This window comes from Salvia miltiorrhiza, chromosome 3 (assembly GCF_028751815.1).
Source record: "Salvia miltiorrhiza cultivar Shanhuang (shh) chromosome 3, IMPLAD_Smil_shh, whole genome shotgun sequence".
NCBI classification, from domain to species: Eukaryota; Viridiplantae; Streptophyta; class Magnoliopsida; order Lamiales; family Lamiaceae; genus Salvia; species Salvia miltiorrhiza.
In genome coordinates, this window is record NC_080389.1 from 45,388,558 (window position 1) to 45,496,123 (window position 107,566).

A 107,566-nucleotide genomic window follows, 5' to 3' on the forward strand; every position below is an offset into this window, starting at 1 on the left:
TAAAATCCGTTATCTATGAGCGTTTTTCTAGTAGTGAGATTATACAAATCTAATGGCTAGGATTAATTCTTCATTCTCAAATTATTTAGTATTCAAGAAAGAACCATAAATAAAAGAAGACCGGAGAACCATTTTCATCCATTCGATCATCAAGATCTACGGTGGATGCATCATCTTGTTGGATGAATGCAGAACCTGGGTTCGAATCCTGAAGGGAGCATTTTTTTTTTATTTTTTTAGTGCATTAATTTTAACAGCGAATATATATATATATATATATATATATATATAGGGTCAAGCTAGGGTGAAAACACCTTTAAGTGTTTATAATAGGAATACATATTAACCATAGATCTTTTAATCTGTACGGTCAAGATTTAAGTTTTACTTATGGATTGGTGCAAATGAATTTAATGGGTGAATCATACTGTAAACATTCGCCAAGGGTATGTTTGTAAAAAAAACAAACGCCTGCTCATCTTCACAACTGCATTCCTCCGAAAATAGAGCCCAATTTATTTGGAAATTGAATTTGGCTGCAAAGTGAAATGATTGTTTTCGTTGAAACGTATCTCTGGTAATTAATGATAGATATGTTCTAATTTGAGTAGATATTCCAAACAAATACTAAATTAATAAGCACAATTTCAGTAGCTATTCAAAATGACTGCATTCTTACGCGTATGAATTAGGATTCTTAGGGTTTTTTCTCCACACTTCATCACTTCCGGCGCTGAATCCAGGCGACGATTCATAAGCACTAGGATACTAAATTAAGTCGGGCTAGAGTATAATTTATCTGTAATGGCGATTACGAAAGCAAAGCGAACTGGTATGTAGACGACGATGCTTTGCCTTTTTTATTGTTTTTAAAAAATTGTGTTTTTTTTTCGCTTGAATCAAAATCGAAATCGGCTTGAATGTTTGATTCGTCGATGGTTTGAATGTTCAATTAATGGGTTGTTTTGTTTGATTCGTCGATGGCGACTTCGAGGGTTCATTAGTGAAAAAATTTTGCCAAAAAGGTTGTGGTATTTATTGAGTTAAATACAAAAAATGATATGTTATCTATCATTGTCAGTACATGCAATTGGATGTTATGTATTCCAAAAATGGTGGTCCCCAACCATTGTTGTTGGTGAACCCTAGCACTACTATTTATGAATGAATCTTTTTTTTTTTGTTTTCTTTTTGGTTGATTTTAAAAACAGTAATATGTCAATGGTTTATAACTCTTTGTTGAATCGCAATATGTATAGGACAAGATAGCTCGAAGGACAAAGGGAAAAGGATTGCTAGAGACGAAGATGAAGATGATGTTTTCCAAGGTTATGTGATTGTTGTGTGGCAATATTTTGAATATAGTAATGTGCTTGTTGTGCTGTATGTAGTAAATGGCTGACATGTGTATTGGAATTTAGTAATGTGCGTGAAAAATTAAGGTGTTGTGCATGAATCGATGTTATGGAACAGGGTAATAGTAGTCATACTAATTAAGCAATAAGTATAGATTAATATAGCATGAATCACATATTATGTTTGGATTAATCAGTTATGTAGTCAGATGAATTATATGATTAAATGAATGAATCGTGTATGATAGTATTTGATTCAGATATTAGTGCTATGTGATTCATTCAATATATTGCAATTTGTTAATCTGAATTACGAATGCAGTTGATTCATTCATCGTTGTTTAGTTGGTATGACATGACGCATGAATTGTTATACGAATCTGCATGTCTCATATATGTGTGTGGAATGATTTACGTGCATAAAAATGAACCACCTTATCTGGAATTTGAATGTGGTGTATGCAGCATATGAATGCATCAATATGAAATAAATTACAACTAGCGAGAATATTTCCTATGATGTAAGAACAAACAGTTATTACAAAGAAAAAAAATTCTCTAACCTTATATAGTTCTCTAACTTTATGAAATGTCATTTTTATGGCAGCGTACATTGCACAAAAGAAAGGGAAAGGAGTAGTAATTGGCGATAAAAATGATGATGCAGATGAAAATAGAAGGAAAGAAGGTTTGAATCATGCTTTAGTATGCGGTGTTTAATTTTAACTTATTTAAGATTAGCACGAAAAATAATTGTCCGTCTTGTTGCAGCACGAACAAAGCATAGGAATGATGAATTCATGAAGGATATGAAGCGTGCTATGATGGAGAGCTTGTTAGACGGTATGTAGACAGATATTTTTTTTTTGGAAAGTTTACTTTATAATAGCATTGGTGGATTTTCTAATTGGCGTAACTTATGAATTAGGGGTATTGAGTAAGAGGAAGAAAGTGGATGTTGCGGATGATTCTGAGAAAGAGACATCGGATGATTCGAACGGGGAGGATGACTCTCCTGTTGTAGTCGTAAAAAAGACTAGGCATGAGAAACGGAAGGAAGGGATGGTGAACTACAAAGAATGGTCTGTTAGAGCGTATGAGGATTATCCGACATTGTTCACGAGAACAACTCCTGCTGTGTTTGTGAAAGCTGTGCAACAGATGAACGAGCAACAAAAGCAGGCAGTGGCTGATTTGGGTTTTGATTATTTACTGGATCTTCGTATTACTGAACTACCTGGGAAGTTAAATTACTGGTGATGGATAGCTACAATGCTCATACGTCAGAGATTGTTCTTCCATCTGGTAAGACGATTCCTGTTACCGAGGAGGATGTGTATCGAGTATTGGGGTTTCCAAGAGGATATAGGAATATTGTTCTAGTCGATAATGATGATAGAACACCTTTGTTTGATGACTGGAAAGCGCGGTTTCCTGGAAGAAATCCAAGAAAGATCAAGATCAACCAGGTCAGGGATGATATGTTGGCTTGCCAGGATGGAGGTAGATGGTTCAAAATTCAATTCATGATTATGGTTGGTCATTGCTTGATTCAGAGCTTTACGAACGGGTCCGTAGTGCCTAGGGTTATTAGATGTTTGGAGGATCTGGATAGTGTGCAAGATTGGAACTGGTGCGAGTATGTGATAAGATCTTTGATTATGAGCAAGGGGCCATGGCAGAAGAACACAAAGCAATTTTACACTGGTCCGACAATGTTCATGACGGTATGTAAACAAATTAATTGATGCCTTTAATTCCTTTATGATTCTGGATTACCTGAATCAGATGGCTATGGCTATCATTTTATTGTTATGAGTCTTATGACATCTATGTTTTTACTGGCTGTAGGTATTTTACGTTGACAGGGTGAATTGGGTTAATTCAGATGTGAGAAGAGATTTTCCTTTATTTAAAGCATGGAATGCCAAAAAGTTGAAGGATAGGGAGCTTGATGAAGTAAATGGTGGTGGGTTTGGTGATGGGCTAATTCTTGATCCCATTACAATATATGGGCCAGCCCCGCCTGATCGTTTCCAAGTTAACCAGGTTGCTGTTAACGAACAAGTGGCAGATGACATGACTGGGGTAGTTACAGAGGAATCTATTTTGGATAGGCTGACAAGAGAAATGGTTCAGTTCGAGAAGTCTAGAGATAAGATTATGGCCATTCTGAACGTAGCTGATGATGCAGACCTTGCATCATATGTGTTCAAGCAGAAGTTTGAAGAAGCGAAGAAACTTATGGTTAAGGCTCCATATATGTTAACGAAGATGCCTGTTGATAAGCTTGATAATGCCATTTGTGGTGAAGGTCCGTCGAAGGATGCAGTATTTGATGATGGGCTACGTTATGACGACGCTCTGTTCAATTCATGTGATGCAGCGATGTCTAAGTCATGCACCAGTATAGGTCGTCTTGACGGTATTTCGGATTTCAACCTTGGGGCAGAAGCACCGACGGGCATTGAGAACTCAAATGGGCTGGCACCACGTTTGGTGGACACAGATCGAGAGATATCAAAGGTTTATATTTTATTTGATAATTGATGATTTTATTTCTAAAAGTGTTAAACAATTTAGGATTAATAAAAGATCGATTTAGTTGTGTTTTATTTGTTTCTGAATCTATTTTTTTTTTGTTCATATTGTACAGGACATTGGAGGGAAAGGTGAGCGTGAGACGCCGTTGGTTAGAAATGAATTTCCAGTTCAGGCTCCGTCAGCCAACAGAAGTTTGATTAACCCAGTTGTCAATGTAGGTTGCTTAACAAATCGATTTTTACAATATATTATTATGAATAAGTTGTTAACGTGTAATGTTGGAATGAACAGGTTGCAACCGACGATGCAGCACGTGCCGCTGTCGCACCTGTGAATGTGCCTGAAAAAATGGTTCGTACACATATTTGTATAAGAGTGCTTAATTTATACTATACTGGCTATTTTAATTTGGTTTAAGTGGTTTGTTTATACTACTTATATATTTGGACAGGTGATGAACTGGCTTTTATAATTTCCTTGAATTGGTTAGTTTATATATCAAAGTCCGTCAATACGACGAAAAGGTTGACTAAGAGGGAGAAGGCAATTGGACTATATGCGCTGTACCACCGAGCTCATAATCCGTAAATTATTATTTCATAGTCCACATTAAATACTGTATTTTTTTGTGAAAAAAAAAATTAGTTCCTGTAAAGTTGATTATAATGAGTTGTCCTTATTTTGCAGGAATGATGTTATTTTTGAGAAAGATAACAAGGTTCTTCGCAGGGTCAACTTTGTTTCCTTATGCAGGGATAGTCTAGTTGATCTCGAGATAATTGATACATGGACTTCGTTTTTGAATTGGAATGAACAGTTCCGTTCCGACACATCCCCCAGTCGGTTCTTTGCATCTACTTAAATCTGTGTAAGTAATTAGATGAAACGTTGTATTAATTTTATGCATAAATAGTTTGAATTTGATTGGATTTGTATTATTTATTTGTAGTTGGAGTCGATTGTTCAACCACCAAGCAATTGGCCTTATAAAAGGCGGCGAGATATTTTTTTCAGGCTGTTAACAGCTGAATTAGTCAATCTTCAACATACGCATATGAATGATATTGACATGGTTCGTACTTAACTGTCTTAAATACAATGTTTAATTTATTTGGGACTAATATGTCATATCTTAAGTAAATTGTCTCCAATTTGGTGTGCAGTTTGTTTTTCCAGTATGTAGAGTGATGAAGTATTACGCTTTATGCGTGGACCTGAAGAAGGAAAGGGTGCATGTCTTAGATAGTCAAAACGAGACTGAAGCTCAGATTAAAGAAGAAAAATACACCCGCACAGTTGATGATTTAGTATGTTTTGTTGTATAGATTTTTCTTTTTATGTTTTTATTCTGTTATAACTTGTTCTAATAAGTAATTGTTTTATTGTCGTAGAAGCAAATGTTGATGGACTACATGAACAACATCAATGAAGTTCATAAGAGCAATATTGTGAAGCGGTCAAAGATGTCTATTGTTCACATAAAATGGGGTGATGTGAAGAACATTAATGACACAGGAGTATACCTAATGAGGCATATGGAGACTTTCATGGGTGAAGGTGCATATACTTGGAGCTGTGGTCTAACTGCGAAACTGAAGAAGCAATTGAATCTGTTGAGGGTGAGGTATTGCACAACTATTATTGGGTGGGAGAAAAATAGTGTTAAAGATGCAGTTACTGTTAGCGCGACTGACTACTATGAGGAGGTTGTTGGTGACCCGAGCATTAACATCGACATGACACTGCTTGGATAAAAACAGCATTATTGGCATGACTATTACTATTCTTCTGTTTTTTTGGTTTAAAATAGTGGATAATGTTTACACCTATTTAAGCATTTTTGTGGATGCAAGTATTTGTTTGGATTATGCTCGTTTTAAGATAAAGAATATTTATAAAATGCGTGATCTGTTCCACTACTTAGTTTATTATGTATTTTTTTAAATCAATTTCGCTGGTGAAATTCTTATGCATTAAATACAGCCAGATGCGATGCAGACACTTTTAATGAAATGCAGTTTTTTATACAGACAATTTTAATCAATAGATTTTGGACAATTAATACAGCCAGATGTGATGATTGTTTCGGTCAACGCGTAAGTATGAATAATTGGGTATGACTGCGTGAATCATATGACAATGCATACTATTATATAATTTAATTCATGCGTTTCTGTTACATACTACTAAATCTCTACATAAAAAACTGCCATTGGAATGCATATACTGTAGCAGTAAATGGGTTGGAGAAGAATGGAGAAGGCTTATAATGTATGAATCAGCATAAATTATTTGTTAAAGGAAGTTTTTAAAACTATGCAAGATTTTAGAAAAAACATGTAATATCTGGAACAAGTAGTCTAAGAATTCGTGATGCCTGTATGGATCATATTGCATTCATTACGTGCATTAAATTGCATTAAATAAAACAAGATGGGGGTCTGTAGGCAATGGAAAATGAACTTTAGAATCTAGACATAAGGTTTGTAAGTCCAAAACTGTAAAGTTTAAAAAAGGATAAAAAATCAAAAGCAATAGTAAAAAATCACTCCTCATCGCTCTCTTCTTCGACAACCTTACCACAATTGCGGGAATCATGTCTAACTAGACGGCGACATTTCCTGCATCTTCTCTTTGGTTTTTTCGCCTTTTCAGCTGGTACCTCATAAGTTGACTTCAATCTCTTGCCACTTCCCTTAGTCTTCACGGCATCTGGTGGATGAACAATTACAACTGAAGGGATCTTCGAACCATAAAATAATTCAAACATTTTTTGCTTCCCGCTCGCCGGAGACAAGCATTGTGCACCGTCTGAATTAATTTCTGCCCAACGTTTCAGTTCTGTTAAGAGTGAATCAGCTAGCTCGTCATTCCCTTCTGCAATGCCAATACAACGAAGAGCCTCTGCCATCAATGACTTGTTGCGTGACTTCATGTTGCTAGTTGATATAACTTCTGCACTAGCAGCCTTTAGCCATCAATGTACTATATATTTGGAAGGAATTAACTTCATTCCCACGTTTCGCATAACAACAAACATATGTCGACATATAAGACCAACCATCACAAACTTTTTGCAGGAGCATGTAATGGTTTCTTCAGACGCTATATGCACAACCTTAAACACACCATTAGATCTGTCATCTACGGAGTACCATTGCTCGTCGTCGTCTGTCTCCATTGACTTTATGCGGCATCTATCAACAGCCTCAATGATCTCCGTTTGAATATCCATAAACACATTCCTGGTGTATATAAGTGAGGCATGGTGTTCCAGTGGGGTGTGAGTCTTCAATTGGGGCACCGTTGTCTGATCTACAATGCACGCCTGTTTGTAATTATGCCGTTGTGCCTCCATAGCACTCTCAAAGTGAATGTAGAATGCAGCGAGATTGGAATTCCGATTCAAGTATCTTCGAAAAAAACTATTCTCGCTTTCGGATAATGATGTCGTTCTAAACAAGCTGCTCATGCTCAAATCTCGAAAGTAGGCAGGTATCCAATACGAACGGAGTGAAAACATATCGGCAAGCCATGTGTTGTCAGTCAACTCATACTGATCTAATACTTCTGTCCATTTCCTTTCAAAATCAACTGGCTCATCCAATTCTGACCATACGACAGAATGTATCTCGCTTTTCAGTTCGGCATCTTCTCGTAAAGAATTCGGCAATTTTTGAGCAAGCTTCATCATGATATGCCACATACAGAACCTGTGTCTAGTGTTGGGCATTACATTTTCAACAGCAATTTTCAACGCTGGGTCTTGATCTGTTATAATCATTGCAGGAGCGGTTCCTATGCATTCAATAAACTGTTTTAAAATCCATGAGTATGAATTCACGTCCTCTCTGGTTAGTAACCCTGCTCCAAATGTAACACACCCACCATGATTATCCTTGCCGGTAAATGGAGCAAAAATCATGTCGTACCTATAAGCATTGTAAACGTTATAATACACATGTAAGTTGAATTGCACAATTTTTAAAAAAATTTATACGTGTACAGAATATTTGATTACCTGTTCGTTGTATACGTGGCATCAAAGGACACCGCATCACCAAACAACGAGTAATTTTGAACAGCAACAGCATCACTCCAGAACAAACTCTTCACCTTGTGAGTTTCATCAACTAAATATTCACACTTGAAACCTTCATCAGTTTCACGTTTACTTAGAAACCTGTCAAGTAGTAGTTGTGCATCAACACCATCCGCGTATGAATTCATGCTGTACGATAGGTTTTTAAAGTCCTTGCTGGTGCACCCCACTTCCTCAAAACTTCCAACCAGTTCTTTAAAAATACGAAATGCCCTCACTGGTCCAATATTGGACTTGGCACACTTCAGCATAATCATCTGATGTGACTCATCCATTTTGCGATTGAATTTCATAAGGTGACGAACATCTTCAGTTACGAGGGAATGATTGTGTAATTCAGAGAAGCTGGTGAAAACATAATTGCCATCATCATTAAGTGTTGCAGTGATACGAGCCTTACAGCCATTTCTGGTAGATGGTTTCCGGCGTCGTATTTTCTTTTGAACACTTGATTCTGATATATCTTTCTTCGAGTCCGGCTTCACACCTTCTCTTCTGCAGATGAAGTATTGATACAATACTTGTCGATGTTTGCCTCTTTTAATACCCCCCCTACGAGTATCGAAGCCCGCTGCATGTCCATACATAGAATAAAACTCATACGCTTCATCCAATGTCTTGAACACTTTACCCACGTATGGTTTCTTACTATCCTCACAAATTGGTAGGTACGAATGAGGAGGTCGGAAAGCAACATGATTATTTACATCATCTGAAAATTGTATAGAATAAAGCTTAGTAAAATAGGTTTCTGGTGGAGTATTAATGAAATGAATTATCAATAGACAAGTAATAATATGATATTGTTTCGCGTGAATCAATAGTATGAATTATAAAAGCAAATGCATGAATCATATAGACAAGTAATAAGATGACATTGTTTTGCATGCATTAATAGTATGAATTGTAACAGTAAATGCATGAATCAGGCAGCGAACCACAGAGGTAACGGTGACATAAAATTAGGCAGCGAACCAGATATGCAATCAATAACTCTACTAAAAGAAAAAATGAAAGAAAATCAGCCACCGAATCGGACATAGATTGATGAATCGGACATAGAATGAATTGTAACATGAATCAGACATAGATTGATGATATACATACCACACGACCCCATAATGTTATTGAATCGTCCACTGCGTTTTCTGGAAATTGAGGTTTTGTGTTAATTCAATGTACAGAGGCTTCGTTTCTGGAAATTGAAGATTTCTCGAAAGAATAATTGAGAAAGTGATAGCAGATTAGGTTAAGTGATAGAGTAATTCAGATTTGGTATGATATGGAAAGATCATGCAAATCAAAACCAAATCAAATATACCGGTTTTACTAAATATGAAAATTACATGAATATCCTCATTGAATAAAAACGTGTATAATGGGCTGATAAAATGGACGAAATCCAGCCATCAAATCTCTTAAAATCAATGGATGATATGTGATCCTATTTTAAACAAAAAAAAACTGTTTTTATTTTAGCCCAACTCTATATATATATATATATATATATATATATATATATATATATATATATATATATATAGGGAGAGGTTCATGAAAGAACCATAAATAAAAAAAGAACGGAGAACCATTTTCAGCCATTCGATCATCAAGATCTACGGTGGATACATCATCTTATTGGATGAATGCAGATCCTGGGTTCAAATCCTGAAGGGAGCAATTTTTTTTATTTTTTTTAGTGCATTAATTTTAACAGCAAATCCATTAATTTTTACAGTGAATGCATTAGATTTGATGGTTCTCTCGTTCTCACAAATAATGTAGTTCTCTTTAGAACCACACCCTATATATATATTCGTCCGCCCCCAATAGTTAAATACCCTAATAATTCAATGCTTTGGTCGTTCATTAATTGAATCTAACCAAACCTATTTGCAATTAATTGCAATAAAGTATATATGACCCTAGATGGGGCTGTAATAAAATTAAGTTGTTCGCAAATTAATTAACTACAGTTGTTCCAACATTAAGATTGCCTGAATAAATAAATTAACTCTTGTCCCTAAGCAAAACTAAGACACGGATTTAAAAAGTAAATAATAAAATAGTAAAAATTAATTAATGAAATATTCATGTAGGTATGTTATTAATATACGCACCATTTTTAAAAATAATTTTACCACTCACTCTCGTGTCAAACCTATATAAAAATACTCGCAAATTACACAAATCCATTTAAATTTATCAAATATAATAATTTAGTAAATTGTTACAATAATTGGTTATTTTTCTCAATAAAATCAAAATATTACAGAGTTAATATTAATAATACATAGTACAAATACTAGTTCATTGTTAATTCTGAGCTCAAATATACATGGTAATATCCACTGACTTCCCAAATACTACCAAAAAATGCGGCATTGACGATTAAATTTAGCGATCAAAAGTTTTGATCGTTAATTTGTACCGTTTGTGACCGAATAACGACTGATTAACGATTGATTTTTTTGGTCGCTAATGTTATAATTATTTATTTATTATTTAATTAACGATCGAAAATCCAATCGTTAATATAATTTTTTAATATATATATATATATATATATATATATATATATATATATTTCACTACAAAAAAACACATAATTCCCGGCGGCGGCACAACGATGGAAAACAAGGCGACCCGCTTTTTTAATTTTACTGGCGACATTACCGGCGGCGAGTAGGTCGTCGGTATTTTAAAAATAAATTAATTTATGTTTAATATTAATTACTAAATTATTTACCAGCGGCGGGGCCGCTGCTAATTACCGGCGGGGTTCAACGCCGCCCGTAATTCCATTGGGTCGTCGATTAGCGGTGGCATTTTGCCGCCGCTATTTCTGAATTAAAATGACCTCTTCCTTCCAGATCTGCTGTTCACGCATAGCACCCCGCTCCCCCTTTAGCTCCCCGCCGCCACCCCTCCCCACCCCCACAACCGATCCACCCCTTTGACCCCCAACCTCCGTCGCCGTCGAGCCACCGCCACCGTCAGACCTCGCCGCCGGCCAGCCTCCCCACTGCAGGTCAACTTTATCTCTCTTTCTCTCTCTCTTTCACATCTCACTCATTTTCTCTTTTTATCGTCTCAGTTCGACGCCACCGCCACCGACCACTACCGTACGCTCTCGTTCTCGCTATTTTATTTATTTATTAATTATTTGTTAGATTAAAATTAATGTTAATTAGATTAATTTTAATTAATATATAGTATGATTAATTATGAGTTTGATTAATTTTAATTAGTTAGATTAATTTTAAATTTGTTTACTATTATTTTGTTAGATGAAAATTAATGTTAATTAGATTAATTTTAATTAATTTATAGTTTGATTAATTATGAAGCATGATTAATTTTAGTTAATTAGATTAATTTGTTAGTTTATAAAATATGATTAAGTACGAATTTGTTAGATAATTTTGTTAAATTAATTATGATTAAGTGAATTTTAAGTATGCTAGTATGTGTTTATGATGAAATGATATGTTATTATATATTGTGGGATAGATTTATTCATTTTCTTAAGGATCTTCTTCCTTTGGGATAGAAATTGATTATTTCTTAAGGATCTTCTCCTAACAAATGATTATTTTTAATTTAATTATTTTATTTTTTATTGCTTAATATGTATTCTATTGTTTCGACAAGGGGGGCTGTGTAGACCTAGTATAGGCTTAGTAAATTAGGACCACTATGGTCACTATAGTTGCTGGTAGAGTCGAGCACTTGGTAGTTAGGATAGTGGGGTTATGATGTCGAAATTTTGTTTGATTCAAGTAATTTATGATATTTTATTTGTTTATTTCAATTAGAATTCACAAGAATGGGGGATAAACGTATGTGGATGTACGTGAGATACAATGATCGTTTTGCATTTGAAACGGGACTTGAGAGTTTTCTTGAGTATGCGATAAATGAAATGGCGTACACAGATGGAGTAGGCAACATTAGGTGCCCCTGAAGGAAGTGTAAGAATGAAGCCTTTTTATCTGTACCTACAGTCAAAGAACATGTTACTAGGCGTGGATTTGTTCACAATTACACAACATAGGTTTATCAAGGGAAAGCTGATAACACTCATGTTTCCATGGTTTTAGTGTTCATATGATGTCAATTTTATAGGAAATTGAGTGTTGGATGATTGTTTTGTGCTTAATTTGCTTTATCTTTTGAAACATGATTCTTACTCCAACTTTGAAGGAAATTTCAGGTTTATTGAGTTCGAATTTGGAACTCTTATCTGAAATATAAGTTGTAGATCGTCTCGATACGAGTTTGTGAGCACAAACGGATCATAAATCGGAGTTCGGACGAGAAAGTTATGACCAAAACAAGAAAGTCATGCGCAGCAGCGAAACAACGGCGACCCCGCGGCGACCGCCGCCTGAAGAAGGAAATTTGTGAAGGAGCCGGCGACCGGGCGGCGACCGCCGGGCAGCCCACCAAGTTTTCGGCGCCAGCGGTGAGCGCCGTCCGATCGCCGCCAGACCGACGCGCCTCCGTGTTTTTGCGTTTTTTATGCGTTTTTCAAGTCCTTTTCAAGCTCAAACTCTGTATTTTACCCTGGTACTATAAATAGGTCTTCTTTTGACCTATTTTGGGGTTCCTTTTTGAGTTCCCAACTTTATTTTTTCAGTTTTCTAGCTTTAGAATTTTATTGCTTTCCAGTTTTCAAGGCTTGGATCAAGATTGAAGATTCAAGCTGCTACATTCGTTCTTATTTAGTTTTTATATAATCAGTTCTTCCAATTGTGTTCATTTTAATTATGTTTATGCTTTCTTTTATTATGTCTGGCTAGTTTCCTTTAGCTGATTCTAGGGTTTGTAAATAGTTGATTGAATTTATGTGATTTATTTGTTAATACTTTTGTGCCTTCTAGTTTATGATTTATAATTCCTGGTGCTTAATTTCTTGTGGATTATCTGGCCAATAGTTTGCATGTTTAGCTATTCGGTTTGAGACCTAGCGGAGATAACTGTTTAGCGGATTCAGGAATGTATGATATGATTTTAACCTTGAGACCTAGCGGAGATAGGTGGATCATAGGGAGCTATTCTTAGGAGCTATTGGGAGTTAGTAGATTTTCTTGAGACCTAGCGGAGATAGATAATTTACTAATCTACGATCGTTGCTTCTCTAGCGAGAGTGATTGATTAATTAAGTGATCTCTCATCATAACTGGATTAAACTGGTACATATGATTAATAGATTAATTGCGTAGATTTAGTTAATGAATTTACTACCCTAGGATCAGTTATCTTTTATATTTGATTTTTTTTCTACGTGTTTTTATTTATTGCTATTTGTGTTTTAGTTTAAGTAAATCAATCTCTACTTTCTGTTGCCTGTCTACTGTTAAAATTTGTTTAGGAGATAGCTAGAGTTATTTCGGTTTTCAGTCCCTGTGGATACGATACTCAATTGCTGATTATTTGCTACAATTGCACCGTGTTAGTTTCGGTATTTGTTGCTAAGAAATTAGTGATCAAAAGCACCAGTTTATATGTCTACAGAACATAATAGAATGGACGAGGATGATAGGTCATGCAGCAACTACGAAAGGATGATGTATGATCATGCTGGACCTAGTAATTACCAATATCCTCCAAATCTCGAGGAGCAGCTCAATCCTGAAGCTCAACAGATTTATGACATGTTGAACGCAACCGATAATCCATTGTACCCTTCTTGTGAGACTTACTCACAATTATCCTTTATGATACAAGCATAAAGGTTGAAACTACATGTCTGAGAGATGCTACAATCAATTGTCGTTGATGTTTCAAAAGGTTTTACCGAAGGATAACAACTGCCCTGACAACTTCTACAGTACGAAGAGAAATATGTGCGATTTGGGTTTGCCAATAGAGAAGATCGATTGCTGTGTTAATAATTGCATGTTGTATTGGGGGGATGATAGTGAGTTGCACAGCTGTAATTTCTGTGGTGAATCACGATATAAGGAGAACTTACGTGCATCTGGAAGCCGCCGAAAGAAACGTGTGTCCGCCAAATAGATGCACTACTTTTCTCTGATGCCCTGACTGCAGAGGTTGTTTGCATCTCCAGCAATAGCCGAAAATATGCGTTGGCATGCGAGTTCAACAGACGATGGGATCATGCGCCACCTGGTAGACTCTCCGGCATGGAAACACTTGAATTCAGTCTATCCTGGATTCGCTGAGGAGACTAGAAATGTGAGATTGGGTCTCTCTACAGATGGTTTTGCCCCATTTGCACAATCAGGACGTCAGTATTCTTCTTGGCCAGTTATTGTCACACCGTATAACTTGCCTCCGTGGTTGTGCATTGGTGGACGTCGTATTCCACCAAATAATTTCTGCAATCTTACCAAGAATTAAATGAGTATAGTAACAAGCAGGGTCGAACCACAGAGAACGGGTAATTGCAATCAAATTCCTAAAGATCTAATTTTTGGTGTAGCCACCACGCCTTAAATTGAGAGAAATATTAATTAACTAAGAAAGCAAATTAAATCAAATAAAATAACACTATAAAATAATCAAAGAAAAGTAACTCGGCTCGAATAAATTCATATTAATTTAATGACTCTGATCATCGACGCAATGATTAATTAATCCCTATCAACCAACCAGTTATAGGATACCGTGAAACGCAACGGACGTACCCCAATTCCTACTTACTGTATCGATAAACAGTTGGAGACGCCAAACCTGCTTATTTCCCTTATTAAAATATAACCTAGCTGGAGACGCCAGACCTAGATTTAATATTCTAATAGCATTAAGAGGAAGGAACCCTTAGACCAATTATCCTAGATACGCTAGTAATAATTAATCCATCAATTTATTCCTACTACGAACATGGTAGTTTTTTCACTAATCAGCCATATTCCAACAATTATGGATTGGGGGAACCAATTGACTGTAATCCAATTTAACCTAAGTTGGTCAGGCTTAAATTAAATCAGAACTATCTTTAAACACAAGGAACAAATCAAAATCAACATGAATCAATTATATGAACAATTAGATCTCACAGATTATTAAATCAATACTTCATTATTCTCGCTGAATTAGAAATTTAGCTACTCATAATTAAAACTAGAACAATCAAATAAATTAAAGTAAACATAAAAATAAACAAATTCGAAAATACAAATTAAACCAAGAATTAAAATAACCAAACCAATCACCACTTGTTTGAATATGGAAGAATTCGAATACGCCAACTCCAAATCAAAAGGAAGACATAAACAAAGTAATTCCTAAGCTGATCAAACGTGTACTGCAAGATTAAAATAAAACTAATTAAACTCTATCACTAATATGCGGCTCCCCTTAAAAACTAAATTAATAACCTATATATCTATCTAAAGTTTGCAGCTAATTGGAATCCCCAAAACTAAGGGAATTAATTCCCATAAAACATTAAACAGCCGCCTCACTCTAAAGTGGGCTGCCTAATTCAAACAAAAGGCCCACTTAAATAATTAATCAAAAGTTTAGGACTTAATTAAATTTAGAACAAATACTCCAAGTCCAATTATTTAATCTTCTCTAAAATCAACGCCAACATCATCAAATCTACACCATTCTCGATCTCACAGCATCCACGAGCTTCCACTCTCCATCCATGCAATTCCTGCAGCGAAACACCACAAACTTGGGTAATATCAAATAAAATCACACGATAAATAACATAAATCTAGACAATTAATTCACACACATCATGCATGAAAGAACAATTCATGTTCCTCACAATCCTCATGCCTGGACCATCTAACCCAAAGATGAAGTTGGACGTATTCTTGCAGCCATTGATACAAGAGTTGCAATATTTGTGGGAGGTCGGTGTGAACACTTATGACATATCTTTGAAGCAAAATTTTCAGATGCGGGCAGCTCTTATATGGACTATCAGTGATTTTCAGTTGCCTGTTAATACATGTTTTACTACATGCGCATGTAGTAAACATCACATACATTTCTGTCTAACAATTCTCCCACCATACAAGCACCAGCTTCTTAATATCGCACAATTTTATACAATTTTATACAAACTACATCACCAGAGACTAGAATAGCAGCATATTTTCCATGGACTTATCATGTAACCTTTTGTTCCAAACTCTTCTAGACTCTTCAGCGCTGGCCGATTCAAGAACCTACAGTTACACCAAAACACTTTTGTCACAAATGGCTCACTGCCGCACTTAGTAGAAGTAGCACTACTCCCTGCATTAATTATTTCTTTCCTTTGTTTTTTCACAAGAGTATAAGATCTTCCAGCAAAGAAATGAGAGGAAAAACAGATGACAGAGAAGCAGCCAGCAAATAAATCTGAGATGATAGTTGCAATGATGGGGATGAAAGTGTTTACAATCTAACAAATAAATAAACATCACACATCTGGATTCTACACTTTAGATAGATGCATCAATCCACTAACTAGCAGGCATCAGAAAACCAGTCCTTGTACATCACAAGCACTCAGCAAGGGAAAGAAAGTTATACCAGAATTCAGATGTGTAACATGAAGGCAATACCACGAATTGAAACCAAGCAGGTTTTTTCTTTATTTTCTAATGAAGATTAGGAATTCCCGTGATGTTATTCTTGCACATTGCTATTTCAGAGATTGCAGACAGTGTGCCCCAGAAGAAGGCTACTGCTAAGCCTTCCTGTTAATTATCAGCCCTCTCATGCTTTTTACGCATATTCTTATGACTTTAAGGGGCAAAAATCAATAGATGAAACTGAGCTAGTGTTCAATATATACATCAGAAACTTTTAACTAATTATACTAAACAAAAAATGAACTCCAGATACGGTATGTGGAAAATTGTTGTGAATAGCTTCAGTTATTTTGATTAAAGTCAGTATTTTTTTCAGGTAATACTAATCTAAAATGCCCAAATATGAGACTATGCTGCTACATACATTTATGCCGAATGTCTGATTTTGAGAAAATCAGTAATAATAATTGAACTTGTAAATATTGCTCCAGATAGTTCCATACCTTCAAAAGACTTGCTGATACATGGTCTCCATTCACCAACTTTATAAGAATGTTTCCATATAGTTGATATCTGTACCATTAACAACATTCAGCATGAGGGAAATAAAAGATCGAAAACTTTCATTTAACCGTACAGCTTCGGAGTTTCTCTCACCAACTTAGTTTGTGTGTGTCCATATAAAGACAAGCATACATATGAAAGCCCTATAAAATGAAATGAAGAACATGAGATCTACTTGATAATACTATTGCCCTTTTGCTGATCAGAATGGTGAAAGCCCTTTCAGAGTATGAACTTCTATCTAGTGCATCGGAATGTATACAAACCAAGTGGTTGCTTCAAATCCTTAATCCGGGGTCTTATAAACATACTGGCTGCCCTACATCACTACTCCTCAAAACCTGTGTGTGACCCATAACCCACACATATCATTCTTCCAAATTAGCCTAAAGCTTTTATGAATTTTAGATCAGCAAAAAAGTTATTATGCTCTGGAGTGCAAACAGCAAAATACTAAGGCAATTTGCAAAGCTACACTAACGTGAGATGTTGGCACATGAAATAGAGTTGACTGCACAATCTAACAAATAAATAAACAAGAGTTTGTTTCAGAACCATCACCTGCCAAACCACAATCATTTTATACTAATATTCTAACCTAACTAGCAGTTGCTTATCAAACAAACAAATGCAAGAGAATATGTGTAGAAACTCAATTCCCAATTTCTAGTAAACAAGTTTGAAATAAAACCTCAAACCAGATCTAAAATTACACTGAACAGAACAACAACTCAAAGCACCGAAATACCAAAAAAATTATACCACAATGCAGAACCAAATAATGAACTATAGAAGAAAAAACATATTCACGTATGGAGCCAATAACTGTAGTAAACCATCTGCTTAGAAATGGAATAAGCAAATCTTACAGCGGAGAGAGGAATTGTGTGAAAGATAAGAATCACAACTATGATAATGGAAATAATAAGCTAAGTCGCTCAAAAATATTCATGAAAAGATGCACTAGATTCACCTCGATGGGCTTGGGGTCGAATGATACAACAACTCCAGCAATCTCAGTGATCCTCTGCCAAGATTGAAAAACATGTATTAGCACAAGCAGTGAAAATCATTGGTGCTTGTATTTATATAATGTCAAGAACGAATCAATACCTCCAATATGCAACGAGCTATCCACAGCTCGTCTCCAGCTGAAATGCCAACAGATGGTCCGACTTGGAATTCCCACTGCAGATGTTCAAATACATCACGTCATCATCTTTACATTTTTTAGTCGGGCTAAGATGAGATTTTGGAGAAAGCAAATTTTACCTGGCCAGGCATCACTTCTCCATTGATTGCCGTAACTGGAATCACAAGACAGGAAATTTAGATACCTTTTCCAAAAGCGAGCCAACAAGGGGGAGGTGATGCACCGAACGGTGTTCCAGAGCTCAAGGCCACCACTCCAAATGGAGGCGGAGGCGACGCCCGGAGCCAGGGCTTGCGGGTAACTGAGCTTTGAATCGAGCTTCGTTTCGAGCTGGACGTGGTGGGAGTGGACGGCATCCAGCTTTGCCGAAATCACTTTTGGGAAAGAATTAAAATTGGAATTGGAGTCTTCGCCGCCGCGTTTCAAATTGGCGATAATCATTCTGAAGAGGGCTCCCTGCAAATCCCCAATCACTTTAAGCAAAGCCTCCTCGCCCTCGCATTATTTTCACCGCCTACCGCCGGTGGCTGCATTTGTTGCTTCTCCATGGTCGATTCAATTGGGGATACGTTAAACCCTATCCCCCAGTAAAATGGTTTTTTTATGGAAGACATACATTCAATAACTAGGGTTGCGCAGATTTTGGTTGGAGGAGATAGGGGCTGCTGATTTTGATTTAGGGCTTGGGTTAAAAATGGTTTGAATAGAATATAAAGGGTATTGTCTGCTGCTTAGCATGTGAGGCTGTGTAACCACGGGAGATCGGAGGAGGCGGTAGTGACGGCAGAGAGGCCGGCAACGAGGGTAAGAGAGGTAGAGAGATAAGACTGAGAGTTGCTGGCCGTTAGCACGACGAGAGGTAGAGGAGGCGGGTCTCGGGAATCGGCTGGGCAGCGAGTGCCAGGCGGCGGTGGTCGTGGCGGCGTGTCGCGACGGCAGTGGCAGGGCACGACGATGGTGAATACTGCAGAGAGAAAGAGTCTAGGTTCGATTTGGGGAAATTTGGTGGGGTGGGTTAGGGTTTTGATTTTCTATAATAATATTAAATTTAAAAATAAATACAAAAATAATACATAACAGTATTCGGGCCTCATATATAACGGTTCCATAATACCGTTATGTATGAAACTAATAGATAACGCTCATACATAACGGATTACATCATATCGTTATCTATGCCTATGGATATCACTACATAGATAACGGAAATATGCAAAACCGTTATCTATTCTAGAAAATGCGCTCATACATAACGGTTTTTTAAAAAAACCGTTATGTATGGAGTGTTATGTATGTGAAATTTTGTAGTAGTGTGTCCACATTGTATGGAGGATACAAAAGCATTCTCTTCAAACGGCGATTTGAACCCATATATTAAGTCGCTTGCAGCTGGGCCCATAAATGAGATTAAAACGTACTACGGGTATTTTGTGAATAGCTATAGATTTCACACGACTGATCATGATAGACAAAGTGCGACTGTCAACAGTGGCGTTCAGGCCATTCAAGTGTTTTACTGCCCCTATCCCAGTACTAACCAATCAAAGAAAAATCGGTGGTCAACATGCAAAGTCAACACAAGATCAAATGTTGAAGTCTCTATTGTCGCATCTAACTCAACACTAGATCAACTGTTTCAAGAAGAGACTGCTACTATTACGTATACCCACACAACTGTAGACGTCGACCCGTCACTTCTTGTTCATCCCCTCGATGGAATCATTGACATTGAAGATGACGATGAACCAGTGACTGATCAAGATATAGACACGTCATCTGATGACGACGGTAGTGATGGTTAAGAAACAGATTGGTGATAGGATTAAACGTAAATGTACAATTTGGAATATTTGGCAATGTATTTGTTTGTTTATTTGTTATTTTATGTGTTATGTTTGTTATTTTATTTGTTAATGTATTTGTAAATTCACATAAGTGGCTGAGTCGAACACTTGGTAGTTATGACAGTGGGTTATGCTGCCGAAATTTCATTTGATTAAAGTAATTTATGATAAACAGATTTGAGTCTATGCTTATTTGAATCAATTTGAAACAGGTAACATGTCTACCCGTAGAAGTTTCTTTTCATTTGGTCGGTCTGATCGGGATGAGCAGCCAACTGATGACACATCTGATGGATCTGAGCCGTACATTTCTGTGACTCCCCAGACCTCTTCTAGTTCACAGGCTAGAAGGCCAGAGGCCCATCAGCTGCCGATATCAGGGTCCGCTCGACTAGGGATGCAGGGAGGATTGTCTTTGAGAGGATGCCTACTGGGTAAGTATTTTAATTTAAATCATTATTTCTCGTATAACAAATAATTCCTTAAATTACTTTTACACAGTGAGTTGAAAGAGCTAGTGGGCCTCTCGAAAGCCTGCACGAAAGCATTTAAGAGGATTGATAACTCAGGCGGGTACACTTGAAGGTTGACTCAGCCGACGGTGAAGGATGCGTACTTTGAGGAATTAAAGGTATAATTGAATTTCTAGTACATATAAATTTATCATTATATATTGTTAAAATGTTATATATTAAATTAATTATTTCTTTCAACAGAAAGAGTTTGTTAGGTCGCCTGAGGTGAGGCGATGTAGGAGCAAAAAGCCAGCAAAAGGTACAGTGACATGATGAGCGACTACACGAGGAAGCTCAGGACGAGTATCGAGGATGGAAAGTCGATGGATACACCCCAGGGCATGTCTAACGAGTTTTGGACGGGACTCCAAGAATACTGGGCGCGGGAGGATGTTCAGGCGATTTCCTGGCAAGTGCGTGCAAACCGGATGTCTGAGCCCGATGGACTCGGTACAGGGATCATCAGACACGTTGGAGGGTCTCAGTCCACTCGTATCCTGCAGCAGAGTCTGGTTAGTAATTATCAAATAAGTTCATAAGTAATATATATATATATATATATATATATATATATATATATATATATATATATATATATATGCACAGAACCTATGTTGCACAGGTGCGAGGGGGCGGGTGCGGGAGCGATACGATTCGGATGCGAGGATACGGATTTTCAAAAATTATAGGGTACGATTCGTGAAGGATACGTCTGTTATATTTATATATATTTTATTATATGTGACCAATCAAATTGAAAAAAAAAGAACATCACAAATTAAATATTGGGTTAAGTACCAAATACCCCCCAACGTTGGGGCCCCTATCGCATATAGGACCCTATAGTCAGGGTAAGCATTGTTTACTACCTCAACGTGGCTAAACCTAAGCAAATCTCCCCCCCTCCCCCGCGTTTTAACGGTGTTAAAATGCCGTTAGAAAAATAATTTTTTTAATTTTGAATTCAGGTGGGTGCAGTCCAGCTCTCTCTCCCCTTCGTCCACTGTTTCTGCCGCCACCTTCTTCTCCGTCCGTCCGAACGGCCAAAGCCACGACTCGATCTCCACCTCTCGGCCTCTTGCTCGGAACAGGGCGGCCGAGGTTGTCCCCATCGTCGCGTGCTTCTTCTCCGGCCCATGGCCGTCGTCTCTCTCTTCCTTGAGTTCCGACAAAGCAGCTGCCGATCTCACCAAATTCCTCCATCACCATCTTCGTTATTCTTCAAGTCATACAAATTCCTCCCCCAAAACCTCCAATTTCAGAAAAACTCCATCACCATTGCTGGTTTTTTTAATGCAACACATTGACGCTGCTCGACTCCGGCGAACGCGTCCTCGCGCCGCTTGACCTCCCTCGGCCCCTGTCCTCTCAGATCTGGGAAGACGGCACCGCCACCGCTCTGCCTCACCTCCAAATACCACACTCAGTCAGAAAACTCACGGACGCCAGGGCCGCCGCCTCTCCTTCCCCAACGATGAACTGTTTTCGCTGGGATGTGGAGAAAGGCTGGCTGGAATTGGGGCAAGGTAGCAAAGGCGGCGTGTTCACCGGAGTAGTGTCTGGAGGTTGGGGACTAGGGTGCTTAAGAGGGAGGCTGCAGCGCCTTTGCCGTCGCCAAGGGAGGAGGCGGCGATGCGGTTGCCGGAGTTTCAGAGGCGGCGATGCGGTTGGGGCTACCACCATCATTAAAATAATAAAAAAAATTATCTTTCTAACGGCGTTTTAACACCGTTAAAACGCGGGGGGGAGGGGGGGATTTGCTTAGGTTTAGCCACGTTGAGGTAGTAACAGCGCTTACCCTGACTATAGGGTCCTATACGCGATAGGGGCCCCAACTTTGGGGGGGGGGGGGATTTGGTACTTAACCCTTAAATATTACATTGCAAATATAAGTCAAAGTAAGAGTTTCAATAATGAAGTTCTTCAAAAATTGCAGAAGAGCCCAAAAATAATGAAAAAAAACCGCATTGCAAATATAAGTAAAGTAAAAATTTCAATAAATTGCATGTAAATATAACTCAAAAATTGCAAAAAAGCCCAAAAAATAATTAAAAAATTTGCAAAATAGCCCAAAACGCACCCTAAACGCACCTTATTTGTGGGTGCGCGAATCGGATTCACGAATCCCTTTTTTTTTTTTCTTTGAGGGGCGAATCCCGTGCGAATCACACGCGAATCGCACCCGCACCCTGCGCGTATCCGATACTACACTGTGCTATTTTTTGAAGAATTCGTGCATCATAGCACAAAACTTATATACATGTATGAATAGAGCTTGGAGACTGGACTCCCCCCGGCTGCACAGAACTATAGCACCTTCCTCCGCCTCCACATGCGCGAGGATGGAACTTTTTTGTCACCGAGGGATGAGAGACTAGATGTAAGTGTTTAAGTTTAATCAAATATTAGTAATACATAGTGAAATGTATTTATTTTCTAACAATTATGCATTGTTATGTATGAATTAGGCGTAGATTCATCGCATTACTGTTGAGATTGGGCGAGAGAACCAGCTGGCTGAGATTTACTTGGAGGTCGTACAACCCGATAGGTCACGGCTCTACGACACTGGAAGTGCCGGTCAGAGCCAGGTTAGTAGGGGGTCTACTCGCAGCACATGCACTTCTGCGATGTATCAGCAACTGTATGAGACACGGATCTCCACGCTGGAGGAGCAGCTGGCTGAAGAACTAGCAGCACGTCGAGCCCTCGAGGAGCGGATAACTATGTTCGAGCAGTATATGAGGCAGTCAGGTCCTCGATCCCCTACCCATTAGGTCTTCGATCCCCGATCCATCGTCCTGACTTCTATATATGTATTTATATTTGGTTGAACTATTTATTTCATGTTTTGGAACAAAATTACACTTGCACTTTATTTTTACATTTATGTTTTCTTGAACTATTTATTTCACGTTTTCAAACAACATTGCACTTACCTTACCTCGTTCTCCATCCCTTATTTATTGTGATTGAATTCAACGTATGCAAATAAATTCAAAATACATTACAATTACCAAATTAAAATACTAATGGTGTATAAACTAGATTGATATATAAAAAATATTAATAATAAATTAATAAATAAATGTTTTTTCAACATAAAAATAAGAACGTATGCAAATAAATTCGAAATACATTACGATTACCAAATTAAAATACTTATGGTGTATAAACTAAATTGATAAAAATAAAATAAAATAATAATAATAATTAAAAATTAATGAATAATATTTTGTTGACATAAAAATAAGGACGGAAACGAGACCGATCAATAATTAACAACATCTCTTGGATATCATCTCGACATATCCTAAGGTTATGAATGTATGATATTGTATATTGAAATAGAAATGAATTAATAGGTACTGGATATATCAATAATACGAGTGTTCTGTATTGGTGACCACTCGAAAGGAACTTCAAAGTTAAGCGTGCTTGACTTAGAGCACAACTAAGATGGGTGACCAACTGAGAAGTTTGTCTAACGTATGCACTACTGTATAAATACGGAAATACTTGTGGGGTATAAATAAATAAATTAATTTATTAATTAATTGATTTTAAAAAATAAATTAGAAAAAATTCCCGGCGGCATCGTGCCACCGCTAATTACCGGCGGCCCCTATTGCCAGTATTTTTCTGGTCCTTCCGTTGATCGGCGCCACCGCCATTCGGTCAACATTACCGGCAGCGGTAGCGCCGCCACTAATTACCGGCGGCAGGTGCCGCCGATATTTCTTCGGCCATCCGTTGATCAGCGCCACCGCCGTTCGGTCAATATTACCTGCGGCGGTAGCGCCGCCGCTAATCATCTGCGGTACCTGCCGCCGGTATTTCTCCTACGAAACTCCGCCGAGCAACGACGCTAATCACCGGTGGCGGCCGCCGCCGTTATTTACTGACGGGGTCATTTTTCGCCGATAAACGTATCACCGACGAGGAAATTACCGCTGGTGATCATTTTTCCGGCGGCCGCCCCACGATTACCGACGACAAACCGCCGCTGGTAATTACCCTTTTTTTGTAGTGTTTTAAGGACTAAAATTTGGTCATTAATATTATTTTTTAACGATTGAAAATTCGGTCGTTAATATTTTTATTTTATTTTTTATTTTTAAACGATTGAAAATTAATTTGTTTATATTGTTTTTATATTGTTTAAAATCGGTCGCTGATTCGTGTCTATATTTTTTTTTCTTATTTTAAAATTGATTAGATTTTTTTTTAACTTTTTTAACGATAAACACTAACTTTATGAAAATAAATAACAATAATATTAATTTTTATTATTTTAAAATCGATCGTTATTTATGTCGTCACTCTTTCGCCGGCACCACAAGTCTTAGATGTACTTCTCAACATATTCTAAAGGTATGCAGATATGAGATTACATATTAAAGGAGAGTTTAAATGAATTGATATGTGCTATATCAATAATATGCATCATCTATACTGGTGACTACTCGAAACAAAGATCAATATTAATTGTGCTTAACTTAGGTCACTTCCATGAGACCCATTGGGATGTTTATCAAAGTGTATGTGAATGAATATAAAATACATTAGAAATACTTGTGTGTGTGTTGGGGTTGGGGGGGTGGGGGGGCAAAGCTAGGTTGCGCAACAATTGAAAATAAGTATTTTTTTCTTCTTTTTTTTTTAATTTTAACGATCGAATTTTGGGTTGTTAAAAATAAAAAAAAAATGATAAAAATTTACGAGCAAAATCGATATTTGACGATCGAAATTTCGATCATTAAAGCTAATGATCGAATTTTCGATCGGTTAAAAGACAAAACGACCATTAAAATAATGACCATTAACAATGGTCGTTACTTCGATCATTAAAGTTGCTTTTTCTAGTAGCGAAACTTGTTTGGATCAACTTCCCATATAAATATTAAACTATGTCTTATATTTAGATTCAATTTTGGAATAAAGTCTAATAGCTATTAGACTTTATTCCGAAATTGAATCTAAATATAAGACATAGTTTAATTTTTATATGGGAAGTTAATCATATAAATCCCATATCTTATCGTAGGACCGTAGATCTTTTTTATAAATTGTATATATATGCATATACAATTAGTAAATATATATTTAGCATTATGCCTAATTACCGTGATCTACAATATAACGATAAGATTAGAATCTACAGGATCCCAACCTTTTTAGATGTGCTAATGCATTTAAAAGATAACATATATTCGAATCTACTGTTGGGAAAAGTGGTGAATAAATATTCACGAGTGTCCAAATAAATGACACTTGCACAGCGGAACCAGGATAATTCTTTTCCCTCTTGCTGGATTACAAAATGGGATCCAAACCAAGAAAAATATTTGGTGCAAAATATAAGAAAATATGAGACAAGAATTTTTACGTGGAAAACCCAAATTGGGAAAAACCACGAGACCGTAGTCTAGAAATCTTCCACTATGTATATAGTAGGCTTACAAAATTCTCCCTACACAAAATAGGGGAAACACAAATCTCAAGTTTAATAACTTGGAAAACACAAGAGGACTGAGCTACTATTTTAAGAGAGATGAAAAATCCTATGATTTTTCCTCACAATTTTCTTCTCTCAAAAAAGCACTCACCAAACTCTCTCTTGTTGCCTCACTTTTCTCTTCACTCTGCACATTTTTCCTTCTGCAGAATGAGCTCAATTTATAGGAGATTTGAGCTGCAAATTGTTGAACTTTATGGCCGCAATTGTTGACTTCCAATTGCTGAAAAAATCTGTCAAACTTTTGCTGCTTCAAACTTTCAAATTATTCATCCGCAACTTTTGTCAAAAGTTGTGGGCTTTCACATGAGGTGGAAAAACTTAACAATTCTCCCCCTCCACGTCATGTGGAGATTCAACTAGACCTGCTTCACGTTTGCAGATCTCAAACTTATCTCGGGGTAAGGACTTGGTAAACATATCTGCACCATTCTCATCGGTGTGGATCTTCTCGAGCTGCATTAGTTTCCTTTCAAGTGCATCTCGAATCCAGTGATATCTCACATCAATATGTTTCGATCTCGAGTGAAAACTCGAATTCTTACTCAAGTGAATTGCGCTTTGACTGTCGCAGTAAATCACATACTTCTCTTGCTTCAAGCCCAGCTCTTGTAGAAACTTCTTCAACCACAACACCTCTTTGCAAGCTTCCGTCACAGCAATGTACTCAGCTTCCGTTGTGGATAATGCCACGCATTTTTGAAGTTTCGATTGCCACGAGATAGCTCCCCCTGCAAGTCTCATCAGGTATCCCGATGTGGATTTCCTGGAATCTATGTCACCAGCCATGTCTGCATCCACATATCCTTCAAGTAGAATATGGTTATCACCAAACTTCAGACAAAGTTTAGAAGTACCTCTCAGGTACCGAAATATCCATTTCACTGCTGTCCAATGCTCTTTTCCTGGGTTTGAGAGAAATCGACTTACCACACCAACTGCATGAGCGACGTCAGGTCTAGTGCATATCATAGCATACATTAGACTCCCCACCGCAAAAGCATATGGAATCTTTTGCAGTTCTTCCTTTTCTGTCTCACTTGTCGGGCATTGTGCTGAGCTTAGCTTCATGTGACCCGCAAGTGGAGTGGCGACTGGCTTCGACTTGCTCATTCTAAATCTTTCAAGAACTTTCTCAATATATTGTTCTTGAGATAACCAGAGCTCCTTGCTCTTCCTGTCCCTGAAGATCTTCATTCCAAGGATCTGCTTAGCCGCGCCTAAGTCTTTCATCGCAAAAGACTTGCTCAGCTCTTTCTTCAGCTTATCAATCTTGCTGGCATCATGGCCTACAATTAACATATCGTCAACGTAGACTGACAATATGATAAAATCACCTCCTGTGAACTTCTTGAAGAAAACACAGTGATCTGAGGTGATCTTGTTGTAGCCATGGGTTGACATGAAGGACTCAAACTTCATGTACCAAAGTCTGGGAGCTTGTTTTAGGCCGTACAAGCTCTTCTTCAACCTGCATACAAGGTACTCTTTTCCTTTGACTTTGAAACCTTCAGGCTGGTCCATGTAGATTTCTTTGTCTAAATCTCCATGTAGAAATGCAGTCTTCACATCAAGTTGCTCGATCTCCAGGTCCAAACTGGCAGCAATCGCGAGCACCACTCTGATTGAAGACATCTTCACCACTGGTGAGAAAATCTCTTCAAAATCAACACCCTTTTTCTGACTGAAACCCTTCACAACCAGTCTCGCCTTGTACCTTGGTTGTGAGCTATTCTCCTCAGCCTTTAATCTGTAGACCCACTTATTTTTCAGCGATCTCTTGCCGGCTGGCAACTTTACTAAGTCATAGGTGTGATTTTCAACTAAGGAGTTCATCTCCTCCTTCATGGCTTCTAACCACTTCTCCTTTTGGTCATGCGCCATGGCTTCTACAAAACTCTGTGGCTCTCATCTATCAGTGAGCATTACATACTCATGTGGGCTATATCTGGTAGAAGGTTGTCTTTCTCTGGTAGACCTTCTAACTGGAGGGACATCATCTTGTACAGGTGGAGTCTGATCGTCACCTGCTTCATCATCAACCGGATCACCATGCTCCGATTGGGTATCTCCCCCGTAATTCTGGAGTGTCGGTGAAGGAACTGGATCTAAGTTGACAGGAACTTCTGAATTAGATTCAGGCTTTTCCTTCGCATCATCAGGAACTTGATCTTCAAGGAATACAACATCCCTGCTTCTGATGACTTTCCTGTTAACTGGGTCCCATAATCTATAACCAAACTCTTCATGAGCATATCCCAAGAAGATACATGGTTTGGTTTTATCATCAAGCTTGGATCTCTCATCTTTTGGAATGTGAACAAAAGCCCTGCAGCCAAACACTCTCAAGTGTTTGTAAGACACGTCTTTCCCGGACCAAACTCTATCTGGAATGTCACCACCCAGAGGAGTTGATGGAGAAAGGTTGATCAAGTCAACTGCGGTCCTCATAGCTTCACCCCAAAAGGATTTTGGCAGTTTGGAGTGCGACAGCATGCATTTGATTCTTTCACAAATTGTTCTGTTCATCCTTTCTGCCACGCCATTGTGTTGAGGGGTCTTTGGGACGCTTTTCTCAAGCTTGATACCATGGTTCCTGCAGTGTTGCTCAAACGGGCCTTGGTACTCACCGCCGTTGTCTGCACGAACACACTTCAGTTTCCTTCCCGTTTGTCTCTCGACTTTTGCTTGAAAATTCTTAAAGACCTCCAACGTTTGGTCTTTGGTTTTCAAAGCAAAACACCAGACTTTCCTCGAAAAATTGTCAATGAAAGTGACGAAATATAGTGCGCCACCAAGAGTTCTATCTTTCATGTAGCACAAATCTGTGTGCACCAAATCAAGAGGTTGAGCTCTTCTTGAGGGAGAGAAGCTCTTGAATGCAACTCTGTATTGTTTTCCGGCCAAACAATCAACACAGGTTTCCAAGTGCATTCCTTTAACCTCAGGGATGAGGCTTCTTCTAGCCAAGATCTCCAGACCTTTCTGGCTCAGATGCCCAAGCCTCTTATGCCATATCTCAATGGAGGAATTTTTGACGACTGCATTCACCTCTCCATTGGACAACGTTGCATGCATCATGTAGAGAGAATTTTGCTTTCTACCCTTTGCTGCAATTAGAGAGCCTTTGATTAGCTTCCATTTTCCTTCGCCGAAATGGTTGATGTAGCCATCATCGTCGAGCTTGCCAGTGGAAATAATATTGAGTCTGATATCAAGAACATGTCGGACATCTTTTAAGATAAGCTTACATCCAGTGTCAGTAAGCAGGACAATGTCTTCTATACCAGCAACTTCTGTCACACCATGATTGGCCATTCTGACTTTGCCAAAGCTGCCACCGGTGTAGGATGCAAACATATCACGATGTGGTGAAATGTGATATGATGCACCCGAATCAACGATCCAGTCTGTTTGTTGGCATGACGAACTCACAAGAGCATCATCGCAAACTACGACAACATCGCCATCAGTTGCAACTGCTGTTGTGTCTTTCTCAGCATTTTCATTATTTCCACGCACTTGATCTCTTTTCTTCTTTCTGCAGTCTCTCTCATAGTGGTTTGGACCACCGCAATAATGGCATTTGAAGTCTTTTCTGGGTTTAGACTTCCCCCTGGATTTATCTCTCGAGTATTGAGAGCCTTTACTTTTACTTCTCCCTCGATCTCCGTTTTCAGCAATCATCGCCTTTGTCTCAGAAGAACGTTCTTGATCTTTTCTTCTGGATTCTTCATTAAGAAGACAATCTTTGACCATCTGCAAGGTCAGTGCTCCACCTGGAGCCGAGTTGCTGATTGACACTACAAGAGTGTCCCAACTGTCCGGCAACGAACTGAGTAGCAATAAAGCTACGACTTCATCATCAAGAGAAATCTTCATGTTGGTGGATTGGTTGATAAGACCCTGGTATGCATTGAGGTGCTCCGTCATGTTGGCACCCTCCGCATATCGCAAGCGAACGATTTTTCTGATGATGGAAGCTTTGTTTAAAGCATTTTTCCTTTCAAACATAGCTTCCATTTTCTTCCAAAGAACATCAGCTTTTTCCTCATTAGCAAAATGATGAAAAATACTGTGTTCAATGAAGCGCCGGACGTAACCAACTGTTTTCCTGTGCATGATGAGCCATTCATCATCACTCATATCCTTTGGTTTGGCATCATCTCCATGTAAGGGTAAATAGAGATCCTTACAATAGAGAAGATCCAACATGCTTGGCTTCCAAATTGAGTAATTTGATCCGTTCAATTTGAACATACCACCAAGCGACGACGATTCCTCCATTTTTAATCCGCCTCAGAACCAAAGTGGCTCTGATACCACTTGTTGGGAAAAGTGGTGAATAAATATTCACGAGTGTCCAAATAAATGACACTTGCACAGCGGAACCAGGATAATTCTTTTCCCTCTTGCTGGATTACAAAATGGGATCCAAACCAAGAAAAATATTTGGTGCAAAATATAAGAAAATATGAGACAAGAATTTTTACGTGGAAAACCCAAATTGGGAAAAACCACGAGACCGTAGTCTAGAAATCTTCCACTATGTATATAGTAGGCTTACAAAATTCTCCCTACACAAAATAGGGGAAACACAAATCTCAAGTTTAATAACTTGGAAAACACAAGAGGACTGAGCTACTATTTTAAGAGAGATGAAAAATCCTATGATTTTTCCTCACAATTTTCTTCTCTCAAAAAAGCACTCACCAAACTCTCTCTTGTTGCCTCACTTTTCTCTTCACTCTGCACATTTTTCCTTCTGCAGAATGAGCTCAATTTATAGGAGATTTGAGCTGCAAATTGTTGAACTTTATGGCCGCAATTGTTGACTTCCAATTGCTGAAAAAATCTGTCAAACTTTTGCTGCTTCAAACTTTCAAATTATTCATCCGCAACTTTTGTCAAAAGTTGTGGGCTTTCACATGAGGTGGAAAAACTTAACATCTACATTATGCATTAATATTAGTCTATCCGTATTGTGTAGTTTGCAGGCTAGCACGCTATATGCAAGTCACTATTATATCTATTTATGATATTATATATCTTTGCCGCCTCTAATTAGATACCCTAATAATTCAATGCTTTGGTTGTTCATTAATTGATGAAAATTAACATATTTGAAATTTCAGTAAACCATGACCCTATCTTATCTCTAGAAGAAAAATAGGGAAGAAAAAATAAAAGAAAAGGAAAATAGTACTTAATTGCCTCAATAAATAGACTCTTTTCCCTAAGCAAAAAATTAAGAGACGGATTAAAAAGAAAATTAAAAGAAAAATGGTGTCGCTACAGTTAACTACAATTGTTCCTGCAACATCAAGATTGCCATCTCCTCCCAATTATGCCTTGTATTCAACCACTGCACGAAAACGGACTGCGAAGGGACCGAATGCAATTACTGGGTGTTTTTCTTGTCCAACTAAGGCGTGTTTGGCGTCTTCCTCAGCTTTAGGAGAACATGAAACTGATTGGAAGAAAAGTGAAGCAATACCCAAACACGTCGCTATTATCATGGACGGAAATGGAAGGTGGGCTAAAAATAGAATGTTGCCGGTCCAAGATGGCCACCAAGCTGGTTTGCAGAACCTCACAGGCCTCATTTTCAACTGTTGTGAGCTCGGAATCAAGACTCTAACAACCTTCATTTTCTCCGAGGATAATTGGAGACGATCCAAAGTCAGTATTCATCGTCTCTCTTATATTGATGATGTCGTTTTATAATATACTTTTAATGTTCATGTTGATGTTATTTTCAAAATCAAAATAGTTTGTTTTTTCTAGCATGCATGCAAAAATTATCATGCCATTTAATTTTTCAAGGGGTCGAAAATTATTAGACATGTATTTAGTATGTTATGAAACAAAATGTGATGTCAGTGTCAAAACATTTCCAGATCGTACCTAAAACTAAAATTAGGTCAACTTTGGCGAATCTTTTATCAATCAATTAATCATTTATATACTCTCTCCGTCTATGAAACAATTTACTCCCGTCTATGAAACAATTTTCTCCGTTAAGTGGACAGGGAATTTTAAAAAAGTTAATTGTGCATTTGGTTAGTGGACAAGGGGGGTCCAACAAATTTAGAAAATTAATGATGATAATTAGTGAATTTATTTGGATCGATCAATGAAGATATGTGTAAATAGTGGTAATTTTAAGAGTGATAATTAGTGAGATCATGTCAAAAGAAAGAAGAAGATATTTTAGAGATGAAAGAAAATGAAAAATTAAAATGATGTTTCATGATGAAGGAAATACTTTTTATGTGTATATTCGTTTAGATGGTGTTTCGATTGTTAATTACGGATAGAATTAGAATTTAACGAGTCGAGAGACAAAATTATATTTATATGTTTTGTTTTGTTTATTTATTTATTTATTTTTTTGATATGTTTAGGAGAAAGTTTAAATGAAAGAATTTACATAATTAATATGTATTTACAATGTGGAGTGGAGGGGGGAAAAAGAAATAATAAATGCAGCCTAAAATAAATATTATGTAGTTTTAAAACAAATTCATCGGAACTGGCAGGAGCTTAATTGGCTCGGCTTCTGACTATAATATTTGTTGTTTATTAATTGGATGAAAACAACATATTCAATATTACATTTCCAACTTGTAGATTCATATATATAGTGTATCATATATATGCTAACACATTTTCAACCTATTACAGATAGAAGTTGACTACCTGATGAGAGCTATTGAAAATAACATACGATCACATGTCAAGGAACTCATAACAAGGTAATTGCATCGTATGTATGTAAGTATATATATGGTCAAATTTCGGTAGATATTCCTCCTTCATTAATATATAGATCTAAATTTAAATCATATATTTTGTGCATGCAGACACATATTATTAAATTCGCATTGATTTTAATTATATTTGTTTGCGTTTAACTATATGCATATATATATTTGTTTAATTATATATTTTGTGTTCAAACAACAATTTTAGTTCTTCTTTGGAACCTATTTCTCTTACTTTGAGATTACACTGCTTTAGCAAGCGATGAAGTCGCATAGATCGGCAGCGACGTCGTGATCTTCGTCTGAATATTTTCTCCCGCTAGCATTGCGGCCTATTTTTCTTTGAACATATGATTGAATTTTTCAAATGTTGTACAAATTTGAATGTGTTTCATTTGAAAAAAAAAAAAAGAAATTTGAAGGTGACTTCACGAGCTATTTTTTAAAATAGGACCGTAACTTTCAGTGTTTTCAAAAAAATGACTATATATTATGGAATTTGAAAATGATTATTATAACTTTCTTTTTTTGCATTGGCACTCATATTTCGGGTCCAAAATCAATTATTTGGGCTTTTGGTGACACCTAGAGCCCGTTGCTGACGTGGTTGTGCCATGTCAAGTTCTTGAATTTTTTTCCTTTTTTGGTATTATCGATTTTATTTTTGTAGCACTTTTGGCCATTTTTTTTATCATGCTTCTGTCATGAAGCCTTTCTCAAATTATGTGAACATATTTTGGCACAATGAAGCTATGTGATGTCTTTTTATTAGTATATGATTTCCTCTTTAGTTTATGATGAGATTGGAAAGCAATGGGATCCAATTATGCTAAAAAATAATTGGTTTCTTGTCACAATATTTGTGTTGAAGATAATTGATTTTGGGCATTCATGCTCAACATTTATTTTTATTTTAAGCTGCAAATGTGTTAAAGAAAATTGATAATACAAAAGAAGGGAACTTTTTTTTTTTTGCAAAAAAGGTTGTCGTACCATATTACCAAATAAAGTTAACCTCTCTTCTTACTGCTGTTGTGGCCTCCCTATTGGTGTTGGTGCTGCGTGCGATGGTGGTGGTGGTGGTGTCCGACAATGGTGGGGCATGGCTGCCTGAGCCTTGAGGCGTGAGGTGAGGCACCATGTGAGTGAGAGTGTCAGCAGTGAGGGTCGAGGGAGGGTAGGGATGAGGGCACTGTGAGTTAGAAATTAGGGCTTTACTTCATAAATTAGAGAATAGAATTAGAAACTAATAAGATTAGAAATTAGGGCTTTACTTCATAAATAATAACTTTCACTACAAGAAAACGCAGCTCTAACGACCGAAAATTCAGTCGTTAAACTCGAAAATTCGATCGTTAAACGCTTAACGTACGACTGATTTAACGACCGAAAAATGTTGTCGCCGTTTTGTTCGTCGTGCGGCCTCCAACGACCGAAAAATGTTGTCACCGTTTGATTAACATGTATACAAATTTGGGTATCGGGTATACCCAACCCACTAATCGAATCTTGTATTGATACCATGAAAACAACTCGACAACCCGTCAAGTACGATTCAATTACGAGTATAATCGATTAATTGTATTCGAATTACCGCCCCTAACGCTAGTTGATATTTGCTATTATGGAATGTCTTCAACACAAAGTTGTCTTATCTGTAAAAAAAAAAAGCAAAAAAGCAAAAAAAAGTTGTCATGCTCGTGCATGGTGTCACAAATATTTTGCGAGAAGAAAATTATTTGTGCAATATTAAAATTTGTAGCATAATAGAATCTTATATTTTGTTCGCAATATTTCAAATGAATTTACAATTTTCACGTGCTTTTCACGTCCACTTTAGGCCTTCTCCAAGTTGGCAATTCGAGTCCAAGAGTGTAAGCCTATGCAATTTTTATAATTTTTATAAAAGTTCAGATTATTTTATATATTTTTAAAGTTCATGCCATTTTCACAAATGATTTCAATGTTCGAATTATTTTCTTTGTAATTTTTAAAGCTCAAATTATTTTTACAAATGACTCCAAAGTTCATGTTATTTTTACATTTTTTTAATGTTTCAAGTCATTTTTATCTTAATATAAGTTATATATCGAGATTTATATTCTTTTTGTAACTTAGTGATCAATTCGTCATTTATGCATGGAATGGCGGCATCATGTATAGCATGGGAATGACCAATAAAATATGATACTTAAACAGCAACTGATTCACTTTAACTGATATCCATTTATGTAGTAGATAAAATATATATTTTATATTATGTTGCTAGATGAAAAGAAAAGTAAAAAAAATTATACTAATATTTAATTATATTAATAGATTAGATTATAAATGATAAACAGCAGTAGCAACCACTAACCTGTACATGAGTTGTTTCCCGGTGTTAGATGTTCCTTGACTTTCCAAATACTCCACCTCTGCATCCCAAGCGAAAGCCTGCTGCCTAGCTTACTCCACACCAATTAGCTAATTTCCTCTACACTTGAGCCGAGAATTCACAAGTAAAGAATAAGTGATTAAGTGACTCATTCTCCTGCTTGCATAAACAACATACTTGCTCACACTGTATTCCAAACCTTAGCAATCTATCACATGTTGCCATCCTTTTCAGTATAGCAAGCCATAATATAAAGATGCATTTAGGTGCAGCTAAGCTTTTACTGATCATAGGATACCACTTCACCTTTTCTGGTGTTCCTCTCATAGCCACATAGGTTTTCTTGATGGAGAATGTCTCTTGCTGCAAAAGATCCATACCATTGGGTATTGAAGTCATGTAAACTCGAGCTCCCAAAATTTTCTGCACCACCCAAGCAGCTTGAGTTGGAATTGGCATCATTTGCCAGTCTCCTTGCTTGATATAGTAACCATGTATCCACCTCACCCACAGTTTTTCCTTAGATTTTAGCACATTCCATAATTGCTTGGATATAGCAGCCTTATTCCATAGTTCCAGATTAATAATGTTCCACCCTCCAGCTTCCTTAGGATTGCACATTTGCTCCCAAGAAACCAGATTCCTCTTGGTAACTTCAGCACTACCGGACCATAAAAATGACCTACACGCAGCCTGTATAGTTTTCATTACCTTTTGAGGAAGAAGGAATACCAGACTCCAATACGTTTGAATACTAATCAGAACCGCTTTAATCAATTGTAGTCTGCCTGCATAAGACAATAACCTTGCTGACCAACACTCAATCCTTGCAAGAATTTTCTGAATGAGTGGTGAGAGAGAAATGATAGAAAATTCAATAGTAAAGAAAGTGATGTAGATAGAGTAGTGAGACAATGTCAATTGATGATGGTGGTGAGAGGAAGTAAGAATGCTAAAGTTCAAAAGATGTTTTTGAACTAATTGTATTCGTGTTTATGTGATGTAAGGTGGTGGATTGTATTTGAAAAATGGTAAATAAAAATTCTATTTCCCAAAAAAAAAAAAAATAGATTAGATTAAATATATAAATTATGCATGCAACACATCATGATAGTCTTTGTGCATCTCACAATTGATATACTAATTCATATAATTTGATAACAATAATTTTTTGCCTATTTTATTTTTTTGAAAAATTTTGATACTATTAATATACTTACATATAATAAACCTCAATTTAATAATTAATATACTTACATATAAATATTTTTATCTGCGATTATCTGGATCGCACATAAGATCCATCTATCAAAAGTAGTTCTTTTAGCATCTATAACAACTTGTCCTTTTCGTAGAATGCTTTTCATGCAAAACTTCATTTTTTGTCTAAAATTATGACATGCATATATGCTAATGGAACTGATATCTTCTTCTTCTTCTAGTAGACATAATATACAATTTTTTGCGATTGGGAACAAATCAAGGCTGCCAGAATCTCTTCAAAACACTATATCTTGGGCTGAAAAGATGAGCCAAGGTAACAAAGGAATGAATGTGGTGATGGCGGTTAGCTACAGCGGTCACGATGACATCGTAGAAGCAACCAAAAAGATAGCGACCAAAGTAGAACTTGGGATTCTACGAGTAACCGACATCAACGAAACTATGTTCGAACAAGAACTGATGACCAACATCGTCGAATTCCCAAACCCAGATTTACTGATAAGGACAAGCGGTGAGCTCAGAATTAGCAACTTTCTTTTATGGCAATTGGCATATACAGAGTTATACTTTGCAGATAAATTTTTCCCTGATTTTGGTGAAGATGATCTTCGCGAAGCTCTTGCTTCGTACCGATGCAGGCAGAGGCGCTACGGCGAGCGGAGGAGTTAATTCCGATGGGAAATAATCTTGTTTTAAATTGTCTTTTATTTTAAGAATATTTATTGTAAGTTCTTGTATATCCGGCTGCACCATGTTGGTGCTTTCGTACTAAATAAATTTTCATTATGGTTAATGAATTTAATTAAAGATTAATAAATCAGAGATAGAAAATAACGAATATCTAATTCAAACCAAATCGAAATTTGGTTCGAATCAGTTCAGATTGAATTTTAAAAAAATATTGGATTTTCGGATCAGATTGAATTGATACTTTTAAAATTCGAAATCTGAATTATATTTATAATACTATAATATCTATATATATGTGTATATATATATATAATATAACTATATATACATAATTTAGTTCTTAAAATAGTTAAATATTTTTAAATTCTACTGTAATCGTGGATTGTATTTGGCAGAGTTACAGTTTTCGTGGGGCTATCGTTCATGGATCTAACGATCAAAATGAGCGTCGTGCCTTGTGGAGAGATTTGCTTATTTACGCATCTGGTAATACTGTTTTTATGGGAGATTTTAATGTTGTTAAGGGAGCATACGAACGTCTCAGTGTGGCTGCCCCTAATTGGACCTTCTGTGCCAAGTTTTGTTTGATTATTGATGAGACCAATTTCATTGAATCTCCGACTAATGGTCTTGTTTCACTTGGTCGAGTAGAAGATTTTTGCCAAGGCATGTGGAATCTATTCTTGATAGAGTTTTATTTTCTCAAGGCTTTGCGGATTTATGGTCCTCGGTGGTCACCTCGATTCTTCCAAGATTGACCTCAGACCATTCCCCTCTAGTGCTTCAATGCAAGCTATCATCGCCTGCTTTGGGTCGTCGACCTTTCCAGTTCCTCAATATGTGGACGCTCCATCCCACATTCACCGAGATGGTGTTTAATTCCTGGTCGGGCACTGTCAGTTCCGCCTGCCCCATTCTGAAAGTGATGTTAAAGCTCAAGCGCCTGCGTTCGGACATGGGGAGCTGGAATAAGGAGGTTTTTGGTAACTTCAATTCTGCCATCAATCAGCTCCAAACACAACTCAGAATCTGATCTCTGAGAATGGTTATACGGACGATTACTTTGATGAAGAAGTGAATCTTCAAGCCCGTATACATGTGATGCTTGCCCGCAAGAGTAGTTATCTTGAGCAAAAAAGTCGTGCTTCTTGGCTCTAAGACGAAGATAGAAATACGTCTTTTTTCCACAGCTTAACTAAATTCAAGAAGAAGAATTCCATCATTACTCGTCTAAACATCGATGGGGAGGAGGTCTATGACCCCAGCACTATTGAAACGCATATTGTGGATCATTTTTCTTCTTTATTCACCGATGATGGCAGCCCTCTTGCGGATCAATTAGAGATTGATGCTTATGTTGATCATAATATCTCTGATGATCAGAACAATATTCTTATTCGTATTCCCGATGATGGGGAAATTGCCGCCACGATTTTCGATATGGATACTAACAGCGCACCTGGGCCGGATGGATATTCTGGTATGTTTTTCCAGAAATGTTAGGAGGTGATTAAAGAGGATGTTACTACTGTTGTTCGCACTTTTTTCTGCAGGTCTTATTTGCCTGTTGGATGTAACTCGAGCACGATGATTCTTATCTCGAAGAAAGAGGTGATGCACACTGTTGTGGATCTTCGTCCTATTGTTCTCTCTAACTTCTTTTTCAAAATCATTTCAAAAATCCTTGCTTCTCGGCTCAGCGTGGTGGCGTCCACCCATGTTTCGGCCAATCAGTTTGGCTTCATTAGCGGGCGTAATATACATGATTGCATTATGCTCAGCTCAGAGGGATTCAACTACATGGAGAGGACTAATCGCGGTAAAAACATGGCTTGCAAGATTGACATCAGGATAGCCTTCGACACTATTAGGTGGGATTTCATCATTCAAGTTCTACGTGCCAACGGTTATCATGAACGATTCATTCAGTGGATTTTGATTATCTTTAGATCTGCCAGACTCTCTATTCTTTATAACGGCCGTCTTAGCGGGTATTTTGCTTGTACTAGAGAAGTTCGGCAATGAGACTCACTGTCTCCCACTTTATTTGGCATTGCTCAGGATGTTCTGAGTAGCCTGTTCAACACCTGTGTGTCTTCTCGTCATCTGGATTTTCCCACACATCTGTTATATGCGGATGATATTATTGTTTTCTGCAAAGCCACTGTTCGTAATGCACGGAAAATTCAAGATATCTTGGCTTACTATGGTTCAATTTCAGGTCAATGTTGCAACCAGGAGAAGTTCAATGTCTTCTTTGCTTCGAAAGTCCCCTTGGATCAGAAATGGCGCATTCAAAGGATCCTCGAATTTTCCATAGGCAGATTACCTATGAAGTACTTGGGCGTTCCCATCTTTGTTGGTTGGCCTCGTGCATCTTATTTCATGTCCATCCACGATCGTATTATGCAAAAGTTTACACGATGGAAAGGGATTCAGCTTTCATTGGCTGGCCGTTTGTGCCTTGTGAGGTTGGTGATTCAAAGTTCGACTGTACAGTCTATGATGATCTATCAGTGGCCGATATCTCTCCTCTATTCCTCCATTCGTGGAATCCCAACATCTATTCTATTACATTTAAAACAGAAAAGAAAGCCCAAAAACGAAAACTTGGCCCAAAACTTCAAAACAGGCCCGTCTTTGGAAAATAGGGTTTGGGCCCCATAGGATTGAGAAACAATCGCAGCTAGGGTTTGGAACCCTAGCTGCCGCCGCCACCTCCCAAAGCAGCCGCCCCCACGCTCGGCAGCAGCCCGGCGCCGCAGCAGCCCGGCACCAGCCTCCAACGCGAGCAGCCGCCCGGTCGGCAGCGCTCGGCGCCACCAGCAGCAGCAGCAGCCCTCGGTGCACGGCGACAGCAGCAGCAGCAGGCCCCTCGGCGTGGACAGCAGCAGCGGCAGCAGCAGCAGTGCGCCGCCCGCTGGGCGCGCAGGCGCGGCCCCGGACGCGCACAAGCCCCTGCCGGCTGCAGCCTTCTTCCTCGCCCGACCCGCACAGCAGCAGCTCGCCTCGCCTCGCCTCACCTCGCCTGCAGCGCACGTCCCAGGACCGAGCTAGCAGCGGCCGCGCGCGCGCCTTCCTGGGCGCGCTGCGCACGGCGTGCTTGCACCCACGCGCGCGCTGCCCAACGGCGCCCGCAGCCCCTCGTGCCCGGTCCCGTGCGTCTCCTCCTTACTCCGTTCATCGTTGTTGATTCGTCGTCGTCCTCGTCTCGTTCTCAATTTTACAGATTTACAACGGAAAAACAAATACAATTTGAAAACCTAATCTAACCACAAATTTTCTCGTGGTGAAAAACGATTACAACGTCAAACGACGTATCCCACGAATCAACGAACCACGAAGAACAACAGCAGTAAAAACAACGCACATTATTAATCGTACATAAATTAATAATAGAGCCAAGAAATTAATCCTGGGCTCTGATACCAATTGAAGGAATATTAAATTGAATTAACGTTCCGTTTGCCCGATGATCGTTTCTTGGTTATTATTAATTTACCATACAACGATTAATCTTAACATGCTCCTATGAATTTAACAGCTGCACATAGGTGTTAGGAATTACTTACTTGTAAAGCGGATGCACAGGTCGTTGATGATCGTGTCGAAAGACTCCAGCTCTGATCTTCTCGACTGTATCCCGCTCAACTCCCAACGTTGGATGGACAACGAGCTATGGAAATTCCCAAGACAGAAATCACCTCACGTTCCCTGCGCCTCTCTCTGCTCTCAAAAACTCTAATAATTATCAGTGTATTTTCCTGAGAGCTGACAGCTGTATTTAATAATACAGAAACTGAGAGGGGGCGCCAGTTTTAGGGTGAGGGCCGAAAATCTGCCCTACTTGGGCTAGGAGACATTGGGCCAGCCCAGGGACCAGATACAAGGAATAAAGATGGGCCTCAAATAAATTAATTTATCTATGGTCAGCCTAGACCATAATTAATTTATAAATATCAGTTCATTCCACTAGAGAACCGATACTGACTTACCCCTTTATTGCCGGTGATGAGTCAGGGCTTGTATTTAGACTTATTAAATCTCCGTATTTAAAATATCCGACATCTTAATTAGAGCTCTGACAGCTTAAATTAATTAATCTCTTAATAATTCCTTAAGCAGTACCACTCAAACTTTATTATTACACCTTAACTTAATCAACCTGCAGGGTTTAGCGTAATAAACCTTATTGAGCTCCTTAAGGGGATGTCATTATCCTATACCGGATACGGGTACTAATACAGATAATCAAATATCATATATTAACCGCTATCACCCAAGATACAGAGTACTCGAGTTAGAATATAACTTTCACCCATAGTAAGTCAAAGTGATATACGAATTAACATATATATATCTGAATACTTATTAATATTAATATCTTATAAGTCACCGAGATCTTGATTCTTCACTTAAGTCAGATAGAAGAATACATCTCAAACTGTGGTCCTATCAATACGTAATGACGTACCAGTATAGACAAGTAGCCAAGACAAACTACTTCCATCTATACTGCAGCCTAAACCAATAACTTGTCCTAGAGTTATTTCGGCTGTGATCATATTATATCTCTTAAGGTTATTCCAATTATATGGTCTTCTGTGATCTACAACACACCATATAATCTACTCATACAGAGATAAAGAACATACATATGCAATCATGAACACAATCAGATAGGAGATAAGAATAGTGAAAACAAGAATCATTGTATACAAGCATAAAGTTCTTGCTTTCAGTATACAAATCCAACAATCTCCCACTTATACTAAAGCAAAACTTTTAGTATACAATGTGTCTAAATACTAGCTATTACAAAAACTTCACTTCATCTCTCCCACTTATACTGAAAGTTTTTCTCTAAGTGGGTGGCATCAACCGCAATCCCATCCCTCGAGCATGCTTCTCATAGGTCTTTTGCGGTAAGCTTTTCGTGAAAGGATCAGCTAGGTTCTCCAATATGTCAATCTTCTCAACTAGCACATCTCCTCTGTTTACGATTTCTCGTATGATGTGGTACTTTCTCTCTATGTGTTTGGACGCCTTGTGGCTCCTGGGTTCCTTAGAATTTGCCACTGCACCCGAGTTATCACAATAAATTATGATACTCTTAGGCAAATTAGGGACCACTCCTAGATCCAAGAGGTAGTTCCGGAACCATACAGCCTCCTTAGCAGCTTCCGAAGCAGCTACATACTCGGCTTCCATGGTGGAATCTGCAATGCACTTCTGCTTTGCACTCCGCCATGATACGGCTCCACCTCCCAAGGTAAACACATAACCAGAGGTAGATCTCTTCTCATCCCGGTCAGCCTGGAAATCTGAATCGGTGTAACCCAAAGGAAATAGACTGTCTGACTGGTAAACTAGCCTATAATCTCGAGTCCGTTTCAGCTACTTGAGAATATGCTTTACCGCAGTCCAGTGTCCTGGTCCAGGGTTCGACTGATATCTTGCAACCATGCCAACGACATAGCAAATATCAGGTCTCGTGCATAGCATCGCATACATGAGGCTACCTACGGCGGATGCATAGGGTATCTTCCTCATCTCCTCAACCTCACTAGGCGTCTTAGGACACATGTCCTTAGACAGAGGAATGCCATGTCTAAAAGGTAGCAAGCCTTTCTTGGCATTTTGCATGCTAAAACGAGCAATCACAGTATCAATGTAAGACGCTTGAGATAAGCTCAACATCCTTTTCTGGCGATCACGAACGACCTTGATCCCCAGGATGTACGCTGCATCTCCTAAGTCTTTCATTTGAAACTGTTCGGATAACCACTTCTTTATGTCTGATAATAGCTCAACATTGTTGCCAATGAGGAGGATATCATCTACATAAAGTGCAAGGAAAACCACGTCACCATTGGCATCTAAACGGTACACGCAACTTTCGTTCTCACAACGAGTAAATCCATAGGATTTAATGACCTCGTCAAAACGTTTGTTCCATGACCTCGAAGCTTGCTTAAGTCCATAAATGGACTTCTTAAGCTTCCACACAAGATGCTCTTCCCCCTTTTTCACAAACCCTTCGGGTTGCTACATATAGATGTCTCTTCCTTCTTCAAGGAAACCATTTAGAAAAGCGGTTTTGACATCCATTTGCCAAACTTCAAGGTTCATGTGGGCTGCTATGGCAAGGAGTATTCGGATGGACTTAAGCATGGCAACCGGCGAAAAGGTCTCATCATAATCTATACCCTGTTCCTGGGTATAACCTTTCGCCACCAGTCTAGCTTTAAAAGCTGCGACTTCGCCATCCGAATCTCTTTTTCTCTTGTATACCCACCTACTACCTATAGCTAAAAAGCCATCTGGTAGTTCGGTCTTCTCGTATACATCCATAGCACCCATGGATTCTATCTCAGAAACCATGGCTTCGTACCAAGAATCTGCATCTTGATCTTTCATCGCTTGTCTAAAGTTGTCAGGGTCGATATCCTTTTGTTCATCAACAGGGAGAAGATCCGAAGATTCTCCCAAGAACATAAATCGATCGGGTTGAACTATAACCCTCCCACTACGACGAAGCGGTGGTGGTACAGCTGTGACAATGGTTTGTGCAGTATCCTGTGGTGCATTCACTTGCACACTTGGCTGGGGTGATGGAATCGCCTGTCCATTGCCTTCGATTTCTTGAAGAACGATCTCGGACTTAGACTTGTGCTTATCTATATAATCCTGTTCCAAGAATCGTGCGTTGGTGCTAACAACCACTTTCTGATCCTTAGGATTATAAAAATAACCACCTTTCGTTCCCTTAGGATATCCTATAAACAACATTAATTCGCATCTAGGTTCCAATATCTTCGCTTCCTTGTCCAGCACGTATGCAGGACAACCCCATACCTTTATATGGCTCAAGCTGGGCTGGCGCCCTGACCATAACTCGATAGGAGTTTTAGGAACCGATTTGGAGGGTACTAGATTGAGCAAGTAAACCGCTGTTTCCAAGGCATATCCCCAGAACGAAATAGGCAATGATGCATAACTCATCATTGATCGTACCATTTCCAAAAGAGTTCCGTTTCTTCTCTCCGCTACACCGTTCTGTTGGGGAGTACCCGGTGCAGTCAATTGAGATGTAATCCCAAAATCTGACAAGTATTGCAAAAATTCGTTTCCGAGGTATTCGCCACCGCGATCAGACCGCAATGACTTGATAGATTTACCCGTTCTCTTCTCCACTTCTGCCTTGAATTCTTTGAATTTCTCAAAGCATTCAGACTTGCGTTGAAGTAGGTAAATATACCCAAATCTTGAGTAATCGTCAATGAAAGTGATGAAATACTCATACCCTCCACGAGCTTTTGTGGACATCGGTCCACACAAGTCAGAGTGAACCAATTCTAACACATGTGAGGCCCTATTCCCCTTGGCCTTAAAAGGCCTTGCCGTCATCTTTCCTTCTATACAGGATTCGCAGGTTCTAAATGGAACAGCTTGAAAGTCTTTCAAGACTCCATTTGAAACGAGCCTTTGGATCCTGTTTAGATTGATGTGGCCTAACCTTAGGTGCCACACATGCGTATATTGTTCATGAGAATAATACTTCCTCTTATTCGGATTAGGACAGATTTGTGATGTAGATGCAACATGGACAGAATTTTTAATTGGACATGTAATAGTATAGAGAGAGTTATTCAAAATTCCAGAACAAATAGTCATGTTATTTTTCATGATAGAGACGCCTCTATCAAAAGTAACAGAATATCCATCCAAAAACAATTTTGAAACAGAAATTATGTTCCGCCGAAAATCCGGCACATATAAAATATCTCTCAAAACTAAAATGTCATCACCAAAACATAAAGATAAATCTCCAATTGCAACAGCTGCGACCTTCGACGCGTTGCCCATGGAGATGGTGATCTCATCACTTGCCAGTTCCCTTGTTGGCATGAAGCCCTGCAAGGTGTAACAAACATGGTCAGTTGCCCCCGTATCCACTACCCATGAATGAGTAGAAAACGAAGCTAAACATGTTTCAGTTACTAAAACTTGTGACGTACCTTGTCCCTTTGCCTTGAGCACTGGACAATCTTTCTTCCAATGCCCAACCTTGCCGCACTTGAAGCACTTTTCCTTGGTCGTTGGCTTGTTCACACCGCCGGTAGGGCCATCTACTTTGGCTTTACCGCTCCCACTAGCCTCATGGTCATGCTTGCCCTTTGAACCTTTCCACTTCTTTTTCCCGCCTTTCGACGAAGAAGCAGATCCCTTGGCAGCAACAAGGACCTCTTTCCCACGGCCCATCACTCCCTCTGCCGCAACTAGAGCATTCAACAACTCATTAAGAGTGTAGTTGACCTTGCTCATAACGACATTGAGTCGGAAATTCTCATAGGATTTGGGGAGAGTGTTGAGGATGATATCGACTTTGGCTTCGCCTTCGATACCCCCTCCTAACAGATCAAGCCTGTCAAACAAATTTGTCATATGCATGACATGATCGTGCACGGAGTTGCCCTCGCTCATCTTACAAGCTAAGATTTCTCTCATCAAGTTAAAACGAGCAGACCTCTCGGACTCCCCATAAACCTCCTTGAGGTTTAACATGATTTCAGCCGCGTCATTCATGACCTGATGCTGGAGTTGCAAAGTTTGTGACATAGTCATCATAATATAGCACTTGGCCATATTATTCGACTTGTGCCACCTTTTATGCGCCTCTCGTTCCGCATCAGTCGACTCATCAGTTAAGGCTGCGGGACGTGGAGTGGTAAGCACAAAACTGTGCTCATCAGCGTCAAGTATGTACATAATATGGCGTTTCCATTCGGTATAATTAGGACCGATGAGAGGATTGTTTGCTAGAATGTTAATTATCGGAGACATAGACATATCTGAAAGTAAACAAATAAACATGTAAGAACATGAAGCACATAATTCGTAACAATAATATTGTAACCTTTTGATAAAACAATATTAATGAAACCTCCAACCGCTCAAAGAATCCCATGTGCAAGCCACGCTGTGTGGACGTTTACACACGAACTCCTCAACCAGACTATTCACCTAGTCATTTAATTTCCATCCATGTCAACTTAACCTTTTGACAAAAGAAATTAATAGTTGGCACCTTAACTAGACCATATCATCATCAAGAAGGGACTCCTCGGGGAGTTGTACATTGTACTTGATATGATATCTAAGCAATGACCACATTTTAACCTTGAAAATTAAATTCTCGAAATTGACATACTCACTCGGACCATGCCGCTTTCAATTTGATTTTCTTGGTTATCTTATTCAATTCCATTCTCCAAAGTACTTGTAAAAATTATACAAGTAAGCCACGCTGTGTGGACGTTTACTGCATAACTCCCACTACTTTAATGGATTCAAATATTTTAATAGAAATCTCTTCTGACAAACTTATGAAAAAACAAATATGAAGTAAGCCACGCTGTGTGGACGTTTACTCATATTGCTAATCACTTTGTCTAGAGACCGCATGTGGAGGTCTAAAAATAATTTTAAAGAATTAAAATTATTAAAACTGCTTAGTCTTTTTAACTTCAAAAGGTTTGTACATGCTCAAGCACATAATCCTAATCATGCTTCTCTAGAACGCAACATGTAAAACATGCTCGCAGAATTCTAAAACATGCTTAAGAAAACGATAAACCTACTATCATGCTTGTCTAAGCGCAGTTAATAAAGCATATTAACAAGCAGAGAGGAACAAAGCAAGTAAAGAGCATAAGGGATTAACACCACGGCATGCAAAGAACAATAAAAAGAATTAAAATTCTTCGTGACCCATTCGTGGAATCCCAACATCTATTCTATTACATTTAAAACAGAAAAGAAAACCCAAAAACGAAAACTTGGCCCAAAACTTCAAAACAGGCCCGTCTTTGGAAAATAGGGTTTGGGCCCCATAGGATTGAGAAACAATCGCAGCTAGGGTTTGGAACCCTAGCTGCCGCCGCCACCTCCCAAAGCAGCCACCCCCACGCTCGGCAGCAACCCGGCGCCGCAGCAGCCCGGCACCAGCCTCCAGCGCGAGCAGCCGCCCGGTCGGCAGCGCTCGGCGCCACCAGCAGCAGCAGCAGCAGCCCTCGGTACACGGCGACAGCAGCGGCAGCAGGCCCCTCGGCGTGGACAGCAGCAACGGCAGCAGCGGAAGTGCGCCGCCCGCTGGGCGCGTAGCGCGCAAAGCGTGCAGGCGCGGCCCCGGACGCGCACAGCCCCTGCCGGCTGCAGCCTTCTTCCTCGCCCGACCCGCACAGCAGCAGCTCGCCTCGCCTCGCCTCACCTCGCCTGTAGCGCACGTCCAGGACCGAGAGCAGCAGCGGCCGCGCGGCGCCTGCCTGGGCGCGCTGCGCACGGCGTGCTTGCACCCGCGCGCGCGCTGCCCAACGGCGCCCGCAGCCCCTCGTGCCCGGTCCCGTGCGTCTCCTCCTTACTCCGTTCATCGTTGTTGATTCGTCGTCGTCCTCGTCTCGTTCTCAATTTTACAGATTTACAACGGAAAAACAAATACAATTTGAAAACCTAATCTAACCACGGATTTTCTCGTGGTGAAAAATAATTACAACGTCAAACGACGTATCCCACGAATCAACGAACCACGAAGAACAACAGCAGTAAAAACAACGCACATTATTAATCGTACATAAATTAATAATAGAGCCAAGAAATTAATCCTGGGCTCTGATACCAATTGAAGGAATATTAAATTGAATTAACGTTCCGCTTTGCCCGATGATCGTTTCTTGGTTATTATTAATTTACCATACAACGATTAATCTTAACATGCTCCTATGAATTTAACAGCTGCACATAGGTGTTAGGAATTACTTACTTGTAAAGCGGATGCACAGGTCGTTGATGATCGTGTCGAAAGACTCCAGCTCTGATCTTCTCGACTGTATCCCGCTCAACTCCTAACGTTGGATGGACAACGAGCTATGGAAATTCCAAAGACAGAAATCACATCACGTTCCCTGCGCCTCTCTCTGCTCTCAAAAACTCTAATAATTATCAGTGTATTTTCCTGAGAGCTGACAGTTGTATTTAATACTCCCTCCGTCCACGAAATGAGTACCCATTTGTGGACGGCACGGGTTTTAAGAAATGTATGGAGTGTAGTGTGAATAGTTTAAGGGTCCCACTTTTTGAGTGTATTAATTAAAGAGATGTGTGGGGTACACTTGCCAAAAAGGGAAATGGGTACTCATTTCGTGGACGGACGAAAAAGAAAATATGCGTACTCATTTCGTGGACGGAGGGAGTAATACAGAAACTGAGAGGGGGCGCCAGTTTTAGGGTGAGGGCCGAAAATCTGCCCTACTTGGGCTAGGAGACATTGGGCCAGCCCAGGGACCAGATACAAGGAATAAAGATGGGCCTCAAATAAATTAATTTATCTATGGTCAGCCCAGACCATAATTAATTTATAAATATCAGTTCATTCCACTAGAGAACCGATACTGACTTACCCCTTTATTGCCGGTGATGAGTCGGGGCTTGTATTTAGACTTATTAAATCTCCGTATTTAAAATATCCGACATCCATTAATTAATTAGAGCTCTGACAGCTTAAATTAATTAATCTCTTAATAATTCCTTAAGCAGTACCACTCAAACTTTATTATTACACCTGAACTTAATCAACCTGCAGGGTTTAGCGTAATAAACCTTATTGAGCTCCTTAAGGGGATGTCATTATCCTATACCGGATACGGGTACTAATACAGATAATCAAATATCATATATTAACCGCTATCACCCAAGATACAGAGTACTCGAGTTAGAATATAACTTTCACCCATAGTAAGTCAAAGTGATATACGAATTAACATATATATCTGAATACTTATTAATATTAAGATCTTATAATTCACCGAGATCTTGATTCTTCACTTAAGTCAGATAGAAGAATACATCTCAAACTGTGGTCCTATCAATACGTAATGACGTACCAGTATAGACAAGTAGCCAAGACAAACTACTTCCATCTATACTGCAGCCTAAACCAATAACTTGTCCTAGAGTTATTTCGGCTGTGATCATATTATATCTCTTAAGGTTATTCCAATTATATGGTCTTCTGTGATCTACAACACACCATATAATCTACTCATACAGAGATAAAGAACATACATATGCAATCATGAACACAATCAGATAGGAGATAAGAATAGTGAAAACAGGAATCATTGTATACAAGCATAAAGTTCTTGCTTTCAGTATACAAATCCAACACACAAAGCATTGAAAACTGTCCCACGTGTGCGGTTAGTTGGGGCAGAGTCTGCTCTCCCAAATAAGAAGGGGGCCTTGGGATCCTTTCTTTCACGCTTATAAATAAATCCTATCTTATGAAGCTTGCATGGAAGATGATAAAAGGCGAGGATTGGGCCCATCGAATACTTCGATCGAGATACCTTGATAACTTTGGTTATGCCAAAATATCTATTGCCAATTCTCCCATTTGGATCGGAGTTAAGCAGGAAGTCAATGATTTGGTGGATAATTCTTACTCTTGCATTGACAGTGGAGAGCAAACTTACTTCTGGAAAGATGACTGGTTAGGTTATAAACTGGTGGATAAGCTGAAAATCCCTCACTACATACATGGCATTCTCAGTTTTTCAGTGAAAGATTACTTTTATGATGGTCTTTGGCACTTCTCTACTTCCTTTGTGAATAAGTTTCCTGAGATTGTGGCTGAAATTCTTTTTATACCCATGTCCGGCAGGAGAGACACAAGATATTGGAATAATTCTGTGCGTGGAGATGTGACGGATGCTTTGGCGTTTGCTAGTAATTGCGGTCAGTTCCCCATTGGTAAATGAGGGAAGTGGATATGGGAGCCGTTTATTCCAATGAGATGATCTATTCTTTGTTGGCGGGTTATCCATGGTCGTTAAGCTACTCAAGATGTCCTCATTCGTTAGGGCTTGGTTGCGCCCAATGGTTGTCTGGTCCGCCTCATGGCGGAAGAGACCATATCCCATGTTATGTGGGGTTGTTGCAAGGTTCGCTTGATGTGGGCCATTTTTCTAGAGTGGTTTGGAAAAGGCGAGTTGCTGGATTGCATTGATATTCATTCGTTTCTGGTTGCGGCGTGGAACACTTCTTTTAGCTCTCAAATTCTCTCATTGTGGAAATCGGGTATCATTACTCTTCCATGGAAAATTTGGGATAGTAGGAATGCGGTTATCTTTGACAATGGTAAGTTCGAGGCTCATCCGATTTTTGGCTTCGTCAAAGCTTTCTACAAAGAGCTCGAAACTACCTTCCCGAATATAGGTACGGTCAATAACTCTTAGGCCGATTACACTATCACCCATGGTCTTGGGATCAAGTCTAAAGTGGTTCCTCCTCCCCGTATGATTGAAGTCCACTGGTGGCCGCCCATACGTCGCTGGATCAAAGTAAACACCGATGGCTCCGCTACCGGAGCCCCGAGATTGATAGCTGCCGGAGGGGTTTTTCGCGACTAGTGGGCATGGGTTCGCGGTTGTTTTCACATTAAGGGGGGTACTGGATTTGCCTTTGAAGCATAACTTTTGGCGGTCATTACGGCCATCAATATTGTGTATGATCGTGGTTGGCGCCAGCTTTGGGTTGAGGCGGATTCGATGTATGTGGTTAAACTTTTACAGACTCGTTCAACTGATGTCCCTTGGAGGTTTATGGCTGCTTGGAAAAGAGTGCTTCATTTTCTTCAGAATTTCCAATTAATGGTTATCCACATATGTAGAGAAGACAATCATCCGGCTGATATTATGGCAAATGAAGATAGGCAGGAGGGATGGTGGCCTTTTTCTATAGAGGATATTCGTCTTGCGGTTTCTCGAGACATGTCCACACACAGACGTCCAAGTGGTTCTCTTGTTCCGGTTCTTGGAGGCTGCGTTTTGTTTGGCTCTTTGAGTCGTTTTTTCGAACACATGGTGGCCAAGATTTTTTTCTCTTGTTTTTGCTTTTGGGTGTTGCTTTGGTGGTTCTTGGACGTCCAATTTGGCTCTTTTTCAGGTCTCGGGTGAGCTCGAACCTGGGGCTTTTTTGGATCGTCTATGGCAGGCCCCGCGGCGACGATGTTTCTCGTTGATCTTGTTGCCGGGTGGGGGGCATCGACTACCGGTGGTTTCATCATTGCTGTGCTGGTAGGCTGTGGTACTTCAGTCGTTCAGATGGCTGGTACCTATTCTCGTCTGTCGTTTCTTATATGTTGGGTACTTTTCGCAAACAGTTGGCGGATGGCTGCTCCTCTCTCTAGGTGCTTGGTTGGCTATCTCTTCCGTTTGTTGCGGCCTCTCTCTTGCTCCTCGAAGTTGAGCTACTGGTTTTGATTTTATTTTTGTGTTTGGTGTTTAGTTCGCTGCGAGAAGGCGTTCCGAAATTCTTGGGGGCAATAATTAGGCCGGAGCTCCCGAAGTCTTTCCACCCTTCTCTCCTGCTACTCTTTTTGTTTTTCTTTTGTTGGTTTTTTGTCTCCTAGACGAGTACTCTTTTTCCTTGTTAAGAGTTTTCCCTGTCGGATTTTTCTCAACAAGGTTTTAACGAGGCTCGGCCCTTAGTATGCTTTTTCTGTGCTTTCAAGGGTTTTTTATTAGGTTTTTCTTTTCTTTTCTTTTAATATAAACGTAATTTATTAAATTCTAATTCTACACTCTCATCTTGGTTGATTATAATTAATAGTTTAGGACCTTAATTCGATTGTAATTATCTAATTCTAGGTTGATAAGTATTTCGAATTTTTTAGATTTTTTTTTTCACATTTCGGATTTTTTTGGTTCGAATCATAATTATCTAATACTCCCTCCATCCCATTTATATAGGCTTGTTTTCTTTTTTCGTATGTCTCAAATATTTAGGCTTGTTTCCGTAATAAGTACTCCCTCCGTCCACAAAGAGTGTGTGGTGGAGTGGAGAGCATGCGTTTTAATAAAAAAAAATTGAAGATGTGATTTTAATTAATGTTAAAGGGTAGTGTTGGGCCCACAAAATTATAAAAGTAAAGGGTGAGTATTTTATAAATATTGAGTGTGAATGATATTTAAAGTATAAAGGGGGTTTTTAAAAATAGTACTCCCTCCGTCCACCAAAAAAAACTCCTACTTGCCCTTAAATATTTGTCCACGTGTGAATGATATTTAAAGTATAAAGGGGGTTTTTAAAAATAGTACTCCCTCCGTCCACCAAAAAAACTCCTATTTGCCATTAAATATTTGTCCACAAAATAAACTCCTACTCTGCTTTTTGGACAATTATACCCTCCACTGCTTTTAAAATTACTACAGTTTTACCTATTGGGCCCACTTTACTCTACCATTACTTAAGTAATTAGTCTCCCTTAAACTTATTATTATTATTATTATTATTATTATTATTATTATTATTATTATTATTATTATTATTATTATTATTATTGTTATTGTTATTGTTATTGTTATTGTTATTGTTATTGTTATTGTTATTGTTATTGTTATTGTTATTGTTATTGTTATTGTTATTAAATAGAGTTTTATATAAAAAGGAAAAAGAAAAAACCCTTGAAGGCACAAGAAAGCAAACTTAGGGCCCGAGACTCGAAAAGAGCTCGTAAAACAAAAACATCAACGCATAGAACAGCTTAAGTCAAAAGACAACACTTGGCAACAAAATCAATAAGGAAAATCCTTGTTGGAATGAAAGTCGTCCAACTCCATTTCATCCGACCAACGGCCGTGCGCGATATTGTTCATAGCATGCATAGCACTATTGTTGCTATGATCAATCACAAAGTCCCTCGGCTTATATCCCTGTTCCTCCGCATTTCTTAGACGACTTTTTATGTAATCAACCGGATTCGGATTCAGTGGCACGCGCGAACGTTCCATACCCTTTTTAGGACGACCCGGTCCACGCTTAGGTGGAACTTGCTCAACGAGCAATTCCATCCCTTGACTAACCTGCGCCTCGAGCCTGCTAATACGATTAGCAATATCCTCTTGATCCGGAATGATCCCCTGAGACTCCGTCCTATCATTCAAATCAGGAGTAGGGTCCTTATCCCGTTGTGTATTCATGGCAGCTGCTTTCTGAACCTGTAACTCATCAATATCCTCCGACTGCATATTTGGAGAAGTAACAACCTCTTCCCCATGCTGACCTTTGCTACTCCTGAAGTCTTCATCTCCTATGAAAGTCGTAGCTCCCTTACCAGCCGACAAATCATGTCGCTTAGTGATGCAATGATCCTCCTGAAAATCATCAGCCCCATCCGCATTCAGACGCTCTGCACTAACCTCCCCAATTTCATTTAGAGACATATCGGGAGGTTCAACAACAAAGTTTTCGTCCACCCTGTCACTATCTGTTTCGGCCACCTTCTCATCATCTTTATGAAACACGCCGTAACGGTTTTCCAATCCAATCGGCGGAAGATCACTATCCTTGACATTAGGGTAATAAACCTGTTCCTTAGGTTGCCAAGCAGGCTTGGGATCCACCTTAGCATCTCCTTTATGATTCTCCTCAACTTGATCAGCCGCTTCCTCATTCTTCTGCTTGCCTTTTGCTTTCGCAGCTCTTCGGCATTTGTCCGTGGAATGACAGTGATTTTACAACGAGAACAGAACAACGGCAAAGATTCGAAACCAAATTCAATGTAGAAAGAATTATTACCATCATCGATGTACATTGAATTGAGAAGGGGCAGCGCCATATTGATTTCCACAAGGACCCTGGCGAAGTGCCCCACTTGGCCATTAGCAGAAACGTTGTCAATACGCAACGGATGTCCTAGGGCTCGACCAATATTAGCAATGATAACTGGAGTCCATAATTCCACCGGGAGATAATACACCCTTACCCACACTTGCGCAAGAGATGAGGTTTCTTTATAAGGATCAAAGTATCGGCACCATTCTCGAAGACGTATGTGACCCGTTGAAAGCTGGAGGACCGCATTTCCTTTTGCCTTCTTTTTTGCTTCCATTGTCTTGAATTTGATAGTAAAGAAACCCTTAGCCATAGGAATGAATTGGCAATCCGAGCACTGCCAGATACGCTGCAACTCTAGCGTAATATCCGCGAACGTACGCGGCTTGTCGCCTTTGCGAAGGATCATCCTCCCGATCAAAGCAAACTGGAATTCATCAAGACGTTGTTGATACTCTGATTTCGGGATCGATAGAGTAACGACCTCCCCCTCACGTCTCGAATGAAGGGTACGAAGACCATAAGCAGGAAAATCCGGCTTCTTGATCATGGTAGGCCGAACTTTCGCGGCATAAGAGATAGGTTCGCTGGACGACGGGATAACCTGTTCTGAGTCATTTAATCCTCCATAAGGCTTTTCTGTATCAGCATGAGGCGTCGATTGCTGCCCAGCAGCCACTGCCACTGCGCCGGAAGAGAGGGGCGGTTGCCGATACATAACAGGGGATTTCGATCGAAACCCGTCAAAGTTAGATGATACCGGGGGAAGGTTGAGGCCCCCCTTTTCACGATTGAAAGCCGGCGAACTCAAGTCCATCACCGGCGGACTCGATTGACAGCCGGCGGCAACTGTGCGGCTGGAGAGCTGCTGCGGTGTGGCGAGTGAAGATCTGGATCGGGCAGATCTCCTTCGATCTTGATCGGGAGCGCCAAGATCTGGATCGGGCAGATCGGGCAGATCTGGATCTGCAGCGCCAAGATCTGGAGGCTGCAGACGGCGTTCTTCCATCACATCTTAGCTGCTGCCGACGGAAGGATGTGGTGGTGGCTCCGAGCGAGAAGCGGTCGGCGAACGGCGCGGTGAATCTTCTCTTGCGGCTCCGTCCAGGTCCAGGTCTCAGCAGGAGAAATCTGCTGCTGCTCGGAGGTGTGGCTGCGGCGGCACGATGACTGGAATCTCAGGCTGCTCTCTCGGTCAACCTGGAAAGGACGCGACGGTGGCGGCGAAGCGGCGGCCCGGAAAGGAGACGTTATGATCAAATGTCTTGTGTCACTCTCCTCCGTCTCTCTTTTCAATAATATGTATATCTTGTTATTGTTATTGTTATTGTTATTGTTATTGTTGTTGTTGTTGTTGTTGTTATTATTATTATTATTATTATTATTATTATTATTATTATTATTATTATTATTATTATTATTATTATTATTATTATTATTATTGTTATTATTATTATTATTATTATTATTATTATTATTATTTGTATTATTATTATTATTATTATATTTGTATTATTATTTTTATTGTTATTGTTTTATGTTAGTGTATCTAGTGCTTATTATCTTATTCTTATTCATTCTTCTTGTTCTTCTTGTTGTTGTTCTTACTTATTCTTGTTCTTCTATTATTGTTCTAATTATTATTATTCTCACCTCGCTCGTGCAATGCTTCGTCACACGTACTCACACTCCCTCACCCCTCCCCTTTTAGTCTTTTACACCACCTTTTTCAGCTTTCTTAGTCTCCGTGCCGAACCCCAATTGGGAGTTTTTTTGGTGGACGAAGGGAGTAATAAACACACAATCTTTGTGGACGGAGTGAGTAATTTTCTTTGCTCATTTACTATTATATCCCTATTTAAACCAGAGACGCCGTATCGCACCATTTTTTTTTCTCCGACTCTTTCCAAGTTCCCACTTCCAACTACAGACGGCACACCATTCTCTCTTCTCCGATCCGACGAGTCTCCTGGAACAGATGCCGTCAACCACCATATACGATTTTCTGAATTCTCTCTATCCTAAATCCAATTCTCCTTTCCCCGTCTCAACACCAGACTCCCCCTCCCCCGCTTTGATCCGCCGCAGTCCAACCCCAAGTCAGCGCCGCCGCCTCTTCCTCCCGTCGTTTCACCGAGTCTTTGACTCTCTCTTCCTGCAGCAGCCCTACCCCCGAGGTGGCGTTGCTGCTAATGGCTTCCTCGTATTTGGCACCACCGTCGTCAATGGTTGTCCCGTCAACATTACTTGGCACCAAAACAGTTCTTGATTAGCATGGTAAGTATACTATTAGGAAATATTATATTTGACTTTGTGAATATGGAATGATTAGTGTGAAGTTTAGAAAGAACAAATTTTGAAAAGGATAAAAATATATGCAATTATATGATTTACCTATCAATCAATAATCAGTCAATTTTAGATACAAATTAACAATGGAAACTTAATAATCTAGATTTTAGCTATAAATTCATTAGTGCTTTGTGGCTTCCGCTTCTCTGGTTCAAAGTAAGCTTAATTTCATTATTTATTTTTTAAAAATATTTATTATTTTTCCCAATGTGTTTTGAGATCGCCGCAATTTTACTTTTTCTCCGTGTTGCAGATTGGAATTTTTTCCCTCAAATGTATGTTAGATTTAGTTGTTGTTTCTTTCTTTTGGATTTATTTTCTTGATTGATTATATAGGTTTAAGATTTATTGAATTGTTAGTGGCGTTAATCAATGATAATCTTTTGATTGGCAGATGCTAGAGTTGTACTCACCAATCTCCTATCAGCCCGTGGACAGAAGACCTATGTCAGGATTGTAAGTAATTATTTCTTCTGTTATATGAAAACGAGCTACGTCTTTTTACCAAACTCTAGATATGATCATCATGTTAGAGGATGAATTAATATTGTTGGGAGTATAATAGGGTGTGTTTTTAAGTATATCTTAGTAAATTGTAGATTGTGCTGATTTGTTTTTCTGCAGCCTGAGAAGACATCAAGAACAATCAAAGAACAGCTTGAAGCTATAGCTCTTGCTTTGGAAGCATAAGGATGGCAGGATATATTAATTATATGATGTTCAATCTCAGATACAAAAGATATGTGCAGAAATTGCTGGACTAAGGAGCAGGCCAAGAGTCCTGTAGTTCATGAATCAGATCTATCCGCTAAGAAATTAGATGGATTTCACGCTCAGCTTCAAGACCTTCAAAAAGAAAAAGTGAGGTTTATGAAATCAGAATATATATGTTTTTAGTTAGGTTTCCCTAGAGTTACAAATCTTTGTGATTGTGATGCTATGACCTGGTTTTCGCGTGAGATAATACGAATTGATTCTCTTATTTGGTATTTTGTGAGAATGATTTATTGATAGGTTAGATGTATAGTTGCTGAAAATACTTTGTTAATGAATGTTCTTAACACTAATCTCGAAGATTTGGGATGAACTATTGATTTGTAAATGACTGTTAATTCAACCCCTTTCGTATCATAAAGATATTCTGTTGATAATGTTTTCTGAACTTAAGCCTACATATATTAAGTTTTTTTTATGTCTAATGTTAAGTTGTGGTGGTTTCCCTTGACTGGGATTGAGTTTGCTTGATCTCCATACTGTGTAAGGTTTTTTGTTTGTCCATGCTTTCCACTTAAGTTATGTCCTGCAAGAAAGGGTGTTTGCTTTTATGTGAATTTTAAAATTTTAATCTAATTACTTTCAGTTTTTCTGCAATATAAGATTCTTGCATTCTTAGGGTTCCACTGTGCATCAGAATTTATGCGGTTGCTATGGGGACTGTTGTAGATGCCGCAAACAAGGTATTTTCTTTTAATTTGGTTGATTGTTAATCTTGAGAATCCTCTTTTTCAAATTTTTTAGTTAAACAAATAAATAGAGCTACTTGCATCACTCTGACGTAGCTTATTTCATACTTAATGGATGCAATAAAATAGGTCTCCTTAAACATGTTGAATATCCTTGGACTTTGGAGTTACAACTAATTAACAAGAGCAGTTTTAATAGATATTTGGATTTCTTATCTTGCACAAAATTCATATTAAGCAAACAAAAATGCGCCAACCAACAAGACTTGTGTTAGTTAGGGATGGCAATCGGGTACGGCGGGTACGGATAGTGACTATCCATACCCATACCCACGAACTAAATGGATAGTGGTTGCTACCCACGAAACTATCCATGGATATCAAATGGTATCCAAACCCGTTACCCGCGGATACCCGCTACCCATCGGGTATCCGCGAAACCCGCTATCCGATGGGTATCCGTCACCCACTATCCGACGGATACCCGCTATCCGCCAGATACCCACTATCCGCTGGATACCCACGAAATAGAATTTAAATATAAATTTACAACAAATTTAGTAGAAAAAAAAAATCAACACAAATAGCATAGTTCAAATCCACAAAGAACAATGTTTAAATTCAAATTTACAAAGAACAATGTTCAAATTCATCAACTAAAATATAAAATCCAACAAAGAACAATGTCTATAATTGCTCGATAGTAGAAATAGAACCCTCTTCATTGAACTCTTCTTCTTCATCTTCAAGACAAGTCCAAAAGCTTCTATTCTTTCATTTAGCTCAGTATTAGACTTTGGGCTTTATTGTTTGGGCCTATTTTAAAATATAAAATACTAGCCCATAATCTCAAAATATGTATTTAAAGCCCATACTTTATAGAATTTTTTGTGGATATTTGACGGGTAATTGACGGATAATTGGCGAGTATTTTTCTCGGGTAAACGGGTTTCGCGGGTATGGATAGTAAGTATCCAAACCCATACCCACGAACTAAATGGATAGTGAATTGTACCCACGAAACTATCCGTGGATATCAAATGGTATCCAAACCCACCCTAATGGGTTCGGGTTTTCGCGGATATCCACTACCCGCGGGTAGATTGCCATTCCTAGTGTTAGTGCTAATTATCAAAAAATTGAGGTCATGCGTGTAGATGCGGTGTTGCCTAATATTTGAATCCATACTTCATTTTATGAATAGGAATCTCGATTTTGTAGGTTGAATTTGTAGTCATAATTTACGTAGACACTACTACAAAAGTTTACATACATAACAGTGCATACATAACGGTTTTTTTAAAAAACCGTTATGTATGAGCGCACTTTTAGGAATAGATAACGGTTTGGCAAAAATCCGTTATCTATGTACTGTTGTCTATATGAATAGATAACAGTTTGAATTAATTCGTTATGTATGAGCGTTATGTATTAGTTGCATACATAACGGTATTATCGAACCGTTATCTATGAGCGATAATACCGTTATGTATGAGCGTCTTTTTATAACGGTTGTTTTAATCGTTATATATGAGCGTCTAAAAACTGTTATGTATTATTTTTTATATTTATTTTTAAATTTAATAATATTATAAAAAATAAAACTCTAACATTCCTCCCTTTACCCCCTACTCTCTATCTCGTCCCTCATCCCCCAGCTTTCTCTCTCTCTCAACTCCGGCCATAGAATCACGCCCTCCCTCTGTCCTCCGCGGCCGCAGCAACGACAGCCACCAAGCTCGTCACACTTCCCTCGTCTCCCTTCCCTCGTCTCCCTCTCAATCCCCCATCTCTCAATTCTTATGAAGAAGACACAAAGCCCCAAATTTACTCACAAAATCGTGCCCTAGCTGCTCCTCCGGCGAATCGCCGCTGCCAGTGGAGGGTCGGCGAGGTGCAGCCCTTCCCTCTCTCATCCTCTTCACTCAATTCTTCTCATTTTCTCAAACTCCCAACCTCAAAATCGTACCGAGCCCTAATTATCTCTCTCTACCTGAACCCAGCGATGTCACCGCGGTTCCGGTTCGATGTGCCGTCGTGCCGTCGGCTTGGGTTCCACAGATTGTGTTTTGCTTCAAAGGAAATCAGTAAGGGCTGTCGTCGACGCTGGGTCCTGAAACGGTGAGGTTCGCCGTTCTAACTTGATGGGAACAGGGCAGTCGGGCTTCCTAAGAGCTAAGTCTTACTCTTGTCTCATTTCTTATCCATTGTGATATAGTATCAATGTAAGCATGTTGACTTCTTTGAGTAAGAAAATATCAGAACTTAACATCTATCAGTGTATGTCGTGGCTAAAATCTTAGAGGTTGGGATCTCGCTTGGGTGCTTGTATCAGATATTATTATGAGTCTCGCTTAGTTGAATCTCTTCGTAAGTCAGATACATGTCAAAATCTTAGAGGGAATAGCTTACATTAGTGGCAAGACCGGTCATGCTTTAGACCAGAATCCGTTTGTTCTGATTGTTGGAAGATGTGTAGATTGCATTTGGTATTAGATGCTAACAGGCGTGCTCACTTATATCCGAGAACTGAGGAGGCTCTTGATATAATTTCCTTTGGTTTCATTTTTCTTCTTCAGGTAGTTCATACTCAAGCAAAGGTGACAGCAGACCAGGAATGAAACTTGACCACCAACTTGAAGAAAAGTAAAGTGACATGTTCTTCAGAAGGAATGACTGCTGAATATATTTAATAGGAATCAAGTTTCAGGCTGCAAAGCGCCAGGGAGATGTTATTCACTACTCTTGGCTCCTTGAATGTTGTATGCAGAAGCAGCTTCTCCCTTTACAGCCAAAGTCAGTCATTGACTCACAGTATAGAAATTTTGGCTCTCTTTCTGTCTCTTTTGGATTATTGCCTTGATTTTCTAACTGGCCGTTCTCTTATCCTTGAAGGTACTTTCTTTTTCTATCTGAGGCAACTAAGAAAAAGCTGGAAGAAGAAGTTGACGAGTTTTCGGACTCCTACTATTTGGATTTAAATGTGACAGAACTGGAACATGTACAGAAATTTTGTTATACGTGTTCAATTTTAAGAGAAGGTTAGCTTTTATTGCTTCGTGGGAATTCAGAGATCACGATCCAGTGTATCGAACATGACTGTTTAAGCCAGTTTTTCATATTCATTTTGGTTTGTTGTTGCTTTGCAGATATTAAACAACATTGACAAGATTGAAGATTCTAAAGCAAAAGAGTACTGCAAGAAATTCTGTCCCAGGGAGGAGTGGGTTCGCTTTCATGGTTGTCGTGTTTACTTCCACCTACCCACTACCCAGGCAATCTTTGTAAGATATATGAGATTTATTATTTGATTGAAAGTAAGTTGATCCTGGTATGAATATGAGGCATTTATATTAATTTTTGTTTGGTACTTAGAAAATACCGAAACTGAGAAGTTCCATTTGAACTTGCTATTAGAAGGATGAAGATTGAAATCTGCATTGGTGGTGGCAGTATAGCAGACACTCTTTCTCATGCTATTCATTTGGTGATTGTGTCTATTCCAGAACTTGGTTACGACTTTGATACACTTTTGAATAGGTGAGCTATCCCATGAAAAGCAACTTTATTTTAACGGTTTCTGGTAAAATATAATCTGGCTGCAGAAATGAAGTATATCACACTTTTGGAAACGAGTGGTGCTGGAAAATCGTGAGTCTTACAGTTCCATCTCATATTCCTCTTCCTCTTGTCATTACTTAAGTTCATCTTAATTAATTATGTAAATTTTTGCTATCAAACGAAGTTCACTAATAGATTATAGTTGTGTTTGATTTAGTCTAGTCAGCTTTAAATGTGCTACGGCTGACTTGTGATTTGAACAGGACGCTGCTGCTGTGAGGGGGCAATCCGGATCTGAAGTGAAGGCTTCAGAATCGCAGAAAAGCTGGCGGCTACAATGGCTTGGAGGGTCGCTGCTCCTAATGGTAGCATTCCCTCTAATGACATGGTAAACATGTTTACCTTAACTAGTTTTTTGTTTGTCTACGACCTTCTCTGCAGTTAAATCTTGAAATCTGCTGAACTGTCTGGATCCGAATGAATTATTTCAGATTCTATTTGTAGTGTTCAGATAACATGCACTACTCATAATGAGGTTTCTCCTGTTTGAGATTAATTCTGCTCTGCATGTTATTCAGATTGGAAAAATATCAAAGAGATCAATGAGGTTTCTCCTGTTTGTCGTGCTATCATGTCATGATTTTGCTTGGTTGTGTAGTCCTGCTCCATTTCCTAAAGTGTACATTTTCAGGGCTATCTGTTAACATTAGTTTGAGCTTTTTTTTTTATTTTCTGTTGTAGGAGAGAAATGGGGAAGGTAGACCTCATGACTCAGAACCTCCTACCCCCCATGCACTCATGAAAATGGGTTCAAGGTTAGCCAGTTGCTTTATTTTGACTCATGCACAGAATTCAGCTTTGTATATTTTATTTTTTTCAATAAGGTTGATCTTTTATAATTGTATGTGTTTTGAACTGAGAGCTGTTGCTTAGCGATGACACTTGTTCCTGAAATCTAGACATACATGTGAAGACAACCGGGCATAATTGAGATGATGGGTTGGATAATAATTTGTCCATAGCATAAGATGATATACAAAGGGCAATAATCATGCTTTGGTTTCATTATTATCTTGTGCATAATAATTTGTCCAGTAGCTTAGTGCAACTTAGACATTCCTGCTTTGGCTTCATTACTATCTTTCGCCATGTGCCGAGTGCAGGTTGACAGCATACTTGGCGCCCGTGGCGATGCTTTTGAGCATGAGGCAACTAGAAGAATGCGTAATGAATTTATGGTAGCTTGGGATGGCTTGAGGTCAAAAGACAACCGGAGAATCATAGCAGGTTGATTAACTAGTTCTTGAGGACTTGGTGCTAGAAACATTGTATGATAGATTTTTGTTTTAGCTATAAGGTAGTTGGTATTTTCAATTTTGAATCGGAATATGCAATGATGATGTATACTTGATATTTGGTTCATTTGTATAATAATGTATGAATATTTTGGATGATATATAATATTGTTATTGTTGATTTTATCATTTTGTCGTTTTATAAAAATTGCAAAATTTAAAAATATACTACAATTATAAAAAGTGCAAAAAACTGTTATAAAAGGTGTAAAAAATCGTTATGTATTCTAATCAAAGATAACGGTTAAAATCGTTATAAAAACTGCAAAAATCGTTATAAAAAGTGCAAAAAAGCGTTATAAAAAGTGCAAAAAACCGTTATGTATTCTATCAAAGATAACGGTTAAAACCGTTATAAAAAGTGCAAAAAACTGTTAACTATGACAAAAAAAAAAAAAAAAATTAATACATAACGGAAAAATCTTAATACATAACGGTGAAAAACCGTTATGTATTATATCAAAGACAACGGTTAAAACCGTTATAAAAAGTGCAAAAAACTGTTAACTATGATAAAAAAAATAAAAAAAAAAGATTAATACATAACGGAAAAATCTTAATGCATAACGGTGAAAAACCGTTATGTATAACCTTTATAGATAACGGATGCGTAGTGTTATGTATGACGCATCGTACCGTTATCTATGCTACTATAGATAACGGTTTTGAAACCGTTATGTATGACCTATAGAATAGATAACACCACTATACACAACGGTTTTTTTGCTCATAGATAACGGATAAAATCCGTTATCTATGAGCGTTTTTCTAGTAGTGAGAGCGAGTATAATATGCTAGCTGCAGGTTTTGTTTTCAAATGATTTTCTTCATTGGTTTCTGAGCATACACAATCATTTGTCGTTCTACTATTTGTCTATAAAAATTGTGATCTGCACCTCTCTCTCTTATGTAGATTGTATACAACTATTCATGGCTATGGTTTTATAACAAATTATTTGTGCCTGAAATTGTATCTTTGCATGGTGGAGTTTATTTCTAATTTCAGCCTATTCATTGAGAAAATTGTTGATTGTATTTCTTTGTATCTTTACACACACAATGATTCTATGAGGGTGCACTACATGAACCCACCCATAGAGAGAGAGAGAGAGAACCAAAAGTTGGTGTGTAAACTTACAAAACGTTCAAAATTGTGTAGTTAGAATTTTTTTTCCCTTTTTATCATATCTATTTATCAAGTGTGAGCAAACTATATCCGAAATCTGAATATCTGATTTGAACCAAATCGAAATTTAAAATTTGGTTTGCATTTTTTGAATTTTTGTATAGGATCGGATCGGATCGAATTTTAAGCAAATTTTGGATTTTCGGATCCGATCGAATTGATACTTTTGAAATCTGAAAAAAAATCCGAAATCTGAATTATATTTATAATATAAATAAGGAGTTATTGCCGAAAAATACCTAAAATTTATCAATTTTTTGGGTTATATCATGACCTTTTTTTTTGCGAAAAAACACATGAGTTTAACATTTATTCTGAATCGTCCCACGGCGGAAAATTTCTCCCAAATCCAATCTGATGTCGCAGTGAGAAATATCAAGTCGTGGGACATTGAGATTGGATTTGGGCAAACTTGTTTTTATTCTACCACCCTATAATTAGTTTGCAACTTTACTTAAACCCCATAATCACTGGATTATTCAAATTGGATTTGAGCGCAATTGTCCACTATGAGACGATTCTGAATCAATTTTAAATTCACGTATTTCTTGACAAAAAAAAGATCATGATATAATCCTGAAAATTGGCAAACTTTGAGTTTTTTCCAGCAATAACCTCTATAAAAATAGGGGTAATTGCCTGTAAATCCATAACGTTTACACATAATTGGTTTTTGCTCATATTTTAAAAAATTCGCTTCTAAATACATAACCTTTCATTTTTGTCTGATGATCGATTTTTTCTTACACTGGTGCCGAAAATGACACGGTGACACATAGGCATATTATTGACATGTGAAAAAAAAACAAAAAAAAAAAAAACAAAAACCAACCTACATCATCATCTTCCTCAATCTCCCCCACTCCCAAACCCTAATCTCTCCTTCCCCCACCCCCTCCCCCCCTCGGTGCCGGCGCCGGTGAGCTGCGCCCCCTCTCCTCGGTTGTTCATCTCTCTCTCTTCTTTTGAATTTCTCAACCTTAATTCAGGCTGCACCTTCTCAGATAAACTGAGCCCTAATTTCCCTTCAATCAAATCGTTGTCGTTGCCGCCGCTAGAAGGCTGGCGAGGCGGGCGCCATTTCCACGCTTCTTCTCTCCTTCACTCTCAAACCCATAAAATCTCCAGTCAAAAGAATTAACACAAGATCCCTAAGATTTCTTCTTTCCTCATCCCGTCGCCCTTCTCATTTCTCGTCCGTCGCGCCGTCGACTTGTTCTCTTCAGAGAACCCTGCTACCGTTGCTAAATTTCGGCGAGTAGCAGTCTCGAAGGTCACCACCGCTGCTCCCCTCAGATTTTGACGAGGCAGTAGGAACTTTGCCTTTGTCGGTTGTGGGGGATGAATCCAACAATCACGGAAGTGACGTCAGTCACGTCAGGATCGGCGGGCACTAGCAACCTGAGACCACAAGTAACGTTAGAGCCCTCTGAAGAGCACCGGCGGGGGTGTCGATGGAAGGGCCTCCGACGCTCAAGTCAGTAAATAATAGTAATAAAAATTGTATTGAAAGCAATTGAAAGTAAATGAAATAGTGAATCGGATCGATTTGGTCGATGGAGTTGAAGGCGATTTGAGCAATGAGCGAGGGCCGTTGGGTTGCCCCAGTTGATCTGATCACCGAAAAACCTAAGGCTGGGAGCGATGAGGCAGAATAGTGCTAGAGAATGTGTTGGAATGCGATTGCTCGTAAGTATCAGTATGAATATTAATGACGGCGTCCCCCTCATTGTGTTAATGAAGTAGTATATATATAGGTTATGAAGCCGTGGACGGGTGACTAGGGTTAGGGTTTGTTGGGATATTCCTTGAAACCCTAACGGTTCCGACTTCTTCGGAATCCACCTGCTGTAACCTTCATTTGACCTAGTCACCCATGTTGACTGGGTCTTCATAAGCTTATAGTCCAGTTTGTATACTTTCGTGTCGAGATGTTTACTATGGCGCTGCTGCCGGAGCAGAGGGGTCGCACCTCTGCTCGAGCAGAGAAATCGTGCCGCTGTCAGAGCGGAGGGATCGCGCCTCTGCCAGAGCAGAGGGATCGTGCCACTGCCAGAGCGGAGGGATCGCGCCTCTGCCAGAGCAGAGGGATCGTGCCGCTGCCAGAGTGGAGGGGTCGCGCCTCTGCCAGAGAAGTGGGATCATGCAGTTGCCAGAGCAGAGGGATCGCTCCTCTGCCAGAGCATAGAAATCATGCCGCTGCCAGAGCAGAGGGATCGATGATTCCTCTGGCGAGGATTTAGCTGACTTCTCTGGCGAGGACTTCGTTGATTCCTCTGGCGAGGATTTCGCTGATTCCTCTGGCGAGGATTTCGCTGACCTCTGGTCAGTCGGATTTTATCCACTACAGTTTGTCCCCCACTCCATAGTTGGAATTTTTTCAACTATGGAGTGCAATTTAACTTGTATAGGGTGCGCATAGTGAGCAGGGCGTTGCCCTTTTCTTTGATTCTCGGCAGTTCGCGTGAAACAGGTGAGCCGGAAAAATGTGGATTTTAAATGACCGGTGGCGGCATAACAATGGGCGTCCTAGACCTGCGGCACTTTCAGAGGCCCAAAATGTATCTAATGGCGTTGGATATTGCGGTGGTGATGAATCATAAATGAACAAATATAGAATCAATCGGTGAATTGTTGTTGAACTGCGAATTGTACCTAGTGTTTGATTGGAAAGGTGAGAGAGGGTAATTGGATTGTTGAGAGTACGAGAGTAAAATAGTGTTGCAAGCAAAGATAGCGTAGGTTTCAGATTGCGCGTACATGGCTATTTATAAACCTATGCTGGGGTAAAATAGTAAATTCGTTGCTAAAACATGCGCCTCGCGTGGTCGAGGGCATAAGAGTAAATTTGCCCCTAGGCAGGAGATTTCCCCGCTCTTTCGGTGATCTTTCCGGCGAAGGCCGTTTCTCTGACACGAGCCATCCCTCTGGCGAGTGCGATTTCTCTGGCAAGAGCCATTTCGAAGGCCATTTCCCTGGCAAGAGCCATTTCTCTGGCAAGAGCCATTTCTTTGGCGAAGGCCATTTCTCTAGCAAGAACCATTTTTCTGGCGAATGTGATTTCTCTGGCAAGAGCCACTTCTCTGGCGAAGGCCATTTCTCTAGCATGAGCCATCCCTCTGGCGAGTGCGATTTCTCTGGCAAGAGCCATTTTTCTGGCATGAGCCATCCCTCTGGCGAGTGCGATTTCTCTGGCAAGAGCCATTTTTCTGGCGAATGTGTTTTCTCTGGCAATAGCCATTTCTCTAGCATGAGCCATCCCTCTGGCGAGTGCGATTTCTCTGGCAAGAGCCATTTCTCTGGCGAAGGCCATTTCTCTGGCGAGAGTCGTTTCTTTGGCGAAGGCCATTTTTCTGGCATGAGCCATTTCTCTAGCAAAGCAAAAAAATTTCAGTTTGGGAGAGGCGCACTTTCGCTGATGGACACGATGGGTCTTTACCTCAGGTTCATGAAACAGGCTTGTGCCTTGTATAAGTAAGTTCTTCTCCCCATTTAGACTTAGTTGTTGAAACTTAAGTCTAAATTCAGGACGTTCGGGGTGGGACGGGCTTGCGTCTTTTAAATGAAGTTTTCTTCCCCCCATTTAGACTTAGTTGTTTAAACTTGAGTCTAAATTCAAGAAGTTCGGAGTGAGATGGGCGTGAGCCTTTGACATAAAAAATTTTATCCCCCCCATTTAGACTTAGTTGATAAACTTAAGGCTAAATTCAGGGTGTTCGGGGCGAGATGGGGCTTGCGCCTTGTATGTGAAAAAAAAATTTCCCCCCATTTAGGCTTAGTTGATAAACTTAAGGCAAAATGCAATATATGCGGGGTTAATTGGGCTTGCGCCTTGTACACGAAAATTTTTCTCCCCATTTAGACTGTAGTTATTTGAACTTAAGGCTAAATTCAGGACATTCGGGGTGAGACGGGCTTGCGTCTTTTGCATGAAAATTTTTTCCCCCGGGTGTGGAGGGGTGGGGGTGTAAATTTGCCCCTAGGCGGGAGATTTCTCCGCTCTTTTGGTGATCTCTCCGGCGGAGGCCGTTCCCCGGGCAAGAGCCATTCCTCTGGCGAATGTGATTTCTCTGGCGAATGCCAATTCTCTGGCGAGGGCCATTTCTCTGGCGAAGGCCATTTCTCTGGCGGAGACTAATTCTCTGGCGAGGTGTGGAGGGGGAGGGGGCTGCGCTCCTTAGAGCTGCCTACATACCCAATTAAGGGATCAAGCCCGAATGTAGTTCTGACCTGCATGCAAAGGTCAGTAAACGTGTAGTAGTTTGAGTTGGTCTCGGAAGACTTTATGAAATAGATTAGAAGCGTAAAGATCAAGCGTGATACTGTTTGAGATGGATGGCGTTCCAGCTGTTGTTGATGTCACGTCCGTCTGTCGATCGCAACTTGTATGCTCCACGTCCAACCACTTTGGTGATCAGATATGGTCCTTCCCAATTCGGGGCTAATTTTCCCGCACCTATTTCCTTGGTGTTCTGGAACACTTTTCGTAACACCCAATCGTCCGGCTTGAATGTGCGGGTGCGGATGTGTTTGTCGTAATGTCTGGCGATGCTTTGTTGGTAGGAAGTTAGTCGGATATTTGCTTTATTTCGTTTCTCATCGAGGAGGTCTAACTCGTGGCACATGGCCTCTTGATTCCCGTCGTCTGTCGTGAGCTCATGTCTGGCGGTGGGTACTTCGCTTTCTGTTGGGATTACTGTCTCCATCCCATAGGCAAGGGAGAACGGTGTTTCCCCTGTCGATGTTCTTGTAGCTATTCGGTAGGACCATAGTACACCGGGCAATTCATCTGCCCACCTTCCCTTGGCCTTCTCTAGTCGTTTCTTCAATGTGTTCATGATGGTTTTGTTGGAAGATTCCGCTTGCCCGTTGGCTTGGGGGTACCTTGGCGTTGAGAAGCTTAGCTTGATGTTCCAAAACCTGCAAAAATCTTGAAAGTCTGCGCTTATAAATTAGGACCCGTTGTCCGTGGCGATCTCCTTGGGCACCCCATACCGGCAGATCACGTTCTTCCATATGAACCCCTTGACTTCTTTGTCGCGAACTTGGTGGAAAGACTCTGCTTCTATCCATTTGCTAAAATAATCGGTCACTGCCAACATGTATACCTTCTGTCCAGGCGCAATGGGCAGTTTGCCTACAATGTCCATCCCCCATTTCATGAATGGCCATGGCGAAGTGATAGCGGTCAGGGGTTCCGGGGGCAGATGTGATATTTGGGCGAATCGTTGGCACTTATCGCATTTTTTGGCGTAATCAGTTGCATCTGCTTTCATTGTGGGCCAGTAGTAACCGTTGGTTAAGGCGCGGTGTGCGAGGCTTCTGCCTCCCGAGTGGTTGCCACATTCACCTTCGTGTAATTCGGACAAGACGTATCTTGCTTCTGCAGGGTTAATGCACTTCAAATGAGGGCCAGTAAATGAACGTTTGTACAGTTTACCTCGAATGATGCAGAACCGTGCTGCTTGAGCTTTGAGCCGACGTGCTTCGTTCCGATCATCCGGGAGTATATCTCTATCGAGATATTCCATTATGGGGGTAATCCATGTTCGTTCGACCGATACTTCGGTTACCTGCTCTTCAGCCTCACCTTTTTGGATTGCTGGATATTGAAGACAAGTGATAGTTATGGTTTTAGGTTGTGCAGTCTGAATTACTGACCCTAGGTTGGCCAAAGCATCAGCGTGGCCATTTTCCCCCCTCGGCACTTGATTGATGGTGAATTCCTCAAAGGACGATTGGAGTTCTTTCGTCTTGCCCAGGTAAGCCGTCATTTTCGTATCTTTGGCTTGAAATGTACCCTGCATCTGGTTAACTACAAGTTGAGAATCACTAAATACGTTAATGCGTTTTACCCCAATTTCTTTAGCTAGTCCGAGTCCAGCTATCATGGCTTCATATTCAGCCTCATTGTTGGTTGCTTTGAAATCACATCGGATTGACCGCTCAATGTTGTCTCCTCGTGGTGATGAGAGGACGACTCCAAGTCCGCTCCCTCGTACGTTGCTAGATCCATCAACATATAGTTTCCAAGTTCCAGTTTGGTCTGGTTCTTCCGTCAAACAGCATAACTCTTTGTCGACCTGTATAGTAAGGTTAGGTGCAAAGTCAACAACAAAATCGGCTAATACCTGAGATTTAAGTGCGGTCCGTGGTTTGTATGTGATGTCGTATTCACTCAACTCCACTGCCCACTTTGTCAATCGACCGGATAGTTCCGGCTTATGGAGTATGGCCTTTAAGGGATACGTGGTGGCGACTACGATCGGATGGCATTGGAAGTACGGACGTAACTTTCTTGCTGCATGGACCAGCGCGAGGGCTAGCTTCTCTAGCTGGCTGTATCGAGTCTCTGCATCAAGTAGTGACTTGCTCACGTAGTAGATTGGTGACTGATTTCCCTCTTCCTCTCTGACCAACACGGCGCTGACGGCTGCAGCAGAGACGACCAGATACATCAACAAAGTCTCGTGATTCTTTGGTTTTGCGAGTAATGGCGGGCTAGTCAAGTATTGCTTGAGCTGCTTTAGGGCTTCCTCACATTCCTCAGTCCACTCGAACGTTCTTGACTTCCTCAAAGTGTTGAAGAAGAGGTGGCATTTTTCGGATGATCTTGAAATAAAGCGGCTTAAAGCGGCTACTCTCCCCGCTAGTTTTTGGACGTCTTTCACGCAGGTGGGGGAAGGGATTCTCTGGATCGATTCGATTTGAGCCGGGTTTGCCTCTATTCCCCGCTGGGTAACCATATAACCTAGGAACTTTCCTGCATTGACACCAAAAGAACATTTAGTAGGGTTTAGCTTCATATTGTATTTTCTAAGAATCTCAAATGTCTCCCTCAAATGATCAATGTGGTCCCTCGCGCGGATGGACTTGACCAGCATGTCATCGATGTAGACTTCCATGGTTTGGCCCAGCAAGCTCGCAAACATCCGATTGACCAGGCGTTGATATGTTGCTCCTGCATTCTTCAATCCGAATGGCATGTACTTGTAGCAAAATAACGCTACGCTGGTCATGAAGGCCGTCTTCTCTTCATCATCAGGGTGCATCCGGATTTGGTGGTATCCCGAGTATGCATCCATGAAACTCATCAATTCATGTCCTGCTGTCGCGTCCACTAGCATGTCGATGTGTGGAAGTGGGAACGAGTCTTTCGGGTATGCCTTATTGAGGTCCGTGAAGTCGATGCAGACCCGCCATTTGTCGTTCTTTTTCTTGACCACCACCACATTTGCGAGCCATTCGGGATAGTGGACCTCTCGAATGAGTCCATTCTTGAGGAGCTTCGTGACTTCATCATTCACTACTTGGTTCCTCTCTGGTGCAAACTTTCTACGTTTCTGTGTCCTCGGTGGGTAGCCCGGGGTGACCTGTAACCTGTGAACAATAATACTAGGGTCAATCCCAGTCATGTCCTCGTGGGACCAAGCGAAACAATCATAGTAATCAGATAGGAAATTGATAAGCTTCTCTCTGAGCTCTGGTTCGAGTTGTGCTCCAATCCAAACTTTGTGGTCTGAAAAGCTCGCATTAATTTGAATTTCATCTATCTCCACCGTCTCCTCCTCGATCAGGCTGCATGGTCTCTTCGTTTGTGTAGCTCGATTACAGTGCTCCGTCTGGCACCTCATAGATTTCGACTTTCTCTCGGGCACCTCGGTGACTCCGCTGCACTGGCCTTTGTCGATTTCGCTGCTCTGGCAGCTTCGACTCCTCTGTTCTGGTAGCTCGTCGACTTCGTTGCTCTGGTATTTGTCAATTTCGCTGCTCTGGCCTTTGTCGATTTCGCTGCTCTGGCGGCTTCGACTCCTCTGTTCTGGCAACTCGTCGACTTTACTGCTCTGGCCTTTGTCGATTTCGCTGCTCTGGCAGCTTCGACTCCTCTGCTTTGCAGATTTCGATTTCTCTGTTCTGCAAACTTCGACTTCTCTGCTCTGCAGATTTCGATTTCTCTGCAGCGCCGTGTGTTGACTCATGTCTTGAGTGCACTGCGGGGTATGATTTGGGTGTTCCTGTTCTCCCATGTGCTTTGAATGGGACGGAGCTTCTTGCTGTAATTGCTATAAAGACGGGCTTTTCGCTTTCATAGTGGTTTGGTAGCACGCCCTGGAGTCCTTCTGCTCTCCCTTGATCTCCTTAACTCCCCACTTGGTTGGGAATCGTATGACTTGATGATAGGTGGATGGTACTACTTCCATTCCGTGGATCCATGGACGGCCCAGGATGACGTTGTATGCTGATGGGGCGTCTACCACGAGAAACCTAGTGGAAAGATTGACTCCCTCTGCGTAGACGGGAAGATCGATCTCCCCTACAGTAGTCGTACTCTCACCACTGAAGCCAACGAGTACGGCCGCTTTCTTGATTAGTTTGGACTCGTCCAAACCCATCTCCCTGTACGCACTGCAAAACAAGATATTGGCAGAACTACCATTGTCTATTAGCACACGCTTTGTAAAACAGTTAGCAATATAAATGGAAATAACTAAAGCGTCATGATGGGGGTGTAGAAGCTTGTCTGATTCGGATGTTGCAAAGCTGATTGTTAGGGTTGGATCCGTTGGTCCAGCTTTGCCGAAAGGCGGAGCCACTGTTTTGCTTGATCTAGCCTGTCTGGCGTGTCTCTTGGCGGCTGAGTGGGTGATTCCGCTGACTTCGGAGCCTCCGGATATCACATTCACAGTTCTTTCATGATGTGGCGGGTCTGGTGGGCTGTCGTCTCTGTGTTTCTCTTGTCTATCCCTTCCTTGTTGTAGGGTTAGCTTGCCCTTTTTGGTTAGGTAATCGGTGAGGTGGCCTTGATTTAGCAGGTGGGCCACTTCCAATCTGAGTGTAATGACCCGCATTTTTATTTAATATGGTATCGCGATAATTAATATCACATCTTTTAGTAAATGAAACCCAGTTGCCAGTTATATATGAATCCAGTTTATGGTCCTGATTTTTTTTTTTTTTTTGATCTAGTACAAAGGCGAGGTTTATTTTACTTTTAGAATATTTCGAGGAGGAAGGAAGAATCACAGCTCTATTCGACCACGTTATACGAGAATTAGTTAAATCTATTAACGAGGATTAATAGTAGAATTCCCGATTATCGCTCAGAAGATTAATTCATGCATACCAGATTCATGCATAGTTAAATTACGCTTTCTCATTATTTGAGAATTTTCCTCGAGGCAATGTCTTATTTTACATTCTCGTGATTAAGGTCAAGCGCGAGAGTAAGAACTATTCAAGAAGTCACAGTACTTAGCAAAACTTTGCGATCAGGTGGGCAATTTCTTACGCGTAAATAAAAAGCTATGCATGTTTTATGCTTTATAATGCAAATTGGATCTTCAAGTATGGTATGCTTTATTATGCTTTACGCTAAATGATTTACGCTTGATTACGCTTATTTACGCTTGAATGCTTTACGCTGATAAGTTTATGCTTATGATTGATGCTTGCGTCTGTTGGGGGAGGCCTCCCTCAACAGTACGATGCCGTGTCCGCTGAGGAGGGCCTTCCTCACGGCGCGATGCCCGTGTCCGCTGAGGGAGGCCTCCCTAGCGGCGCGATGCCAGTATTCCAGTGTTACAGCGTCTATTGGGGGAGGCCTCCCTCAATAGTACGATGCCGTGACCGCTGAGGGAGGCCCCCTTCACGGCGCGATGCCCGTGTTCGTTGGGGAAGGCCTTCTCCACGACACGATGCGTGTTGATGATTGTTAATGATGAAGAATGCGCTCATGCTGTTTATGAATATGGAAATGTTTAATGAGCAAAGGATTTGAAAGAAACTTATGCCTCTTATGCGAAGTTGTGTTTTGTTGTTGATATTATGTTATATGCTTGGCACTGCCCACTGAGTACTCTTGTACTCAGCCCTTCGTATGTTTATGTTTGTGCAGGTTGAGTTGTGATGGGCGATGAAGTGTTGCTGAGTGGAGTTTTTGTTGAACTTAAAGAAGGCTCAGAAAGGATACATGTCTTCATACATGTATCTCAGTTATGCATTCCGCTGTAAACACTGATTATTTCAGTTACACCTTCCGTTGCAAACTCTGATAATGTTTTAGCCAAGCCCCTAACGATGCCTTTTTCCTTTTTAAGGAATATAACGCGTATACAAGTTCTTTGAGTACCCTTTTTATGCGAACTATGCCTTTTTCCTTTTTAAGGAATATTTCACGCATATTCAAGCTCTTTGAGTATTCTTTTATGCGCCCCTTTCTAAACCCGCTTCTTAATTTCCCTTCCCCAGTCATGGTTTTCCCGGATTAATTATCCTTAATTAAGGCCGGTCGTGACAGAGTGGTATCAGAGCAGTTCGTTTGCTCTGAGCCTAAGAGTTTATTTAAGCCAAACTTAGAATGGATCACTAAAATGTCTATAATTCAATCGACAAAGCTCAGCACTTCATCGCATCACACTCAACGAAGCAGAATGGTATGCTCTTCCAAGCTTGAGTTAATGTTTACAAAAAGTGAGAACTATCGTAATAACAAAGTGAGTAACTGTCAATAGCTTTGTTATGTTGTTATTGAATGAAATGATTTACGCAAGCGCGATTAAGTATGCCTATGGAATGAATCCATATGAACATAGAGCTATTAAGATATGAGATCACCACTACGACAGAACATAGAAAAAAATTAGATTGTATCTTTTGGTGGCTATAGTGAAGGAAGCAAGATAAGTGATACGTATAGAAAAATTTTCTTAAGCTGATGATATTATAGCCACTATAAATCTCCATGACTTATGCTTAAGTATCCAGTTTAGATGATGTGATATTATATGCTTAAGGATTGTTATGACTCATAGATTTGAGATGCTAAGGACCCTTAAAGCTTACTACATCAATGATCAATGATGTCATTGGAGTCATGACTTGCTTACAAGTTATATTAAGTTGACATTTACAAGAATTCTTTTGAGGTTTGTATTAGATTATGCTAGGGTGTACTAATTGGCACATCTTTGCTATCAGAATGCCGCCTAAGAGAGGACGCCCTGCGAGAAACAATAACAATCGCAGAAACCGTAACGCTGTACCCGAAGAACCACAAGATGCTCGAAGACATAATCCATCCCCTCCGCCCCCAACTAGGAGAGTCGAAGAACTCTTTTTAAGGCAAAACCCACCTACGTTTGACGGAACGAGTGAACCGGCTGAAGCTGAGATTTGGTTGCGTGCAATGGAACGCATTTTCAACTTTCTACGTTGTACTGATGAGGAGCGTCTATCTTGCGTCTCATTCCAGCTAACAGGATCAGCTGATTTCTGGTGGGAAGCACGACGAAAAATTCTGACACCTGAACAATGGGCAAGTTATACTTGGGAAGATTTTAAGACAGGATTATATGATAAATATATTCCGAAAAGCTATAGGAAGAAGAAAGAAGCTGAGTTCTACGAGTTGAAGCAAGGAAATAAATCTGTGGTTGAATACGACAAGGAATTCTGCAACCTGTCTAGGTTTGCTCCGCAACAAGTGGACACAGATGAGAAGATGGCAGAGAAATTTTGTGCCGGTCTACGGTACGAAATTAAGATGGCTCTAGCAAGCCACGGAGGACTCTCATACACGGAGTCTCTGAACAGGGCACTTGACGTTGAAGCTGCAATGCCGTCGGACAAGTCAGCCCCATTGTTGATCTCAACGCCAAATGATCCACCAGTAGCCTCACATACTCTCAAAGGGAAGCGCAAGTGGGACAACAACGAAGACAATATCAATCAGACTAGTAAGAAAGTGTGGCAAGAAAAGGAACGGGCCGAACAGTTTATTCAACCAAGGTACGAGGCACAGACTAACCTCGAGCCAACTGGAGGTAACCAAGGTCAGAAAGGAATTTCACCTTGCCCAAATTGCGGTAAGATGCATAGGGGTATCTGTCGGGCTGGAACTAACGGTTGTTACAATTGTGGCCAAAAAGGTCACTACTCCACGCAATGCCCCAATAGACAACGAGGTTCAGCAGTTGGGAACACCCGCACCCCCTTGCCAGCAATACGTGGACACTTGCGAAATCAGCCTCAATCACATCAGTGAAAATCTTATGGAGACACCGCAGACAAGAAAAGCTACGTGGGAGCTTGAAAACAAGATGAAGGAAAAATACCCCGAACTGTTTTAGCAGAGATATGCAAATTTCGGGACGAAATTTTTGTTAAGAGGGGTAGTATGTAATGACCCGCATTTTTATTTAATATGGTATCGCGATAATTAATATCACATCTTTTAGTAAATGAAACCCAGTTGCCAGTTATATATGAATCCAGTTTATGGTCCTGATTTTTTTTTTTTTTTTTTGATCTAGTACAAAGGCGAGGTTTATTTTACTTTTAGAATATTTCGAGGAGGAAGGAAGAATCACAGCTCTATTCGACCACGTTATACGAGAATTAGTTAAATCTATTAACGAGGATTAATAGTAGAATTCCCGATTATCACTCAGAAGATTAATTCATGCATACCAGATTCATGCATAGTTAAATTACGCTTTCTCATTATTTGAGAATTTTCCTCGAGGCAATGTCTTATTTTACATTCTCGTGATTAAGGTCAAGCGCGAGAGTAAGAACTATTCAAGAAGTCACAGTACTTAGCAAAACTTTGCGATCAGGTGGGCAATTTCTTACGCGTAAATAAAAAGCTATGCATGTTTTATGCTTTATAATGCAAATTGGATCTTCAAGTATGGTATGCTTTATTATGCTTTACGCTAAATGATTTACGCTTGATTACGCTTATTTACGCTTGAATGCTTTACGCTGATAAGTTTATGCTTATGATTGATGCTTGCGTCTGTTGGGGGAGGCCTCCCTCAACAGTACGATGCCGTGTCCGCTGAGGAGGGCCTTCCTCACGGCGCGATGCCCGTGTCCGCTGAGGGAGGCCTCCCTAGCGGCGCGATGCCAGTATTCCAGTGTTACAGCGTCTATTGGGGGAGGCCTCCCTCAATAGTACGATGCCGTGACCGCTGAGGGAGGCCCCCTTCACGGCGCGATGCCCGTGTTCGTTGGGGAAGGCCTTCTCCACGACACGATGCGTGTTGATGATTGTTAATGATGAAGAATGCGCTCATGCTGTTTATGAATATGGAAATGTTTAATGAGCAAAGGATTTGAAAGAAACTTATGCCTCTTATGCGAAGTTGTGTTTTGTTGTTGATATTATGTTATATGCTTGGCACTGCCCACTGAGTACTCTTGTACTCAGCCCTTCGTATGTTTATGTTTGTGCAAGTTGAGTTGTGATGGGCGATGAAGTGTTGCTGAGTGGAGTTTTTGTTGAACTTAAAGAAGGCTCAGAAAGGATACATGTCTTCATACATGTATCTCAGTTATGCATTCCGCTGTAAACACTGATTATTTCAGTTACACCTTCCGTTGCAAACTCTGATAATGTTTTAGCCAAGCCCCTAACGATGCCTTTTTCCTTTTTAAGGAATATAACGCGTATACAAGTTCTTTGAGTACCCTTTTTATGCGAACTATGCCTTTTTCCTTTTTAAGGAATATTTCACGCATATTCAAGCTCTTTGAGTATTCTTTTATGCGCCCCTTTCTAAACCCGCTTCTTAATTTCCCTTCCCCAGTCATGGTTTTCCCGGATTAATTATCCTTAATTAAGGCCGGTCGTGACACTGAGGGCAATGCAATCCTCTGTTCGATGCCCATGGTCTGCATGGAACTCACACCACTTGGACCTGTCCCTCTGGTCGGCTGGGGCCCTCATCCTTTCTGGCCATTTGACTTTGTTGCCTAGATTCTTGAGAGCTAAGACCGCCTCGGCTGGCGAGATAGACAAGTTGTACTCTGGTATCTTGGCCCTTTCACGTGGTCGCGTCTCGTAAGGTTGGTCATACTGTCTCCTTCTGTACTCTTATCGTGGAGATGGGTAAGGCTCAGACCGCCTATCATTTGTCCTCCTATCCACCCTGGAGTCTCTTCTAGTGTTTCTGCTTGGTGAAGATCGGTGGTGGCTGTATTGATCTTCCTCCCATTTGATTTGCGCCCATGCCTTGGCAAGGACGTCCTCCATTGTTCTACAAGGGTATTTGGTAAGGTCTTTGTAGAGGTCTGAGTCGGGTAGGAGACCCTTTCGGAAGGCGGTGACCGCTGTTTGGGTGTTGCAATTGGTGATGGACACCTTCTCTTTGTTGAACCGGCTGATGTAGTCCCGGAGAGACTCGCCACGCTGTTGCACCACAGCATAAAGATCATCCGATATCTTTTCAAGTTTCCTGCTACTAGCGTATTGCTGCACAAATATATATGTTAGTTGTGCAAAACTTGAAATAGAATAATTTGGAAGGTTAGTGTACCACTGGAGGGCCGGTCCTGTCAGACTAGAACCGAACCCCTTACACATGCAGGCCTGCCTCAATTCACGAGGAATCGCAGCAGTGAACATCATTTGCTTGTACTGAGCGATATGGTCGGTCGGATCCGTCGTGCCGTCGAACATTTGCATGCTCGGGAAGCTAAACTTGATGGGCATCTCCACCAGGGCAATCTCATCCACAAATGGGGAGTCGGCATAGCAGTTCTCCGAGCTCTTGTGGATAGGTGTCGGGACACTAGCAATTCGCTGGATCATTGCCTCTATTTCGGCCAATCTTATGGCCAGGGCCGGGTCCATGTTCGGATGGGTACTGGTCGTGCCTTGTTTGCTTGAGTTGATATGGAATGGTTGATCAGACGCATTGTTATCTTGACCAGCTGTAATCGTTTGCCTTAAGATTCCGTCCGGCTGACGCGTCAGGGTGTTGCGCACGTGATCTCCTTCCAGTTGCCCTGGTGGTACTATTTACACCTGGGTAGTGTCGGTCTGACCTGTCGGAAGAGATCGACCCACCTCTCCTGACATTGAGTTGATCTGGGTTGGGGTTCCCATTACGGTTGTCCCGGCTGTCCCGGTCACCTCGGTCGCCCCGGATGTTCCAGTTGTCTTAGGTACCCCAGGTGTCTGATCTAGGACTTGTGTGTCACCTGCAGTCACCAGAGTAACACCCGTGTTAGGATGAATTACCCCAAATTCAGTGTTTCTTACCGAAGATGATGGATCGTCTGGGATGATCACAGTTCCGTGAGAGGTGAGAGGGATGTCCTCGATGTCCACCATGGAATTGACGGGGACTCGGAACTGGTCCGGATAGTGTGTTGGAATTGGCGGAGGAGTTTGGATCTGGGTGAGAGTGTTCAGTCGGGCTAGCAACTCTAGGTTTTGCTTCTCCAACATCAGCCTACTCTCCTTTTCCTGGGCCATCTGGTCTATCAAAGCATTGAGCTTCGCATTCATCTCCACCTGGGCTAGTAGTTCTGATTGGGTTAACCCCAATTGGTCTGATGCGTTCTTCGGGTCGTGAGCGTCGTTCGGAGCACTCATGGTATAGCTTTTGATTGCTAGGGCCCCACGGTGGGTGCCAAATTGTGGGGGATGAATCCAACAATCACGGAAGTGACGTCAGTCACGTCAGGATCGGCGGGCACTAGCAACCTGAGACCACAAGTAACGTTAGAGCCCTCCGAAGAGCACCGGCGGGGGTGTCGATGGAAGGGCCTCCGACGCTCAAGTCAGTAAATAATAGTAATAAAAATTGTATTGAAAGTAATTGAAAGTAAATAAAATAGTGAATCGGATCGATTTGGTCGATGGAGTTGAAGGCGATTTGAGCAATGAGCGAGGGCCGTTGGGTTGCCCCAGTTGATCTGATCACCGGAAAACCTAAGGCTGGGAGCGATGAGGCAGAATAGTGCTAGAGAATGTGTTGGAATGCGAATGCTCGTAAGTATCAGTATGAATGTTAATGACGGCGTCCCCCCCATTGTGTTAATGAAGTAGTATATATATAGGTTATGAAGCCGTGGAGGGGTGACTAGGGTTAGGGTTTATTGGGATATTCCTTGAAACCCTAACGGTTCCGACTTCTTCGGAATCCACCTGCTGTAACCTTCGTTTGACCTAGTCACCCATGTTGACTGGGTCTTCGTAAGCTTATAGTCCAGTTTGTATACTTTTGTGTCGAGATGTTTACTATGGCGCTGCTGCCGGAGCAGAGGGGTCGCATCTCTGCCCGAGCAGAGAAATCGTGCCGCTGTCAGAGCGGAGGGATCGCGCCTCTGCCAGAGCAGAGGGATCGTGCCGCTGCCAGAGCGGAGGGGTCGCGCCTCTGCCAGAGCAGAGGGATCATGCCGCTACCAGAGTGGAGGGGTCGCGCCTCTGCCAGAGCAGAGGGATCATGCAGTTGCCAGAGCAGAGGGATCGCTCCTCTGCCAGAGCATAGAAATCATGCCGCTGCCAGAGCAGAGGGATCGATGATTCCTCTGGCGATGATTTAGCTGACTCCTCTGGCGAGGACTTCGCTGATTCCTCTGGCGAGGATTTCGCTGATTCCTCTGGCGAGGACTTCGCTGACTCCTCTGGCGAGGACTTCGCTGATTCCTCTGGCAAGGATTTCGCTGACCTCTGGTCAGTCGGATTTTATCCACTACATCGGTCACTTTTCTGCCTCGGCAAAGGCAAGGGAGTCTCCATCCATCCTTGGTTCGTTCTAATCGTAGTTCGACGAGCATGGCGGTGGTGGGATGGGCTGACCGAATTTGGTGGTCGTGGTTCAACATATTTGAAGCCCAGATCTGCCCAGACCCTCTCGAAGCTTTGAAACTTCGTCTGCTCTTTCTATTGGAGTTTGTGGCGACGTGGGGTGGGGTTGCGGTAGGGCTGGGGTCGCGTGGCCGATTTGTCGAGATCGGCGGGGCTGGGGTTGCGTGGCCGAAAATTAATTGGGGCTGGGTTGCTCTATGTGTGATTGTGTGAGAGGGCGGCCGGCGGTGATGGTGGCGGTGGCAGGCGGCGGCGCCAAGTGGGTGAGGGGAAACTAGGGTTTGGGAATCGGGGTGTTGGGGAAGATGATGATGTGGATTTTTCTTTTCTTTTCTTTTTTTAAATTTTTTTACCACATGTCAATAATATTCCTATGTGTCAATTTTTGGCTGTCACCGTGTCATTTCCGATGCCGGTGTAAGAAAAAACAGGTCACGGGACAAAAACGAGACAAAAATGAAAGGTTATGTATTTAGAGGCGGATTTTTTAAAATTGGAGCCAAAACCAATTCCGTGTAAACATTATGGATTTACAGGCAATTATCCCTGAATTATATTATATTATGGAGTAGTATATATATATATATATAGTTAAATATTTTTAAATTCTAACCGTACATTCTGATGCAGGTAGAAGCGTGGAATATATTTGATACTGATAATATACGAACTCCGTTGATAACCATCGTATACCGGAATACGTACAATAAGAGTTAATCCGTTGATTCACTCATGAATACCGGAATAACACCGTGAGAAGGGAACAATCCCACCCTCTACATTTTAACTCTCAATTCGACTCCCCTAAAACATAAATAAAACTCCTATTTATAATATAACCCTAAACATCTAAAAGGAAACAAACTAACTTGACCAACAAGACAAATCAATAATTAAATATATAATATATGATATGATTCTATCTTCATCATTCTCTCCATCCTTGAAACGATTCGTCCTCGAATCGGAAACGTCCTTGATGATGTTCGGCATAGGGTCGATCATATTGACCGTGTAGGAAGTCAAAGATCTCTCGATTCTGTGCACGTAATTCCTTGAATTGTTGAGACAGAAGGTCGTCGTCACGATGGAGATAATCTTGAACATTCTGAACGGTTGATTGACGGGGAGACATCGCGTAGGAGCGTAGCAAGGCTCTGGATACCAACTGATGCAGGTAGAAGCGTGGAATATATTTGATACTGATAATATACGAACTTCGTTGATAACCATCGTATACCGGAATACGTACAATAAGAGTTAATCCGTTGATTCACTCATGAATACCGGAAGAACACCGTGAGAAGGGAACAATCCCACCCTCTACATTTTAACTCTCAATTCGACTCCCCTAAAACATAAATAAAACTCCTATTTATAATAAAACCCTAAACATCTAAAAGGAAACAAACTAACTTGACCAACAAGACAAATCAATAATTAAATATATAATATATGATATGATTCTATCTTCATCACATTCTCATTTTGGTTGATTATAATTAATTGTTTGTCAAGTAGGACCTTAATTCGATTGTAATTATCTAAAGGGTTAATGGCCAGAAAATACACGAACTATCACCGAATTTGTATTTTGCACATGACCTTAAAAAATAACTCCACCTTTTGATTTAATTGCAATTTGCACATGCGTTGGCCTTAAATTCTAGATGACGTGTCTCCCAGAATTTGCAGACGTGGATGCACCGGCGATCAAGTAAAACGACGTCGTTTTGTCAAGCTTAAAAAAAAAACCATCAAATCTGCAAACCCTTAGATCAGCAAATCTACGCAGCCTTCCTCAACAGCGTCGATTTCAGCCGGCCGCCCCTCGACCGCCTCGCCACCGCGATTACTTGGAGCGGAGCTTCAAAGCCCCGAAGTTTGTCGAATCCGTGGGTCAACCGTCGGATTCAACTGCGGATCATCGTTGCGGCCGCTGCTCATATGGCACAGTGTTTTCGTCACGGCCACTGCTCTTAGGGCGCCAGAAGTCGGCGTACTCGTTGAGCCATGGATCGGCGCTGCTGTAGATGTAGACGACAAGGGGGAGTTTCTGTGGCGGAGCTCGTTGGCGCGGCGCGAATATGTGGACGGAGACGCCGGTGTCGGGGTCGATGATGACGTCTTTGGAACGGATGGCGGCCTCTGGGGTCGTCAGAGGGAGAGGTGTTTTAGTGGTGGATGAAGCCTCTCGATGGTGCTAGTAAATAGGCGGAGACGAAGAAAAGTCTTTGATTGGAGACGAAAAACTGTGATTTCTTTGGTTGCTGAGGCCATTGAAGAACTGTGATTTGATTAGAACGAGGGGTTTTGGGTGGGGTTGAGAGGGGCGGGGGGTTCTGGTTCTTCAATTTTTTTTTTTTTTTTGAGGAAATTCTTCAAAATATCAAAAGAGAAGACAATTTAATTTTTGGGTGTTTTGCCCACGTGACCTGCCAGCATGTAAAAAAAGCCACGAGTAATGTCATGTAATGTTAAATATTATCCACATATTCGCCGGTCAAACTTAAGAGTAATCGGAACTTTCGTCGTGTGCAAATTGCAATTAAATTAAAAAGTGATGTACTGTGGATGTATTTTTTAAGGTCATGTGCAATATGCAAATCTGGTGATAGTTCGTGTATTTTCCGGCTATTCACTCTTATCTAAATGGTTAGGTTGATATGTATTTCAAAATTTTCGAATATTTTAGTTTTTGGATTTTTTTTTCACATGTTAAATTTTTTTCACATTTCCTATTTTTTATGTTCGAATAGTATCTAATATTTCACCCATCCACAAAAAGTATGACACTTTTATCCTCACAAACACCCCTTTATTATATATATATATATATATATATATATATATATATATATAGGGTGTAGTTCTAGAGAGAACTACATTATTTGTGAGAACGGGTGAACCATCAAATCTAATGCATTCACTGTAAAAATTAATGCATTCGCTGTTAAAATTAATGCACTCAAAAAAATAAAAAAAATTGCTCCCTTCAGGATTCGAACCCAGGATCTGCATTCATCCAACAAGATGATGCATCTACTGTAGATCTTGATGATCGAATGGCTGAAAATGGTTCTCCGTTCTTTTTTTATTTATGGTTCTTTCCTGAATCTCTCCCTATATATATATATATATATATATATATATATATATATATATATATATATATATATCCTTAATTCAATCTCATATTTTGGTGGGACCTTTTCTCCACTATATAAAAATTACAATCAATTTTATTAAAATTTGTGCCCGCTAAAAACGTCATATATTTTTTTGTGGATAGAAAGAATAGTTTTATAATATTTTATATCTTGGCCGCCTCTAGAAGTTAGATACGTTGATAATTCATTTTTTTGTGGATAGAAAGAATAGTTTTATAATATTTTATATCTTGGCCGCCTCTAGAAGTTAGATACGTTGATAATTCAATGCTTTGGTCATTCAATAGTTGAATCTAATTTAAGCCTATTTGCAATTTCTTCTCTAGAAAAAAAAAATGAAAATCGTACTTAAATTTTTTTTTTTTTGAAGGAACGCTCGTACTTAATTATCTCAATAAATAGACTCCTTTTCCTAAGCAAAATTAAGACACAGATTGAAAAGAAAATAGAAGAAAAATGCTATCAGTACAGTTAACTACAATTGTTTCAGCATCAAGATTGCTATCTCCTCCCAATTATGCCTTGTATTCAATCAAGGGTTCCAGCACTGCACGGAAACGAACTGTGAAGCGGCCGAATGCAATTGGTGGGTGTTTTTGTAATCCACCTCGTCCAACTAAGACACATTTGGCGTCTGCCTCAGCTTTAGGTGAAAATGAAAGTGATGGGGAGAAAAGTGAAGTGATGCCTAAACACGTCGCTATTATTTTGGACGGAAATGGAAGGTGGGCTAAAAATAGAAAGCTGCCTGTCCAAGATGGCCACAGAGCCGGTTCGCAGAACCTCACATGCTTCATTTCCAGCTGCTGTGAGCTCGGAATCAAGACTCTATCATTCTTCATTTTCTCCAAGGAGAACTGGAAACGATCACAAGTCAGTATTCATCGTCTCCTTTATATACTTTTAATGTTCATGTTGAGCTTATTTTCAAAATCAAATACTCCCTCCGTCTCAATATTGTTGGTCACATTTTTTTTATAGTTTGTCTCACTATTGTTGGCCACTTTTTAAAAATAACAAAGTTTATTTTACTCCAATTACTCACTAATTAAGTCAACAATTGTTGGTCGCTCTCTAAAAATGCCAAAATTATTCACTAATTTTGGTGGGCCACACTCAATTAAAACATAACACTCAATTTTTTAATCCCCGTGTCGAAAAGAATGTGACCAACAATAGCGGGACAGATGAATTACTTTGTTTCCTCTAGATTTTCTCGTCCGTATGGAAATAAACAATTATGCCATGTTATTTATCAATTAGTCATTTTAATTTATTTTTTACGTATATATTTATTTAGATGGTGTTTTAAAGGTTACAGGTAGAATTAGGATTTAACGAATGGACAGATAAAATTACATTTATATGTTTAGAAGCAGGTTTAAACGAAAGAATTCACGTTATATGTATTTAAAAAGGTGAGTGAAGGAAAAAGGAAATTACTCATTAAATGCCTCGGATGATCACGTGGCAGAAGCTTGGCTCGGCTTCTGACTATAATGTTTATTTATTGGTTGCAAACAGACAGCATATGAAATCTTACATCCAAATTATAAATACATATATAGTGTGCCTTACGCTACATTTTTAACCTATTGTAGATTGAAGTCAACTTCCTGATGACAGCTATTGAAAATCACATACGATCAGATATCATGAAACTCATAACAAGGTAATTGCATCTGGCGTGTGTGTATATACAAGAGTGTACATTTGTCATTTTTGGACACTATCCTACCACTAACTCTTTAAATCTTACTCGTATATTATAATAAAGTGAATTACATTTTCAACTCCCAATATACTCATTTAACATTTTATTAAACCTTGTACCACCAAAAGTGATGCACACTCGTATGAGACGGAGGGAGTATTACATAAGGTTTGAGTACTAAAGGATTTCTTTCCTATATATATATATATATATGGAGAAGATCAAATGAGAATGAATCTATAACGTTATATTTTCAAATCCTATGACTAATATTTATTTAAATGATATGGAGAAGATCAAATGAGAATGAATCTATAACGTTATATTTTCAAATCCTATGACTAATATTTATTTAAATGGGGCGAATATTTCTCTATATTCGAATCCTGGAATAAGCAAAAAAATTATCAATTAATGGAATTCTGTTATATGCAGTCATTATAAGCAGCTTATGCAACATTATATACCGACTTATGCATTATTCATATTTTTTTACAAAAGATAGCATTTTTAGTATATATATATATATATATATATATATATGGAAGAGCTACAGTAAAAACAACTTTTCAAATAAAAACTACAAACCAGCAAAAATGTATGAATTTTATATAGAACACGTATGAATTCACTGTATAAAGGTATGAATTACGAAAAATATTTTTTTTGCTACCTATGAGATTCGAACTCAGGATCATAAATTCATCCAATAAGGTGATGAATCAACTGTAGATTTTGATGATCTAAGGACTGAAAATAGTTCATATTTTATACAATAAAATGTGTTTATATTAGAGTAAAAATTTAAAGTGCCCACTTCCTTATCTTTTTTTGTAAAAATGTCCTCTCTTATTATACAAAGCATTCTATGCCATATTCTTTAAGTACCATTTGATTTGATAGGTTTGCTTGGTTTTTTGTGAAAGTCTTACACATTTGACCGATTTGACAGCTATCAATCATAAAAGTCAACGATTTGACAGCTATCAGTCAAGAGTACATATGACCGGTGGGTGGCTAGATCATTTGTCCGGCCGGTGATATCATATGTCCGGCCGGGCGGACACATGTTTTCACTGGCCGGACACATGATTTTATCGGTCGGACATATGTCTGACCGATAAAATCATGTGTCCGGCCGTTAAAATCATGTGTCTGGCCGGTGAAAACATGTGTCCGGCCGGGCAGACACATAATTTCACCGGCCGGACACATGATCCGACTGATAAAATCATGTGTCCGGCCGGCCAGACACATGTTCTAGCCACCCACCGATCATATGTACTCTTGATTGATAGTTGTCAAATCGTTGACTTTTATGACCGATGGCTGTCAAATCGGTCAAATGTGTAAGACTTTCACAAAAAACCAAGCAAACTCATCAATATCAAAGGGTAAATTAGGCACTTCACATATTTAGGGCATAGAATGTTTTCTATGATAAGAGAGGGCATTTTTCAAAAAACACATAAGGGATGGGGCATTTTTGCCCATTAACACTTTATATTATAGCCCTCCCCTATATATATATATATATATATATATATATATATATATGTTGATTTGTAACCCTGTTGCATGAATTCATGGTCCTAAGTTCGAATCCCAAAAGTAGCAAAAATTTATTTTTCACAATTCGTAACCCTGTTTGATGAATTCATATGTGTTATACATAAAATTCGTACATTGAAAAACGTTTTTATTTTTATTTTAAGAAATGCTTTCACGGTAGCCCTCCCCTATATATATATATATATATGGGTGGGCTAAAATAAAAACACATTTTAGAATATAAAATAAGAATCATTTTCAGCCCTTAAATCATTAAGATCTACGGTTGATTCATCATCTTGTTGGATGAATTTATGGTCCCGAGTTCGAATCCCATAGGCACCAAAAGATTAATTTTTCGTAATTCATACATTTACACAACAAATTCATACGCATTCTATATAGAATTCATACATTTTTGCTAGTTCGTATTTTATATGTTAAAAAGTGTTTATATAACTTTAAAATTAGGGGGTCTCATTGGAGCGGCCCCCTATATATATATATGAGACGTACAACTTTAAAAATATATGTGTATAATCTATACATGTAATAAAATATATATACCATTTGACAAATAAAATTAAATATATATTATATATTATGTTGTTAGATGAAAAAGAGGAGTAGTTCGTATTCATGGTCCTTTAAAAGTGTGCATCACTTTTGGTGACAAGAGTTTTAAAATATATTAGGTGAGGTCGTTGTGAGTGGAGAAAGGAATTCACTTTATAGGAATGTTATGTAATGGGGTGATTCTATTAATAACCCTCATTTTACTCTTTATAGCCTTCTGTCTAAAATAATAATTAAAAATTTATTATTTTAATTTACAAATATTTCATATATGGCCTCTAAATTAAATTAAATATATAATAAATTAACAATTTCATCTATGTAAACCTAAAAGAATAAACACTGCAAAGAACTGTAAGAACTATATAGCCCCCAACTCAAAAATCTGAGAATCACATAATAAAAATTAGCGATTTAGAGTTTCATCTTTTGATTTATTTGTTATGAGCAAGTAGTTATCATAAATAAAACATACGAATTACAAACAAAAATTTGAACACGTAAGGAAATATTCAAGTATCAAAATGTCTTCGAATAATTAATTAGGCACTTCTGTTTTCTCCATAAAAACAAAGATCGATGAGGTAAGCTTCACTGTCCACATATACTTCACAATTTCACGATCCAAATTCACACACAAACCCTAATCAACCGCTCAATCATCACTTTTCTAGGCTTAGGAGCGAATTGCAGACACACACACACACATCACTATGTGTCTTCATATGCTTGATTTTTGTGCTTTGGAATCCGCTAGATGCATTTCTCCTTTAGATTAGTTCTTTTGTTGTGATTATCAGAGTTTTGAGCTGGGGGCTATACAGTTCTTTATATGGTTTATATTTACTTAAACGGAAGTATTAATTTATTATAAATTTAATTTAATTAAGAGGTTATGAAGTATAGGATAAAATAATAAATTTTTAATTATTTTTAATTCTTATTTTAAATGGGAGGCTATACAGAGTAAAATGGGGGCTACGAATAGAATTACCCTATGTGATGGAATAGTGTTTAAAAATGAAAAATACATTCTTGTAAGTTATATTAAAATGATAAAAATGCACATTCTTGTGGGATGAAGGAAATATAAGATAACAATCGTTTTTTATCTTTCTTTTTTCAAAATTGCGACACTTTTAATATTACTTTTTACATTATATATTTATCTGAATTGCATGAACGGTCCATCTATTGAAAAAGGTTCTTTTAGCGTCTATTTCAACTTTGTCCTTTATGTAGAATAGCATACATACTACTAAAATTGACCTTTTTTTAAAATAATGCCATACATCCAAATTAAACTAATATTTTTTCTTCTTCTTTTGAATAGACATAATATACAGTTTTCCGCAATTGGGAACATATCTAGACTGCCAAAATCTCTTCAAGACGCAATATTTTGTGCTGAAGAGATTAGCCGGGGTAATAAAGGAATGAACGTGGTAGCAGCGGTGAGCTACAGCGGTCGCGACGATGTCATAGAGGCAACCAAAAAGATTGCGACCAGAGTAGAACTTGGGATTCTACGAGCCACCGACGTCGACAAAACTATATTCGAACAAGAACTGATGACCAACAACCTAGAATTCCCAAACCCGGATTTACTTATAAGGACGAGCGGCGAACTCAGAATTAGCAACTTTCTTTTATGGCAGTTGGCCAATACAGAATTCTACTTTGCAGATAAATTCTTTCCAGATTTTGATGAAGATGATCTTCGCAAAGCGCTTACTTATTACCGATCCAAGCAAAGGCACTACGCTGAGCGGAGGAATTAATTCCAACTTGTTTAATGTTTTATCTTTTTCGGCATCCACTATGGTGCTACTCCATAGAGATGCCACATCGGTAACTACCTCTATTTTTTACTATCTTATATTTTCCCCACTATGACATTATCTCATAACTACTACGCCTAACCATGCGATGCATGGTAAGTACCGCAAATTAAACAATATTTTCAAAAATAAATATAATAAATCAAATCAAAATATTAGTAAATACATTTTTTAAATCACACTAGTTATTCAATTAAGTACATAAAGTTGAAAACATATAAAATTTCTACTTTATATTTTTAATAATTAGAATACCAATTAAAGTTTTTTAATTGATGATGGTATAAACATATTATTCATCAAAATAAAAACAAATACAAGTCACAAAGTTATGTCCGACATGAATAATCTTTAATGTACAAAATTATTTATTTGCATATAATTTAGGGTTAAAGTACAGATCCACCCCTGAAGTGGACACCCCTAGAGCGTTCCGCTCCCCATACTCGACGTTGGCTCAAATAACTCTCCATAGCCCATAAAAATACTACATTTAAACCCACCCGATAAACGGCCCCGTTCACGCCATTAACTTCTTCTTTTTTTGAGCGGGACCTGCGGCCTTCGGCGAGGGGGACACGCGGTCGATCAGAGATCCGACGGAGGGGTGGCCGAACGCGAAGAGCTTGTCGGCGGGAGACTGCACGAGGACCGCAACTTCGGCGCCGCAGAGGACGGCTAGCTCACTGGCTTTGCGGAAAAGGCCAGCAAACTCTCTCTCTCTCTCTCTCTCACACACACACACACACATCCACGTCTCCGCCATTTTTCATCAAATTAAGTATCTCTCTTTCTCACTCTATTGATGGTCTCTCTCCGACAAGCCCCTCTATCTCTGATTTTCTTCGTCACCGTTGTGGACATCATCTCTTTCCATGATCCAACAAATTACCAGTTCAAGGAGTTCCAAATCTATAACAATTATGAGATACAAATCAAGATCTAAGAATATCTAGAACAAAATGGTACGAACTCATACCATCTGTTCCAAGATCTGTCGTGTCAAACGGAGGAATGGATGGGGCCAACACGCCCATAAGCCCAGTCCATGTTGTCCGTACCAAGATATGTCAAGACAAGGACTGGTACGATTGGTTCTAATGGTTCCATTCATGCCAGTTGCCCTGAGATCTGACTAGTATTAGCGAGGAATGATTGGAATAAAAACACAATTTCGTTTCAAACCGCTTAGAGTGCGCAATCATAGAAGAATTTGTCCATCTATGCCAAGTCCTCAGGATTGAGGTGAGGATGTTCATATCCACCGTCCACGTACGACACCTCCCTCTATTGCAAGAAAGTGAACTAAATGATGAAAAACGAAGATTTAATTTAGGAATTTTGTTCTATTTTGTGTTAGTTGTAAGATTTCACGTTGATTTGCTAATATGATTTGTAATTGTATTATTTGGAAACTGAAGAAAAATTAATAAAATATTTATTCAAACTTTGTTCATAAATTATACTTGGATTTATAAGAACAAACTGCAAGTACATATTAATTTTTTATTGCACCATTTTTGTGGAACGAATGGTACGAAATTGCATGTTCGAACCATTCGTTCCAATGTCTTTCACGCCAAATGTTTGATACGATTGTTTCGAATATATTATTTTGAACCATTCATCCCAAGGTCTTTCGCTCTAGTGTTGGCACGAGTAGGCCATTTCGCACTTTGTACCATTCGTTCCAACAGTTGGCGTTATGAACCTTGACATGAATGTAACGAAATAAAATATTGGTATCATTCATATCAAACACTTGATGATAAAGACATTGGGACGAATGATGTGAAATAGCATATTCTTACCATTCGTCCCAATCTAAATTGCGTCAAGTGTTTGACGTGAATGGTGCGAAATAGCATATTCGTACCATTCATCCCAATCTCAAGTGCTAAAATGTCGGGACAAATGGTGCAAAATGACCTACTCGTGCCAGCACAAGGGCGGAAGATATTAGCATAAATGGTGTGAATATATGTCATTTCGTACGATTCGTCTCAATATTTGACACGACAGCAACTGGGACGAATGATTCGAATATGATATTTCACACTACTCTTTCCAACAATTGGCAAGAACTTAATTTGGGATGAATGTTGCAAAATGAAATAGTCTTACCATTAGTCCTATGTGTTATCGCGACTGGTGGACGTCGTTTTCCACCAAATAATTCCTGCAGAATTATCAAAACTAATTAGTATAATGACAAGCAGGGTCGATCCCACAGAGAGCAGGTAAAATCATTCAATTCCCTAAAATCTATAAAATTGGTGATGCCACCAAGCCTTAACTTGAGAAAATATTAATTAACTAAGAAAGCAAATTAAATCAAATAAAATAACTCTTGAAATAAATCAATAAAAAGGTAATTCGGCTCAAATAAATCCACACTAATTCAAAGCTCTGATCATCGACGCAATAATTAATTAATCCCTATTAACCAACTAGTTATAGGATACCGTGATACGCACTGACATACCCCAATTCTTACTTACTGTGTCGATAAACAGCTGGAGACGCCAGACCTGCTTATTTCCCTTATTAAAATATAACCTAGCTGGAGACGTCAGACCTAGATTTAATATTCTAATAGTATTAAGATGAAGGAACCTAATTTAGACCAATTATCCTAGATACGCTAGTAATAATTAATCCATCAATTTATTCCTACTACGAACATGGTAGTTTTATCACTAATCAGCCCTATTCCAACAATTACAGATTGGAGGTGCTAATTGACTGTAATCCAATTAAACCTAAGTTGATCAGGCTTAAATTAAATCAGAACTATCTTTAAACACAAGGAACAAATCAAAATCAACAGGAATCAATTATAAAACCAATTAGGTCTCACAAATTATTAAATTAGAGTTTTATTATTCTCGCCGAATTAAAAATTTAGCTACTCATAATTAAACTAAAAACAATTAAACAAATAAAATCAAACATAGAATTAACACACTAATTAAACGAATAATTGCAATTAAAGAACTAACTACAATTATGCGAAGCAATTAAATTGAAAGTAAAATAAATAAAACCACAGATCAAAACAAGTCTTCTGCCAAGTTTCGTCTACAGCCGCCACTAACCACCTTGATCAAAAAGCTAAACAATTAATTAAACCTAACTAAGCAACAAGAAAAACGTGAAGTGCTTAAAAATAATTTGAATCAAAAAGTGTCTAAATCTAGACTATGATGATTAATCGTGATCTAATGCCTAATGAAATCAAAAAGGTAGTCTCTTAACCAAAGTCAACCTATATATATCTAATAAGTGGCGGGCTGTCGATCGGTTCGGGTTCGGTTACCCATACCCGAATTTTCGGTTACCCGAACCCGAAATTGCTATATTTCACTAACCGTTTCCGAACCGTTTTAAGTGTTCGGTTACCCAATAACCGCTTCGGTTACCCGATTCGGTTATTTGGGTATCCGAAATACCCATTTAAAAAATTAAAATTCAAATAATTTGCTAGATAAATGATTTGAACCTTAGTCTCTAGAAAATACACAAAGAAACTTATCCACTAGACTAAAGCTTATTCTTAAACTTTAAACATATCATAATTTTATTTTAGCTAAGACTCGATTTTTAAATAAAAAATAAATTAATTAATGAATTAATAATTAAAATATATATAATATACTCCCTCCGTCCCACTTCAATTGGCACACTTGCCTTTTTTGTTTGTCCCACTTCAATTGGCACTTTCCAAAAATAGCATGTGGTCCCTACCTTCTCTACACACATTAAACAAATGGTCCTCACCTACTTTACACACTCAACCCTTTATTCTTAATCTCCGTGCCCCAAGTAAAAGTGCCAATTGAAGTGGGACGGAGGGAGTATATATTAAATAATTTTCGGTTATTTCGGTTAACCCGTTTCGGTTATTGGGTTAACCGATACCCAAAATTTTTCTAAAAATGATACCCGAAATCGAACCGATACCCAAAAAATTCGGTTATTAGATACTCAAACCCGGAAATTTCGGTTCTTATCCAAAATCCGATAACCAATTAGACAGCCCTAGTGGCGGCTATGCTAAGGGAAAATTAGGGAATTAAAATCCCTTAAATCATAGCTAATGGGCTTCGGCCCTTTACAAAAATAAAGCATAGGAAATAATTAAAATCAAGAGTTTTGGACTTAATTAAATTCTAGATAATTAATTCCAAGCCCAATCTCCAAACTTCTTCTTCATAGTCCACCATCTTCATCAAAATCCATGCAAAACTCGATTTCTTCGACTTCTTCCATCCACAAGATCCATCTCCAATTTTCTCTCAATTACTACATCCAAAATATCGCAAACCATGTAAAATCATATAAAATCATGGCGAAACACACACCAAACTAAGTAGCTAAAATACACACATCAGCGACAGTAGTGTGAAATAACACGAATTTGCAAATAATATTTTATTCATCATGTTGGGTCCTCGAGGGTTGCGAAACTGGTGTGGGGGGGGGGGAAATACACCAGAAGGCTAATTTTGCGATTTTAAAATATTTAAAGCTTCTTTGAAAAACTCACTCTCATAATCTGTAAGAAGTCTTGACTGATAGTCTGCAAGAGACGACACAAAATTTCAGTCAAGGCGTCTCAAGTTTTAGAGTGAGTACTAGACTGGAAATTAAGAAGGTTTAGTTCAAGACACAGATCAATACACAATTAATCTAATTTAAGACTTCAGACTAGTGTGATTTAAAGCAGATAGGTGTTACGGATCTCACGGACAAATCAAGGATTAGTCAGTTCGATCAATAACACAAGCAGCGAAAAAATGATCTCTTGCAAGATAGCCTTTTTTAAGTTTGGGTTGTCAGTTTACAGAATTCTCTCTTTAAATTTATGAGTTTCAATTGAACTAGAGATTAAGCATTTAAAGAAAAGTAACAACTGAAAACAATAAAGAACACAGAGAATTTTACGTGGTTCGGATAGACATCCTACATCTACGGTCAGCTGGTTAGACGGACAACCACTAGGCTTGTGCTTACGGGTGCACAACAAACCTTACAACTGAAACAACCGTTTCAGTGCCAACACACTAGGTTGGATTTCTCGTCTCTTTTCTCAATCTCACAAGTTCAACAAGACTTCACTCGTCTTGCTTGTTGGGACAGAGAACTCTTGAGTTTAGACAACCGTCTAAAACTCTAACTCTCAAACACTCTTTTCACTCAGTTGAAAAGGGGTTTGAACTACCAACTAGATTACAGAGAACAGGTTCTCTGTAATCGACATCTAGGCTTAGGATTTACAAGGAATTGCCTAGAGGTTCTAAGAGAATATATGTAATCAAATAACTGATTTTTGGCTTGGTGTATTCTCTTCTTCGATTTAAAATAAGGAGTATAAAGAGTAGGTTGAGCTGCAAGTTTGGCAGAGGTTCAGCAGGATGTGCTTGAATCGGTGAAGATTGAACTTGGACGTTGAACCTATTTATAGGCAGAGTCTTGAATAGATCCGTTGGTGGAGATTGTCTTCAGGATTTTGCCGTTGTGAGATAATATTTAATTTGGGCTCAAGTCTTCAATCTTCTGATCTCCTTGAGTTTGAATGAAGTAAAGTCTTCTTTCTTGGAGATGGTGTTGCAGGCCGATGTGACACAGCAGGAAAGGCTTTGTATCAGGAAGGACGATCTCAAATCTTCGGGATTTAATGCTTTTGACTTTAGCTTCTTAAGGAATGGACTGATGCTTTTCTTAAGTATCAGTAAGAGGGTATGTAGTCTGCAGTGTCGTTCCTTTAGTCGGCTCTGCTGATCATGTGTCTTCAGTCTTTTGCTTCATTTAACATCCTCCTTTCTTCAGGCTGGTGCCTTCATATATATATGGGAGGGCTACAGTAAAAACACTTCTTAAAATATAAATATAAACATTTTTTAATGTACGAATGTTATCCAACAGAGTTACGAACTCATCCAACATGGTTACGAATTATGAAAAATAAATTTTTGCTACCTTTGGGATTCGAACCCAGGACCACGAATTCATCCAAAAGGGTTACGAATCAACCGTAGATCTTGATGATCTAAGGGCTGAAAATCATTTATATTTTATACACTTAAGAGTGTTTTTATTCTAGCCATCCCCTATATATATATATTATAGGGTTAGGTTCCATTGAGAAATTAAATATTTTGCGAAATTGCGATACGTTGAACAAATCAATAATTTTGATGAACATGCCTAAAATTTTATTGAACAAGTATTTTGGTTTGGGGTTTGAATCCTGATGTACGAGATTTTCAAAAAATATGTTTGTTCGTCAAATTATTGACATGTTCATCAAAATTATTGATTTGTTCAATATTTTGTAAAATATTTAATATCTCAATTGTAGATTTGTGGATTTGAAACTCATATTTTAATTATAAACGACGATATTATGGTGTATTTAGTATTGTGCCATTTTTTCTCATCACCGATCGATTGGCTGTATTGGAATATCCGATTGCCAACTCGATTTTGATTCAAGTGAAATTTAAAACCATGTACAAAATCAAAAAAATTGAAAAGTCGTATGATTTTGCTCATAACAAAAAGGTTGTGTAAAATTTCATAAAACCTAGCTCCATAATTCATGTATTTAAATGCAAATAACACTTCGAGATACGATAATAATCCTTTAAGATCTAAAACTATTCAAACTTATAAAATATTTATCTATTTTTCAATATATAGTTATTATTTAAATTTACTTTTTTCAGTGCAACATGCTAACCTCCTAAGATATTACTTGCTCTATACCATAAAAACATACAACATTTTTGGTGACACAAATATTAAGAAATGTTGGTGACTCATTTTGTTATGAGTGGATTGATGGATCATAGATTTTTCTATTTGTATTACTACTAAGATTTGTTTTTTCTCTACTAATGCCATACAAGCTAATCATTTTGGTATATTTTTTTTCCTTCTTTTTAATATATATGATATACAATTTTTCGCAATTGGAAATAAATTAAGACTGCCAAAATCTCTTCAAAATACATTATCTTGGACCGAAGAAATAAGCAAAGGTAACAAAGGAATGAATCTGGTAATAGCAGCGAGCTACAGCGGTCGCGACGATGTCGTAGAGGCAACCAAAAAGATCGCGACCAAAGTAAAACTTAGAATTATACAAACCACAGACATCGACGAAACTATGTTCGAACAAGAACTTATGACCAACATCTTAGAATTCCCAAACCCAGATTTACTAATAAGGACAAGCGGTGAGCTCAGAATTAGCAACTTCCTTTTATGGCAGTTGGCCTACACAGAATTCTACTTCGCAGATAAATTCTTTCCTGATTTTAGTGAAGATGATCTCCGTGAAGCGATTGCTTCTTACCAGTGCAGGCAGAGGCGCTACGGTGAGCGGAGGAATTAATTCTGATGTGATTTTAATAATATATATTGGAGGTTCTTGTATGTTTGAATGCACCAGCACAATGAATTCGTACTAAATAAATTTTAATTATAATCAATAAATTAACTGCAGACTAATAAATTCTTATTAACTAAAGGTGAATTCATTAGAAATTATATTAGAAAATGAAGGATTTTGATTGGATTTAGTTAAAGTGAATGGACAACTTTCAATCGTTAAAAGATGAAATGACCATTCAAATAACAACCCCTAAAAATGATCGTTAATCTATATATTACATAAAAACACAGTTTTTAGCAGTTTTTTTCCCAAAAACATCAGTAGTTATATTTTAAAAAGCAGTTATTGATCACGATTGTATAATTCAGCGGTAAGGGGTTAATGCCTAAGGCCAAATGTCTTGGGTTCGAGTCTCATGTGGCGCAGCCTTTTAATTTCTTTATTTAATTTTGTAAATTTATCAAAAAAAAAAAAAAACACCAGCAATGGCTCAGACCCAAGTTCAACCCACTAATTCTTAGAACTTGGTTATATACTACTCCCTCCGTCCACAATTTAAAGCCCCACTTTGGTGTGGGCACGGAGACTAAGAAAGCTGAAAAAGGTGATGTGAATGAAATATATGGGTAGTTGATTAAAGTGATAAAGATAGTTGACTAATGTGATAAAGGTGTTGTGAGTGGGTCTACTAGTGATAAAGTATAGTAAATATAGAATATAAAAATGATAAAAGTGTTTTAAGGTGGGTCCATTAGTGGCAAATGATAGTAAATATAGGAAAAAAAAGAGTAAAAAAGTACAAAAAACTGAATAGAGCTTTAATTTCTGGACAAAAATTTAAGAGTAAGTAGGACTTTAAATTGTGGAGGGAGGGAGTATCATTTTCACTTCCTCTCCTACACGTCCACTAATTCTTTGGATGCAGACGGCGTATGAGGATTTTCGGTAGGTATCAATATGATCAAAAGACGAATCCTTATAATCACTTAATAACTTTTAAATTTTTTACTCTAAGGGTGCGTTCTCTTTTATTATAAATTTATCATGAGAAAATGGTCAAGTAGGAAATGTGGGAAAAGAAATGAAGAATTTAAAGGGTGAAATTTTGTTAATCCTTCTTTTTCCCATGATAAATTTACAACTAAAGAGAACGCACCCTAAAAGAATTAATTTTTTTTAATTGGTAAATTACTAGATTATTAATTATATTACCTTTTGATACCGATTGTGTAGTTATCACTTACTCAAAATGATCAGATTCGTTTAACTAATTTTTTATTTTTTTTTAGGAGAAGAGAAAAACTTCATTAAACTTGAACAACAGAGTTCACATCAGAAGGGAGAACCCTCGAAGAAGACAAAGGTATGAAATTACGTAAAGCATAACGAGCTAAGCCATCCGTAGTCGAGTTTCCTTCGCGAGCAGTCCAACTGAAAGCAACATGACGAAAAGAGGCAGCCTCTCTGTAGAGATTCTCCAACGTAACGCCAAGGTAAGAAAGATCAGCTTCTCGTTTAACCAGCAACCAGTAGAGCTCTTAGCAATCTGTTTCAAAAATGATATCCTGGACATCCAACTCACGACATAAAACAATCCCCTCCAACATGGCCATCGCCTCCCCTTCCACAGCTGTGAAGACTCCCAGCCGAAAACCAAATCTGCACCCAAGAATCGACCCATGTGCATCCTTCAAAACCATCCCTATCTGCAATAAAGGCTGCATCGCTAAAGAGCTTGACCTAATCGTTCATGCACTCCTTCCGTAAGGGTTTTTGTCTGATTGGATTCGCGCAAATGGGCGGTGACCAAATTGCTCATTGTGCCGTAGCCAAGCACTCCACATGGCTCATTTCTTTGTTTTGGAACCGGGACAGATTCTGAGCAAACCAAATAGCCCAAGCTGAGGTCGCGAAAAGAGCATGCACATCTTTATCCGGGCAGCTTCGAATTTTTCCAAACCAATCCACAATAGAGCAGGCCTCCCCAGGGGACAAAGGCTGTAATGGCAGTGGAGAGACCGCCCAAAAAAACTCCGCCCATTTACAGTCCCGGAGAGCATGTTCCATTGTTTCTTCGTTCTCGCCACATTTGCCACACACAGGATCAATGACAATCGAACGACTCCGCAAAGCAGTCGCCACAGGAAGAGCATTAGCCGCACAACGCCACATGAACATCTTCACCTTTGGGATAACCTCCAGATTCCAAATCCAATTCCAAAGCCCACCATTTGAAGTCGATGAAGATGCTTCGTATCTGTTTTTGAGTTCAACTGCCAGTTAACCCGATATAACCGAGTACGTGTTAAACTTTCCCAACGGCCAAAAAGGCTTATCCTGGACTGCATAGTTAGCTCTCATTTGCACCGTGATTTTCCATCTATCATCAGCGTTGAAGACCTCCTCCAGTTTACAATCATCCCAAGAATCCGAATCATCCAATAGGAGCTCGCAAACCTTCAAATTAACTTTCTCATCCGAAACAATCGCAGCCAGAAAATTCCCTTTACCATTAGGTAACCAATGGTCAACACCAACCTGAATACGTTCACCATTCCCAAGTCGCCAAGCAACGCCTTCCGCTAGAAGATTTCTGCCAACTAAAATGCTTTTCCATATATAAGATGGGTTATGAGCATTTCCAGCCATAAGTAAATCCGTTTGCGGATAATAACGTGCCTTTAAAGATCGGGTAAGAAGTGAACTGTCATATGTAAGTAGCCTCCAAGCTTGTTTGGCCAGCATAGCTTGGTTAAAGAGACTAATATCTCGGAATCCAAGTCCACCCTCTCCTTTCGCCATACATAACCTCTTCCAACTTCTCTAGTGAATGCACCTTTCATCGTTTTTTGACCCCAAAAGAAGCGCGGCACCACACTATTCAACTGTTGGCAAATTTGTTACGGTAAGGCAAAACAGCTCATAATATAAGTTGGAATTGATTGGAGCACAACCTTTATAAAAACCATCTTGCTTGCTCCAGAAAGAAACCTCATTTTCCAATCTTTAGACTTTTTTCTTGTTCTATCAACCAACATTTGAAAGATCTCGTTCTTTGCTCTTCCCACAGAATTTGGAATACCCAAGTAAGTCGATCTTTGCCCACTCCGTTGGACCCCCAGTTGCTCCGCCAGCTGTTGTTGCATATTATCATCAATGCCACCACTAAAATCAATAATAGATTTATCTAAGTTCACCAATTGGCCAGAAACTCCCTCATAAGTCTTGATAATCCCACTCACAACAGACACCTCCATCGAATTGCCACACCCAAAAATGATACAATCATCTGCAAAAAGAATGTGGCTCACTCTCGGGGCCGTTCGACAAATGCGAGCTCCATGCAAAAGATTATTCGTCTCAGCTTTGCGTAGCAGACCAGAAAGCGCCTCGGCACAAAAGAGGAAAAGAAATGGAGACAGAGGGTCTCCCTGGCGAAGTCCTCTGCTAGGCTCAAAGCTGGCTCCTGGAAAACCATTAACTCAAACACGAAAAGAGACAGTGGACACACATTTCATAATCAGAGCCACAAAGGAAGGAGTAAAACCTAAGTGCAGCATAATAGACTCCAAAAAACCCCACTTAACACGATCATAAGCCTTTGCCATATCAAGTTTAAAAGCAAAGATACCATGAGCTTTGGCCTTATTAAGTTTCAATATATGAAAGATCTCGAAAGCAAGCAAAGCATTATCAGTTATGTGACGCCCAGGGACAAACGCTGACTGACTCTCATGGATAATAGAAGGGAGACATAGCTTAAGGCGATTGGTAATAGCTTTGGAGATGATTTTATCAACCACATTACATAGGCTTATACGACGGAAATCAGACGGCAAGACACACTTTTTCTTTTTGGGAATAAGGCAAATAAAAGTAGAATTAATAGGGCCAGGAGACACACCATTATTCAGGACATCAAGAATCATATGAACTAAATCAAACTTAGCGGCATACCAACAAGATTTATAGAATAAAGCAGGCATACCATCAGGCCTCGGGGCCTTAAGGGGGTGCATTTGATTGAGAACTTGCTCAATCTCCGTCTGAGTGTAAGGAGCGGTAAGATTCCGGTTCATTTCTGTAGTGACCACAGGTTCAATGGATTGAAGAACTTCAGCAGGGTTATGGGTTGATCCCGACGTGAAGAGCGTTTGAAAGTGAGACCAAAACACCTCATCTAACTCATCATTAGCACGCACAGTAGTACCATCAGCTTTCTGAATCTCCCGAATGTAGTTACGTTTTTTCCGCCCCTCAGCTGTACGGTGGAAAAATCCAGTATTTCTATCTCCTTCCGAAATCTAATCCGCCCTGGATCGTTGCTTCCACATAACTTCTTCTTGTTTGAGAAGCTCATCCAGTTCATCTTCCAGTCGACGTTGAGAATCTTTAGTGAAAGCATTCCGGTTCGGCTCCTGAAGCTTCTTAAGTTCGTTCCGGAGAAGAGCACATTTCTTCTTAATATGACCGAAAACTTGATTTTCCCAAATCTTAAGCTCGTTTTCCATGTTCTAAATTTTAGAACTAATCCCTCCCACTGAACTGCCCACACTACCAGAGTTCCACAAATTTGCACAAAAGGGTAAGCAACGGTCATCCTTCAACCACATTGCCTCAAAATGAAATGGCTTAGGACGGTTTTGTATCTCCCTCAAATCCTTGTCGAGATTGAGTAGAATTGGGCAGTGATCACTGGACTTTCGCAGCAAGTGAGAGACTTCATAGCCCGGGAACATAGCAGCCCATGTTGCACTACCAAGGGCTCTATCGAGTCGTTCCATTATATTATCAACACCTTGCTGATTGTTACTCCAAGTGAAGGGATCCCCCATAAAACTAAGATCCGATAAACCACACAAATCCACAGTCTCTCTAAAATCCATTAATCTCTCATCCGCTTTCAAGTTTCCTCTCCTCTTCTCAAAGTGGAACATAGTTTCGTTGAAATCTCCAGCACATATCCAGCTCTCTTGAACATATGGAGTAAAAGAACGCATGAGATCCCAAGTCAAAACATGTTCTTCAGTTCGACTCCACCCATACAAACCACAAAAATCCCAAGATGGATGAATACCATCATTAACGGAAACCAAAATATGGTGAAGCGACGATGATTGCACCGTCATCTCCAGATCCTCCACCCATAACAAACATAATCCACCTCGGCGACCTCTTGTAGAGCACTCACAATCAATAGCAAAAAAGTTTGAAAAACCAAGCTGAGAAATAATAGGCGACCAATCCTCAGTTAAAAGCTTTGTTTCCATGAGAAACAAAAAATCGGGCCTCTTTTGTTTGGTTAACCAAACAAGATGACGAATTGTCGTAGGGTTCCCAAGCCCCCGACGATTCCAGATTAAGGAATTCATTGTGCCCGGCGGGATTGCTCCAAAGCAATCTCCGCCGATGTTGCATTTGTAGGGGGAACGTCGTCAAGCATAGTCCCTTTAAGGCGTTTCTGGACAAGCTCAATAACTTCAGATTTAACAGAAGTGTCATCACCTTCCTCATTGCACAGGTGACGTTTCTGTAGAGTAATATGACGTAAACTGGAATGAATGTGGTTTGAAGAATTAGGATTTCTAGCACATCTCTTCCATTTTTTACCAGTGGTGGTAGAAGAGATGGAACTAGTTGGAGGGGTTAGGGGGTTGGGTAGTAGAGTTTTGTGTTGGGATTGAGGTTTGATGTTAAGGAGCTGTATAAGATCGGAAGTTGGAGTGAAGGGAGCTGTGGGACCAGTCGGGAGAGGAAACGATGGAGTTGGGGATAAACTGGAAGTAAGAGTGTTCGATGAGGGAGGAGTGGGGGGTGTTGCCGAGTAAGAGAACTTGTGTTATGGGATTATAACAGTTTTATTGGATGTAGAAGAGGTTTTGGCGATGGTGTTGAAGATACGAGTTTTCCTGTGGCAGAATGGGATATAATGGGCTTTTTTGGAGGGACAAAAGAGCTTTCAACAGGTTGGGTTTGGGTATTGACATGAGTATCGAGAGAAATGGAATAAGGATAGAGATGTTTTTTGTTTGGAGTGTTTGAGATAACAAGATTAAAGGAAAGAGGGGGTGGGCGTGGCTTATTTGTGTGGTTTTTGTGCGATAGGAAAGATTTAGGCCAATCATCCACTGTACAAGTCCGAGTGAAGGTGATATTCGATGGCTGAACCGATCCGTCAAGTCTGCTGATAGCGAACAGATGGCCATCGAAATGTCATGGCTGTCTTTGGAGAACCCATTCCCTATCAGCCTCCGTAGAAAACGTGAACAGAAACAAATTTTTTCGCCACTCCTTTGCAATAAACTCCTGTTTTCTTTTCCACGATTTCTCATTATCTCCAGTAGATGAAATCCATTTGGTGGTTTGGCATGTATTAGTTTGCCAACCAAATAGAATTCCTTTGTGTTCGCCGAGTCGCCATCCCCATTAGTAACATCAGCAATCTCTATCACCGTAGTCTCACGCTCAGTTCGCTCTTCTTCACCAGGATCAAGGCCATAACCTTGTGGAGTGAATCTTCTATCCATACATGCACACCACAGCTAGAAAGAAACACAGAAAAAAAACCACCCAAACAAACACACAGAGAAAAGCAATAGGAGAAGAGAGAGGGACAGCACGAACGAAGGCCAGAAGAGCCCAGCGCCGGCAACAAAACAGGGGGATACCCTAGACGAAAGGCTCACAAAGAGGACACAAACCCTAGAGAAACCTAGAGGACACAAACCCTAGACTCTTAGGGAACCCTTACCACACATTAGATTAATTCTTCGTTTAACTGATTTGGTTTGCAGTTTAATGCACTTTTTGGTTCGATTTATTCATATACCACCCATATTATATTACAAATGTATGTGTGCGCGTGAATGTTTAAAGTATAATTAATTACATAGAGAAAATACTTAGGAGACCTCCAAAAAAGTGCTTAGGATTTTTTATTTTTTTTTGTAATTTTAAATTTATTAATTATAAATCAATAGCAAATGGATCGATGCATAAATTCTCGATATTTTTACTTGCCATTTCAAAATTTGAAGGGATTGATATAATAACAATTTTATTATCATGTACATGTAAAAGAGAGTTACTGTTATAATATGTACATGCCTAAATCGGTTTATGAAAACAAAATTTCATATTAATGTTATTTTTATTGTAATTTTATTTTTTTCATTATGGTAATATATTATTACTACATGGTATTTATTAAATTTAATATTTTATTCATTATGTTGATAATATTTTTGTTATTGAATTTATTCATGTGCATCGCACGGAGGACATACTAGTTGTTTTGATATTGTCACACCTCAATTCTTGGATGAATAAATACAATCGAGGTGCAATCAATTCATGGAAATAACACAAGGAAAATTCCTTGTTGAAACCGAAAAGAAGGTAACAAGTCGGGCTAGGCCCATTTGGATCACAAGTTTTGTTTCATGCTTCTAATAACCAGTATTCATTAGCATATAACTAGGAGTTAAGTGTTTAAGCTCAATTAGAGATGTCATTATAAATCTAACATGAATGTCTTAAGTTGAAAAAACAAAAGACAAGATATTATCTATTGCTACAGCGGAAGTCTTAAAAGTAAGTTGAACCCTAGCCTCAGCTCAGTCCCGTCAGCACCAGCCAGCCAACCTGAAAACATTTGAAAGTATTTTTGGGCTAAGTACTAATGTACTCAGTGGGCATGCATTTTCTGAAACATTTCATATTTTCGTAAAGGCAGTTTATCCAATTATAATTGACATAACTTAGAAGGTTTTAAATTGAAATAACTTCTAAGCATGTTAAAATAATTTCTTTCATTTGTGCGCACATGTCACACTCCAATTCCGTTACTCGCTGTGATCCCGGACCTTTTAGCCACCGACGGATCCATTTCTCCTGCTTACTTGAACTGAGGGCGTAACCCAGCCAAGCTCCCATTTGGGACCCAATGCTCCGGAACACATCCCGTCGAGCACCCTTATAACTCCTCATACATGATTAGTGCCCGATGGAGATCAACCCACCAGGTCAGCTAATAGGTGTACACAATTCTCAAATAACGTGTTAGGTCAAGAGAGAACCATGATCGATTAACTTATACGAGCCTTAAACGGAGCAGAGTGCACAAAATATTTTATTGAATAAACAGTTTGCATTTCATTGAAACATTTGGAGCTTAATAACTCAATCATATTTTATACATTTGGAAAGTAAGCTCACCTGGATAGGCAAAGCCTGAAGATCATACACATATAAACCTGTCTTGGGAAAGCAGTGCCAATCCCCCTGGTCACAAAGCCTACAAGAAATTATATTCTTGATATGTCTCTTGAATATAATCTTAAGTCATAGTGGAAGTGTTTAACATTCTATGATTCATCACCCCGTGTTTTCAAAATTTAATAAATAAATAATTGAAAACTAATTCTCGAGTCAAGAACACCAACAATATATTTACTCGATTTTTCTCAAATGATTGGATTTACAATTAAAACCAATTAAATCATAAATACTTTTATTGCATGATGCAAATGCAATGTCATGTCATGCTTAGCATATGATAAGTTATTACTTAAAATATACACATAATAATAATATAATATTATTATGAAATTTGTCTTTAAATTAATTAATAAACTCAAATTCAAATTAGAGTCTAATTAATTATTTAGACAATTGCATTGTTATCTATGCTAAGTAAATATGTAGATGCACAATTTAATAATCTGCAGCCCAATTTTAATTAAAAGGGCAGCCCACTTTCTTTAAAAAATAAATCAGGCCCAAGAATTTAATAAAACAAGGAGGCCCAATTTTAATGCAGCAGCCCAGTTCATTTCAATAAAATTCGGCCCAAACTAAGGCCCAACCCTAAGTCTAGTTCCCTTCCCCCTTTCTCTACAAAGTCCTAACTACCGCTCACTCTCAAATCCCTCTTCCTTCTCCAATCTCTCTCGGCTCTCTCCCGAGAAGTTCCGCCACCGCGGAAGCTCGCCGGAGGAGCAGCGGCGGTAAGCCGCCACCACCAGCTCCCTCTGACCTCTATCTCTCTCTCTCGAAATCACGCACGCTGACACACACACACACACAGACGGACACAAGGTAGGCGGTGCCCGCCTTCTTCTCTCTGATTTTCCGGCGATAGCGGCAGCGGTGAAGCCGCGGCCATCGCTTCTCCCTCAGTCTCTCTCTCATCTCCCTCTCTCCAGAACCCAAACACCTACTGGCAGAATTCAACCTCTCTCTTCTCAAGGCCCAATAGCCGCCGCCAATTCCAGGCCGCTACACCCACACACACAGACGCAGACGGACACCCCCTTCACCCTCCCCGTCGGGAACAGCCATTGGCCGCCATCGTCGCCTCTCTCCTCTAAAATAGCCTCCCTCTCCGACTCAACACAACACACATACCCGCCAACTAAGACTCGTCATAGAAATATTAAAAAAAACAAGGGCAGATCAAAGCTTCAAGAATTTCTCAAATCGTTGTTTTCATTGCACAAATCATTCAATATGTTTGTTTACATATATACATGAAAAATTATATAAATATATAGGTATACAAATGCTGTCATGCATAAGGGATGAACCTTTGAAATTATTGGTTAAGATGTGCAGAATGTGAATTTGATGTGCTTCTTGGTTGCCTGCTTGAGCTTGAGCTTTTTTTCTCTTGCGAGAATTAATGGAAATATGTTGGGTGACTGGTGTAACAAGGAGGGAGGGAAATAGCTATGAGGATGGATATGACTGCCTATGCACGTAGGCAATGGCCTAAAGTTGAAATTGTGGGAAAGTGCATGGCCGCATGCATGTTGTTGATGGGGAAAACTGGTGGATGTGGTTGTTGAGTGCAGTTAATTGATGAGAGAAGATTAGGTAATTAAAACTTCAGGGACTGTGAGAGAAGCGGCGCCCTTTTCCCAACCACGGCGCCGCCCTTCTCTCACAGCAACCAGTCGCCGGCTCACCCCTCTCTTTCTCGGTCTCTCATCTCTGCCGGCGGTGGTGAGACCGGCCGGTCATGCGATTCTCAGTTACAAGGGGATTGATTTTCTGGTTTTTCTAGTTTTTGATTAGATTGATTTTCTGGTTTGATTGAGGAAAATTGGAGAAAATTTATTTTCTGGTTTGATTGAGGAAAATTGGATTGATTTTTTGGTTTTTAATTGTTGGCTATGCTATTCTCAGCGACAAGGGATTTTTTAGTTTTTTGGATGACCGTCGGCGTCGCCGTCGCCGCCGTTGCCGGCAGCCAGAAGGTGCAGTGTGAAGTAGAATATGGACCATATCTAATTAACTCTTTAATTTTATTGGACCACACTTAATTAATACTACATAACAATTTCTTTTTTAATCTCCGTGTCGAAAAGAATGTAGCCAACTTTAATGGGACGGAGAGAGTAGTTCGTATAAATTATCAGATGATAAATTTAAATAAATATGCGGTGCATAAGAATTTAAATAATAAAAATTTTGCAAAAGTTTTTTGTAAATAATTTGTTGGAATATTTAAAATAGAAAATCATTTTTTTATTTTCCGGCGTGAATCATCCTAACTTTTATGTTCAAAATTATTCTAAATTTAACTAGGGAAAAACGGGGTATTAAAAATATAGCAGAATCCGTGTGTGATGCCTCATCCGTTTATCTGGGCCGTTAGTTACTAGTCAATCTAGAGTATATATTAGTTCTTAGTTTCTACTCTATGGTAATTGGTATATAAATACAGGATTTTACTCACTTTTTGGTATTTAACATGAACTTTAAATCCTAGTTATAAATATATGTATTTAACATGAACTTTAAAATATAATTATAAATACATGAATTTTAAACTTATTCAATTTTTTACTCGTTTTTCATTTTTTTCCAAATTAAAGCTGACTTGGAGTCTTGGAATGCCTGAATCTTGACGTGGACAATTTCTCGCTATAAAAATTAATTTTCACTGTTCGATT

General features: G+C 39.4%; 7 protein-coding genes and 2 long non-coding RNA genes across 10 annotated transcripts; 5 read left to right on the plus strand and 4 right to left on the minus strand.

The window, feature by feature from the left end:
- Positions 1–6,444: 6,444 nt before the first annotated feature.
- On the minus strand, positions 6,445–18,581 carry LOC131018869 (protein FAR1-RELATED SEQUENCE 5-like). The gene is made up of 8 exons (XM_057947566.1): positions 18,449–18,581; positions 18,345–18,379; positions 18,186–18,260; positions 18,046–18,099; positions 17,012–17,081; positions 7,921–8,713; positions 6,961–7,831; positions 6,445–6,867 (listed from the first exon to the last, which is right to left on the minus strand). Exons 1-8 carry the CDS (start codon positions 18,579–18,581, stop codon positions 6,445–6,447), a joined length of 2,454 nt encoding a protein of 817 aa, XP_057803549.1.
- Positions 18,582–31,367: 12,786 nt separating this feature from the next.
- LOC131016001 ((2Z,6Z)-farnesyl diphosphate synthase CPT6, chloroplastic-like) lies at positions 31,368–37,249 on the plus strand. Of its 2 annotated transcripts, none has more exons than XM_057944546.1 (3): positions 31,368–31,784; positions 32,790–32,860; positions 36,692–37,249. In XM_057944546.1, the coding sequence occupies exons 1-3, from the start codon at positions 31,386–31,388 to the stop codon at positions 37,137–37,139; spliced, it is 918 nt and encodes a 305-aa protein (XP_057800529.1). In that variant the 5' UTR covers positions 31,368–31,385; the 3' UTR covers positions 37,140–37,249. The 2 variants fall into 2 exon arrangements, with proteins under 2 accessions (XP_057800529.1, XP_057800528.1); XM_057944545.1 differs by having other exon boundaries at positions 36,689–37,236.
- A 411-nt stretch (positions 37,250–37,660) lies between these two features.
- LOC131018871 (uncharacterized) lies at positions 37,661–49,978 on the plus strand. The gene is made up of 6 exons (XM_057947567.1): positions 37,661–37,826; positions 37,868–38,143; positions 38,320–38,644; positions 38,714–39,050; positions 39,222–39,631; positions 49,678–49,978. The coding sequence occupies exons 1-6, from the start codon at positions 37,661–37,663 to the stop codon at positions 49,976–49,978; spliced, it is 1,815 nt and encodes a 604-aa protein (XP_057803550.1).
- A 9,001-nt stretch (positions 49,979–58,979) lies between these two features.
- Positions 58,980–60,916, plus strand: LOC131016028 (uncharacterized). Its single transcript, XR_009098822.1, has 3 exons — positions 58,980–60,445; positions 60,545–60,690; positions 60,799–60,916. It is a non-coding gene; the product is annotated as an uncharacterized LOC131016028 (long non-coding RNA).
- Positions 60,917–61,030: 114 nt separating this feature from the next.
- Positions 61,031–62,691, plus strand: LOC131016029 (uncharacterized). Its single transcript, XR_009098823.1, has 4 exons — positions 61,031–61,300; positions 61,474–61,598; positions 61,952–62,025; positions 62,374–62,691. It is a non-coding gene; the product is annotated as an uncharacterized LOC131016029 (long non-coding RNA).
- A 6,012-nt stretch (positions 62,692–68,703) lies between these two features.
- Positions 68,704–71,778, minus strand: LOC131018872 (uncharacterized). Its single transcript, XM_057947568.1, has one exon. It carries the CDS (start codon positions 71,776–71,778, stop codon positions 68,704–68,706), a length of 3,075 nt encoding a protein of 1,024 aa, XP_057803551.1.
- A 36-nt stretch (positions 71,779–71,814) lies between these two features.
- On the minus strand, positions 71,815–72,600 carry LOC131018873 (uncharacterized). The gene has a single exon (XM_057947569.1). The coding sequence runs from the start codon at positions 72,598–72,600 to the stop codon at positions 71,815–71,817; it is 786 nt and encodes a 261-aa protein (XP_057803552.1).
- Positions 72,601–83,952: 11,352 nt separating this feature from the next.
- LOC131016039 (uncharacterized) lies at positions 83,953–89,271 on the plus strand. Its single transcript, XM_057944582.1, has 3 exons — positions 83,953–84,397; positions 85,126–85,196; positions 88,699–89,271. Exons 1-3 carry the CDS (start codon positions 83,981–83,983, stop codon positions 89,144–89,146), a joined length of 936 nt encoding a protein of 311 aa, XP_057800565.1. The 5' UTR covers positions 83,953–83,980; the 3' UTR covers positions 89,147–89,271.
- Positions 89,272–99,289: 10,018 nt separating this feature from the next.
- On the minus strand, positions 99,290–101,737 carry LOC131018874 (uncharacterized). Its single transcript, XM_057947570.1, has 4 exons — positions 101,167–101,737; positions 100,156–100,869; positions 99,575–100,074; positions 99,290–99,493 (listed from the first exon to the last, which is right to left on the minus strand). Exons 1-4 carry the CDS (start codon positions 101,735–101,737, stop codon positions 99,290–99,292), a joined length of 1,989 nt encoding a protein of 662 aa, XP_057803553.1.
- Between the last annotated feature and the right edge of the window lie 5,829 nt (positions 101,738–107,566).

Coding starts and splice junctions, on each gene's coding strand:
- LOC131018869 (XM_057947566.1), bottom strand. CDS start 18,581: ATGCCGTCCACTCCCACCACGTCCAGCTCGAAACGAAGCTCGATTCAA. Junction 17,082..18,045: donor TCGACCCCAAGCCCATCGAG/GTGAATCTAGTG, acceptor TTAATGGTACAG/ATATCAACTATATGGAAACA. Junction 6,868..6,960: donor CCTGCAAAAAGTTTGTGATG/GTTGGTCTTATA, acceptor TGATGGCTAAAG/GCTGCTAGTGCAGAAGTTAT.
- LOC131016001 (XM_057944545.1), top strand. CDS start 31,386: ATGGTGTCGCTACAGTTAACTACAATTGTTCCTGCAACATCAAGATTG. Junction 31,785..32,789: donor ATAATTGGAGACGATCCAAA/GTCAGTATTCAT, acceptor AACCTATTACAG/ATAGAAGTTGACTACCTGAT. Junction 32,861..36,688: donor GTCAAGGAACTCATAACAAG/GTAATTGCATCG, acceptor TTCTTCTTCTAG/TAGACATAATATACAATTTT.
- LOC131018871 (XM_057947567.1), top strand. CDS start 37,661: ATGGGAGATTTTAATGTTGTTAAGGGAGCATACGAACGTCTCAGTGTG. Junction 37,827..37,867: donor AGTAGAAGATTTTTGCCAAG/GCATGTGGAATC, acceptor TATTTTCTCAAG/GCTTTGCGGATTTATGGTCC. Junction 38,645..38,713: donor CCGGATGGATATTCTGGTAT/GTTTTTCCAGAA, acceptor TTTTTTCTGCAG/GTCTTATTTGCCTGTTGGAT.
- LOC131018872 (XM_057947568.1), bottom strand. CDS start 71,778: ATGGGAGAACAGGAACACCCAAATCATACCCCGCAGTGCACTCAAGAC.
- LOC131018873 (XM_057947569.1), bottom strand. CDS start 72,600: ATGCGGGTCATTACACTCAGATTGGAAGTGGCCCACCTGCTAAATCAA.
- LOC131016039 (XM_057944582.1), top strand. CDS start 83,981: ATGCTATCAGTACAGTTAACTACAATTGTTTCAGCATCAAGATTGCTA. Junction 84,398..85,125: donor AGAACTGGAAACGATCACAA/GTCAGTATTCAT, acceptor AACCTATTGTAG/ATTGAAGTCAACTTCCTGAT. Junction 85,197..88,698: donor ATCATGAAACTCATAACAAG/GTAATTGCATCT, acceptor TCTTTTGAATAG/ACATAATATACAGTTTTCCG.
- LOC131018874 (XM_057947570.1), bottom strand. CDS start 101,737: ATGACGGTGCAATCATCGTCGCTTCACCATATTTTGGTTTCCGTTAAT. Junction 100,870..101,166: donor TGCAAATTTGTGGAACTCTG/GTAGTGTGGGCA, acceptor TCCACCGTACAG/CTGAGGGGCGGAAAAAACGT. Junction 100,075..100,155: donor GTCTATTATGCTGCACTTAG/GTTTTACTCCTT, acceptor ATGGTTTTCCAG/GAGCCAGCTTTGAGCCTAGC.